This window comes from Pristiophorus japonicus, chromosome 10 (genome assembly GCF_044704955.1).
Source record: "Pristiophorus japonicus isolate sPriJap1 chromosome 10, sPriJap1.hap1, whole genome shotgun sequence".
NCBI lineage: Eukaryota > Metazoa > Chordata > Chondrichthyes > Pristiophoridae > Pristiophorus > Pristiophorus japonicus.
The window spans coordinates 223854691-223995761 of NC_091986.1; the positions used below are offsets into that span (position 1 = coordinate 223854691).

The following is a 141071-nucleotide window of genomic DNA, read 5'->3' on the forward strand; positions in this document are numbered from 1 at the left end:
CTGGGGTACAGTTCCCCATTTCCCCCTCCTCTCCTGTCTCTCACTGGGGTACAGTTTCCTATTCCCCCTCCTATCCGGTCTCTCACTGGAGTACAGTTCCCCATTTCCCCCTCCTCCCCTGTCTCTCACTGGAGTCCAGTTCCCCATTTCCCCTCCTCTCCTGTCTCTCACTGGGGTACAGTTCCCCATTTCCCCTTCCTCTCCTGTCTCTCACTGGGGTACAGTTCCCCATTTCCCCTTCCTCTCCTGTCTCTCACTGGGGTACAGTTCCCCATTTCCCACTCCGCTCCTGTCTCTCACTGGGGTCCAGTTCCCCATTTCCCCTCCTCTCCGGTCTCTCACTGGGCTACAGTTCCCCATTTCCCCCTCCTCTCCTGTCTCACTGGGGTCCAGTTCCCCATTTCCCCTCTTATCCTGTCTCTCACTGGGGTACAGTTCCCCATTTCCCCATCTCTCCGGTCTCTCACTGGGGTACAGTTCCCCATTTCCCCTCCTCTCCTGTCTCTCACTGGGGTATAGTTCCCCATTTCCCCATCTCTCCGGTCTCTCACTGGGCGACAGTTCCCCATTTCTCCCTCCTTTCCTGTCTCTCACTGGGGTACAGTTCCCCATTTCCCCATCTCTCCGGTCTCTCACTGTGCTACAGTTCCCCATTTCCCCCTCCTCTCCTGTCTCTCACTGGGCTACATTTCCCCATTTCCCCCTTCTCTCCTGTCTCTCACTGGGGTCCAGTTCCCCACTTCCCCCTCCCCTCTTGACTCTCACTGGGGTACAGTTCCCCATTTCCCCATCTCTCCGGTCTCTCACTGGGCTACAGTTCCCCATTTCCCCTCCTCTCCTGTCTCTCACTGGGGTACAGTTCCCCATTTCCCCCTCTCTCCGGTCTCTCACTGGGCTACAGTTCTATATTTCCCCATCTCTCCTGTCTCTCACTGGGGTACAGTTCGCCATTTCCCCCTCCTCTCCGGTCTCTCACTGGAGTCCAGTTCCCCATTTCCCCTCCTCTCCGGTCTCTCACTGGGGTACAGTTCCCCATTCCCCCTCCAATCCGGTCTCTCACTGGGGTACAGTTCCCCATTTCCCCTCCTCTCTTGTCTCTCACTGGGATACAGTTCCCCATTTCCCCACCTCTCCGGTCTCTCACTGGGGTACAGTTCCCCATTTTCCCTCCTCTCCTGTCTCTCACTGGGGTACAGTTCCCCATTTCCCCCTCCACTCCTGTCTCTCACTGGGGTACAGTTGTCCATTTCCCCCTCCTCTCCTGTCTCTCACTGGGGTACAGTTCCCCATTTCCCCATCTCTCCGGCCTCTCACTGGGGTACAGTTCCCCATTTCCCCCTCCACTCTTGTCTCTCACTGGGGTACAGTTCCCCATTTCCCCCTCCTCTCCTGTCTCTCACTGGGGTACAGTTCCCAATTTCCCCATCTCTCCGGTCTCTCACTGGGGTACAGTTCCCCATTTCCCCCTCCACTCCTGTCTCTCACTGGGGTACAGTTCCCCATTTCCCCTTCCTCTCCTGTCTCTCACTGGGGTACTGTTCCCTATTTCCCACTCCTCTCCTGTCTCTCACTGGGGTCCAGTTCCCCATTTCCCCTGCTCTCCGGTCTCTCACTGGGGTACAGTTCCCCATTTCCCCCTCCTCTCCTGCCTCACTGGGGTCCAGTTCCCCATTTACCCTCTTCTTCTGTCTCTCACTGGGGTACAGTTCCCCATTTCCCCATCACTCCGCTCTCTCACTGGGGTCCAGTTCCCCATTTCCCCCTCCCCTCCTGTCTCTCACTGGGGTACAGTTCCCCATTTCCCCATCTCTCCGGTCTCTCACTGGGCTACAGTTCCCCATTTCCCCTCCTCTCCTGTCTCTCACTGGGGTACAGTTCCCCATTTCCCCATCTCTCCGGTCTCTCACTGGGCTACAGTTCTATATTTCCCCATCTCTCCTGTCTCTCACTGGGGTACAGTTCCCCATTTCCCCCTCTTCTCCGGTCTCTCACTGGAGTCCAGTTCCCCATTGCCCCTCCTCTCCGGTCTCTCACTGGGGTACAGTTCCCCATTCCCCCTCCTATCCGGTCTCTCACTGGGGTACAGTTCCCCATTTCCCCTCCTCTCTTGTCTCTCACTGGGATACAGTTCCCCATTTCCCCCTCCTCTCCTGTCTCACTGGGGTCCAGTTCCCCATTTCCCCTCTTCTTCTGTCTCTCACTGGGGTACAGTTCCCCATTTCCCCATCACTCCGCTCTCTCACTGGGGTCCAGTTCCCCATTTCCCCCTCCCCTCCTGTCTCTCACTGGGGTACAGTTCCCCATTTCCCCATCTCTCCGGTCTCTCACTGGGCTACAGTTCCCCATTTCCCCTCCTCTCCTTTCTCTCACTGGGGTACAGTACCCCATTTCCCCCTCCTCTCCTGTCTCTCACTGGGGTACAGTTCCCCATTTCCCCATCTCTCCGGCCTCTCACTGGGGTACAGTTCCCCATTTCCCCCTCCACTCCTGTCTCTCACTGGGGTACAGTTCCCCATTTCCCCCTCCTCTCCTGTCTCTCACTGGGGTACAGTTCCCAATTTCCCCATCTCTCCGGTCTCTCACTGGGGTACAGTTCCCCATTTCCCCCTCCACTCCTGTCTCTCACTGGGGTACAGTTCCCCATTTCCCCCTCCTCTCCTGTCTCTCACTGGGGTACAGTTCCCTATTCCCCCTCCTATCCGGTCTCTCACTGGAGTACAGTTCCCCATTTCCCCCTCCTCCCCTGTCTCTCACTGGGGTCCAGTTCCCCATTTCCCCTCCTCTCCTGTCTCTCACTGGGGTACAGTTCCCCATTTCCCCTTCCTCTCCTGTCTCTCACTGGGGTACTGTTCCCTATTTCCCACTCCTCTCCTGTCTCTCACTGGGGTCCAGTTCCCCATTTCCCCTGCTCTCCGGTCTCTCACTGGGGTACAGTTCCCCATTTCCCCCTCCTCTCCTGCCTCACTGGGGTCCAGTTCCCCATTTCCCCTCTTCTTCTGTCTCTCACTGGGGTACAGTTCCCCATTTCCCCATCACTCCGCTCTCTCACTGGGGTCCAGTTCCCCATTTCCCCCTCCCCTCCTGTCTCTCACTGGGGTACAGTTCCCCATTTCCCCATCTCTCCGGTCTCTCACTGGGCTACAGTTCCCCATTTCCCCTCCTCTCCTGTCTCTCACTGGGGTACAGTTCCCCATTTCCCCATCTCTCCGGTCTCTCACTGGGCTACAGTTCTATATTTCCCCATCTCTCCTGTCTCTCACTGGGGTACAGTTCCCCATTTCCCCCTCTTCTCCGGTCTCTCACTGGAGTCCAGTTCCCCATTTCCCCTCCTCTCCGGTCTCTCACTGGGGTACAGTTCCCCATTCCCCCTCCTATCCGGTCTCTCACTGGGGTACAGTTCCCCATTTCCCCTCCTCTCTTGTCTCTCACTGGGATACAGATCCCCATTTCCCCCTCCTCTCCTGTCTCACTGGGGTCCAGTTCCCCATTTCCCCTCTTCTTCTGCCTCTCACTGGGGTACAGTTCCCCATTTCCCCATCACTCCGCTCTCTCACTGGGGTCCAGTTCCCCATTTCCCCCTCCCCTCCTGTCTCTCACTGGGGTACAGTTCCCCATTTCCCCATCTCTCCGGTCTCTCACTGGGCTACAGTTCCCCATTTCCCCTCCTCTCCTTTCTCTCACTGGGGTACAGTACCCCATTTCCCCCTCCTCTCCTGTCTCTCACTGGGGTACAGTTCCCCATTTCCCCATCTCTCCGGCCTCTCACTGGGGTACAGTTCCCCATTTCCCCCTCCACTCCTGTCTCTCACTGGGGTACAGTTCCCCATTTCCCCCTCCTCTCCTGTCTCTCACTGGGGTACAGTTCCCAATTTCCCCATCTCTCCGGTCTCTCACTGGGGTACAGTTCCCCATTTCCCCCTCCACTCCTGTCTCTCACTGGGGTACAGTTCCCCATTTCCCCCTCCTCTCCTGTCTCTCACTGGGGTACAGTTCCCTATTCCCCCTCCTATCCGGTCTCTCACTGGAGTACAGTTCCCCATTTCCCCCTCCTCCCCTGTCTCTCACTGGGGTCCAGTTCCCCATTTCCCCTCCTCTCCTGTCTCTCACTGGGGTACAGTTCCCCATTTCCCCTTCCTCTCCTGTCTCTCACTGGGGTACAGTTCCCCATTTCCCCTTCCTCTCCTGTCTCTCACTGGGGTACAGTTCCCCATTTCCCACTCCGCTCCTGTCTCTCACTGGGGTCCAGTTCCCCATTTCCCCTCCTCTCCGGTCTCTCACTGGGCTACAGTTCCCCATTTCCCCCTCCTCTCCTGTCTCACTGGGGTCCAGTTCCCCATTTCCCCTCTTCTCCTGTCTCTCACTGGGGTACAGTTCCCCATTTCCCCATCTCTCCGGTCTCTCACTGGGGTACAGTTCCCCATTTCCCCTCCTCTCCTGTCTCTCACTGGGGTATAGTTCCCCATTTCCCCATCTCTCCGGTCTCTCACTGGGCGACAGTTCCCCATTTCTCCCTCCTTTCCTGTCTCTCACTGGGGTACAGTTCCCCATTTCCCCATCTCTCCGGTCTCTCACTGTGCTACAGTTCCCCATTTCCCCCTCCTCTCCTGTCTCTCACTGGGCTACAGTTCCCCATTTCCCCCTTCTCTCCTGTCTCTCACTGGGGTCCAGTTCCCCATTTCCCCCTCCCCTCTTGACTCTCACTGGGGTACAGTTCCCCATTTCCCCATCTCTCCGGTCTCTCACTGGGCTACAGTTCCCCATTTCCCCTCCTCTCCTGTCTCTCACTGGGGTACAGTTCCCCATTTCCCCATCTCTCCGGTCTCTCACTGGGCTACAGTTCTATATTTCCCCATCTCTCCTGTCTCTCACTGGGGTACAGTTCCCCATTTCCCCCTCCTCTCCGGTCTCTCACTGGAGTCCAGTTCCCCATTTCCCCTCCTCTCCGGTCTCTCACTGGGGTACAGTTCCCCATTCCCCCTCCAATCCGGTCTCTCACTGGGGTACATTTCCCCATTTCCCCTCCTCTCTTGTCGCTCACTGGGATACAGTTCCCCATTTCCCCACCTCTCCGGTCTCTCACTGGGGTACAGTTCCCCATTTTCCCTCCTCTCCTGTCTCTCACTGGGGTACAGTTCCCCATTTCCCCCTCCACTCCTGTCTCTCACTGGGGTACAGTTGTCCATTTCCCCCTCCTCTCCTGTCTCTCACTGGGGTACAGTTCCCCATTTCCCCATCTCTCCGGCCTCTCACTGGGGTACAGTTCCCCATTTCCCCCTCCACTCCTGTCTCTCACTGGGGTACAGTTCCCCATTTCCCCCTCCTCTCCTGTCTCTCACTGGGGTACAGTTCCCAATTTCCCCATCTCTCCGGTCTCTCACTGGGGTACAGTTCCCCATTTCCCCCTCCACTCCTGTCTCTCACTGGGGTACAGTTCCCCATTTCCCCCTCCTCCCCTGTCTCTCACTGGGGTCCAGTTCCCCATTTCCCCTCCTATCCGGTCTCTCACTGGGGTACAATTCCCCATTTCCCCTCCTCTCCGGTCTCTCACTGGGGTACAGTTCCCCATTTCCACTCCTCTCCTGTCTCTCACTGGGGTACAGTTGTCCATTTCCCCCTCCTCTCCTGTCTCTCACTGGGGTACAGTTCCCCATTTCCCCATCTCTCCGGCCTCTCACTGGGGTACAGTTCCCCATTTCCCCCTCCACTCCTGTCTCTCACTGGGGTACAGTTCCCCATTTCCCCCTCCTCTCCTGTCTCTCACTGGGGTACAGTTCCCAATTTCCCCATCTCTCCGGTCTCTCACTGGGGTACAGTTCCCCATTTCCCCCTCCACTCCTGTCTCTCACTGGGGTACAGTTCCCCATTTCCCCCTCCTCTCCTGTCTCTCACTGGGGTACAGTTTCCTATTCCCCCTCCTATCCGGTCTCTCACTGGAGTACAGTTCCCCATTTCCCCCTCCTCCCCTGTCTCTCACTGGAGTCCAGTTCCCCATTTCCCCTCCTCTCCTGTCTCTCACTGGGGTACAGTTCCCCATTTCCCCTTCCTCTCCTGTCTCTCACTGGGGTACAGTTCCCCATTTCCCCTTCCTCTCCTGTCTCTCACTGGGGTACAGTTCCCCATTTCCCACTCCGCTCCTGTCTCTCACTGGGGTCCAGTTCCCCATTTCCCCTCCTCTCCGGTCTCTCACTGGGCTACAGTTCCCCATTTCCCCCTCCTCTCCTGTCTCACTGGGGTCCAGTTCCCCATTTCCCCTCTTATCCTGTCTCTCACTGGGGTACAGTTCCCCATTTCCCCATCTCTCCGGTCTCTCACTGGGGTACAGTTCCCCATTTCCCCTCCTCTCCTGTCTCTCACTGGGGTATAGTTCCCCATTTCCCCATCTCTCCGGTCTCTCACTGGGCGACAGTTCCCCATTTCTCCCTCCTTTCCTGTCTCTCACTGGGGTACAGTTCCCCATTTCCCCATCTCTCCGGTCTCTCACTGTGCTACAGTTCCCCATTTCCCCCTCCTCTCCTGTCTCTCACTGGGCTACATTTCCCCATTTCCCCCTTCTCTCCTGTCTCTCACTGGGGTCCAGTTCCCCACTTCCCCCTCCCCTCTTGACTCTCACTGGGGTACAGTTCCCCATTTCCCCATCTCTCCGGTCTCTCACTGGGCTACAGTTCCCCATTTCCCCTCCTCTCCTGTCTCTCACTGGGGTACAGTTCCCCATTTCCCCCTCTCTCCGGTCTCTCACTGGGCTACAGTTCTATATTTCCCCATCTCTCCTGTCTCTCACTGGGGTACAGTTCGCCATTTCCCCCTCCTCTCCGGTCTCTCACTGGAGTCCAGTTCCCCATTTCCCCTCCTCTCCGGTCTCTCACTGGGGTACAGTTCCCCATTCCCCCTCCAATCCGGTCTCTCACTGGGGTACAGTTCCCCATTTCCCCTCCTCTCTTGTCTCTCACTGGGATACAGTTCCCCATTTCCCCACCTCTCCGGTCTCTCACTGGGGTACAGTTCCCCATTTTCCCTCCTCTCCTGTCTCTCACTGGGGTACAGTTCCCCATTTCCCCCTCCACTCCTGTCTCTCACTGGGGTACAGTTGTCCATTTCCCCCTCCTCTCCTGTCTCTCACTGGGGTACAGTTCCCCATTTCCCCATCTCTCCGGCCTCTCACTGGGGTACAGTTCCCCATTTCCCCCTCCACTCCTGTCTCTCACTGGGGTACAGTTCCCCATTTCCCCCTCCTCTCCTGTCTCTCACTGGGGTACAGTTCCCAATTTCCCCATCTCTCCGGTCTCTCACTGGGGTACAGTTCCCCATTTCCCCCTCCACTCCTGTCTCTCACTGGGGTACAGTTCCCCATTTCCCCTTCCTCTCCTGTCTCTCACTGGGGTACTGTTCCCTATTTCCCACTCCTCTCCTGTCTCTCACTGGGGTCCAGTTCCCCATTTCCCCTGCTCTCCGGTCTCTCACTGGGGTACAGTTCCCCATTTCCCCCTCCTCTCCTGCCTCACTGGGGTCCAGTTCCCCATTTACCCTCTTCTTCTGTCTCTCACTGGGGTACAGTTCCCCATTTCCCCATCACTCCGCTCTCTCACTGGGGTCCAGTTCCCCATTTCCCCCTCCCCTCCTGTCTCTCACTGGGGTACAGTTCCCCATTTCCCCATCTCTCCGGTCTCTCACTGGGCTACAGTTCCCCATTTCCCCTCCTCTCCTGTCTCTCACTGGGGTACAGTTCCCCATTTCCCCATCTCTCCGGTCTCTCACTGGGCTACAGTTCTATATTTCCCCATCTCTCCTGTCTCTCACTGGGGTACAGTTCCCCATTTCCCCCTCTTCTCCGGTCTCTCACTGGAGTCCAGTTCCCCATTGCCCCTCCTCTCCGGTCTCTCACTGGGGTACAGTTCCCCATTCCCCCTCCTATCCGGTCTCTCACTGGGGTACAGTTCCCCATTTCCCCTCCTCTCTTGTCTCTCACTGGGATACAGTTCCCCATTTCCCCCTCCTCTCCTGTCTCACTGGGGTCCAGTTCCCCATTTCCCCTCTTCTTCTGTCTCTCACTGGGGTACAGTTCCCCATTTCCCCATCACTCCGCTCTCTCACTGGGGTCCAGTTCCCCATTTCCCCCTCCCCTCCTGTCTCTCACTGGGGTACAGTTCCCCATTTCCCCATCTCTCCGGTCTCTCACTGGGCTACAGTTCCCCATTTCCCCTCCTCTCCTTTCTCTCACTGGGGTACAGTACCCCATTTCCCCCTCCTCTCCTGTCTCTCACTGGGGTACAGTTCCCCATTTCCCCATCTCTCCGGCCTCTCACTGGGGTACAGTTCCCCATTTCCCCCTCCACTCCTGTCTCTCACTGGGGTACAGTTCCCCATTTCCCCCTCCTCTCCTGTCTCTCACTGGGGTACAGTTCCCAATTTCCCCATCTCTCCGGTCTCTCACTGGGGTACAGTTCCCCATTTCCCCCTCCACTCCTGTCTCTCACTGGGGTACAGTTCCCCATTTCCCCCTCCTCTCCTGTCTCTCACTGGGGTACAGTTCCCTATTCCCCCTCCTATCCGGTCTCTCACTGGAGTACAGTTCCCCATTTCCCCCTCCTCCCCTGTCTCTCACTGGGGTCCAGTTCCCCATTTCCCCTCCTCTCCTGTCTCTCACTGGGGTACAGTTCCCCATTTCCCCTTCCTCTCCTGTCTCTCACTGGGGTACTGTTCCCTATTTCCCACTCCTCTCCTGTCTCTCACTGGGGTCCAGTTCCCCATTTCCCCTGCTCTCCGGTCTCTCACTGGGGTACAGTTCCCCATTTCCCCCTCCTCTCCTGCCTCACTGGGGTCCAGTTCCCCATTTCCCCTCTTCTTCTGTCTCTCACTGGGGTACAGTTCCCCATTTCCCCATCACTCCGCTCTCTCACTGGGGTCCAGTTCCCCATTTCCCCCTCCCCTCCTGTCTCTCACTGGGGTACAGTTCCCCATTTCCCCATCTCTCCGGTCTCTCACTGGGCTACAGTTCCCCATTTCCCCTCCTCTCCTGTCTCTCACTGGGGTACAGTTCCCCATTTCCCCATCTCTCCGGTCTCTCACTGGGCTACAGTTCTATATTTCCCCATCTCTCCTGTCTCTCACTGGGGTACAGTTCCCCATTTCCCCCTCTTCTCCGGTCTCTCACTGGAGTCCAGTTCCCCATTTCCCCTCCTCTCCGGTCTCTCACTGGGGTACAGTTCCCCATTCCCCCTCCTATCCGGTCTCTCACTGGGGTACAGTTCCCCATTTCCCCTCCTCTCTTGTCTCTCACTGGGATACAGTTCCCCATTTCCCCCTCCTCTCCTGTCTCACTGGGGTCCAGTTCCCCATTTCCCCTCTTCTTCTGTCTCTCACTGGGGTACAGTTCCCCATTTCCCCATCACTCCGCTCTCTCACTGGGGTCCAGTTCCCCATTTCCCCCTCCCCTCCTGTCTCTCACTGGGGTACAGTTCCCCATTTCCCCATCTCTCCGGTCTCTCACTGGGCTACAGTTCCCCATTTCCCCTCCTCTCCTTTCTCTCACTGGGGTACAGTACCCCATTTCCCCCTCCTCTCCTGTCTCTCACTGGGGTACAGTTCCCCATTTCCCCATCTCTCCGGCCTCTCACTGGGGTACAGTTCCCCATTTCCCCCTCCACTCCTGTCTCTCACTGGGGTACAGTTCCCCATTTCCCCCTCCTCTCCTGTCTCTCACTGGGGTACAGTTCCCAATTTCCCCATCTCTCCGGTCTCTCACTGGGGTACAGTTCCCCATTTCCCCCTCCACTCCTGTCTCTCACTGGGGTACAGTTCCCCATTTCCCCCTCCTCTCCTGTCTCTCACTGGGGTACAGTTCCCTATTCCCCCTCCTATCCGGTCTCTCACTGGAGTACAGTTCCCCATTTCCCCCTCCTCCCCTGTCTCTCACTGGGGTCCAGTTCCCCATTTCCCCTCCTCTCCTGTCTCTCACTGGGGTACAGTTCCCCATTTCCCCTTCCTCTCCTGTCTCTCACTGGGGTACAGTTCCCCATTTCCCCTTCCTCTCCTGTCTCTCACTGGGGTACAGTTCCCCATTTCCCACTCCGCTCCTGTCTCTCACTGGGGTCCAGTTCCCCATTTCCCCTCCTCTCCGGTCTCTCACTGGGCTACAGTTCCCCATTTCCCCCTCCTCTCCTGTCTCACTGGGGTCCAGTTCCCCATTTCCCCTCTTCTCCTGTCTCTCACTGGGGTACAGTTCCCCATTTCCCCATCTCTCCGGTCTCTCACTGGGGTACAGTTCCCCATTTCCCCTCCTCTCCTGTCTCTCACTGGGGTATAGTTCCCCTTTTCCCCATCTCTCCGGTCTCTCACTGGGCGACATTTCCCCATTTCTCCCTCCTTTCCTGTCTCTCACTGGGGTACAGTTCCCCATTTCCCCATCTCTCCGGTCTCTCACTGTGCTACAGTTCCCCATTTCCCCCTCCTCTCCTGTCTCTCACTGGGCTACATTTCCCCATTTCCCCCTTCTCTCCTGTCTCTCACTGGGGTCCAGTTCCCCATTTCCCCCTCCCCTCTTGACTCTCATTGGGGTACAGTTCCCCATTTCCCCATCTCTCCGGTCTCTCACTGGGCTACAGTTCCCCATTTCCCCTCCTCTCCTGTCTCTCACTGGGGTACAGTTCCCCATTTCCCCCTCTCTCCGGTCTCTCACTGGGCTACAGTTCTATATTTCCCCATCTCTCCTGTCTATCACTGGGGTACAGTTCCCCATTTCCCCCTCCTCTCCGGTCTCTCACTGGAGTCCAGTTCCCCATTTCCCCTCCTCTCCGGTCTCTCACTGGGGTACAGTTCCCCATTCCCCCTCCAATCCGGTCTCTCACTGGGGTACAGTTCCCCATTTCCCCTCCTCTCTTGTCTCTCACTGGGATACAGTTCCCCATTTCCCCACCTCTCCGGTCTCTCACTGGGGTACAGTTCCCCATTTTCCCTCCTCTCCTGTCTCTCACTGGGGTACAGTTCCCCATTTCCCCCTCCACTCCTGTCTCTCACTGGGGTACAGTTGTCCATTTCCCCCTCCTCTCCTGTCTCTCACTGGGGTACAGTTCCCCATTTCCCCATATCTCCGGCCTCTCACTGGGGTACAGTTCCCCATTTCCCCCTCCACTCCTGTCTCTCACTGGGGTACAGTTCCCCATTTCCCCCTCCTCTCCTGTCTCTCACTGGGGTACAGTTCCCAATTTCCCCATCTCTCCGGTCTCTCACTGGGGTACAGTTCCCCATTTCCCCCTCCACTCCTGTCTCTCACTGGGGTACAGTTCCCCATTTCCCCTTCCTCTCCTGTCTCTCACTGGGGTACTGTTCCCTATTTCCCACTCCTCTCCTGTCTCTCACTGGGGTCCAGTTCCCCATTTCCCCTGCTCTCCGGTCTCTCACTGGGGTACAGTTCCCAATTTCCCCCTCCTCTCCTGCCTCACTGGGGTCCAGTTCCCCATTTCCCCTCTTCTTCTGTCTCTCACTGGGGTACAGTTCCCCATTTCCCCATCACTCCGCTCTCTCACTGGGGTCCAGTTCCCCATTTCCCCCTCCCCTCCTGTCTCTCACTGGGGTACAGTTCCCCATTTCCCCATCTCTCCGGTCTCTCACTGGGCTACAGTTCCCCATTTCCCCTCCTCTCCTGTCTCTCACTGGGGTACAGTTCCCCATTTCCCCATCTCTCCGGTCTCTCACTGGGCTACAGTTCTATATTTCCCCATCTCTCCTGTCTCTCACTGGGGTACAGTTCCCCATTTCCCCCTCCTCTCCGGTCTCTCACTGGAGTCCAGTTCCCCATTTCCCCTCCTCTCCGGTCTCTCACTGGGGTACAGTTCCCCATTCCCCCTCCTATCCGGTCTCTCACTGGGGTACAGTTCCCCATTTCCCCTCCTCTCTTGTCTCTCACTGGGATACAGTTCCCCATTTCCCCCTCCTCTCCTGTCTCACTGGGGTCCAGTTCCCCATTTCCCCTCTTCTTCTGTCTCTCACTGGGGTACAGTTCCCCATTTCCCCATCACTCCGCTCTCTCACTGGGGTCCAGTTCCCCATTTCCCCCTCCCCTCCTGTCTCTCACTGGGGTACAGTTCCCCATTTCCCCATCTCTCCGGTCTCTCACTGGGCTACAGTTCCCCATTTCCCCTCCTCTCCTTTCACTCACTGGGGTACAGTACCCCATTTCCCCATCTCTCCGGTCTCTCACTGGGCTACAGTTCTATATTTCCCCATCTCTCCTGTCTCTCACTGGGGTACAGTTCCCCATTTCCCCCTCCTCTCCGGTCTCTCACTGGAGTCCAGTTCCCCATTTCCCCTCCTCTCCGGTCTCTCACTGGAGTCCAGTTCCCCATTTCCCCTCCACTCCTGTCTCTCACTGGGGTACAGTTCCCCATTTCCCCCTCCTCTACTGTCTCTCACTGGGGTACAGGTCCCCATTTGCCCTCCTCTCCTGTCTCTCACTGGGGTACAGTTCCCCATTTCCCCATCTCTCCGGTCTCTCACTGGGGTCCAGTTCCCCATTTCCCCCTCCAGTCCTGTCTCGCACTGGTGTACAGTTCCCAATTTCCCCATTTTTCCGGTCTCTCGCTGGGGTACAGATCCCCATTTCCCCTCCTCTCCAGTCTCTCACTGGGGTACAGTTCCCCATTTCCCCTCCCCTCCTGTCTCTCACTAGGGTACAGTTCCCCATTTCCCCCTCCTCTCCTATCTCTCACTGGGGTACAGTTCCCCATTTCCCCTCCTCTCCTATCTCTCACTGGGGTACAGTTCCCCATTTCCCCCTCCTCTCCTATCTCTCACTGGGGTACAGTTCCCCATTTCCCCCTCCTCTCCTGTGTCTCACTGGGGTCCAGTTCCCCATTTACCCTCCTCTCCTGTCTCTCACTGGGGTACAGTTCCCCATTTCCCCCTCCAGTCCTGTCTCGCACTGGTGTACAGTTCCCAATTTCCCCATTTCTCCGGTCTCTCACTGGGGTACAGCTCCCCATTTCCCCTCCTCTCCAGTCTCTCACTGGGGTACAGTTCCCCATTTCCCCTCCCCTCCTGTCTCTCACTAGGGTACAGTTCCCCATTTCCCCCTCCTCTCCTATCTCTCACTGGGGTACAGTTCCCCATTTCCCCTCCTCTCGTATCTCTCACTGGGGTACAGTTCCCCATTTCCCCCTCCTCTCCTATCTCTCACTGGGGTACAGTTCCCCATTTCCCCCTCCTCTCCTATCTCTCACTGGGGTACAGTTCCCCATTTCCCCCTCCTCTCCTGTGTCTCACTGGGGTCCAGTTCCCCATTTCCCCTCCTCTCCTGTCTCTCACTGGGGTACAGTTCCCCATTTCCCCTTCACTCCGCTCTCTCACTGGGGTACAGTTCCCCATTTCCCCCTCCCCTCCTGTCTCTCACTGGGGTACAGTTCCCCATTTCCCCATCACTCCGCTCGCTCACTGGGGTCCAGTTCCCCATTTCCCCCTCCCCTCCTGTCTCTCACTGGGGTACAGTTCCCAATTTCCCCATTTCTCCGGTCTCTCACTGGGGTACAGCTCCCCATTTCCCCTCCTCTCCAGTCTCTCACTGGGGTACAGTTCCCCATTTCCCCTCCCCTCCTGTCTCTCACTAGGGTACAGTTCCCCATTTCCCCCTCCTCTCCTATCTCTCACTGGGGTACAGTTCCCCATTTCCCCTCCTCTCCTATCTCTCACTGGGGTACAGTTCCCCATTTCCCCCTCCTCTCCTATCTCTCACTGGGGTACAGTTCCCCATTTCCCCCTCCTCTCCTATCTCTCACTGGGGTACAGTTCCCCATTTCCCCCTCCTCTCCTGTGTCTCACTGGGGTCCAGTTCCCCATTTCCCCTCCTCTCCTGTCTCTCACTGGGGTACAGTTCCCCATTTCCCCTTCACTCCGCTCTCTCACTGGGGTACAGTTCCCCATTTCCCCCTCCCCTCCTGTCTCTCACTGGGGTACAGTTCCCCATTTCCCCTCCACTCCTGTCTCTCACTGGGGTACAGTTCCCCATTTCCCCCTCCCCTCCTGTCTCTCACTGGGGTACAGTTCCCCATTTCCCCATCTCTCCGGTCTCTCACTGGGCTACAGTTCCCCATTTCCCCCTCCTCTCCTGTCTCTCACTGGGGTACAGTTCCCCATTTCCCCATCTCACCGGTCTCTCACTGGGCTACAGTTCCCCATTTCCCCCTCCTCTCCTATCTCTCACTGGGGTCCAGTTCCGCATGTCCCCTCTTCTCCTGTCTCTCACTGGGGTACAGTTGCCCATTTACCCCTCCTCTCCTATCTCTCACTGGGGTACAGTTCCCCATTTCCCCTCCTCTCCGGTCTCTCACTGGGGTCCAGTTCCCCATTTCCCCTCCTCTCCTGTCTCTCACTGGGGTACAGTTCCCGATTCCCCCTCCTATCCGGTCTCTCATTGGGGTACAGTTCCCCATTTCCCCTCCTCTCCTGTCTCTCACTGGGATACAGTTCCCCATTTCCCCAGCTCTCCGGTCTCTCACTGGGGTACAGTTCCCCATTTCCCCTCCTCTCCTGTCTCTCACTGGGGTATAGTTACCCATTTCCCCCTCCACTCCTATCTCTCACTGGGGTACAGTTGCCCATTTCCCCCGCCTCTCCTGTCTCTCACTGGGGTACAGTTCCCCATTTCCCCATCTCTCCGGTCTCTCACTGGGGTACAGTTCCCCATTTCCCCCTCCACTCCTGTCTCTCACTGGGGTACAGTTCCCCATTTCCCCTCCTCTCCTGTCTCTCACTGGGGTACAGTTCCCCATTTCCCACTCCACTCCTGTCTCTCACTGGGGTCCAGTTCCCCATTTCCCCTCCTCTCCAGTCTCTCACTGGGGTACAGTTCCCAATTTCCCCCTCCTCACCTGTCTCACTGGGGTCCAGTTCCCCATTTCCCCTTCCTCTCCTGTCTCACTGGGGTCCAGTTCCGCATTTCCCCTCTTCTCCTGTCTCTCACTGGGGTACAGTTGCCCATTTACCCCTCCTCTCCTATCTCTCACTGGGGTACAGTTCCCCATTTCCCCCTCCTCTCCTGTCTCTCACTGGGGTCCAGTTCCCCATTTCCCCTCCTCTCCTGTCTCTCACTGGGGTACAGTTCCCCATTTCCCCCTCCTCTACTGTCTCTCACTGGGGTACAGGTCCCCATTTCCCCTCCTCTCCTGTCTCTCACTGGGGTACAGTTCCCCATTTCCCCATCTCTCCGGTCTCTCACTGGGGTCCAGTTCCCCATTTCCCCCTCCAGTCCTGTCTTGCACTGGTGTACAGTTCCCAATTTCCCCATTTCTCCGGTCACTCACTGGGGTACAGCTCCCCATTTCCCCTCCTCTCCAGTCTCTCACTGGCGTACAGTTCCCCATTTCCCCTCCCCTCCTGTCTCTCACTGGGGTACAGTTCCCCATTTCCCCCTCCTCTTCTATCTCTCACTGGGGTACAGTTCCCCATTTCCCCCTCCTCTCCTATCTCTCGCTGGGGTACAGTTCCCCATTTCCCCCTCCTCTCCTGTGTCTCACTGGGGTCCAGTTCCCCATTTCCCCTCCTCTCCTGTCCCTCACTGGGGTACAGTTCCCCATTTCCCCATCACTCCACTCTCTCACTGGGGTACAGTTCCCCATTTCCCCCTCCCCTACTGTCTCTCACTGGGGTACAGTTCCCCATTTCCCCATCACTCCGCTCTCTCACTGGGGTACAGTTCCCCATTTCCCCATCCCCTCCTGTCTCTCACTGGGGTACAGTTCCCCATTTCCCCATCTCTCCGGTCTCTCACTGGGCTACAGTTCCCCATTTCCCCCTCCTCTCCTGTCTCTCACTGGGGTACAGTTCCCCATTTCCCCTCCTCTCCTGTCTCTCACTGGGGTGCAGTTCCCCATTTCCCACTCCACTCCTGTCTCTCACTGGGGTCCAGTTCCCCATTTCCCCTCCTCTCCAGTCTCTCACTGGGGTACAGTTCCCCATTTCCCCCTCCTCACCTGTCTCACTGGGGTCCAGTTCCCCATTTCCCCTTCCTCTCCTGTCTCACTGGGGTCCAGTTCCCCATTTCCCCTCTTCTCCTGTCTCTCACTGGGGTACAGTTCCCCATTTCCCCTTCCTCTCCTGTCTCTCACTGGGGTCCAGTTCCCCATTTCCCCCTCCTCTCCTGTCTCTCACTGGGATACAGTTCCCCATTTCCCCATCTCTCCGGTCTCTCACTGGGCTACAGTTCCCCATTTCCCTCTCCTCTCCTGTCTCTCACTGGGGTACAGTTCCCCATTTCCCCCTCCACTCCTGTCTCTCACTGGGGTACAGTTACCCATTTCCCCCTCCTCTCCTGTCTCTCACTGGGGTACAGTTCCCCATTTCCACATCTCTCCGGTCTCTCACTGGGGTACAGTTCCCCATTTCCCCCTCCTCTCCGGTCTCTCACTGGAGTCCAGTTCCCCATTTCCCCTCCTCTCCAGTCTCTCACTGGGGTACAGTTCCCCATTCCCCCTCCTATCCGGTCTCTCGCTGGGGTACAATTCCCCATTTCCCCTCCTCTCCGGTCTCTCACTGGGGTACAGTTCCCCATTTCCACTCCTCTCCTGTCTCTCACTGGGGTACAGTTGTCCATTTCCCCCTCCTCTCCTGTCTCTCACTGGGGTACAGTTCCCCATTTCCCCATCTCTCCGGCCTCTCACTGGGGTACAGTTCCCCATTTCCCCCTCCACTCCTGTCTCTCACTGGGGTACAGTTCCCCATTTCCCCCTCCTCTCCTATCTCTCACTGGGGTACAGTTCCCAATTTCCCCATCTCTCCGGTCTCTCACTGGGGTACAGTTCCCCATTTCCCCCTCCACTCCTGTCTCTCACTGGGGTACAGTTCCCCATTTCCCCCTCCTCTCCTGTCTCTCACTGGGGTACAGTTCCCTATTCCCCCTCCTATCCGGTCTCTCACTGGAGTACAGTTCCCCATTTCCCCCTCCTCCCCTGTCTCTCACTGGGGTCCAGTTCCCCATTTCCCCTCCTCTCCTGTCTCTCACTGGGGTACAGTTCCCCATTTCCCCTTCCTCTCCTGTCTCTCACTGGGGTACAGTTCCCCATTTCCCCTTCCTCTCCTGTCTCTCACTTGGGTACAGTTCCCCATTTCCCACTCCGCTCCTGTCTCTCACTGGGGTCCAGTTCCCCATTTCCCCTCCTCTCCGGTCTCTCACTGGGCTACAGTTCCCCATTTCCCCCTCCTCTCCTGTCTCACTGGGGTCCAGTTCCCCATTTCCCCTCTTCTCCTGTCTCTCACTGGGGTACAGTTCCCCATTTCCCCATCTCTCCGGTCTCTCACTGGGGTACAGTTCCCCATTTCCCCTCCTCTCCTGTCTCTCACTGGGGTATAGTTCCCCATTTCCCCATCTCTCCGGTCTCTCACTGGGCGACAGTTCCCCATTTCTCCCTCCTTTCCTGTCTCTCACTGGGGTACAGTTCCCCATTTCCCCATCTCTCCGGTCTCTCACTGTGCTACAGTTCCCCATTTCCCCCTCCTCTCCTGTCTCTCACTGGGCTACAGTTCCCCATTTCCCCCTTCTCTCCTGTCTCTCACTGGGGTCCAGTTCCCCATTTCCCCCTCCCCTCTTGACTCTCACTGGGGTACAGTTCCCCATTTCCCCATCTCTCCGGTCTCTCACTGGGCTACAGTTCCCCATTTCCCCTCCTCTCCTGTCTCTCACTGGGGTACAGTTCCCCATTTCCCCATCTCTCCAGTCTCTCACTGGGCTACAGTTCTATATTTCCCCATCTCTCCTGTCTCTCACTGGGGTACAGTTCCCCATTTCCCCCTCCTCTCCGGTCTCTCACTGGAGTCCAGTTCCCCATTTCCCCTCCTCTCCGGTCTCTCACTGGGGTACAGTTCCCCATTCCCCCTCCAATCCGGTCTCTCACTGGGGTACAGTTCCCCATTTCCCCTCCTCTCTTGTCTCTCACTGGGATACAGTTCCCCATTTCCCCACCTCTCCGGTCTCTCACTGGGGTACAGTTCCCCATTTTCCCTCCTCTCCTGTCTCTCACTGGGGTACAGTTCCCCATTTCCCCCTCCACTCCTGTCTCTCACTGGGGTACAGTTGTCCATTTCCCCCTCCTCTCCTGTCTCTCACTGGGGTACAGTTCCCCATTTCCCCATCTCTCCGGCCGCTCACTGGGGTACAGTTCCCCATTTCCCCCTCCACTCCTGTCTCTCACTGGGGTACAGTTCCCCATTTCCCCCTCCTCTCCTGTCTCTCACTGGGGTACAGTTCCCAATTTCCCCATCTCTCCGGTCTCTCACTGGGGTACAGTTCCCCATTTCCCCCTCCACTCCGGTCTCTCACTGGGGTACAGTTCCCCATTTCCCCCTCCTCCCCTGTCTCTCACTGGGGTCCAGTTCCCGATTTCCCCTCCTATCCGGTCTCTCACTGGGGTACAATTCCCCATTTCCCCTCCTCTCCGGTCTCTCACTGGGGTACAGTTCCCCATTTCCACTCCTCTCCTGTCTCTCACTGGGGTACAGTTGTCCATTTCCCCCTCCTCTCCTGTCTCTCACTGGGGTACAGTTCCCCATTTCCCCATCTCTCCGGCCTCTCACTGGGGTACAGTTCCCCATTTCCCCCTCCACTCCTGTCTCTCACTGGGGTACAGTTCCCCATTTCCCCCTCCTCTCCTATCTCTCACTGGGGTACAGTTCCCAATTTCCCCATCTCTCCGGTCTCTCACTGGGGTACAGTTCCCCATTTCCCCCTCCACTCCTGTCTCTCACTGGGGTACAGTTCCCCATTTCCCCCTCCTCTCCTGTCTCTCACTGGGGTACAGTTCCCTATTCCCCCTCCTATCCGGTCTCTCACTGGAGTACAGTTCCCCATTTCCCCCTCCTCCCCTGTCTCTCACTGGGGTCCAGTTCCCCATTTCCCCTCCTCTCCTGTCTCTCACTGGGGTACAGTTCCCCATTTCCCCTTCCTCTCCTGTCTCTCACTGGGGTACAGTTCCCCATTTCCCCTTCCTCTCCTGTCTCTCACTGGGGTACAGTTCCCCATTTCCCACTCCGCTCCTGTCTCTCACTGGGGTCCAGTTCCCCATTTCCCCTCCTCTCCGGTCTCTCACTGGGCTACAGTTCCCCATTTCCCCCTCCTCTCCTGTCTCACTGGGGTCCAGTTCCCCATTTCCCCTCTTCTCCTGTCTCTCACTGGGGTACAGTTCCCCATTTCCCCATCTCTCCGGTCTCTCACTGGGGTACAGTTCCCCATTTCCCCTCCTCTCCTGTCTCTCACTGGGGTATAGTTCCCCATTTCCCCATCTCTCCGGTCTCTCACTGGGCGACAGTTCCCCATTTCTCCCTCCTTTCCTGTCTCTCACTGGGGTACAGTTCCCCATTTCCCCATCTCTCCGGTCTCTCACTGTGCTACAGTTCCCCATTTCCCCCTCCTCTCCTGTCTCTCACTGGGCTACAGTTCCCCATTTCCCCCTTCTCTCCTGTCTCTCACTGGGGTCCAGTTCCCCATTTCCCCCTCCCCTCTTGACTCTCACTGGGGTACAGTTCCCCATTTCCCCATCTCTCCGGTCTCTCACTGGGCTACAGTTCCCCATTTCCCCTCCTCTCCTGTCTCTCACTGGGGTACAGTTCCCCATTTCTCCATCTCTCCGGTCTCTCACTGGGCTACAGTTCTATATTTCCCCATCTCTCCTGTCTCTCACTGGGGTACAGTTCCCCATTTCCCCCTCCTCTCCGGTCTCTCACTGGAGTCCAGTTCCCCATTTCCCCTCCTCTCCGGTCTCTCACTGGGGTACAGTTCCCCATTCCCCCTCCAATCCGGTCTCTCACTGGGGTACAGTTCCCCATTTCCCCTCCTCTCTTGTCTCTCACTGGGATACAGTTCCCCATTTCCCCACCTCTCCGGTCTCTCACTGGGGTACAGTTCCCCATTTTCCCTCCTCTCCTGTCTCTCACTGGGGTACAGTTCCCCATTTCCCCCTCCACTCCTGTCTCTCACTGGGGTACAGTTGTCCATTTCCCCCTCCTCTCCTGTCTCTCACTGGGGTGCAGTTCCCCATTTCCCCATCTCTCCGGCCTCTCACTGGGGTACAGTTCCCCATTTCCCCCTCCACTCCTGTCTCTCACTGGGGTACAGTTCCCCATTTCCCCCTCCTCTCCTGTCTCTCACTGGGGTACAGTTCCCAATTTCCCCATCTCTCCGGTCTCTCACTGGGGTACAGTTCCCCATTTCCCCCTCCACTCCTGTCTCTCACTGGGGTACAGTTCCCAATTTCCCCCTCCTCCCCTGTCTCTCACTGGGGTCCAGTTCCCCATTTCCCCTCCTATCCGGTCTCTCACTGGGGTACAATTCCCCATTTCCCCTCCTCTCCGGTCTCTCACTGGGGTACAGTTCCCCATTTCCACTCCTCTCCTGTCTCTCACTGGGGTACAGTTGTCCATTTCCCCCTCCTCTCCTGTCTCTCACTGGGGTACAGTTCCCCATTTCCCCATCTCTCCGGCCTCTCACTGGGGTACAGTTCCCCATTTCCCCCTCCACTCCTGTCTCTCACTGGGGTACAGTTCCCCATTTCCCCCTCCTCTCCTGTCTCTCACTGGGGTACAGTTCCCAATTTCCCCATCTCTCCGGTCTCTCACTGGGGTACAGTTCCCCATTTCCCCCTCCACTCCTGTCTCTCACTGGGGTACAGTTCCCCATTTCCCCCTCCTCTCCTGTCTCTCACTGGGGTACAGTTCCCTATTCCCCCTCCTATCCGGTCTCTCACTGGAGTACAGTTCCCCATTTCCCCCTCCTCCCCTGTCTCTCACTGGGGTCCAGTTCCCCATTTCCCCTCCTCTCCTGTCTCTCACTGGGGTACAGTTCCCCATTTCCCCTTCCTCTCCTGTCTCTCACTGGGGTACAGTTCCCCATTTCCCCTTCCTCTCCTGTCTCTCACTGGGGTACAGTTCCCCATTTCCCACTCCGCTCCTGTCTCTCACTGGGGTCCAGTTCCCCATTTCCCCTCCTCTCCGGTCTCTCACTGGGCTACAGTTCCCCATTTCCCCCTCCTCTCCTGTCTCACTGGGGTCCAGTTCCCCATTTCCCCTCTTCTCCTGTCTCTCACTGGGGTACAGTTCCCCATTTCCCCATCTCTCCGGTCTCTCACTGGGGTACAGTTCCCCATTTCCCCTCCTCTCCTGTCTCTCACTGGGGTATAGTTCCCCATTTCCCCATCTCTCCGGTCTCTCACTGGGCGACAGTTCCCCATTTCTCCCTCCTTTCCTGTCTCTCACTGGGGTACAGTTCCCCATTTCCCCATCTCTCCGGTCTCTCACTGTGCTACAGTTCCCCATTTCCCCCTCCTCTCCTGTCTCTCACTGGGCTACAGTTCCCCATTTCCCCCTTCTCTCCTGTCTCTCACTGGGGTCCAGTTCCCCATTTCCCCCTCCCCTCTTGACTCTCACTGGGGTACAGTTCCCCATTTCCCCATCTCTCCGGTCTCTCACTGGGCTACAGTTCCCCATTTCCCCTCCTCTCCTGTCTCTCACTGGGGTACAGTTCCCCATTTCCCCCTCCACTCCTGTCTCTCACTGGGGTACAGTTGTCCATTTCCCCCTCCTCTCCTGTCTCTCACTGGGGTACAGTTCCCCATTTCCCCATCTCTCCGGCCGCTCACTGGGGTACAGTTCCCCATTTCCCCCTCCACTCCTGTCTCTCACTGGGGTACAGTTCCCCATTTCCCCCTCCTCTCCTGTCTCTCACTGGGGTACAGTTCCCAATTTCCCCATCTCTCCGGTCTCTCACTGGGGTACAGTTCCCCATTTCCCCCTCCACTCCGGTCTCTCACTGGGGTACAGTTCCCCATTTCCCCCTCCTCCCCTGTCTCTCACTGGGGTCCAGTTCCCCATTTCCCCTCCTATCCGGTCTCTCACTGGGGTACAATTCCCCATTTCCCCTCCTCTCCGGTCTCTCACTGGGGTACAGTTCCCCATTTCCACTCCTCTCCTGTCTCTCACTGGGGTACAGTTGTCCATTTCCCCCTCCTCTCCTGTCTCTCACTGGGGTACAGTTCCCCATTTCCCCATCTCTCCGGCCTCTCACTGGGGTACAGTTCCCCATTTCCCCCTCCACTCCTGTCTCTCACTGGGGTACAGTTCCCCATTTCCCCCTCCTCTCCTATCTCTCACTGGGGTACAGTTCCCAATTTCCCCATCTCTCCGGTCTCTCACTGGGGTACAGTTCCCCATTTCCCCCTCCACTCCTGTCTCTCACTGGGGTACAGTTCCCCATTTCCCCCTCCTCTCCTGTCTCTCACTGGGGTACAGTTCCCTATTCCCCCTCCTATCCGGTCTCTCACTGGAGTACAGTTCCCCATTTCCCCCTCCTCCCCTGTCTCTCACTGGGGTCCAGTTCCCCATTTCCCCTCCTCTCCTGTCTCTCACTGGGGTACAGTTCCCCATTTCCCCTTCCTCTCCTGTCTCTCACTGGGGTACAGTTCCCCATTTCCCCTTCCTCTCCTGTCTCTCACTGGGGTACAGTTCCCCATTTCCCACTCCGCTCCTGTCTCTCACTGGGGTCCAGTTCCCCATTTCCCCTCCTCTCCGGTCTCTCACTGGGCTACAGTTCCCCATTTCCCCCTCCTCTCCTGTCTCACTGGGGTCCAGTTCCCCATTTCCCCTCTTCTCCTGTCTCTCACTGGGGTACAGTTCCCCATTTCCCCATCTCTCCGGTCTCTCACTGGGGTACAGTTCCCCATTTCCCCTCCTCTCCTGTCTCTCACTGGGGTATAGTTCCCCATTTCCCCATCTCTCCGGTCTCTCACTGGGCGACAGTTCCCCATTTCTCCCTCCTTTCCTGTCTCTCACTGGGGTACAGTTCCCCATTTCCCCATCTCTCCGGTCTCTCACTGTGCTACAGTTCCCCATTTCCCCCTCCTCTCCTGTCTCTCACTGGGCTACAGTTCCCCATTTCCCCCTTCTCTCCTGTCTCTCACTGGGGTCCAGTTCCCCATTTCCCCCTCCCCTCTTGACTCTCACTGGGGTACAGTTCCCCATTTCCCCATCTCTCCGGTCTCTCACTGGGCTACAGTTCCCCATTTCCCCTCCTCTCCTGTCTCTCACTGGGGTACAGTTCCCCATTTCTCCATCTCTCCGGTCTCTCACTGGGCTACAGTTCTATATTTCCCCATCTCTCCTGTCTCTCACTGGGGTACAGTTCCCCATTTCCCCCTCCTCTCCGGTCTCTCACTGGAGTCCAGTTCCCCATTTCCCCTCCTCTCCGGTCTCTCACTGGGGTACAGTTCCCCATTCCCCCTCCAATCCGGTCTCTCACTGGGGTACAGTTCCCCATTTCCCCTCCTCTCTTGTCTCTCACTGGGATACAGTTCCCCATTTCCCCACCTCTCCGGTCTCTCACTGGGGTACAGTTCCCCATTTTCCCTCCTCTCCTGTCTCTCACTGGGGTACAGTTCCCCATTTCCCCCTCCACTCCTGTCTCTCACTGGGGTACAGTTGTCCATTTCCCCCTCCTCTCCTGTCTCTCACTGGGGTGCAGTTCCCCATTTCCCCATCTCTCCGGCCTCTCACTGGGGTACAGTTCCCCATTTCCCCCTCCACTCCTGTCTCTCACTGGGGTACAGTTCCCCATTTCCCCCTCCTCTCCTGTCTCTCACTGGGGTACAGTTCCCAATTTCCCCATCTCTCCGGTCTCTCACTGGGGTACAGTTCCCCATTTCCCCCTCCACTCCTGTCTCTCACTGGGGTACAGTTCCCAATTTCCCCCTCCTCCCCTGTCTCTCACTGGGGTCCAGTTCCCCATTTCCCCTCCTATCCGGTCTCTCACTGGGGTACAATTCCCCATTTCCCCTCCTCTCCGGTCTCTCACTGGGGTACAGTTCCCCATTTCCACTCCTCTCCTGTCTCTCACTGGGGTACAGTTGTCCATTTCCCCCTCCTCTCCTGTCTCTCACTGGGGTACAGTTCCCCATTTCCCCATCTCTCCGGCCTCTCACTGGGGTACAGTTCCCCATTTCCCCCTCCACTCCTGTCTCTCACTGGGGTACAGTTCCCCATTTCCCCCTCCTCTCCTGTCTCTCACTGGGGTACAGTTCCCAATTTCCCCATCTCTCCGGTCTCTCACTGGGGTACAGTTCCCCATTTCCCCCTCCACTCCTGTCTCTCACTGGGGTACAGTTCCCCATTTCCCCCTCCTCTCCTGTCTCTCACTGGGGTACAGTTCCCTATTCCCCCTCCTATCCGGTCTCTCACTGGAGTACAGTTCCCCATTTCCCCCTCCTCCCCTGTCTCTCACTGGGGTCCAGTTCCCCATTTCCCCTCCTCTCCTGTCTCTCACTGGGGTACAGTTCCCCATTTCCCCTTCCTCTCCTGTCTCTCACTGGGGTACAGTTCCCCATTTCCCCTTCCTCTCCTGTCTCTCACTGGGGTACAGTTCCCCATTTCCCACTCCGCTCCTGTCTCTCACTGGGGTCCAGTTCCCCATTTCCCCTCCTCTCCGGTCTCTCACTGGGCTACAGTTCCCCATTTCCCCCTCCTCTCCTGTCTCACTGGGGTCCAGTTCCCCATTTCCCCTCTTCTCCTGTCTCTCACTGGGGTACAGTTCCCCATTTCCCCATCTCTCCGGTCTCTCACTGGGGTACAGTTCCCCATTTCCCCTCCTCTCCTGTCTCTCACTGGGGTATAGTTCCCCATTTCCCCATCTCTCCGGTCTCTCACTGGGCGACAGTTCCCCATTTCTCCCTCCTTTCCTGTCTCTCACTGGGGTACAGTTCCCCATTTCCCCATCTCTCCGGTCTCTCACTGTGCTACAGTTCCCCATTTCCCCCTCCTCTCCTGTCTCTCACTGGGCTACAGTTCCCCATTTCCCCCTTCTCTCCTGTCTCTCACTGGGGTCCAGTTCCCCATTTCCCCCTCCCCTCTTGACTCTCACTGGGGTACAGTTCCCCATTTCCCCATCTCTCCGGTCTCTCACTGGGCTACAGTTCCCCATTTCCCCTCCTCTCCTGTCTCTCACTGGGGTACAGTTCCCCATTTCCCCATCTCTCCGGTCTCTCACTGGGCTACAGTTCTATATTTCCCCATCTCTCCTGTCTCTCACTGGGGTACAGTTCCCCATTTCCCCCTCCTCTCCGGTCTCTCACTGAAGTCCAGTTCCCCATTTCCCCTCCTCTCCGGTCTCTCACTGGGGTACAGTTCCCCATTCCCCCTCCAATCCGGTCTCTCACTGGGGTACAGTTCCCCATTTCCCCTCCTCTCTTGTCTCTCACTGAGATACAGTTCCCCATTTCCCCACCTCTCCGGTCTCTCACTGGGGTACAGTTCCCCATTTTCCCTCCTCTCCTGTCTCTCACTGGGGTACAGTTCCCCATTTCCCCCTCCACTCCTGTCTCTCACTGGGGTACAGTTGTCCATTTCCCCCTCCTCTCCTGTCTCTCACTGGGGTACAGTTCCCCATTTCCCCATCTCTCCGGCCTCTCACTGGGGTACAGTTCCCCATTTCCCCCTCCACTCCTGTCTCTCACTGGGGTACAGTTCCCCATTTCCCCCTCCTCTCCTGTCTCTCACTGGGGTACAGTTCCCAATTTCCCCATCTCTCCGGTCTCTCACTGGGGTACAGTTCCCCATTTCCCCCTCCACTCCTGTCTCTCACTGGGGTACAGTTCCCCATTTCCCCCTCCTCCCCTGTCTCTCACTGGGGTCCAGTTCCCCATTTCCCCTCCTCTCCCGTCTCTCACTGGGGTACAGTTCCCCATTTCCCCTTCCTCTCCTGTCTCTCACTGGGGTACAGTTCCCCATTTCCCCTTCCTCTCCTGTCTCTCACTGGGGTACTGTTCCCTATTTCCCACTCCTCTCCTGTCTCTCACTGGGGTCCAGTTCCCCATTTCCCCTGCTCTCCGGTCTCTCACTGGGGTACAGTTCCCCATTTCCCCCTCCTCTCCTGCCTCACTGGGGTCCAGTTCCCCATTTCCCCTCTTCTTCTGTCTCTCACTGGGGTACAGTTCCCCATTTCCCCATCACTCCGCTCTCTCACTGGGGTCCAGTTCCCCATTTCCCCCTCCCCTCCTGTCTCTCACTGGGGTACAGTTCCCCATTTCCCCATCTCTCCGGTCTCTCACTGGGCTACAGTTCCCCATTTCCCCTCCTCTCCTGTCTCTCACTGGGGTACAGTTCCCCATTTCCCCATCTCTCCGGTCTCTCACTGGGCTACAGTTCTATATTTCCCCATCTCTCCTGTCTCTCACTGGGGTACAGTTCCCCATTTCCCCCTCCTCTCCGGTCTCTCACTGGAGTCCAGTTCCCCATTTCCCCTCCTCTCCGGTCTCTCACTGGGGTACAGTTCCCCATTCCCCCTCCTATCCGGTCTCTCACTGGGGTACAGTTCCCCATTTCCCCTCCTCTCTTGTCTCTCACTGGGATACAGTTCCCCATTTCCCCCTCCTCTCCTGTCTCACTGGGGTCCAGTTCCCCATTTCCCCTCTTCTTCTGTCTCTCACTGGGGTACAGTTCCCCATTTCCCCATCACTCCGCTCTCTCACTGGGGTCCAGTTCCCCATTTCCCCCTCCCCTCCTGTCTCTCACTGGGGTACAGTTCCCCATTTCCCCATCTCTCCGGTCTCTCACTGGGCTACAGTTCCCCATTTCCCCTCCTCTCCTTTCTCTCACTGGGGTACAGTTCCCCATTTCCCCATCTCTCCGGTCTCTCACTGGGCTACAGTTCTATATTTCCCCATCTCTCCTGTCTCTCACTGGGGTACAGTTCCCCATTTCCCCCTCCTCTCCGGTCTCTCACTGGAGTCCAGTTCCCCATTTCCCCTCCTCTCCGGTCTCTCACTGGAGTCCAGTTCCCCATTTCCCCTCCTCTCCTGTCTCTCACTGGGGTACAGTTCCCCATTTCCCCCTCCTCTACTGTCTCTCACTGGGGTACAGGTCCCCATTTCCCCTCCTCTCCTGTCTCTCACTGGGGTACAGTTCCCCATTTCCCCATCTCTCCGGTCTCTCACTGGGGTCCAGTTCCCCATTTCCCCCTCCAGTCCTGTCTCGCACTGGTGTACAGTTCCCAATTTCCCCATTTTTCCGGTCTCTCACTGGGGTACAGATCCCCATTTCCCCTCCTCTCCAGTCTCTCACTGGGGTACAGTTCCCCATTTCCCCTCCCCTCCTGTCTCTCACTAGGGTACAGTTCCCCATTTCCCCCTCCTCTCCTATCTCTCACTGGGGTACAGTTCCCCATTTCCCCTCCTCTCCTATCTCTCACTGGGGTACAGTTCCCCATTTCCCCCTCCTCTCCTATCTCTCACTGGGGTACAGTTCCCCATTTCCCCCTCCACTCCTGTCTCTCACTGGGGTACAGTTGTCCATTTCCCCCTCCTCTCCTGTCTCTCACTGGGGTACAGTTCCCCATTTCCCCATCTCTCCGGCCTCTCACTGGGGTACAGTTCCCCATTTCCACCTCCACTCCTGTCTCTCACTGGGGTACAGTTCCCCATTTCCCCCTCCTCTCCTGTCTCTCACTGGGGTACAGTTCCCAATTTCCCCATCTCTCCGGTCTCTCACTGGGGTACAGTTCCCCATTTCCCCCTCCACTCCTGTCTCTCACTGGGGTACAGTTCCCCATTTCCCCCTCCTCCCCTGTCTCTCACTGGGGTCCAGTTCCCCATTTCCCCTCCTCTCCCGTCTCTCACTGGGGTACAGTTCCCCATTTCCCCTTCCTCTCCTGTCTCTCACTGGGGTACAGTTCCCCATTTCCCCTTCCTCTCCTGTCTCTCACTGGGGTACTGTTCCCTATTTCCCACTCCTCTCCTGTCTCTCACTGGGGTCCAGTTCCCCATTTCCCCTGCTCTCCGGTCTCTCACTGGGGTACAGTTCCCCATTTCCCCCTCCTCTCCTGCCTCACTGGGGTCCAGTTCCCCATTTACCCTCTTCTTCTGTCTCTCACTGGGGTACAGTTCCCCATTTCCCCATCACTCCGCTCTCTCACTGGGGTCCAGTTCCCCATTTCCCCCTCCCCTCCTGTCTCTCACTGGGGTACAGTTCCCCATTTCCCCATCTCTCCGGTCTCTCACTGGGCTACAGTTCCCCATTTCCCCTCCTCTCCTTTCTCTCACTGGGGTACAGTTCCCCATTTCCCCATCTCTCCGGTCTCTCACTGGGCTACAGTTCTATATTTCCCCATCTCTCCTGTCTCTCACTGGGGTACAGTTCCCCATTTCCCCCTCCTCTCCGGTCTCTCACTGGAGTCCAGTTCCCCATTTCCCCTCCTCTCCGGTCTCTCACTGGGGTACAGTTCCCCATTCCCCCTCCTATCCGGTCTCTCACTGGGGTACAGTTCCCCATTTCCCCTCCTCTCTTGTCTCTCACTGGGATACAGTTCCCCATTTCCCCCTCCTCTCCTGTCTCACTGGGGTCCAGTACCCCATTTCCCCTCTTCTTCTGTCTCTCACTGGGGTACAGTCCCCAATTTCCCCATCACTCCGCTCTCTCACTGGGGTCCAGTTCCCCATTTCCCCCTCCCCTCCTGTCTCTCACTGGGGTACAGTTCCCCATTTCCCCATCTCTCCGGTCTCTCACTGGGCTACAGTTCCCCATTTCCCCTCCTCTCCTTTCTCTCACTGGGGTACAGTTCCCCATTTCCCCATCTCTCCGGTCTCTCACTGGGCTACAGTTCTATATTTCCCCATCTCTCCTGTCTCTCACTGGGGTACAGTTCCCCATTTCCCCCTCCTCTCCGGTCTCTCACTGGAGTCCAGTTCCCCATTTCCCCTCCTCTCCGGTCTCTCACTGGAGTCCAGTTCCCCATTACCCCTCCTCTCCTGTCTCTCACTGGGGTACAGTTCCCCATTTCCCCCTCCTCTACTGTCTCTCACTGGGGTACAGGTCCCCATTTGCCCTCCTCTCCTGTCTCTCACTGGGGTACAGTTCCCCATTTCCCCATCTCTCCGGTCTCTCACTGGGGTCCAGTTCCCCATTTCCCCCTCCAGTCCTGTCTCGCACTGGTGTACAGTTCCCAATTTCCCCATTTTTCCGGTCTCTCACTGGGGTACAGATCCCCATTTCCCCTCCTCTCCAGTCTCTCACTGGGGTACAGTTCCCCATTTCCCCTCCCCTCCTGTCTCTCACTAGGGTACAGTTCCCCATTTCTCCCTCCTCTCCTATCTCTCACTGGGGTACAGTTCCCCATTTCCCCTCCTCTCCTATCTCTCACTGGGGTACAGTTCCCCATTTCCCCCTCCTCTCCTATCTCTCACTGGGGTACAATTCCCCATTTCCCCCTCCTCTCCTGTGTCTCACTGGGGTCCAGTTCCCCATTTCCCCTCCTCTCCTGTCTCTCACTGGGGTACAGTTCCCCATTTCCCCATCACTCCTCTCTCTCACTGGGGTACAGTTCCCCATTTCCCCCTCCCCTCCTGTCTCTCACTGGGGTACAGTTACCCATTTCCCCATCACTCCGCTCTCTCACTGGGGTACAGTTCCCCATTTCCCCCTCCCCTCCTGTCTCTCACTGGGGTACAGTTCCCCATCTCTCCGGTCTCTCACTGGGCTACAGTTCTATATTTCCCCATCTCTCCTGTCTCTCACTGGGGTACAGTTCCCCATTTCCCCATCTCTCCGGTCTCTCACTGGAGTCCAGTTCCCCATTTCCCCTCCTCTCCTGTCTCTCACTGGGGTACAGTTCCCGATTCCTCCTCCTATCCGGTCTCTCACTGGAGTCCAGTTCCCCATTTCCCCTCCTCTCCTGTCTCTCACTGGGGTACAGTTCCCGATTCCCCCTCCTATCCGGTCTCTCACTGGGGTACAGTTCCCCATTTCCCCTCCTCTCCTGTCTCTCACTGGGATACAGTTCCCCATTTCCCCACCTCTCCGGTCTCTCACTGGGGTACAGTTCCCCATTTCCCCTCCTCTCCTGTCTCTCACTGGGGTATAGTTACCCATTTCCCCCTCCACTCCTGTCTCTCACTGGGGTACAGTTGCCCATTTCCCCCGCCTCTCCTGTCTCTCACTGGGGTACAGTTCCCCATTTCCCCATCTCTCCGGTCTCTCACTGGGGTACAGTTCCCCATTTCCCCCTCCACTCCTGTCTCTCACTGGGGTACAGTTCCCCATTTCCCCTCCTCTCCTGTCTCTCACTGGGGTACAGTTCCCCATTTCCCACTCCACTCCTGTCTCTCACTGGGGTCCAGTTCCCCATTTCCCCTCCTCTCCAGTCACTCACTGGCGTACAGTTCCCAATTTCCCCCTCCTCACCTGTCTCACTGGGGTCCAGTTCCCCATTTCCCCTTCCTCTCCTGTCTCACTGGGGTCCAGTTCCGCATGTCCCCTCTTCTCCTGTCTCTCACTGGGGTACAGTTGCCCATTTACCCCTCCTCTCCTATCTCTCACTGGGGTACAGTTCCCCATTTCCCCTCCTCTCCGGTCTCTCACTGGGGTCCAGTTCCCCATTTCCCCTCCTCTCCTGTCTCTCACTGGGGTACAGTTCCCCATTTCCCCCTCCTCTTCTGTCTCTCACTGTGGTACAGGTCCCCATCTCCCCTCCTCTCCTGTCTCTCACTGGGGTACAGTTCCCCATTTCCCCATCTCTCCGGTCTCTCACTGGGGTCCAGTTCCCCATTTCCCCCTCCAGCCCTGTCTCGCACTGGTGTACAGTTCCCAAATTCCCCATTTCTCCGGTCTCTCACTGGGGTACAGATCCCCATTTCCCCTCCTCTCCAGTCTCTCACTGGGGTACAGTTCCCCATTTCCCCTCCCCTCCTGTCTCTCACTAGGGTACAGTTCCCCATTTCCCCCTCCTCTCCTGTCTCTCACTGGGGTACAGTTCCCGATTCCCCCTCCTATCCGGTCTCTCACTGGGGTACAGGTCCCCATCTCCCCTCCTCTCCTGTCTCTCACTGGGGTACAGTTCCCCATTTCCCCATCTCTCCGGTCTCTCACTGGGGTCCAGTTCCCCATTTCCCCCTCCAGCCCTGTCTCGCACTGGTGTACAGTTCCCAAATTCCCCATTTCTCCGGTCTCTCACTGGGGTACAGTTCCCGATTCCTCCTCCTATCCGGTCTCTCACTGGAGTCCAGTTCCCCATTTCCCCTCCTCTCCTGTCTCTCACTGGGGTACAGTTCCCGATTCCCCCTCCTATCCGGTCTCTCACTGGGGTACAGTTCCCCATTTCCCCTCCTCTCCTGTCTCTCACTGGGATACAGTTCCCCATTTCCCCACCTCTCCGGTCTCTCACTGGGGTACAGTTCCCCATTTCCCCTCCTCTCCTGTCTCTCACTGGGGTATAGTTACCCATTTCCCCCTCCACTCCTGTCTCTCACTGGGGTACAGTTGCCCATTTCCCCCGCCTCTCCTGTCTCTCACTGGGGTACAGTTCCCCATTTCCCCATCTCTCCGGTCTCTCACTGGGGTACAGTTCCCCATTTCCCCCTCCACTCCTGTCTCTCACTGGGGTACAGTTCCCCATTTCCCCTCCTCTCCTGTCTCTCACTGGGGTACAGTTCCCCATTTCCCACTCCACTCCTGTCTCTCACTGGGGTCCAGTTCCCCATTTCCCCTCCTCTCCAGTCACTCACTGGCGTACAGTTCCCAATTTCCCCCTCCTCACCTGTCTCACTGGGGTCCAGTTCCCCATTTCCCCTTCCTCTCCTGTCTCACTGGGGTCCAGTTCCGCATGTCCCCTCTTCTCCTGTCTCTCACTGGGGTACAGTTGCCCATTTACCCCTCCTCTCCTATCTCTCACTGGGGTACAGTTCCCCATTTCCCCTCCTCTCCGGTCTCTCACTGGGGTCCAGTTCCCCATTTCCCCTCCTCTCCTGTCTCTCACTGGGGTACAGTTCCCCATTTCCCCCTCCTCTTCTGTCTCTCACTGTGGTACAGGTCCCCATCTCCCCTCCTCTCCTGTCTCTCACTGGGGTACAGTTCCCCATTTCCCCATCTCTCCGGTCTCTCACTGGGGTCCAGTTCCCCATTTCCCCCTCCAGCCCTGTCTCGCACTGGTGTACAGTTCCCAAATTCCCCATTTCTCCGGTCTCTCACTGGGGTACAGATCCCCATTTCCCCTCCTCTCCAGTCTCTCACTGGGGTACAGTTCCCCATTTCCCCTCCCCTCCTGTCTCTCACTAGGGTACAGTTCCCCATTTCCCCCTCCTCTCCTATCTCTCACTGGGGTACAGTTCCCCATTTCCCCTCCTCTCCTATCTCTCACTGGGGTACAGTTCCCCATTTCCCCCTCCTCTCCTATCTCTCACTGGGGTACAGTTCCCCATTTCCCCCTCCTCTCCTATCTCTCACTGGGGTACAGTTCCCCATTTCCCCCTCCTCTCCTGTGTCTCACTGGGGTCCAGTTCCCCATTTCCCCTCCTCTCCTGTCCCTCACTGGGGTACAGTTCCCCATTTCCCCATCACTCCGCTCTCTCACTGGGGTACAGTTCCCCATTTCCCCCTCCCCTCCTGTCTCTCACTGGGGTACAGTTCCCCATTTCCCCATCACTCCGCTCTCTCACTGGGGTACAGTTCCCCATTTCCCCCTCCCCTCCTGTCTCTCACTGGGGTACAGTTTCCCATTTCCCCATCTCTCCGGTCTCTCACTGGGCTACAGTTCCCCATTTCCCCCTCCTCTCCTGTCTCTCACTGGGGTACAGTTCCCCATTTCCCCATCTCTCCGGTCTCTCACTGGGCTACAGTTCTCATATTTCCCCATCTCTCCTGTCTCTCACTGGGATACAGTTCCCCATTTCCCCTCCTCTCCGGTCTCTCACTGGAGTCCAGTTCCCCATTTCCCCTCCTCTCCTGTCTCTCACTGGGGTACAGTTCCCGATTCCCCCTCCTATCCGGTCTCTCACTGGGGTACAGTTCCCCATTTCCCCTCCTCTCTTGTCTCTCACTGAGATACAGTTCCCCATTTCCCCAGCTCTCCGGTCTCTCACTGGGGTACAGTTCCCCATTTCCCCTCCTCTCCTGTCTCTCACTGGGGTATAGTTACCCATTTCCCCCTCCACTCCTGTCTCTCACTGGGGAACAGTTGCCCATTTCCCCCGCCTCTCCTGTCTCTCACTGGGGTACAGTTCCCCATTTCCCCATCTCTCCGGTCTCTCACTGGGGTACAGTTCCCCATTTCCCCCTCCCCTCCTGTCTCTCACTGGGGTACAGTTCCCCATTTCCCCTCCTCTCCTGTCTCTCACTGGGGTACAGTTCCCCATTTCCCACTCCACTCCTGTCTCTCACTGGGGTCCAGTTCCCCATTTCCCCTCCTCTCCAGTCTCTCACTGGGGTCCAGTTCCCCATTTCCCCTCCTCTCCTGTCCCTCACTGGGGTACAGTTCCCCATTTCCCCATCACTCCGCTCTCTCACTGGGGTACAGTTCCCCATTTCCCCCTCCCCTCCTGTCTCTCACTGGGGTACAGTTCCCCATTTCCCCATCACTCCGCTCTCTCACTGGGGTACAGTTCCCCATTTCCCCCTCCCCTCCTGTCTCTCACTGGGGTACAGTTTCCCATTTCCCCATCTCTCCGGTCTCTCACTGGGCTACAGTTCCCCATTTCCCCCTCCTCCCCTGTCTCTCACTGGGGTACAGTTCCCCATTTCCCCATCTCTCCGGTCTCTCACTGGGCTACAGTTCTCATATTTCCCCATCTCTCCTGTCTCTCACTGGGGTACAGTTCCCCATTTCCCCTCCTCTCCGGTCTCTCACTGGAGTCCAGTTCCCCATTTCCCCTCCTCTCCTGTCTCTCACTGGGGTACAGTTCCCGATTCCCCCTCCTATCCGGTCTCTCACTGGGGTACAGTGCCCCATTTCCCCTCCTCTCTTGTCTCTCACTGGGATACAGTTCCCCATTTCCCCAGCTCTCCGGTCTCTCACTGGGGTACAGTTCCCCATTTCCCCTCCTCTCCTGTCTCTCACTGGGGTACAGTTGCCCATTTCCCCCGCCTCTCCTGTCTCTCACTGGGGTACAGTTCCCCATTTCCCCATCTCTCCGGTCTCTCACTGGGGTACAGTTCCCATTTCCCCCTCCACTCCTGTCTCTCACTGGGGTACAGTTCCCCATTTCCCCTCCTCTCCTGTCTCTCACTGGGGTACAGTTCCCCATTTCCCACTCCACTCCTGTCTCTCACTGGGGTCCAGTTCCCCATTTCCCCTCCTCTCCAGTCCCTCACTGGGGTACAGTTCCCCATTACCCCTACTCGCCTGTCTCACTGGGGTCCAGTTCCCCATTTCCCCTTCCTCTCCTGTCTCACTGGGGTCCAGTTCCCCATTTCCCCTCTTCTCCTGTCTCTCACTGGGGTACAGTTCCCCATTTCCCCTCCCCTCCTGTCTCTCACCAGGGTACAGTTCCCCATTTCCCCCTCCTCTCCTATCTCTCACTGGGGTACAGTTCCCCATTTCCCCATCTCTCCGGTCTCTCACTGGGCTACAGTTCCCCATTTCCCCCTCCTCTCCTGTCTCTCATTGGGGTACAGTTCCCCATTTCCCCATCTCTCCGGTCTCTCACTGGGGTACAGTTCCCCATTTCCCCCTCCACTCCTGTCTCTCACTGGGGTACAGTTACCCATTTCACCCTCCTCTCCTGTCTCTCACTGGGGTACAGTTCCCAATTCCCCCTCCTATCCGGTCTCTCACTGGGCTACAATTCCCCATTTCCCCTCCTCTCCGGTCTCTCACTGGGGTACAGTTCCCCATTCCCCCTCCTATCCGGTCTCTCACTGGGGTACAATTCCCAATTTCCCCTCCTCTCCTGTCTCTCACTGGGGTACAGTTCCCCATTTCCCACTCCACTCCTGTCTCTCACTGGGGTCCAGTTCCCCATTTCCCCTCCTCTCCAGTCTCCCACTGGGGTACAGTTCCCCATTTCCCCCTCCTCACCTGTCTCACTGGGGTCCAGTTCCCCATTTCCCCTTCCTCTCCTGTCTCACTGGGGTCCAGTTCCCCATTTCCCCTCTTCTCCTGTCTCTCACTGGGGTACAGTTCCCCATTTCCCCTCCCCTCCTGTCTCTCACTAGGGTACAGTTCTCCATTTCCCCCTCCTCTCCTATCTCTCACTGGGGTACAGGTCCCCATCTCCCCTCCTCTCCTGTCTCTCACTGGGGTACAGTTCCCCATTTCCCCATCTCTCCGGTCTCTCACTGGGGTCCAGTTCCCCATTTCCCCTCCTCTCCAGTCTCCCACTGGGGTACAGTTCCCCATTTCCCCCTCCTCACCTGTCTCACTGGGGTCCAGTTCCCCATTTCCCCTTCCTCTCCTGTCTCACTGGGGTCCAGTTCCCCATTTCCCCTCCCCTCCTGTCTCTCACTAGGGTACAGTTCCCCATTTCCCCCTCCTCTCCTGTCTCTCACTGGGGTACAGTTCCCGATTCCCCCTCCTATCCGGTCTCTCACTGGGGTACAGGTCCCCATCTCCCCTCCTCTCCTGTCTCTCACTGGGGTACAGTTCCCCATTTCCCCATCTCTCCGGTCTCTCACTGGGGTCCAGTTCCCCATTTCCCCCTCCAGCCCTGTCTCGCACTGGTGTACAGTTCCCAAATTCCCCATTTCTCCGGTCTCTCACTGGGGTACAGTTCCCGATTCCTCCTCCTATCCGGTCTCTCACTGGAGTCCAGTTCCCCATTTCCCCTCCTCTCCTGTCTCTCACTGGGGTACAGTTCCCGATTCCCCCTCCTATCCGGTCTCTCACTGGGGTACAGTTCCCCATTTCCCCTCCTCTCCTGTCTCTCACTGGGATACAGTTCCCCATTTCCCCACCTCTCCGGTCTCTCACTGGGGTACAGTTCCCCATTTCCCCTCCTCTCCTGTCTCTCACTGGGGTATAGTTACCCATTTCCCCCTCCACTCCTGTCTCTCACTGGGGTACAGTTGCCCATTTCCCCCGCCTCTCCTGTCTCTCACTGGGGTACAGTTCCCCATTTCCCCATCTCTCCGGTCTCTCACTGGGGTACAGTTCCCCATTTCCCCCTCCACTCCTGTCTCTCACTGGGGTACAGTTCCCCATTTCCCCTCCTCTCCTGTCTCTCACTGGGGTACAGTTCCCCATTTCCCACTCCACTCCTGTCTCTCACTGGGGTCCAGTTCCCCATTTCCCCTCCTCTCCAGTCACTCACTGGCGTACAGTTCCCAATTTCCCCCTCCTCACCTGTCTCACTGGGGTCCAGTTCCCCATTTCCCCTTCCTCTCCTGTCTCACTGGGGTCCAGTTCCGCATGTCCCCTCTTCTCCTGTCTCTCACTGGGGTACAGTTGCCCATTTACCCCTCCTCTCCTATCTCTCACTGGGGTACAGTTCCCCATTTCCCCTCCTCTCCGGTCTCTCACTGGGGTCCAGTTCCCCATTTCCCCTCCTCTCCTGTCTCTCACTGGGGTACAGTTCCCCATTTCCCCCTCCTCTTCTGTCTCTCACTGTGGTACAGGTCCCCATCTCCCCTCCTCTCCTGTCTCTCACTGGGGTACAGTTCCCCATTTCCCCATCTCTCCGGTCTCTCACTGGGGTCCAGTTCCCCATTTCCCCCTCCAGCCCTGTCTCGCACTGGTGTACAGTTCCCAAATTCCCCATTTCTCCGGTCTCTCACTGGGGTACAGATCCCCATTTCCCCTCCTCTCCAGTCTCTCACTGGGGTACAGTTCCCCATTTCCCCTCCCCTCCTGTCTCTCACTAGGGTACAGTTCCCCATTTCCCCCTCCTCTCCTATCTCTCACTGGGGTACAGTTCCCCATTTCCCCTCCTCTCCTATCTCTCACTGGGGTACAGTTCCCCATTTCCCCCTCCTCTCCTATCTCTCACTGGGGTACAGTTCCCCATTTCCCCCTCCTCTCCTATCTCTCACTGGGGTACAGTTCCCCATTTCCCCCTCCTCTCCTGTGTCTCACTGGGGTCCAGTTCCCCATTTCCCCTCCTCTCCTGTCCCTCACTGGGGTACAGTTCCCCATTTCCCCATCACTCCGCTCTCTCACTGGGGTACAGTTCCCCATTTCCCCCTCCCCTCCTGTCTCTCACTGGGGTACAGTTCCCCATTTCCCCATCACTCCGCTCTCTCACTGGGGTACAGTTCCCCATTTCCCCCTCCCCTCCTGTCTCTCACTGGGGTACAGTTTCCCATTTCCCCATCTCTCCGGTCTCTCACTGGGCTACAGTTCCCCATTTCCCCCTCCTCTCCTGTCTCTCACTGGGGTACAGTTCCCCATTTCCCCATCTCTCCGGTCTCTCACTGGGCTACAGTTCTCATATTTCCCCATCTCTCCTGTCTCTCACTGGGATACAGTTCCCCATTTCCCCTCCTCTCCGGTCTCTCACTGGAGTCCAGTTCCCCATTTCCCCTCCTCTCCTGTCTCTCACTGGGGTACAGTTCCCGATTCCCCCTCCTATCCGGTCTCTCACTGGGGTACAGTTCCCCATTTCCCCTCCTCTCTTGTCTCTCACTGAGATACAGTTCCCCATTTCCCCAGCTCTCCGGTCTCTCACTGGGGTACAGTTCCCCATTTCCCCTCCTCTCCTGTCTCTCACTGGGGTATAGTTACCCATTTCCCCCTCCACTCCTGTCTCTCACTGGGGAACAGTTGCCCATTTCCCCCGCCTCTCCTGTCTCTCACTGGGGTACAGTTCCCCATTTCCCCATCTCTCCGGTCTCTCACTGGGGTACAGTTCCCCATTTCCCCCTCCCCTCCTGTCTCTCACTGGGGTACAGTTCCCCATTTCCCCTCCTCTCCTGTCTCTCACTGGGGTACAGTTCCCCATTTCCCACTCCACTCCTGTCTCTCACTGGGGTCCAGTTCCCCATTTCCCCTCCTCTCCAGTCTCTCACTGGGGTCCAGTTCCCCATTTCCCCTCCTCTCCTGTCCCTCACTGGGGTACAGTTCCCCATTTCCCCATCACTCCGCTCTCTCACTGGGGTACAGTTCCCCATTTCCCCCTCCCCTCCTGTCTCTCACTGGGGTACAGTTCCCCATTTCCCCATCACTCCGCTCTCTCACTGGGGTACAGTTCCCCATTTCCCCCTCCCCTCCTGTCTCTCACTGGGGTACAGTTTCCCATTTCCCCATCTCTCCGGTCTCTCACTGGGCTACAGTTCCCCATTTCCCCCTCCTCCCCTGTCTCTCACTGGGGTACAGTTCCCCATTTCCCCATCTCTCCGGTCTCTCACTGGGCTACAGTTCTCATATTTCCCCATCTCTCCTGTCTCTCACTGGGGTACAGTTCCCCATTTCCCCTCCTCTCCGGTCTCTCACTGGAGTCCAGTTCCCCATTTCCCCTCCTCTCCTGTCTCTCACTGGGGTACAGTTCCCGATTCCCCCTCCTATCCGGTCTCTCACTGGGGTACAGTGCCCCATTTCCCCTCCTCTCTTGTCTCTCACTGGGATACAGTTCCCCATTTCCCCAGCTCTCCGGTCTCTCACTGGGGTACAGTTCCCCATTTCCCCTCCTCTCCTGTCTCTCACTGGGGTACAGTTGCCCATTTCCCCCGCCTCTCCTGTCTCTCACTGGGGTACAGTTCCCCATTTCCCCATCTCTCCGGTCTCTCACTGGGGTACAGTTCCCATTTCCCCCTCCACTCCTGTCTCTCACTGGGGTACAGTTCCCCATTTCCCCTCCTCTCCTGTCTCTCACTGGGGTACAGTTCCCCATTTCCCACTCCACTCCTGTCTCTCACTGGGGTCCAGTTCCCCATTTCCCCTCCTCTCCAGTCCCTCACTGGGGTACAGTTCCCCATTACCCCTACTCGCCTGTCTCACTGGGGTCCAGTTCCCCATTTCCCCTTCCTCTCCTGTCTCACTGGGGTCCAGTTCCCCATTTCCCCTCTTCTCCTGTCTCTCACTGGGGTACAGTTCCCCATTTCCCCTCCCCTCCTGTCTCTCACCAGGGTACAGTTCCCCATTTCCCCCTCCTCTCCTATCTCTCACTGGGGTACAGTTCCCCATTTCCCCATCTCTCCGGTCTCTCACTGGGCTACAGTTCCCCATTTCCCCCTCCTCTCCTGTCTCTCATTGGGGTACAGTTCCCCATTTCCCCATCTCTCCGGTCTCTCACTGGGGTACAGTTCCCCATTTCCCCCTCCACTCCTGTCTCTCACTGGGGTACAGTTACCCATTTCACCCTCCTCTCCTGTCTCTCACTGGGGTACAGTTCCCAATTCCCCCTCCTATCCGGTCTCTCACTGGGCTACAATTCCCCATTTCCCCTCCTCTCCGGTCTCTCACTGGGGTACAGTTCCCCATTCCCCCTCCTATCCGGTCTCTCACTGGGGTACAATTCCCAATTTCCCCTCCTCTCCTGTCTCTCACTGGGGTACAGTTCCCCATTTCCCACTCCACTCCTGTCTCTCACTGGGGTCCAGTTCCCCATTTCCCCTCCTCTCCAGTCTCCCACTGGGGTACAGTTCCCCATTTCCCCCTCCTCACCTGTCTCACTGGGGTCCAGTTCCCCATTTCCCCTTCCTCTCCTGTCTCACTGGGGTCCAGTTCCCCATTTCCCCTCTTCTCCTGTCTCTCACTGGGGTACAGTTCCCCATTTCCCCTCCCCTCCTGTCTCTCACTAGGGTACAGTTCTCCATTTCCCCCTCCTCTCCTATCTCTCACTGGGGTACAGTTCCCCATTTCCCCTTCCTCGCCTGTCTCTCACTGGGGTCCAGTTCCCCATTTCCCCCTCCTCTCCTGTCTCTCACTGGGATACAGTTCCCCATTTCCCCATCTCTCCGGTCTCTCACTGGGGTACAGTTCCCCATTTCCCCATCACTACTGTCTCTCACTGGGGTCCAGTTCCCCATTTCCCCCTCCTCTCCTGTCTCTCACTGGGGTACAGTTCCCCATTTCCCCAGCTCTCCGGTCTCTCACTGGGGTACAGTTCCCCATTTCCCCCTCCACTCCTGTCTCTCACTGGGGTACAGTTCCCCATTTCCCCTCCTCTCCTGTCTCTCACTGGGGTACAGTTCCCCATTTCCCACTCCACTCCTGTCTCTCACTGGGGTCCAGTTCCCCATTTCCCCTCCTCTCCAGTCACTCACTGGCGTACAGTTCCCAATTTCCCCCTCCTCACCTGTCTCACTGGGGTCCAGTTCCCCATTTCCCCTTCCTCTCCTGTCTCACTGGGGTCCAGTTCCGCATGTCCCCTCTTCTCCTGTCTCTCACTGGGGTACAGTTGCCCATTTACCCCTCCTCTCCTATCTCTCACTGGGGTACAGTTCCCCATTTCCCCTCCTCTCCGGTCTCTCACTGGGGTCCAGTTCCCCATTTCCCCTCCTCTCCTGTCTCTCACTGGGGTACAGTTCCCCATTTCCCCCTCCTCTTCTGTCTCTCACTGTGGTACAGGTCCCCATCTCCCCTCCTCTCCTGTCTCTCACTGGGGTACAGTTCCCCATTTCCCCATCTCTCCGGTCTCTCACTGGGGTCCAGTTCCCCATTTCCCCCTCCAGCCCTGTCTCGCACTGGTGTACAGTTCCCAAATTCCCCATTTCTCCGGTCTCTCACTGGGGTACAGATCCCCATTTCCCCTCCTCTCCAGTCTCTCACTGGGGTACAGTTCCCCATTTCCCCTCCCCTCCTGTCTCTCACTAGGGTACAGTTCCCCATTTCCCCCTCCTCTCCTATCTCTCACTGGGGTACAGTTCCCCATTTCCCCTCCTCTCCTATCTCTCACTGGGGTACAGTTCCCCATTTCCCCCTCCTCTCCTATCTCTCACTGGGGTACAGTTCCCCATTTCCCCCTCCTCTCCTATCTCTCACTGGGGTACAGTTCCCCATTTCCCCCTCCTCTCCTGTGTCTCACTGGGGTCCAGTTCCCCATTTCCCCTCCTCTCCTGTCCCTCACTGGGGTACAGTTCCCCATTTCCCCATCACTCCGCTCTCTCACTGGGGTACAGTTCCCCATTTCCCCCTCCCCTCCTGTCTCTCACTGGGGTACAGTTCCCCATTTCCCCATCACTCCGCTCTCTCACTGGGGTACAGTTCCCCATTTCCCCCTCCCCTCCTGTCTCTCACTGGGGTACAGTTTCCCATTTCCCCATCTCTACGGTCTCTCACTGGGCTACAGTTCCCCATTTCCCCCTCCTCTCCTGTCTCTCACTGGGGTACAGTTCCCCATTTCCCCATCTCTCCGGTCTCTCACTGGGCTACAGTTCTCATATTTCCCCATCTCTCCTGTCTCTCACTGGGATACAGTTCCCCATTTCCCCTCCTCTCCTGTCTCTCACTGGGGTATAGTTACCCATTTCCCCCTCCACTCCTGTCTCTCACTGGGGTACAGTTGCCCATTTCCCCCGCCTCTCCTGTCTCTCACTGGGGTACAGTTCCCCATTTCCCCATCTCTCCGGTCTCTCACTGGGGTACAGTTCCCCATTTCCCCCTCCACTCCTGTCTCTCACTGGGGTACAGTTCCCCATTTCCCCTCCTCTCCTGTCTCTCACTGGGGTATAGTTCCCCATTTCCCACTCCACTCCTGTCTCTCACTGGGGTCCAGTTCCCCATTTCCCCTCCTCTCCAGTCACTCACTGGCGTACAGTTCCCAATTTCCCCCTCCTCACCTGTCTCACTGGGGTCCAGTTCCCCATTTCCCCTTCCTCTCCTGTCTCACTGGGGTCCAGTTCCGCATGTCCCCTCTTCTCCTGTCTCTCACTGGGGTACAGTTGCCCATTTACCCCTCCTCTCCTATCTCTCACTGGGGTACAGTTCCCCATTTCCCCTCCTCTCCGGTCTCTCACTGGGGTCCAGTTCCCCATTTCCCCTCCTCTCCTGTCTCTCACTGGGGTACAGTTCCCCATTTCCCCCTCCTCTTCTGTCTCTCACTGTGGTACAGGTCCCCATCTCCCCTCCTCTCCTGTCTCTCACTGGGGTACAGTTCCCCATTTCCCCATCTCTCCGGTCTCTCACTGGGGTCCAGTTCCCCATTTCCCCCTCCAGCCCTGTCTCGCACTGGTGTACAGTTCCCAAATTCCCCATTTCTCCGGTCTCTCACTGGGGTACAGATCCCCATTTCCCCTCCTCTCCAGTCTCTCACTGGGGTACAGTTCCCCATTTCCCCTCCCCTCCTGTCTCTCACTAGGGTACAGTTCCCCATTTCCCCCTCCTCTCCTATCTCTCACTGGGGTACAGTTCCCCATTTCCCCTCCTCTCCTATCTCTCACTGGGGTACAGTTCCCCATTTCCCCCTCCTCTCCTATCTCTCACTGGGGTACAGTTCCCCATTTCCCCCTCCTCTCCTATCTCTCACTGGGGTACAGTTCCCCATTTCCCCCTCCTCTCCTGTGTCTCACTGGGGTCCAGTTCCCCATTTCCCCTCCTCTCCTGTCCCTCACTGGGGTACAGTTCCCCATTTCCCCATCACTCCGCTCTCTCACTGGGGTACAGTTCCCCATTTCCCCCTCCCCTCCTGTCTCTCACTGGGGTACAGTTCCCCATTTCCCCATCACTCCGCTCTCTCACTGGGGTACAGTTCCCCATTTCCCCCTCCCCTCCTGTCTCTCACTGGGGTACAGTTTCCCATTTCCCCATCTCTCCGGTCTCTCACTGGGCTACAGTTCCCCATTTCCCCCTCCTCTCCTGTCTCTCACTGGGGTACAGTTCCCCATTTCCCCATCTCTCCGGTCTCTCACTGGGCTACAGTTCTCATATTTCCCCATCTCTCCTGTCTCTCACTGGGATACAGTTCCCCATTTCCCCTCCTCTCCGGTCTCTCACTGGAGTCCAGTTCCCCATTTCCCCTCCTCTCCTGTCTCTCACTGGGGTACAGTTCCCGATTCCCCCTCCTATCCGGTCTCTCACTGGGGTACAGTTCCCCATTTCCCCTCCTCTCTTGTCTCTCACTGAGATACAGTTCCCCATTTCCCCAGCTCTCCGGTCTCTCACTGGGGTACAGTTCCCCATTTCCCCTCCTCTCCTGTCTCTCACTGGGGTATAGTTACCCATTTCCCCCTCCACTCCTGTCTCTCACTGGGGAACAGTTGCCCATTTCCCCCGCCTCTCCTGTCTCTCACTGGGGTACAGTTCCCCATTTCCCCATCTCTCCGGTCTCTCACTGGGGTACAGTTCCCCATTTCCCCCTCCCCTCCTGTCTCTCACTGGGGTACAGTTCCCCATTTCCCCTCCTCTCCTGTCTCTCACTGGGGTACAGTTCCCCATTTCCCACTCCACTCCTGTCTCTCACTGGGGTCCAGTTCCCCATTTCCCCTCCTCTCCAGTCTCTCACTGGGGTCCAGTTCCCCATTTCCCCTCCTCTCCTGTCCCTCACTGGGGTACAGTTCCCCATTTCCCCATCACTCCGCTCTCTCACTGGGGTACAGTTCCCCATTTCCCCCTCCCCTCCTGTCTCTCACTGGGGTACAGTTCCCCATTTCCCCATCACTCCGCTCTCTCACTGGGGTACAGTTCCCCATTTCCCCCTCCCCTCCTGTCTCTCACTGGGGTACAGTTTCCCATTTCCCCATCTCTCCGGTCTCTCACTGGGCTACAGTTCCCCATTTCCCCCTCCTCCCCTGTCTCTCACTGGGGTACAGTTCCCCATTTCCCCATCTCTCCGGTCTCTCACTGGGCTACAGTTCTCATATTTCCCCATCTCTCCTGTCTCTCACTGGGGTACAGTTCCCCATTTCCCCTCCTCTCCGGTCTCTCACTGGAGTCCAGTTCCCCATTTCCCCTCCTCTCCTGTCTCTCACTGGGGTACAGTTCCCGATTCCCCCTCCTATCCGGTCTCTCACTGGGGTACAGTGCCCCATTTCCCCTCCTCTCTTGTCTCTCACTGGGATACAGTTCCCCATTTCCCCAGCTCTCCGGTCTCTCACTGGGGTACAGTTCCCCATTTCCCCTCCTCTCCTGTCTCTCACTGGGGTACAGTTGCCCATTTCCCCCGCCTCTCCTGTCTCTCACTGGGGTACAGTTCCCCATTTCCCCATCTCTCCGGTCTCTCACTGGGGTACAGTTCCCATTTCCCCCTCCACTCCTGTCTCTCACTGGGGTACAGTTCCCCATTTCCCCTCCTCTCCTGTCTCTCACTGGGGTACAGTTCCCCATTTCCCACTCCACTCCTGTCTCTCACTGGGGTCCAGTTCCCCATTTCCCCTCCTCTCCAGTCCCTCACTGGGGTACAGTTCCCCATTACCCCTACTCGCCTGTCTCACTGGGGTCCAGTTCCCCATTTCCCCTTCCTCTCCTGTCTCACTGGGGTCCAGTTCCCCATTTCCCCTCTTCTCCTGTCTCTCACTGGGGTACAGTTCCCCATTTCCCCTCCCCTCCTGTCTCTCACCAGGGTACAGTTCCCCATTTCCCCCTCCTCTCCTATCTCTCACTGGGGTACAGTTCCCCATTTCCCCATCTCTCCGGTCTCTCACTGGGCTACAGTTCCCCATTTCCCCCTCCTCTCCTGTCTCTCATTGGGGTACAGTTCCCCATTTCCCCATCTCTCCGGTCTCTCACTGGGGTACAGTTCCCCATTTCCCCCTCCACTCCTGTCTCTCACTGGGGTACAGTTACCCATTTCACCCTCCTCTCCTGTCTCTCACTGGGGTACAGTTCCCAATTCCCCCTCCTATCCGGTCTCTCACTGGGCTACAATTCCCCATTTCCCCTCCTCTCCGGTCTCTCACTGGGGTACAGTTCCCCATTCCCCCTCCTATCCGGTCTCTCACTGGGGTACAATTCCCAATTTCCCCTCCTCTCCTGTCTCTCACTGGGGTACAGTTCCCCATTTCCCACTCCACTCCTGTCTCTCACTGGGGTCCAGTTCCCCATTTCCCCTCCTCTCCAGTCTCCCACTGGGGTACAGTTCCCCATTTCCCCCTCCTCACCTGTCTCACTGGGGTCCAGTTCCCCATTTCCCCTTCCTCTCCTGTCTCACTGGGGTCCAGTTCCCCATTTCCCCTCTTCTCCTGTCTCTCACTGGGGTACAGTTCCCCATTTCCCCTCCCCTCCTGTCTCTCACTAGGGTACAGTTCTCCATTTCCCCCTCCTCTCCTATCTCTCACTGGGGTACAGTTCCCCATTTCCCCTTCCTCGCCTGTCTCTCACTGGGGTCCAGTTCCCCATTTCCCCCTCCTCTCCTGTCTCTCACTGGGATACAGTTCCCCATTTCCCCATCTCTCCGGTCTCTCACTGGGGTACAGTTCCCCATTTCCCCATCACTACTGTCTCTCACTGGGGTCCAGTTCCCCATTTCCCCCTCCTCTCCTGTCTCTCACTGGGGTACAGTTCCCCATTTCCCCATCTCTCCGGTCTCTCACTGGGGTACAGTTCCCCATTTCCTCCTCCTCTCCGGTCTCTCACTGGAGTCCAGTTCCCCATTTCCCCTCCTCTCCAGTCTCTCACTGGGGTACAGTTCCCCATTCCCCCTCCTATCCGGTCTCTCACTGGGGTACAATTCCCCATTTCCCCTCCTCTCCGGTCTCTCACTGGGGTACAGTTCCCCATTTCCATTCCTCTCCTGTCTCTCACTGGGGTACCGTTCCCCATTTCCCCATTTCTCCGGTCTCTCACTGGGGTACAGTTCCCCATTTCCCCCTCCTCTCCGCTCTCTCACTGGAGTCCAGATCCCCATTTCCCCTCCTCTCCTGTCTCTCACTGGGGTACAGTTGTCCATTTCCCCCTCCTCTCCTGTCTCTCACCGGGGTACAGTTCCCCATTTCCCCATCTCTCCGGCCTCTCACTGGGGTACAGTTCCCCATTTCCCCCTCCACTCCTGTCTCTCACTGGGGTACAGTTCCCCATTTCCCCCTCCTCTCCTGTCTCTCACTGGGGTACAGTTCCCAATTTCCCCATCTCTCCGGTCTCTCACTGGGGTACAGTTCCCCATTTCCCCCTCCACTCCTGTCTCTCACTGGGGTACAGTTCCCCATTTCCCACTCCGCTCCTGTCTCTCACTGGGGTCCAGTTCCCCATTTCCCCTCCTCTCCGGTCTCTCACTGGGGTACAGTTCCCCATTTCCCCCTCCTCTCCTGTCTCACTGGGGTCCAGTTCCCCATTTCCCCTCTTCTCCTGTCTCTCACTGGGGTACAGTTCCCCATTTCCCCATCACTCCGCTCTCTCACTGGGGTCCAGTTCCCCGTTTCCCCCTCCCCTCTTGTCTCTCACTGGGGTACAGTTCCCCATTTCCCCATCTCTCCGGTCTCTCACTGGGCTACAGTTCCCCATTTCCCCTCCTCTCCTATCTCTCACTGGGGTACAGTTCCCCATTTCCCCATCTCTCCGGTCTCTCACTGGGCTACAGTTCTATATTTCCCCATCTCTCCTGTCTCTCACTGGGGTACAGCTCCCCATTTCCCCCTCCTCTCCGGTCTCTCACTGGAGTCCAGTTCCCCATTTCCCTTCCCCTCCGGTCTCTCACTGGGGTACAGTTCCACATTTCCCCTCCTCTCTTGTCTCTCACTGGGGTACAGTTCCCCATTTACCCTCCTCTCTTGTCTCTCACTGGGATACAGTTCCCCATTTCCCCATCTCTCCGGTCTCTCACTGGGCTACAGTTCTATATTTCCCCATCTCTCCTGTCTCTCACTGGGGTACAGTTCCCCATTTCCCCTCCTCTCCGGTCTCTCACTGGAGTCCAGTTCCCCATTTCCCCTCCTCTCCTGTCTCTCACTGGGGTACAGTTCCCGATTCCCCCTCCTATCCGGTCTCTCACTGGGGTACAGTTCCCCATTTCCCCTCCTCTCCTGTCTCTCACTGGGATACAGTTCCCCATTTCCCCACCTCTCCGGTTTCTCACTGGGGTACAGTTCCCCATTTCCCCTCCTCTCCTGTCTCTCACTGGGGTATAGTTACCCATTTCCCCCTCCACTCCTGTCTCTCACTGGGGAACAGTTGCCCATTTCCCCCGCCTCTCCTGTCTCTCACTGGGGTACAGTTCCCCATTTCCCCAGCTCTCCGGTCTCTCACTGGGGTACAGTTCCCCATTTCCCCCTCCACTCCTGTCTCTCACTGGGGTACAGTTCCCCATTTCCCCTCCTCTCCTGTCTCTCACTGGGGTACAGTTCCCCATTTCCCACTCCACTCCTGTCTCTCACTGGGGTCCAGTTCCCCATTTCCCCTCCTCTCCAGTCTCTCACTGGGGTACAGTTCCCAATTTCCCCCTCTTCACCTGTCTCACTGGGGTCCAGTTCCCCATTTCCCCTTCCTCTCCTGTCTCACTGGGGTCCAGTTCCGCATTTCCCCTCTTCTCCTGTCTCTCACTGGGGTACAGTTGCCCATTTACCCCTCCTCTCCTATCTCTCACTGGGGTCCAGTTCCCCATTTCCCCTCCTCTCCTGTCTCTCACTGGGGTACAGTTCCCCATTTCCCCCTCCTCTACTGTCTCTCACTGGGGTACAGGTCCCCATTTCCCCTCCTCTCCTGTCTCTCACTGGGGTACAGTTCCCCATTTCCCCATCTCTCCGGTTTCTCACTGGGGTCCAGTTCCCCATTTCCCCCTCCAGTCCTGTCTCGCACTGGTGTACAGTTCCCAATTTCCCCCATTTCTCCGGTCTCTCACTGGGGTACAGCTCCCCATTTCCCCTCCTCTCCAGTCTCTCACTGGGGTACAGTTCCCCATTTCCCCTCCCCTCCTGTCTCTCACTAGGGTACAGTTCCCCATTTCCCCCTCCTCTCCTATCTCTCACTGGGGTACAGTTCCCCATTTCCCCTCCTCTCCTATCTCTCACTGGGGTACAGTTCCCCATTTCCCCCTCCTCTCCTATCTCTCACTGGGGTACAGTTCCCCATTTCCCCCTCCTCTCCTATCTCTCACTGGGGTACAATTCCCCATTTCCCCCTCCTCTCCTGTGTCTCACTGGGGTCCAGTTCCCCATTTCCCCTCCTCTCCTGTCCCTCACTGGGGTACAGTTCCCCATTTCCCCATCACTCCGCTCTCTCACTGGGGTACAGTTCCCCATTTGCCCCTCCCCTCCTGTCTCTCACTGGGGTACAGTTCCCCATTTCCCCATCACTCCGCTCTCTCACTGGGGTACAGTTCCCCATTTCCCCCTCCCCTCCTGTCTCTCACTGGGGTACAGTTTCCCATTTCCCCATCTCTCCGGTCTCTCACTGGGCTACAGTTCCCCATTTCCCCCTCCTCTCCTGTCTCTCACTGGGGTACAGTTCCCCATTTCCCCATCTCTCCGGTCTCTCACTGGGCTACATTTCTCATATTTCCCCATCTCTCCTGTCTCTCACTGGGGTACAGTTCCCCATTTCCCCTCCTCTCCGGTCTCTCACTGCAGTCCAGTTCCCCATTTCCCCTCCTCTCCTGTCTCTCACTAGGGTACTGTTCCCGATTCCCCCTCCTATCCGGTCTCTCACTGGGGTACAGTTCCCCATTTCCCCTCCTCTCCTGTCTCTCACTGGGATACAGTTCCCCATTTCCCCACCTCTCCTGTCTCTCACTGGGGTACAGTTCCCCATTTCCCCTCCTCTCCTGTCTCTCACTGGGGTACAGTTCCCCATTTCCCCCTCCTATCCGGTCTCTCACTGGGGTACAGTTCCCCATTTCCCCTCCTCTCCTGTCTCTCACTGGGGTACAGTTGCCCATTTCCCCCGCCTCTCCTGTCTCTCACTGGGGTACAGTTCCCCATTTCCCCATCTATCCGGTCTCTCACTGGGGTACAGTTCCCCATTTCCCCCTCCACTCCTGTCTCTCACTGGGGTACATTTCCCCATTTCCCCTCCTCTCCTGTCTCTCACTGGGGTACAGTTCCCCATTTCCCACTCCACTCCTGTCTCTCACTGGGGTCCAGTTCCCCATTTCCCCTCCTCTCCAGTCTCTCACTGGGGTACAGTTCCCCATTTCCCCTTCCTCTCCTGTCTCTCACTGGGGTCCTGTTCCCCATTTCCCCCTCCTCTCCTGTCTCTCACTGGGATACAGTTCCCCATTTCCCCATCTCTCCGGTCTCTCACTGGGCTACAGTTCCCCATTTCCCCCTCCTCTCCTGTCTCTCATTGGGGTACAGTTCCCCATTTCCCCATCTCTCCGGTCTCTCACTGAGGTACAGTTCCCCATTTCCCCCTCCTCTCCTGTCTCTCACTGGGGTACAGTTCCCAATTCCCCCTCCTATCCGGTCTCTCACTGGGGTGCAATTCCCCATTTCCCCTCCTCTCCGGTCTCTCACTGGGGTACAGTTCCCCATTCCCCCTCCTATCCGGTCTCTCACTGGGGTACAATTCCCAATTTCCCCTCCTCTCCAGTCTCTCACTGGGGTACAGTTCCCCATTTCCCCTCCCCTCCTGTCTCTCACTAGGGTACAGTTCCCAATTTCCGCCTCCTCTCCTATCTCTCACTGGGGTACAGTTCCCCATTACCCCTTCCTCTCCTGTCTCTCACTGGGGTACAGTTCCCCATTTCCCCATCACTACTGTCTCTCACTGGGGTCCAGTTCCCCATTTCCCCCTCCTCTCCTGTCTCTCACTGGTGTACAGTTCCCCATTTCCCCATCTCTCCGGTCTCTCACTGGGGTACAGTTCCCCATTTCCCCCTCCTCTCCGGTCTCTCACTGGAGTCCAGTTCCCCATTTCCCCTCCTCTCCGGTCTCTCACTGGGGTACAGTTCCCCATTCCCCCTCCTATCCGGTCTCTCACTGGGGTACAATTCCCCATTTCCCCTCCTCTCCGGTCTCTCACTGGGGTACAGTTCCCCATTTCCATTCCTCTCCTGTCTCTCACTGGGGTACCGTTCCCCATTTCCCCATTTCTCCGGTCTCTCACTGGGGTACAGTTCCCCATTTCCCCCTCCTCTCCGGTCTCTCACTGGAGTCCAGATCCCCATTTCCCCTCCTCTCCTGTCTCTCACTGGGGTACAGTTGTCCATTTCCCCCTCCTCTCCTGTCTCTCACTGGGGTACAGTTCCCAATTTCCCCATCTCTCCGGCCTCTCACTGGGGTACAGTTCCCCATTTCCCCATCACTACTGTCTCTCACTGGGGTCCAGTTCCCCATTTCCCCCTCCTCTCCTGTCTCTCACTGGGGTACAGTTCCCCATTTCCCCATCTCTCCGGTCTCTCACTGGGGTACAGTTCCCCATTTCCCCCTCCTCTCCGGTCTCTCACTGGAGTCCAGTTCCCCATTTCCCCTCCTCTCCAGTCTCTCACTGGGGTACAGTTCCCCATTCCCCCTCCTATCCGGTCTCTCACTGGGGTACAATTCCCCATTTCCCCTCCTCTCCGGTCTCTCACTGGGGTACAGTTCCCCATTTCCATTCCTCTCCTGTCTCTCACTGGGGTACCGTTCCCCATTTCCCCATTTCTCCGGTCTCTCACTGGGGTACAGTTCCCCATTTCCCCCTCCTCTCCGGTCACTCACTGGAGTCCAGATCCCCATTTCCCCTCCTCTCCTGTCTCTCACTGGGGTACAGTTGTCCATTTCCCCCTCCTCTCCTGTCTCTCACTGGGGTACAGTTCCCAATTTCCCCATCTCTCCGGCCTCTCACTGGGGTACAGTTCCCCATTTCCCCCTCCACTCCTGTCTCTCACTGGGGTACAGTTCCGCATTTCCCCCTCCTCTCCTGTCTCTCACTGGGGTCCAGTTCCCTATTCCCCCTCCTATCCGGTCTCTCACTGGGGTACAATTCCCCATTTCCACTCCTCTCCGGTCTCTCACTGGAGTACAGTTCCCCATTTCCCCCTCCTCCCCTGTCTCTCACTGGGGTCCAGTTCCCCATTTCCCCTCCTCTCCTGTCTCTCACTGGGGTACAGTTCCCCATTTCCCCTTCCTCTCCTGTCTCTCACTGGTGTGCAGTTCCCCATTTCCCCTTCCTCTCCTGTCTCTCACTGGGGTACAGTTCCCCATTTCCCACTCCGCTCCTGTCTCTCACTGGGGTCCAGTTCCCCATTTCCCCTCCTCTCCGGTCTCTCACTGGGGTACAGTTCCACATTTCCCCCTCCTCTCCTGTCTCACTGGGGTCCAGTTCCCCATTTCCCCTCTTCTCCTGTCTCTCACTGGGGTACAGTTCCCCATTTCCCCATCACTCCGCTCTCTCACTGGGGTCCAGTTCCCCATTTCCCCCTCCCCTCTTGTCTCTCACTGGGTTACAGTTCCCCATTTCCCCATCTCTCCGGTCTCTCACTGGGCTACAGTTCCCCATTTCCCCTCCTCTCCTGTCTCTCACTGGGGTACAGTTCCCCATTTCCCCATCTCTCCGGTCTCTCACTGGGCTACAGTTCTATATTTCCCCATCTCTCCTGTCTCTCACTGGGGTACAGTTCCCCATTTCCCCCTCCTCTCCGGTCTCTCACTGGAGTCCAGTTCCCCATTTCCCCTCCTCTCCGGTCTCTCACTGGGGTACAGTTCCCCATTACCCCTCCTATCCGGTCTCTCACTGGGGTACAGTTCCCTATTTCCCCTCCTCTCTTGTCTCTCACTGGGATACAGTTCCCCATTTCCCCACCTCTCCGGTCTCTCACTGGGGTACAGTTCCCCAATTCCCCTCCTCTCCTGTCTCTCACTGGGGTACAGTTCCCCATTTCCCCTTCCTCTCCTGTCTCTCACTGTGGTACAGTTGTCCATTTCCCCCTCCTCTCCTGTCTCTCACTGGGGTACATTTCCCCATTTCCCCATCTCTCCGGCCTCTCACTGGGGTACAGTTCCCCATTTCCCCCTCCACTCCTGTCTCTCACTGGGGTACAGTTCCCCATTTCCCCCTCCTCTCCTGTCTCTCACTGGGGTACAGTTCCCAATTTCCCCATCTCTCCGGTCTCTCACTGGGGTACAGTTCCCCATTTCCCCCTCCACTCCTGTCTCTCACTGGGGTACAGTTCCCCATTTCCCCCTCCTCTCCTGTCTCTCACTGGGGTCCAGTTCCCCATTCCCTCTCCTATCCGGTCTCTCACTGGGGTACAATTCCCCATTTCCACTCCTCTCCGGTCTCTCACTGGAGTACAGTTCCCCATTTCCCCCTCCTCCCCTGTCTCTCACTGGGGTCCAGTTCCCCATTTCCCCTCCTCTCCTGTCTCTCACTGGGGTACAGTTCCCCATTTCCCCTTCCTCTCCTGTCTCTCACTGGGGTACAGTTCCCCATTTCCCCTTCCTCTCCTGTCTCTCACTGGGGTACAGTTCCCTATTTCCCACTCCTCTACTGTCTCTCACTGGGGTCCAGTTCCCCATTTCCCCTCCTCTCCGGTCTCTCACTGGGGTACAGTTCCCCATTTCCCCCTCCTCTCCTGCCTCACTGGGGTCCAGTTCCCCATTTCCCCTCTTCTTCTGTCTCTCACTGGGGTACAGTTCCCCATTTCCCCATCACTCCGCTCTCTCACTGGGGTCCAGTTCCCCATTTCCCCCTCCCCTCCTGTCTCTCACTGGGGTACAGTTCCCCATTTCCCCATCTCTCCGGTCTCTCACTGGGCTACAGCTCCCCATTTCCCCTCCTCTCCTGTCTCTCACTGGGGTACAGTTCCCCATTTCCCCATCTCTCCGGTCTCTCACTGGGCTACAGTTCTATATTTCCCCATCTCTCCTGTCTCTCACTGGGGTACAGTTCCCCATTTCCCCCTCCTCTCCGGTCTCTCACTGGAGTCCAGTTCCCCATTTCCCCTCCTCTCCGGTCTCTCACTGGGGTACAGTTCCCCATTCCCCCTCCTATCCGGTCTCTCACTGGGGTACAGTTCCCCATTTCCCCTCCTCTCTTGTCTCTCACTGGGATACAGTTCCCCATTTCCCCCTCCTCTCCTGTCTCACTGGGGTCCAGTTCCCCATTTCCCCTCTTCTTCTGTCTCTCACTGGGGTACAGTTCCCCATTTCCCCATCACTCCGCTCTCTCACTGGGGTCCAGTTCCCCATTTCCCCCTCCCCTCCTGTCTCTCACTGGGGTACAGTTCCCCATTTCCCCATCTCTCCGGTCTCTCACTGGGCTACAGTTCCCCATTTCCCCTCCTCTCCTGTCTCTCACTGGGGTACAGTTCCCCATTTCCCCATCCCTCCGGTCTCTCACTGGGCTACAGTTCTATATTTCCCCATCTCTCCTGTCTCTCACTGGGGTACAGTTCCCCATTTCCCCCTCCTCTCCGGTCTCTCACTGGAGTCCAGTTCCCCATTTCCCCTCCTCTCCGGTCTCTCACTGGAGTCCAGTTCACCATTTCCCCTCCTCTCCGGTCTCTCACTGGGGTACAGTTCCCCATTCCTCCTCCTATCCGGTCTCTCACTGTGGTACAGTTCCCCATTTCCCCTCCTCTCTTGTCTCTCACTGGGATACAGTTCCCCATTTCCCCACCTCTCCGGTCTCTCACTGGGGTACAGTTCCCCATTTCCCCTCCTCTCCTGTCTCTCACTGGGGTACAGTTCCCCATTTCCCCATCTCTCCGGTCTCTCAGTGGGGTACAGTTCCCCATTTCCCCATCCCTCCGGTCTCTCACTGGGGTACAGTTCCCTATTTCCCCTCTTCTCCGGTCTTTCACTGGGGTACAGTTCCCCATTTCCCCTCCTCTCCGGTCTTTCACTGGGGTACAGTTCCCCATTTCCCCTCCTCTCCTGTCTCTCACTGGGGTACAGTTCCCCATTTCCCCTCCTCTCCGGTCTTTCACTGGGGTACAGTTCCCCATTTCCCCCTCCTCTCCTGTCTCACTGGGATCCAGTTGCCCATTTCCCCTCTTCTCCTGTCTCTCACTGGGGTACAATTCCCCATTTCCCCATCTCTCCGGTCTCTCACTGGGGTACAGTTCCCCATTTCCCCCTCCACTCCTGTCTCTCACTGCAGCCATTCAGCCCCTCGAGCCTGTTCTGCCATTCAATTAGATCACAGTTGATCTGTATCTTAACTCCATCCACCTGCCTTGACTCATATCCCTGAATACGATTGGCTCGCAAAAATCCATCAATCTCAGATTTAAAATTATGAATTGAGCTAGCATCTATTGCTTTCTGTGGGACGGAGTTCCACATTTCTACCCCCACCTCCCCTGTGTGTGAAGAAGTGCTCCCTAACTCCTCTCCTGAATGGCCTGACTCTGATTGTAAGGTTCTGTCTCCTTCTCCAAAACTCCCCCACCAGTGGGAAAAGTTTTTTTGTATCTACCCTTTCAATTCAGTAAAAAACCTCAATCAAATCACCCCTTAGCCTTCTATATTCCAGGGAACTCAAGCCTAGTTTGTCATTTCTCCTGATAATTTAACCCTTGGAGCCCTGGTACCATTTGGGTCAATCTGTGCTGCTCCCTCTCTGAGCTGGTATATCTCCCTGAGACTCGATGCCCAGGACTGTACACAGTGCTCCAGATGTGGGCTCTGGGTAGCTGGAGCAAAACTTCATCCCTGTTATATTCTAACCCTCTAGTTATAAAGGCTAACATTGCATACGCCTTTTTGATTATTTTTTGAACCTGACTGCTACATTATAATGATCTGTGTACATGGACCCCGAAATCTCTGGACTTCTGCTTCATCAAGGGGAGGTAACCAGGAAGGTCGATGAGGGCAGTATGTACGATGTAGTATATATGGACTTTAGCAAGGCTTTTGATAAGGTCCCACTTGGCAGACTGATTACAAAAGTAAAAGCCCATGGGATCCAGGGCAAAGTGACAAGTTGGATCCAAAATTGGTTCAGAGGTAGGAAGCAAAGGGTAATGGTCGATGGATGTATTTATGACTGGAAGGCTGTTTCCAGTGTGGTTCTGCAGGGCTCAGTTCTGGGTGCCTTGCTTTTTGTGGTATACATCAATGATTTAGACTTGAATGTATGGGGTATGATAAATAAATTCGCAGATGATACAAAAATTAGCTGTGTGGTTGTTAATGAAGAAGAAAGCTATAGGCTGCAGGAAGATATCAATGAACTGGTCAGGTGGACAGAACTGTGGCAAATGGAATTCAATCTGGAGAAGTGTGAGGTAATGCATTTGGGGAGGTCTAACAAGGCAAGGGAATACACATTAAATGGTAGGTAATGGAGAAGTGTAGAGGAACAACATGTAGAGTGCAGGTCCACAGATCCCTGAAGGTAGCAGGTCAGGTGGATAAGGTGATTAAGAAGGCATACGGAATACTTGCCTTTATTAGCCGAGGCATAGAATACAAGAGCAGGAGGTTATGCTTGGTTAGGCCACAGCTGGAGTATTGCGTGCAGTTCTGGTCGCCACATTACAGGAAGGATGTGATTGCACTGGAGGGTACAGAGGAGATTTACAAGAATGTTGATGGGAGTGGAGAATCTTAGCTTTGAGGAAAGATTGGATAGGTTAGGGTTGTTTTCCTTGGAACAGAGGAGGTTGAGAGACCTCATTGAGGTGTATAAAATTTTGAGGGGCCTGGACATAGTGGATAGTAAGGATCTATTTCCATTGGTGGAGAGGTCAATTACGAGGGGGCATATTTTTAAGGTGGTTGGTGGAAGGTTTAGAGGGGATTTGAGGTGGGGGGCTTCTTTACGCAGAGGGTTGTGGAGATCTAGAACTCGCTGCCTGGAAGGGTGGTGGATGCAGAGACCCTCACCACTTTTAAAAGGTGCTTGGATGGGCACTTAAAGTGCGGGTTACGGACCTCGAGCTGGCAATTGGGATTAGACTGGATAACCTCTTGTTGGCTGGTGCAGATATGATGGTAAGTACTGCAGGGAATAGAATATGGCCAGAGTGATCTCCTGGACTAGTTTTGATCACCTGGATGGGTCGGAGAGGAATTTTCCCAGATTTCTTTCCTCAATTGGCCTGGGTTTTTATCTGGTTTTTGCCTCTCCCAGGAGATCACATGGCTCCGGTTGGGGTGGAGTGTAGAATGTTTCAGTATAAGGGGTGTCACAGTTGTGTGAGGCGGACTGGTTGGGCTGGGTGCTCTTTGCCTTTCCACCATTGTTCATAGGTTTATATGTAACCTTCAGGGCTGCTGACCGAGGGCCGTGCGGCTCTTTGTCGGCCGGCACGGACACGATGGGCCGAAATGGCCTCCTTCTGTGCTGTAAATGTCTATGTTTCTGTTTCTATTCCAGGTGTGGTCTCACCAGCACTCCCTACATTCGGAGCAGGATCTCCTTACTTTTATACTCTATCCCCCTTGCAATAAAGGCAACATTCCATTTGCTTTCCTAATTATTTGCTGTACCTACATACTAACTTTTTGTGTTTCATGTACAAGGCCCCCCAGGTCCCTCTGTACGGGCAGCATTTTGTAACTCTCCCGATTTCAATAATAATGAGCTTTTTTTCCTGTGCCCATTCAGCCCATGAACCATGGAGGGTGCAGAGAATTGTTGAAAATCACACAGACAACGAGCTTTGTAACAGCAGCCGGTTTATTAAAGGGTTGACAGGTTCCAAAGCACTGGGAATCTGGAGAGCTGCTTGTGCTTAGTTTATGTAGTGAGGTGAGCAGAACAGAGTTTGTGTTTTATTACAAACTTCACTGGGAATAGCTGGGATTCGACAGGACAGGAGCAGTTCGGGACAGGTGTGGGACAGGGCAGGTGTGGGACAGGGCAGGTGTGGGACCAGGACAGGTGTGGTCCGGTACAGATGTGGGACAGGGCAGGTGTGGGACAGGGCAGGTGTGGGACCAGGACAGGTGTGGTCCGGTACAGGTGTGGGACAGGGCAGGTGTGGGACCAGGACAGGTGTGGTCCGGTACAGGTGTGGGACAGGGCAGGTGTGGGAACAGGACAGGTGTGGGACAGGACAGGTGTGGGACAGGGCAGGTGTGATACAGGGCAGGTGTGGGACAGGGCAGGTGTGATACAGGGCAGGTGTGGTCCGGTACAGGTGTGATACAGGGCAGGTGTGGGACCAGGACAGGTGTGGTCCGATACAGGTGTGGGACCAGGACAGGTGTGGTCCGGTACAGGTGTGGGACAGGGCAGGTGTGAGACCAGGATAGGTTTGGTCCGATACAGGTGTGATACAGGGCAGGTGTGGGACAGGGCAGGTGTGGGACAGAACAGGTGTGGGACAGGGCAGGTGTGGGACAGGGCAGGTGTGGGACCAGGACAGGTGTGGGACAGGACAGGTGTGGGACAGGGCAGGTGTGATACAGGACAGGTGTGGGACCAGGACAGGTGCGGGACAGGACAGGTGCGGGACAGGACAGGTGCGGGACAGGACAGGTGTGGGACCAGGACAGGTGCGGGACAGGACAGGTGCTGCACAGGACAGGTGCGGGACAGGACAGGACAGGTGCGGGACAGGACAGGACAGGTGCGGGACAGGACAGGTGCGGGACAGGACAGGTGTGCTTTGACCAGGTGAGGATATTCCCACTTGATGCTCAGGTGAAGCCGGGCTGCCTGGTGCCACTGAAAGTCTCTGGCGAGCTGCGGGGATCTGCCGGACGTGTCCTCTCAATGTGGGCAGGACATGAAGTGCTTGCTGATGCTCTGTGGCTCGGGGCTACTTTCCCACGCAGCCAGCTGATCAGGTGAATCGTATTTGTAGAACTTTGTGCCCACAAACAGGTAGACTCCCTTGGTGGTGCACATGGCCCCATCCACATGGAAATGGGCGATCCGGAATCCGTTTCCTAGAACCTTGGGTGTCTGTTCCAGGTTCACGCTCTGTAAATGGTTACCTGCAACATCACAGCACAAGCAAAGTTAGCCAGTAATAACATGCAATTCGACAGTGCCTGTCACAACCTCAGGATGCCCCAAACAGCTTCACAGCCGATGAATTACTGTTTCAAGTGTTGTCACTGTTGTAATGTCAGGAATGTAGCAGCCAATTTGTGTAGAGCAAGATCCCACAGACAGCAAAGACCCTGTCAATGCAGGCAGGACGTCAAGTGTCTGTGGGATGTCTTGCAGGACAAAGCAGCCGCTTGAATGGCCCCCCATCCACCACCTTCAACACTCACTCCCTCCACCACCGGCGCACCGTGGCTGCAGTGTGAACCATCTACAAGATGCACTGCAGCAACTCACCAAGGCTTCTTCAGCAGCACCTCCCAAACCCGCGACCTCTACCGCCTAGAAGGACAAGGGCAACAGCTGCATGGGAACATCACCAACTCCACGTTCCCCTCCCAGTCACACACCATCCCGACTGGGAAATATATCGGCCGTTCCTTCATCGTCGCTGGGTCACAATCCTGGAACTCCCTCCCTAACAGCACTGTGGGAGCACCTTCACCACACGGACTGCAGCGGTTCAAGAAGGCGGCTCACCACCATCTTCTCAAGCTTTGTTACAAAGAGATTGAGTGTAAGAGTAAAGAGGTCTTACTACAACTAAACAGGGCATTGGTGAAGCCACACCTGGAGTACTGTGTACAGTTCTGGTCTCCTTACCCAAGGAAAGACGTACTTGCCTAAGTGCGCGTGCAATAAGGTTCACTAGACTGGTTCCTGGGATGGGGGGATGGCCCTATGAGGAGAGAATGTGTAGACTAGGCCTGTATTCCCCAGAGTTTAGAAGAATGAGAGGTGATCTAATTGAAACAGATAAAATTATTAAGGGGCGTGACAGGGTTAATGCTGAGAAAATGCTTCCCCTGGGCTGGGGAACTAAGAACAGGGGTCACAGTCTCAGGATAAGGGGTCAGCCATTGAGGACGGAGATAAGGAGGAATTTCTTCACTCAGAGGGTGGTGAATCTTTGGAATTCTCTGCCCCAGAGGGCTGTGGAAGGTCAGTCGTTGAGGATATTGACGACGGAGGTCGAATTTGGGAACTAAGGGAGTTAAGGAATATGCAGATCGGGTGGGAATGTGGAGTTGAGGTTGAAGATCAGCCATGATCTTGTGGAATGGTGGAGTGGGCTTGAGGGGCCGAATGGCCGACTCCTGCTCTGTGTTCTTGTGTTCTCAAGGCCAGTTAGTGTTGGGCACTCAGCAGAAAGGGGAAATTCTGTCAGAATCTCTGCCAGTAACACAACTATTCTCATTTTCCTTCTATTTAAATGAAGGTGGGGAAATTCCTCAGGATTCTGTAACACGTCTTGTACACTCCCCGCAGACCCCCACTCCCCACAGACCTCCCACTCCCCACAGACCCCCACTCCCCACAGAACTCCCACTCCCCACAGACCCCCCACTCCCCACAGACCTCCCACTCCCCACAGACCCCCCACTCCCCACAGATTCCCCACAGACGCCCCACTCCCCACAGATGCCCCACTCCCCACAGACCCCCCACTCCCCACAGACCCCCCACTCCCCACAGATGCCCTACTCCCCACAGAACTCCCACTCCCCACAGACCCCCCCACTCCCCACAGACCTCCCACTCCCCACAGACCCCCCACTCTCCACAGACCCCCCACTCTCCACAGACTCCCCACAGATGCCCCACTCCCCACAGACCCCCTACAGATGCCCCACTCCCCACAGACCCCCCACTCCCCACAGACTCCCGCACTCCCCACAGACACCCCCCCCTCCCCACAGACAATAATTCACACCCAGGTAAAGAAGAAATGATGTCCCTATCGGTGAATAGTCAGTACTGACAGGAACATGCTGCTCCTGTCCCATTTTCGCGAATGCGCTTATGTCGCTCACTCTCTGATTTCCCGCAAGGGACCATTGATGGCAACGAGCCGTGTCCATTGCCCGAGGGCAACACAAGGGCCATTTATAGCAAGGGGATTTTGTTTTTACTTAAGTTCACTCCACAATCCTTCGAGAGAGGTACTACATCTTTGACAGGTTTAATGTCTCATCCGAAAGTCTACCTGTCCAACAGTGCGGCGCTCCCTCAGTACCGCCCGTCCGACAGTGCGGGGCGCCCTCAGTACCGCCCCTCCGACAGTGCGGGGCTCCCTCAGTACTGCCCCTCCGACAGTGCGGGGCTCCCTCAGTACTGCCCCTCCGACAGTGCGGCGCTCCCTCAGTACTGCCCCTCCGACAGAGCGGCACTCCCTCAGTACTGCCCCTCCGACAGTGCGGGGCTCCCTCAGTACTGCCCCTCCGACAGTGCGGCACTCCCTCAGTACTGCCCCTCCGACAGTGCAGTGCTCCCTCAGTACCGCCCCTCCGACAGTGCGGCGCTCCCTCAGTACTGCCCCTCCGACAGTGCAGCGCTCCCTCAGTACTGCCCATCCGACATTGCAGCGCTCCCTCAGTACTGCCCCTCCGACAGTGCGGCGCTCCCTCAGTACCGCCCCTCCGACAGTGCGGCGCTCCCTCAGGACTGCCCCTCCGACAGTGCAGTGCTCCCTCAGTACCGCCCCTCCGACAGTGCGGCGCTCCCTCAGTACTGCCCCTCTGACTGTGCAGCACTCCCTCAGTACTGCCCCTCCGACACTGCAGCACTCCCTCAGTACTGCCCCTCTGACTGTGCAGCACTCCCTCAGTACTGCTGCTCCGACACTGCAGCACTCCCTCAGTACTGCCCCTCCGACAGTGCAGCGCTCCCTCAGTACTGCCCCTCCGACAGTGCGGCGCTCCCTCAGTACTGCCCCTCCGACTGTGCAGCACTCCCTCAGTACTGCCCCTCAGACACTGCAGCACTCCCTCAGTACTGCCCCTCCGACAGTGCAGCACTCCCTCAGTACCGCCCCTCCGACAGTGCAGCACTCCCTCAGTACTACACTGGGAGTGTTAGCCTGGATTTTTGTGCTCAATCTCTGGAGTGGGACTCGAACCCACCACTGTCTGCCTCCGAGGCGAGAGAGTTTCCCACTGGGCCACGGGCTGACACTTCCTATTGCCAACAAAATATTTCAGTGCAGCTGAGCTAATTGTCTCTAACTTTCACCATCCATAAATTGCTTCACAATCTCAGCTCTGGAACTTCATCAAATGACTTCCCAAAATTCAAGTCATGTCAGTAATGTAAAGTAATGTAAATTAAAGTCAGCTGTTTACCTACTCTGCACCCTCCACCTGCTTGGTTACCTCCTTAACCAGCTGCAGAACGATCTCCTCTCCTGAATTGCCTCTGGCCCCTCCAGCTGAATATTGACAGTGTCCCAGCGCTGCAAACTAACGCAACAGGCTGCGAATACCCCGGAGATTGTGCTCCGTGTACTTTTGTCTTACCCATGATCACGTAGAGAAGCGACGATTGTGGACAGATGAATGTTGCTTTGACAGATGTACCGGGAATTCCCAGCTCCTCGGCGACAGGCTTGGGGTATCCCTGGATCAGCGAGTAACGTGCCTCAGTTTTATATATGAACAAATTTGGTCCCTGCAAACCAAAGGAATGGTGAGAATAGACCACATCTTGGGCTAGGTGCACACTATCTTCATTGTATTTTTCCCAGGACGGCCTCATGTAGCATTCCCAGGAAATCATCGCTCCTTCCTCACTACTCCCTCCCTCCGTGTGAAACAGAATAACAGAAACTGTGTGTAATATAGACTGAGGGACCCTGTGTAATATAGACTGAGGGACATCTGTAAGAGAGTCTGAGGGATATCTGCAATAGAGACTGAGGGACATCTGTAATAGAGACTGAGGGATATCTGTAATAGAGACTGAGGGACCCTGTGTAATAGCGACTGAGGGACCCTGTGTAATAGAGACTGAGCGACCCTGTGTAATAGAGACTGAGGGACCCTGTGTAATAGGGACTGAGCGACCGTGTGTAATAGGGACTGAGGGACCCTGTGTAATAGGGACTGAGGGACCCTGTGTAATAGGGACTGAGGGACCCTGTGTAATAGGGACTGAGGGACCCTGTGTAATAGAGACTGAGGGACCCTGTGTAATAGGGACTGAGGGACCCTGTGTAATAGAGACTGAGGGACCCTGTGTAATAGGGACTGAGGGACCCTGTGTATTAGGGACTGGGAGACCCTGTGTAATAGAGACTGAGGGACCCTGTGTAATAGAGACTGAGGGACCCTGTGTAATAGAGACTGAGGGACCCTGTGTAATAGAGACTGAGGGACCCTGTGTAATAGGGACTGAGGGACCCTGTGTAATAGGGACTGAGGGACCCTGTGTAATAGAGACTGAGGGACCCTGTGTAATAGGGACTGAGGGACCCTGTGTATTAGGGACTGGGAGACCCTGTGTAATAGAGACTGAGGGACCCTGTGTAATAGAGACTGAGGGACCCTGTGTAATAGAGACTGAGGGACCCTGTGTAATAGGGACTGAGGGACCCTGTGTAATAGGGACTGAGGGACCCTGTGTAATAGGGACTGAGGGACCCTGTGTAATAGAGACTGAGGGACCCTGTGTAATAGGGACTGAGGGACCCTGTGTAATAGGGACTGAGGGACCCTATGTAATAGGGACTGAGGGACCCTGTGTAATAGAGACTGATGGAGCGTCTGTAATAGAGACACACTGCAGGACGCGCTTGCTGACATCAGGGATTCGATGTGGAAGAGCTCTGAAAGTGGGTCCGGTCTAGCACTTGCAACTTGCCTGGATGAAGTACATCTTACTGTTCCAGCTGAAGACTGCGTCTATCTTTCCGTGCAGGGAGGGCCAGCTGGAGTTGGTTCGCCAGGGGTGCCAGCCGTCGCGATTCGAGTCAATTCGGAAATACCAGCCGTCTGAAAGGAGCAGAATCACACGTTTGGTGCAGAAGCGGCCAATAGGGAATGTTGATAAGACACTCGGCACGAAAGGTCTAGTGCTCACACCGAGTCCGGCCCCTGCTTGAAGCCTCTCTGCTCGCTGGGGAGCAGACCCCTGGGCCTCAGTGTCTCACTCGCTTCACCCTGACTTCTCACCATTGTTCCTGAAGATGCTGACTCCTTGCTGGGGAAACGGGTCCCCTACTGTCTCTCAGAGACAGAGACATGGACCATATACAGCAGTTACCTCAAAGTGCTGGGGAAATAAGACCAGCGCTGGCTCTGCAAGATCCTGCAAATCCCCTGGGAGGACAGACGCACCAACGTCAGTGTTCTCGCTCAGGCCAATATCCCCAGCATTGAAGCACTGACCACACTCGACCAGCTCCGTTGGGCAGGCCACAGTGTCCGCAGGCCTGACACGAGACTCCCAAAACAAGCGCTCTACTCGGAACTCCTACACAACTAGCGAGCCCCAGGTGGGCAAAGGAAACGTTTCAAGGGCACCTTCAAAGCCTCCCTGATAAAATGCAACATCCCCATCGACACCTGGGAGTCCCTGGCCAAAGACTGCCCTAAGTGGAGGGAGAGCATCCGGGAGGGCGCTGAGCAGCTCAAGTCTCATCGCCGAGAGCATGCAGAAACCAAGCACAGGCAGCGGAAGGAGCGTGCGGCAAACCTGTCCCACCCTCCCTTTCCTTCTACCACTGTCTGTCCCACTCTTGACAGAGACTGTAATTCCCGTATTGGACTGTAGTGAGAACTCACTTTTCCAGAGGAAGCAAGTCTTCCTCGATTCCGAGGCACTGCCTATGATGATGATGCTGTTGTCTCTCCCAAGTGGCCATTGTTGAGGTGTGAACCTGGAGAGGTGGCTGCTGCAAGGATATCCGACTGTGAGGGGCATCACAGTTGAACTTTGTCCTTTGCTCAGCTCACAGGCACAGTTGTTCACCAATGCTCCCTCTAAATTCTCTGTTGTGTGAGGTCTGTGTATTTCAATGTGCGGCCACCTATAAATCTCTGCGCACGCTCTGTATTTCAAATGGAAAAGCTTGTGAGGGGTCCGTGCGGGACCCTGCAGAGTCCTGCTCAGCAACACAGGCGGCAGCTCAGAGGGAACATTGATGTGCACTTTCCTGCAGGAGGCTCTGCGCACTGACCAGGAGCAGGAACCCTGTTGGATTTTGAGGGAAGTCACAGAATCACAGAAATTTACAGCACGGAAGGAGGCAATTCGGCCCATCATGTCCGCGCCGGCCGACAAAGAGCCATCTCAGCCTAATCCCACTTTCCAGCTCTTGGTTTGTAGCCCTGTAGGTTACAGCACTTCAAGTGCACATCCAAATATGGTGAGGGTTTCTGCCTCTACCACCCTTTCAGGCAGTGAGTTCCAGACCCCCACCACCCTCTGGGTGAAGAAATTTCCCCTCAAATCCTCTCTCAACCTCCCCCAATTATTTTCAATCTATGTCCCCTGGTTGCTGACCCCTCTGCCAGGGGAACAGATCCTTCCTATCCACTCTACCCAGGCCCCTCATAATTTTATACACCTCAATCAGGTCTCCCCTCAACCTCCTCTGTTCCAAAGTAAACAAATCTAGCCTCTCCAATCTTTCCTCAGGACAGCAGTGACTGAAGTGTGATAGAAACATAGAAAAATAGACAATAGGAGCAGTAGTAGGCCATTCGGCCCTTCGAGCCTACACCGCCATTCAATATGATCATGGCTGATCCTCTATCTCAATACCATATTCCCACTTTTTCCCCACACCCCTTGATGTCATTTGTGTCTAGAAACCTATCTATCTCCCTCTTAAATATATTCAGTGACTTGGCCTCCACAGCCTTCTGTGGTAGAGAATTCCACAGGTTCACCACCCTCTGAGTGAAAACATTTCTCCTCATCTCAGTCCTAAATTTCCTACCCCGTATCCTGAGACTGTGATCCCTTGTTCTAGACTTCCCAGCCCCGGGGAAACACCCTCCCCGCATCCAGTCTGTACAACCCCGTCAGAATTTTATACGTTTCTGTTGTGTCCTTCCACTCTACTGTAAATCAACACGAGGCACATACTGGAGACAAGGTCACTCTGTGACCTGTACCTTTATTCACAGGACCAAGGAGTGATGACCCTGCGTGGGACCTCCCTTTGTATACCTGAATGACCAGGTAAGGAGTGTCTCCCACAAGTTCATCCACTGTGGTCAAGGTGTGCATTTCTTAGGTGTAGACAGTGTACAGTGTTGTTACATGAAGGTTACAGTTACATGACATCACCTCGCCCCCAACGTCTTTGGGTGAAAGATTGAGTCTTTCAGGCAGTCGACGCTCTCTCGTGGAGCGCCTCAGTTGGGGCTCTGGTTGTTGAGCCTTGGCCTGCGTGTCTGTCCCTTGTGGTGATTCCGGCCTGTCCGGGCTGGCCACAGGGACTGTGTATGCTGCTGAATGTTCATGTTGCTCGTTCACTGGCGGTGGTATGGGCAATATCTCATGATTTTCCTCAGGTTTCTCAGTGTCCATGCTGAACCTTTTTTTTTTACTTGGTCCAGATGCTTGCGGCATATCTGTCTATTGTTAAGTCTGACCACTATGACCCTATTCCCCTCTTTGCCAATTACAGTACCCTCAAGCCACTTGGGTCCCAAAGTGTGATTAAGAACAAATGCAGGGTCATCGATTTCTATCCATCTCCCCTTTGAGTTACGGTCATGGCATTCATTTTGGGACTGGCGCTTGCCCTCAACAATGTCTGACAGGACTGGATGAATGAGGGACAGCCGAGTTTTAAGTGTGCGTTTCATGAGTAGCTCCGCGGGCGGGACCCCCGTGAGCGAATGCGGTCGGGACCTGTAAGCCAGCAGGAGGTGCGATAGGCGGCATTGAAGGGAGGGTCCTTGAATCCGAAGCATGCCTTGCTTTATGATTTGGACCGCACGTTCCGCCTGGCCATTGGAAGCCGGCTTGAACGGTGCTGTCCTGACATGTTTGATGCCATTACCCGACATGAACTCCCGGAATTCATAGCTAGTCACTAACCAGGATGTCCGGCAAGCCGTGGGTCGCAAAGACTGCACGCAGACTCTCCACTGTGGTGGATGTCGTGCACGAATTCAATATGATGCACTCGATCCATTTAGAGTACGCATCAACAGCAACGAGGAACATTTTCCTCATGAACGAGCCCGCGTAGTCTACGTGAATACGTGACCATGGCTTAGTGGGCCAGGGCCACGGGCTGAGTGGGGCCTCCCTGGGGGCATTGCCCAGCTGGGCACACGTCGTGCACCTGCGAACACAGTGTTCCAGGACTGCATCAATTCCCGGCCACCATACATGTGACCGGGCAATGACCTGGGTGCTCGCTGTGGAGTTCCCTGATGAATGCTTCCCTTCCCTTCTGGGGCATGACTACCCGGCTGCCCCATAGTAGGCAGACGGCTTAGATGGAGAGTTCATCCATCCATCTGTGAAACGGTCTGACCGCTTCAGGACATGCTCCGTGTGCGGGCGCCCAATCCCCAGTCAGGACACATTTCTTAATCAAGGATAGAAGGGGATCTCTGTTTATCCATGTTTTGATCAGGTGGGCTGTGATGGGGGAGCCTGCGCTGTCGAAAGCATCGACAGCCATGACCATCTCAGCGATTTGCTCCGCTGCCCCCTCAGTGGTGGCCTGCTGAGCACGTCAGCGCAATTTTCACCGCCTGGCCGGTGCCGTATGGTGTAGTCATACGCAGCAAGCGTGAGAGCCCATCGCTGTATGCGAGCTGACGCATTGGCATTGACAGCTTTGCTGTCGGAGAACAGGGATGTTAACGGCTTGTGGTCCGTTTCTAACTCGAACCTTCTGCCAAAAAGGTACTGGTGCATCTTTTTCACCCCGTAGACACATGCGAATGCTTCCTTTTCAACCATCCCATATCCCCTTTCAGCTTGGAAGAGCGACCTGGAAGCTAAGCCACAGGTTGGAGTTGGCCCTCATCATTACTCTGCTGCAACACGCACCCAACCCCATAGGATGATGCATCGCATGTCAAAACCAATTTCTTACGGGGGTTGTACAGGGTCAACAGCTTGTTAGAATAAAGCAGGTTCCGCGCCCGATTGAAAGCCCGTTCCTGACAGTCCCCCCAAAACCAATCACAACCCTTACGCAGGAGCACGTGTAGCGGCTTCAACAATGTGCTTAAGTTTGGCAGAAAGTTCCCGAAATAATTCAAGAGTCCCAGAAATGAACGCAACTCCGATGTGTTGCCGAGCCTGGGCGCACGACGGATCGCCTCCGTTTTGGATTCGGTAGGCCGGATCCCGTCTGCGGCAACCCTCCTGCCCAAAGACTCAACCTCTGGGGCCAAAAACACACACTTGGACTTCTTTAGTCGCAGGCCTACCCGGTTCAGTCGGCGTAGCACCTCCTCCAGGTTGTGGAGGTGTTCCTTGGTGTCCCGTGATAAGGATGTCGTCCTGAAATACGATTGTTCCTTTGAAAAATAACAGCTGCTGATCGAATGCCAAACGGACACCTGTTGTAAACAAACAGCCCTTTGTGCGTGGTGATGGTGGTCAGTAGCTTGGAATCTTCGGCCAGTTCCTGGGTCATGTAGGCCGAAGTGAGGTCCAACTTGTTGAATAGCTTGCCACCTGCCAGCGTGGCAAAAAGATCCTCCACTTTCGGAAGCGGGTATTGGTCTTGTAGTGACACTCGGTTGATGGCAGCCTTGTAGTCGCCACAGATCCTGACCGAGCCATCCGTTTTTAGGACAGGGACGATGGGGCTTGCCCAGTCGCTGAATTCAACGGGCAAAATTATGCCCTCTCTTAGCAACCTGTCCAACTCACTCGCAATTTTCTCCCGCATCACATACGGACAAGCTCTGGCTTTATGGTGCACTGGTGTGGCGTCCGGGGTGATGTGTATCACTACTTTGGTACTTTGAAAGTCCCGACACCAGGTTGAAATAGTGACTCAAACTTTTGTAGCACCTGTGAGCATGAACTTCGCTCCACAGATGAAATGCCGTGCACATCCTCCTATTTCCAGTTCATCTCGGCTAGCCAGCTCCTCCCCAAAAGCGCGGGACCATTTCCGGGGACAATCCAGAGTGGCAGCCGGTTCTCTGCTCCATTATGTGTGACCACCAACATTGCACTGCCTAGCACTGGGATGATTTCTTTGGTGTACGTCCGTAATTGCGTGTCAATGCTTTCTAGTTTGGCTAGCTCTGAGTGGCCATAGTTTCTCGAATTGTTGGACACTCATAAGTGACTGGCTGGCTCCTGTGTCCAGCTCCATGTGTACTGGGATACCGTTTAACAGTACTCTCATCATCATAGGTGGCGTCTTTGTATATGAGCTGTGGATGTTTGCCACCTGGACCCGCTGAACTTCAGCGTCCATTGCTGTGTCCCAAGCATAACCCTGCCTTGCAGACCCCTCTTGTGGTTCATCCACTTCGTAAATCAGCCTCGCTGCGGGCTTCCTGCACATTCTGGCTAAATGTCCACTGAAGTTACAAATTCTGCAGATAAATTGTTGAAACCTGCAGGTTTTCGCAGCATGTCTGCCCCCGCACTTCCAGCATGAGCTGAGATTGTTGTAAACAAAAGAACTGTTACCAGGCATTCCTCTCTGATTGCCTCATTGATTACTCTTGAGCACTCTGCTAGTGGATGTCAATGGCCCCATCCCGGGATATATTGTCCCTTGTGGTGGTGTAAATGTCCGTTCAACCTGCCATTGTCTCTGTTGACGACCCACCCTAGTCTGTTACTGCCTGGTTGGTGTCGAATTGCCCTTGCCTGCCTGCGAGCTTCTGAGTCGCGTTTACCATGTTAACTCCCTGCTCCAGCGTCACGTTGGGAGCAGAGATGCGCGCATATATGATTTTGGTTTCCTCCTCCCCCGCCATGAAGGTTTGAGCCATCAACACCGCTGCTTCCAAGGCAAGTCTTTGGTCTCAATTAGCTTCCTAAAAATCCCAGCATGACCAATGCCCTCAATGAAGAACTCACGTAACATCTCCCCCCTGCAGGCGTCTGTGAACTTAGAGGCTGGCCAAGCGGCGAAGGTCCGCAACAAAGTCCAGTATGCTCTGCCCTTCCCGACATCGGTGTGTATAGAATCAGACAACGTCGGTGTGTATAGAATCAGTGTCGGGCCATGTGTATACTGCTCGCCGGTTTGAGATGCTCACCGATCAGTTTGCTGAGCTCCTCAAAGGTCTTGTCCACCGGCTTCTCGGGTGCGAGCAGGTCTTTCATCAGCGCGTACGTCTTAGGTCCACAGCTGGTCAGTAGATGCGCCCTTCGCTTGTCAGCCGCTGCCGCTCCCAGGCTGTCCTTCGTGACAAAGCTCTGCTGGAGCCTCTCAATGAAATCGTCCCAGTCCTCACGAACACAGTACCGTTCCTCTGTGCTACTGGTGGCCATTCTCGTGAGTCGTTGATTCCCGTTTCTCGTCGCCAAATGTTATGTCCTTACACTCTACTGTAAATCAACACGAGGCACACACTGGAGACAAGGTCACTTTGTGACCTGTACCTTTGTTCACAGGACCAAGGAGTGATGACCCTGCGTGGGACCTCCCTTTATATACCTGGATGACCAGGTGAGGAGTGTCTCCCACAAGTTCACCCCTTGTGGTCAATGTGTGCATTTCTTAGGTGTATACAGTGTACAGTGTTGTTACATGAAGGTTACATACATGACAGTTTCAATGAGATCCCCTCTCATTCTTCTAGTGAATACGGGCCTAGTCGACCCAATCTCTCCTGCCACCCCAGGAATCAGTCTGGTGAACCTTCGCTGCACTCCCTCTATGGCAAGTATATCCTTTCTTAGGTAAGGAGACCAAATCTGCACATAATACTCCAGGTGTGGTCTCACCAAGGCCCTGTATAACTGGAGTAAGACATCCTTGTTCCTGTACTTAAACCCTCTTGCAATGAAGGCCAACATACCATTTGCCCCTAACTGCTTGCTGCACCATGTTTGCTTTCACTGACTGGTGTACAAGGACACCCAGGTCCCTCTGTACATTGACATTTCCCAAGCCATCACCATTTAAATAACACTTTGTCCTTATGTTTATCCTACCAAAGTGGATAACTTCACATTTATCCACGTTATACTTCATCTGCCATGTGTTTGCCCACTCACTCAACCTATCTAAATCGCCTTGCAGCGTCTTTGCATCCTCCTCACAACTCACAATCCCACCTAGTTTGGGGTCGTCAGCAAACTTGGAAATATTACATTTGGTTCCCTCACCCAAATCATTTATATATATTGTGAATAGCTGGGGCCCCAGCACTCATCCCTGTGATACCCCACTAGTCACTGCCCGCCACCCCGAAAAAGACCCATTTATTCCTACTCTCTGTTTCCTGTCAGTTTAACCAATTTTCAATCCATGCCAATACATTACCTACAATCCTATGTGCTTTAATTTTACACACTAATCTCTTATGTGGGACTTTATCAAAGGCCTTCTGAAAATCCAAATACACTACATCCACTGGTTCTCCCTTATCTATTCTATCAGTTACATCCTCAAAAAACTCCAGTAGGTTTGTCAAACACGATTTTCCTTTCATAAATCCATGTTGACTTTCTTTAATCCCATTGATATTATCTAAGTGTGCCGGTATCACATCCTTTATAATAGACTCTAGCATTTTCCCTACTACTGATGTTAGGCTAACCGGTCTGTAGTTCCCTGTTTTCTCTCTCCCTCCTTTTTTAAATAGTGGGGTTACATTTGCCACCCTCCAATCTGCAGGAACTGTTCCATAATCTACAGAATTTTGGAAGATGACAACCAATGCATCCACTATTTCCATGGCTACCTCTTTTAGTATTCTGGGATGCAGATCATCAGGCCCTGGGGATTTATCTGCCCAACCCCATCAGTTTCTCCAGCACTATTTTCTTACAAATATTATTTCCTTTAATTCATCTTGCTCGCTAGACCCTTGGTTCCCTAGTATTTCTTTATTTGTGTCCTCTTCTGTGAAGACAGAACCTGTCATGTATCTCACACTATTGTACATAACTGTATCTTACCATGCTATACATGACTGTAACTAATTATGACCTGTAACCACAAGCATACCTTACCACCAGGGGTGCACTTGCAGGAGACACTGCATATCTGTTTCTCACAGGTATATAAAGACAGGTCTCAAGCAAGTGTGGCATTCGAGAGCTGTGAAATAAAGGTGCAGGTCCAGAGTGACCTTGACTTCAGCATGTGCCTCGTGTAAGTCTGTACTGCAGGGCAGGACTTTACAGTGGCGACGAGTTACGGGATCACAGAATCCAGAGAATGGCGACCAACGGCTCAAATGAAAAATACAATGCTGAAGACAATTGGGAGCACTTTATAGAAAGGCTCTAGCAAAGCTTTGTAACCAAAGACTGGTTAGGCGACGACAAGACAGACAAGAGCCCATCTCTTGACCAGCTGTGGCTCGAAAACATATGCCTTAATGAAGGACCTGCTGGTACCTGAGAAACCAGCAAGCAAATCGTTTGAAGAGTTGAGCACACTGGTAAGAGACCACCTGAAGCCAGCGAGCAGCCTACACATGGCCAGACACAGGTTCTACAACTACAGACGCTGTGTGGGCCAAAGCATACCCGACTTTGTGGCGGAACTTCGGAGGCTGGCTAGTTTATGTGAGTTCTCCGATGAACTAAGGAGAGAAGTACTGAGAGACTTTTTTATTGAAGGAATAAGTCACGCAGGCATATTCCGAAAGCTCATAGAGACCAAGAACTTGACCCTAGAGGCAGCAGCACTGGTTGCACAGACATTCTTGGCAGGAAAAGAAGAAACGAGGTTGATCTACATTGCGGGTACGACAACTAACAAAACATCGGAACAAGGGGTTCACAGCGTGAAACAAGCTGCTACCCCCACACACAGACAAAGGCAGGAGAGCAGGCCCTCAACAGCAGGCAGTGGCGCCAGAAGCCATCAAGGGCCACATGAATGGCCGTTCACACCTCATCAACCCACAATGCGAGCAATCAACTACAAACTGAGAGAAGCTCGAGAGGGATCAGCCAGACGCAGCTCATCCTTCGGAAACAATGGAAGCGGTCTGTGCTGGAGATGTGGGGGAAGGCACTCATCAAGGGGGTGTCGATTTCAGCATGCCGTTTGCAGAAACTGCAACTATACAGGGCATCTGGTCCGCATGTGCAGAAAAACAGCAGCTCGGCTGGTATACGAATCGGAAGGGTTGGAAAGCGGACCAGAAGACGGTGGGAACAATGCCCGGGACATCGAGGTACAGCGGGTCAACACGATCAATGGCCACTGCTCCTACAACAGGATGCCTCCAATAATGGTGAGGGTCCTACTCAACGGGATACCCGTTAACATGGAACTGGATACGGGAGCGAGTCAATCTCTCATGAGCGCTCAACAATTTGAACAGCTGTGGCCGCACAAAAGCAACAGACCAAAACTCACAAGGGTCGACACCAAACTAAGGACCTATACTAAAGAAATCGTCCCAGTCCTTGGCAGCACCATGCTCTCGGTCACACACAAAGGGACAGTGAACCAACTTCCCCTGTGGATTGTCCCCGGAGACCCCCCAGCACTGCTGGGGAGAAGCTGGCTGGCAAAACTAAATTGGAAATGGGATGATGTCTATGCCATGTCATTAGAGGAACGGACCTCCTGCTCAACAGTTCTAAGTCGATTTGAACATCTCTTTCAGCCAGGTGTGGGCACCTTCAAAGGGGCTAAAGTTAAAATCTACATCACACAGGATGCTAGACCGGTCCATCACAAGGCTAGAGCTGTACCCTATGTGATGAGGGAAAAGATTGAACACGAACTAGACAGGCTTCTGCGGGAAGGCATTATATCACCCGTGGAATTTAGCAACTGGGCAAGTCCCATCGTCCCAGTCATGAAGCCTTATGGATCCGTACGAATCTGTGGGGATTACAAATCTACCACAAACAGAGTCTCCCTACAGGACCAGTACCCGCTGCCCAGAGCAGAGGACCTATTTGCCACATTGGCTGGAGGAAAACTTTTCTCGAAACTAGACCTGACATCTGCGTACATGACGCAAGAACTGACCGAAGAGTCTAAGCTAATCACCACCATCAAGACACATCGAGGCCTTTTCATGTACAATCGATGCCCATTCGGCATCAGGTCGGCAGCTGCTATATTCCAGCGCAACATGGAGAGTCTGCTCAAGTCCATCCCGGAGACGGTTGTATTTCAAAACGACATACTTATCACGGGCAGGGACACCGACTCCCATCTCCGCAATTTGGAGGAAGTACTGAAGCGGTTGGATCGGGTAGGCCTAAGAGTTAAGAAATCCAAGTGTCTGTTTCTCGCGCCCGAGGTTGAATTTTTGGGCAGAAGGATTGCCGCTGATGGAATCCGCCCAACAGAATCCAAAACCGAAGCAATTCGTCTGGCGCCCAGGCCCCGGAATGTCTCGGAACTGCGCGCCTTTCGCGGGCTACTCAATTATTTTGGGAACTTTATGCAGAACTTAAGCACGCTGCTGGAGCCTCTCCACATGCTACTCAGCAAGGGGTACGATTGGTTTGGGGGGACGCCCAGGAACGCGCCTTCAATAAGGCACGCAACCTTCTGTGTTCCAACAGTGTTTTGGCTTTTTTTGATCCAGGTAAAAAGCTAGTACTTACATGTGATGCGTCAGCGTACGGGGTCGGGTGCGTTTTACAACATGTCAATAGTGCGGGCAAATTACAACCCATAGCTTATGCCTCCAGGTCACTTTCGCGGGTGGAGCGCGGGTACGGAATGGTGGAGAAGGAGGCGCTCGCGTGCGTGTACGGTGTCAAAAAGATGCACCAATATCTTTTCGGGGCCAAGTTCGCGTTAGAAACTGACCACAAGCCCCTCACGTCCCTGCTATCCGAGGGCAAGGCAATAAACGCCAACGCCTCGGCGCGCATTCAATGGTGGGCACTCATGCTGGCGTCTTACAACTACACAATAAGGCACAGACAACTGTGCCGACAGGCTTAGCAGGCTACCCCTGGCGACCACGGAAGGGTCTGATGAACAGGACTGTGAGATAGTCATGGCAATCAATGCCTTTGAGACCGCAGGTTCGCCCATGACGGCTCGCCAAATCAGAGCCTGGACGACCAGCGACCCCACGTTATCCTTAGTCAAACGATGTGTCTTAACCGGTGACTGGGCAGAGGCCCGCGATGCCTGCCCCGAGGAGATCAAACCTTTCCATAGGCGCATGCATGAGCTATCACTACAAGCAGATTGCCTGATGTGGGGCAGCTGAGTAGTTATGCCTCTGTGAGGCGGAGAGGCATTTGTCCGGGAGCTCCACCGCGAGCACCCGGGGATCGTTCTCATGAAGGCCATAGCCAGATCCCACGTCTGGTGGCCTGGTATTGACGCGGACTTGGAGCTCTGCTTCCGACGATGCACCATTTGTGCCCAACTCAGTAATGCCCCCAGGGAGGCCACCCTGAGCCCCTGGCCCTGGCCCACCAAACCGTGGTCGCGGGTGCACGTAGACTATGCAGATCCATTCATGGGCAAAATGTTCCTCGATGCATTTTCAAAGTGGATCGAGTGCACCATTTTAAACTCGAGCACCACCTCCACCACTGTGGAGAGCCTGGGAACCATGTTTGCAACGCATGGAATTCCTGACATATTGGTCAGTGATAATGGTCCGTGCTTCACCAGCGCAGAATTCCAAGATTTCATAGTTGACCACAGCATAAATCACGTTAAGACGGCACCGTTCAAGCCGGCTTCCAATGGCCAGGCGGAGCGAGCAGTGCAAATCGTTAAACAAGGCATGCTTAAAATCCAAGGTCCCACGCTGCAGGGCCGCCTGTCGCGACTGCTGCTGGCATACAGATCTCGTCCGCATCCATTGACTGGGGTTCCCCCCGCGCAACTATTGATGAAACAGACCTTAAAGACAAGGCTCTCGTTAATCCTCCCAGATATGCATGAAATCGTTGAGGCAAAGCGCCGTAAGCTAACTGAGTACCATGACCGAAATTCGAGGGGGAGGTGGAATGAGATAGGGGACAAAGTGTTTGTGCTATGGCAGGGGTCCCAAATGGCTTGCAGGGACAGTAACAGGCAAGGAAGGAAACAGGCTACTGGTGGTACAAATGAACAATGGCTAAACCTGCCGGAGGCATGTAGACCAAGTAAAAAGTAGATTCACCAACAACACTGCAGAACCAGAGGCAGACTACAATGTGGAACTCACACCACACCTGGTGGACAGACAGAGGGAACAACCTGAGGAAAGGGCTATCTCAACAGACAGCCCAGGCAAGACACCAACAATCACACCGAAAGAAAAACAGGCACCAAGGCAAACAACTGAACCACAACTAAGACGCTCCACGCGAGAGTGTAGACCACCTGAGAGACTGAATCTATAAAGACAATAAGACCTTGGGGGAGGGTGATGTCATGTATCTCACATTACTGTACATAACTGTATCTTACCATGCTATACATGACTGTAACTAATTATGACCTGTAACCACAAGCATACCTTACCACCAGGGGTGCACTTGCAGGAGACACTGCATATCTGTTCCTCACAGGTATATAAAGACAGGTCTCAGGCAAGTGTGGCATTCGAGAGCTGTGAAATAAAGATGCAGGTCCTGAGTGACCTTGACTTCAGCATGTGCCTTCTGTGAGTTTGTACTGCAGGGATAGGACCTTACAGAACCGAAGTATTTATTTAATTGTTCTGCCATTTCCTTGTTCCCCATTATAAATTCTCCCTACATTTGTCTTCATTAATCTTTTTCTTTTTATGTACTTGTAGAAACTTTTGCAGTCGGTTTTTATGTTCCTTGCAAGTTTATTCTCAAGCTCTATTTTTCCCCTCTTAATCAATCTCTTAGTCCTTTTTTGCTGAATTCTAAACTGCTCCCAATCCTCAGGCTTGCTACTTTTTCTGGCAACTTTGTATAACTCTGTGATGTATGTAGCACTCAAATCACTGACTCCACACAGTCTGGTGTTGTAGTAACTGCTGTGACCTTGGTCCTTTATTGTGTAACTCCAGAGTGCCCTTCAGGTGTCGTGGTCAGCCTTTTATACTCTGTCTCGCAGGTACTTTCGGGTCTCCCACCACAGTGCCCCTTGTGGCAACGTTATATAACTCCTCTTTGGATCTAATACTATCCTTAATTTCTTTTGTTAGCCATGGTTGGGCCACTTTTCCTTTTGTGTTTTTACGCCAGAAAGGAATGTATAATTCATGCATTTGTTCCTTAAATATTAGCCATTGCCTGTCCACCGTCATGCCTTTTAATGAATCTTCCCAATCTATCATAGCCAATTCAGTCCTCATATCTTCGCAGTTTCCTTTGTTTAGATTTAGGACCCTAGTTTCGGATTGGACGATTTCACTTTCCATCTTAATAAAGAACTCAATCATGTTCTGGTCACTCTTCCCTAAAGGACCCGCACAACAATTAACCCCTTCTCATTACCCTATACCTGGATAGCCTGTTCCCGAGTAGGCTCCTCAACATACTGGTCTAAAAAACCATCTCGTACACACGCCAGGAATTCATCTGCCAAAGTATTATTACTAATTTGGTTTGGCCAGTCTATGTGTAGAGTAAAGTCACCTACGATTACTGTAGTACCCTTGCTACATGCATCTCTAATTTCCTGTTTCATGCCATTCCCTACACTACCATTACTGTTTGAGGCCCATAGACAACTCCCACCAATGTTTTCTGCCCCTTGGTGCTCCTTAGCTCCACCCAGACTGATTCTACATCTTGATTTTCTGAGCCAATATCCTTTCTCACTATTGCTCTGATTTGATCTTTTACTAACAACACCACACCATCCCCTCTTCCCTTTTGCCTGTCCTTCCTAAATATCGAATATCCTTGGATATTCAGTTCCCAACCCTGGTCACCCTGCAACCATGTCTCCGTAATTGTAACTATATCATAATCGTTTATATCTATTTGTGTTGTTAATTCGTCTACCTTATTACAGATGCTTCGTGCATTCAGATACAATGCTTTTAAATTTGTCTTTTGAACATTATTAGACATCTTAACATTGATGTGACTGAGCTGGTGTATCAGTGCACCCTGGGACCACCCTGACCTGTCGGCCTGGGTATTTACCCACTGAGGCAGCGGTACAGGTTCTTTGCTGAGAAAGTGCCGTTACAGACACAAGGTGCTTGACCATGACTGCCTGTTCGCCCTGCTCGAACCCCCACAGACACGAAGCCCTGATCACCCGAGTGTGGGCTTACCTCGGAATGCATACATCCTTCCCAGCTCATCCTCATTGAACTCATCGAAGGATCGGTTACTGCAGCGGTTGTAGATGGACACATCGACTGATTTGTTCTTGTGTGCATGTTCTGTTCCATTGAAAGTTCCAACAACATCAATCAGTCGCATTAGTAACATTCACACAGAAACAGCACCCTGGGGAGACAGCACCCTGGGGAGACGCAGCACCCTGGGGAGACAGCACCCTGGGGAGACACAGCAGCCTGGGGAGACACAGCACCCTAGGGAGACGCAGCAACCTGGGGAGACAGCACCCTGAGGAGACACAGCATCCTGCGGGGAACAGCACCCTGGGGAGACACAGCACCCTGTGGGAACAGCACCCCCAGGGGAACTGAGGCCATGTGTAGCCCGCTTTCCCCCTCCCCCCCAATTCCATCCTCCCCATCGCCCCATTCCCTCATCCCACCCCCTCCTTCCCCTCCCACCATCACCTCCTCCACCTGCCCCTCTCCCCATGAACCAGGTGGTAATCAGCTGACTCAGCAGAAACTGGGAACGAAAGCTGGGATCTTCCTGAGCCCTGCAGCACAGTGCCACTCCAGGGGGAGTATTTACTCCACAGGGAGAGGGGGGGCCGCTCCAGGGGGAGTATTTACCCCACGGGGAGAGGGGGGGGCCGCTCCAGGGGGAGTATTTACCCCACGGGGAGAGGGGGGGGCCGCTCCAGGGGGAGTATTTACCCCACGGGTAGAGGGGGGGCCACTCCAGGGGGAGTATTTACCCCACGAGGAGAGGGGGGGCCGCTCCAGGGGGAGTATTTACCCCACGAGAAGAGGGGGGGCCGCTCCAGGGGGAGTATTTACCCCACAGGGAGATGGGGGGCCGCTCCAGGGGGAGTATTTACCCCACGGGGAGAGGGGGGGCGCTCCAGGGGGAGTATTTACCCCACGGGGAGATGGGGGGGGGGGACAGCCGCTCCAGGGGGAGTATTTACCCCACGGGGAGAAGGGGGGGAACGGCTCCGGGGGGAGTATTTACCCCACGGGGAGATGGGGAACGGCTCTGGGGGGAGTATTTACCCCACGGGGAGATGGGGAACAGCTCCCAGCATCGGTAAGGACATGAGAGAGACAGAAATGGAAGGATATGTTGATAGGGTGGGACGGTGTTGGGTGGGAGGAGGTTCATGTGGAGCATAAACACCGGCACGGACCCGATGGGCCGAATGGCGTGTTCCTGTGATGGACATTCTGTGTATCTCGATATTTCAGTGTCTCTGAAACAGGAACATTACCAAATTGCTCACCTCGACCTTCACAGCGCATGAAGTAGTTCCGTGCATCCTTGGGGTATCCGTCAGGAACATGGCCAGTGATGGGATTGAAGCGAGTGAAGTTTGTCCCTTGGAAACAGTAGTATTTTTCCAGCCACCTATAACTTGCCGTGCAGTGATGCAACTCTGGCCATGTCTTCTCCTTCACTGCATTGGTGCTCAGATCCAGCTGGTACACCGTATCTCCTGCAAACAGGACCACAACCTTTATTCCTTTGCTCCATTTCGCCCACTCTTGCCTGAGCGCTCAGACAACAACAACCTGTATTTATATAGCGCCTTTAATGTAGTGAAACATCCCAAGGTGCTTCGCAGGGGTATTATGAGCCAAAAAATGTGACACCGAGCAGCATAAGGAGAAATTAGGGCAGGTGACCAACAGCTTGGTCAAAGAGGTAAGTTTTAAGGAGCGTCTTGGAGGAGGAAAGAGAGGTGGAGAGGTTTAGGGAGGGAGTTCCAGAGCTTGAGGTCCAGGCAACTGAAGGCATGGCCACCGATGGTGAAGCGATTATAATCAGGGATGGTCAGGAGGGCAGAATTAGAGGAGCACAGGCATCGCGGGGGGTTTTGGGGACTGGAGGAGATTACAGAGATAGGGAGGGGCAAGGCCATGGAGGGATTTGTAAATAAGGATGAGAATTTTGAATTTGAGGTGTTGTTTAACATCTCATGTTAAACATGGGAAATCATGTTTGACAAATTTGCTGGAGTTCTTTGAGAATGTAACGAACAGGGTGGATAAGGGGGAACCAGTGGATGTGGTGTATTTGGGTTTCCAGAAGGCATTCAATAAGGCGCCACATAAAAGGTTACTGCACAAGATAAGAGCTCACAGGATTGGGGTTAATATATTAGCATGGATAGAGGATTGGCTAACTAATACAAAACAAAGAGTCGGGATAAATGGGTCATTTTCCGGTTGGCAAATAGTGACTAGTGGAGTGTTGCAGAGATCGGTGCTGGGACCCCAACTATTTACAAACTATATTAATGACTTAGATGAAGGGACCGAGTGTAATGTGGCCAAGTTTGCTGATGATGTCAAACATGATTTCCCGTTCGTAAAACTATGCTGACTCTGCTTGATTGAAGACCGTCTATTTTCACCTCCGTAACATCGCCCATCTCCACCCCTGCCTCAGCTCATCACCTGCTGAAGCCCTCATCCATGCCTTTGTTATTTTTGACTTGACTGTTCCAACGCACTCCTGGCTGGCCTCCCACATTCTACCCTATGTAAACTGGAGGTGATCCAAAGATGGGTGGGAAAGCAAATTGTGAGGAGGACACACAAAATCTGCAAAGGGATATAGACAGACTCGGAGAGTTGGCAAATATTGGGCAGATGGAGTATAATGTGGGAAAATGTGAGTTTATCCACTTTGAGCACAAACAAGCAGGCTGACACTCCAGTGCAGTACTGAGGGAGCACTGCACTTTCGGAGGTGCCGTCTCTTGGATGATACATTAAACCAAGGCCCCGTCTGCCCTCTCGAGTTAACATAAATGATCCCACGGCAAGATTTCGAAGAAGAGCAGTGGAGGTCTCCCCGGTGTCCTGGCCAATATTTATCACAACCAACATCACACTGAGATACGATCCCACACACCGAGATACTGTCCCACACACCGAGATACTGTCCCACACACCGAGATACGGTCCCACACACCGAGATACGGTTACACACAACGAGATACGGTCCCACACACCGAGATACGGTCCCACACACCGAGATACGGTCCCACACACCGAGATACTGTCCCACACACTGAGATACTGTCCCACACACCGAGATACGGTCTCACACACCGAGATACTGTCCCACACACCGAGATACTGTTCCACACACCGAGATACTGTCCCACACACCGAGATACTGTCCCACACACCGAGATACTGTCCCACACACCGAGATACGGTTCCACACACCGAGATACTGTCCGACACACCGATATACTGTCCCACACACCGAGATACTGTCCCACACACCGAGATACGGTCCCACACACCGAGATACTGTCCCACACACCGAGATACTGTCCCACACACCGAGATACGGTCCCACACACCGAGATACGGTCCCACACACCGAGATACTGTCCCACACACTGAGATACTGTCCCACACACCGAGATACGGTCCCACACACCGAGATACGGTTACACACACCGAGATACGGTCCCACACACCGAGATACGGTCCCACACACCGAGATACGGTCCCACACACTGAGATACTGTCCCACACACTGAGATACTGTCCCACACACCGAGATACGGTCTCACACACCGAGATACTGTCCCACACACCGAGATACTGTTCCACACACCGAGATACTGTCCCACACACCGAGATACTGTCCCACACACCGAGATACGGTCCCACACACCGAGATACGGTCCCACACACCGAGATACTGTCCCACACACCGAGATACTGTCCCACACACCGAGATACGGTCCCACACACCGAGATACTGTCCCACACACCGAGATACTGTCCCACACACCGAGATACTGTCTCACACACCGAGATACTGTCCCACACACCGAGATACGGTGCCACACACCGAGATACTGTCCCACACACCGAGATACTGTCCCACACACTGAGTTATAGAAACATAGAAATTTACAGCGCAGAAGGAGGCCATTTTAGCCCATCGTGCCCAACAAAGAGCCGCACGGCCATCAGTTCGTTAGACCTGAACGTTACATAAAACCTATGAACAATGGTGGAAAGGTAAAAAGCACCCAGCCCAATCAGTCCACCCCACACAACTGCGATACCCCATGTAACGCAACATTTTACACTGCACCCCACCCGGAGCCATGTGATCTCCTGGGAGAGGCAAAAAAACAGATAAAACTCAGGCCAATTGGGGAAAACAAATCTGGGAAAATTCCTCTCCGACCCATCCAGTCGATCGAAACTAGTCCAGGGGATCACTCTGGCCGAATTCGATTCCCTGCAGTACTTACTATCGTATCAGCGCCAGTCAACAAGAGGTCATCCAGTCTAATCCCAATTACCAGCTCTAGGTCCGTAACCCTGCAGATTACGGCATTTTAAGTGCCCATCAAACCACCTTTTAAATGTGGTGAGTGTTTCTGCATCCACCACTCTTCCAGGCAGCGAGTTCCAGATCCCCACAACCCTCTGTGTAAAGAAGCTCCCCCCCCACTCAAATCCCCTCTAAATCTTCCACCAATCACCTTAAAACTATGCCCCCTCGTAATTGACCCCTCCACCAATGGAAATAGGTCCTTACTATCCACTTTTTCCAGGCCCCTCAAAATTTTATGCATCTCAATGAGGTCTCCCATTAGCCTCCTCCGTCCCAATGAGAACAAACCCAGCCTATCCATTCTGTCCTCATAACTAAGATTCTCCATTCCAGGCAGCATCCTAGTAAATTGCCTCTGCACCCTCTCTTGTGCAATCGCGTCCTTCCTATAATACGGTGACCAAAACTGCATGCAATACTCCAGCTGTGGCCTAACCAAAGTATTATACAATTTAAGCATAACCTCCCTGCTCTTATATTCTATGCCTCGGCCAATAAAGGCAAGCATTCCGTATGCCTTCTTAACCACCTTATCCACCTGGCCTGCTACGTTCAGGGGTCTGTATACAAGCATTCCAAGGTCCCTTTGTTCATCTGCACTTCTAAATGGCCTACCGCTTAATGTGTATACCCTTTCCTTATTAGCCCTCCCCAAGTGCATCACCTCACACTTCTCTGAATTAAATTCCATTTGCCACTGCTCTGCCCACCTGACCAGTAGATTGATATCCTCCTGCAGCCCATGACTTTCCTCTTCATTATCAACCACACAGACAATTTTAGTGCCGTCTGCAAACCTCTTAATCATACCCCCCATATTCAAATCTAGATCATTGATATATATTAAAAAAGCAAGGGACCCAGCACTGAGCCCTGCGGAACCCCACTGGAAACAGCCTTCCAGTCACAAAAACACCCATCAATCATTACCCTTTGCTTCCTACCTCTGAACCAATTTTGGATCCAACTAGCCACTTTGCCCTGGATCCCATGGGCTTTTACCTTCATGACCAGTCTGCCATGTGGGACCTTATCAAAAGCCTTGCTAAATTCCATATGGACTACATTGTACGCACTACCCTATCAACTCTGGATCAGTTCCTATGGACTGGAGGGTAGCTAATATAACACCACTTTTTAAAAAAGGAGGAAGAGAGAAAACGGGTAATTATAGACGGGTTAGCCTGACATCAGTAGTGGGGAAAATGTTGGAATCGATTATTAAAGATGAAATAGCAGCGTATTTGGAAAGCAGTGACAGGATCGGTCCAAGTCAGCATGGATTTATGAAAGGGAAATCATGCTTGACAAATCTTCTGGAATTTTGTGAGGATGTAACTAGCAGAGTGGACAAGGGAGAACCAGTGGATGTGGCGTATTTGGACTTTCAAAAGGCTTTTGACAAGGTCACACAAAAGAGATTGGTGTGCAAAATTAAAGCACATGGTATTGGGGGTAATGTACTGACGTGGATAGAGAACTGGTTGGCAGACAGGAAGCAGAGAGTCGGGATAAATGGATCCTTTTCAGAATGGCAGGCAGTGACTAGTGGAGTGCCGCAGGGCTCAGTGCTGGGACCCCAGCTCTTTACAATATACATCAATGATCTGGATGACGGAATTGAGTGTAATATCTCCAAGTTTGCAGATGACACTAAGCTGGGTGGCAGTGTGAGCTGTGAGGAGGATGCTAAGAGGCTGCAGGGTGACTTGGACAGGTTAGGTGAGTGGGCAAATGCGCGGCAGATGCTGTATAATGTGGACAAATGTGAGGTTATCCACTTCAGTGGCAATAACACAAAGGCAGAATATTATCTGAAAGGCGGCAGATTAGGAAAAGGGGAGGTGCAACGAGACCTGGGTGTCATGGTACATCAGTCATTGAAAGTTGGCATGCAGGTACAGTAGGTGGTGAAAAAGGCAAATGGTATGTTGGCCTTCATAGCTAGGGGATTTGAGTATAGGAGCAGGGAGGTCTTACTGCAGGTGTACAGGGCCTTAGTGAGGCCTTACCTGGAATATTGTGTTTAGTTTTGGTCTCCTAATCTGAGGAAGGACGTTCTTGCTATTGAGGGAGTGCAGCGAAGGTTCACCAGACTGATTCCTGGGATGGCAGGACTGACATATGAGGAGAGATTGGATCGACTGGGCCTGTATTCACTGGAGTTTAGAAGGATGAGAGGGGATCTCATAGAAACGTATAAAATTCTGACGGGACTGGACAGGTTAGATGCAGGAAGAATGTTCCCGATGTTGGGGAAGTCCAGAACCAGGGGACACAGTCTTAGGATAAGGGGTAGGCCATTTAGGACTGAGATGAGGAGAAACTTCTTCACTCAGAGTGTTGTTAACCTGTGGAATTCCCTGCCACAGAAAGTTGTTGATGCCAGTTCATTGGATATATTCAAGAGGGAATTAGATATGGCCCTTATGGCCAAAGGTACGGAGAGAAAGCAGGAAAGGGGTACTGAGGTGAATGATCAGCCATGATCTTATTGAATGGTGGTGCAGGCTTGAAGGGCCGAATGGTCTACTCCTCAACCTATTTTCTATGTTTCTATGTTACCCTCATCGACCCTCTTGGTTACCTCCTCAAAAAATCCAATCAAGTTAGTTAAACACGATCTTCCCTTAACAAATCTGTGCTGACTGTCCCTGATTAATCCTTGCCTTTCTAAATGTAGATTTATCCTGTCCTTCAGGATTTTTTCCAATAATTTTCCCACCACTGAGGTTAGGCTTACGGCTTTCTCCCTTCTTAAACAAGGGTACCACATTAGCAGTCCTCCAGTTCTCTGGCACCATGCCTGAATCCAAACAAAGCTGGAAAAATGATGGTCAGAGCCTCTGCTATTTCCTCTCTTGCTTCGCTCAACAGCCTGGGATGCATTTCATCCGGGCCTGGGGACTTATCCACTTTCAAAGCTACCAAACCCCCCCCAATCCCTCCTCTCTCACTATGTCTATTTTGTCCAGAATTTTACACTCCTCCTCGATAGCAATAACTACATTGCCCCTTTCCTTTGTGAAAACAGACATAAAGTATTCATGAAGAACCAGAGCCACATCTTCCGCCTCCACACACAGAGATTACCCTCATCGTCTCTAATAGGCCTTATCCTTTCTTTAGTTATTCTCTTGCTCTTAATATATTTATAAACATCTTTGGGGTTTCCTTGATTTTACTTGCCAAGAATTTTTCATGCTGTCTCTTTGCTTTCCTAATATCCCTTTTAATTTCATCCCTGGACTTTCTATATTCCTCCAGAGATTTTATAGTATTTAGCCGTCGGTATATGATATAAACTTCCCTTTTTTTCTTTACCCTCCCCTGTGAGTCTGTAGACATCCAGGGGGCTGTAGAATTGTTATTCCCAACCTTTTTCTTTAGGACACATGTTTGGCCTGAGCCCTCCGGATCTCCTCCTTGAATGCCTCCCACTGTTCCGACACTGATTTACCTTCAAGTAGCTGTTTCCAGTTCACTGTGGCCAAATCACTCCTTAACTTAGCAGTTAGCTTTTCCCCAATTTGGGAATATAGGCCCAACCTACTCAACCTTTCTTCATAAGACAACCCCTTCTTCTCAAGAATTAACCTACTGAACCTTCTCTGAACTCCCTCCAATACAAATATATCCTTCCTTAAATACGGAGACCAAAACTGTACGCAGTACTCCAGGTGTGGCCTCACCAATACCCTGTACAGTTGTAGCAGGACTTCTCTGCTTTTATACTCCATCCCCCTTTGTAATAAAATTTGCGTTCCTGATTACTTGCTGTACCTGCATACTCACTTTTTGTGTTTAATGCACAAGGACCCCCAGGTCCCTCTGTATCGCAGCGTTTTATTATCTCTCTCCATTTAAATAATAATTAGTTTTTTTATTTTTCCTACCAAAGTGGATAACCTCACATTTTCCCACATTATACTTCATCTGCCAATGTTTTGCTCATTCACTGAGCCTGTCTATATCTACTTGCTTTACCAGTTATCTTTATATCAGCAGCAAACTTGGCTGCATTACACTCGGTCAGGAGGGCGAAACCTGCCTCAATTTCCTGCCCCTGCCCACGAGTGACTAAACCCAACTGAGACTCGCAAACTGAGGTCAGCTGACACAGCAGGGAAGGAATCTAGCACCTTGTGGTCTGTCCAATTCCATCTCCATCGGGAGGAAAATCGGGACCACTTCACAGAATGCCCTTACCTTTGAAAAAGATTACTGAATCCTCCGCACAGTCTCCTTTTGGACACTCGACCGCTGCCCCCAGATTGTCGGGAATTCCCGGGAATTTATCGTGGATCAGGAACTGTCCTTCTGGTATATTGCCACGATATTGCCAGACCTGATTCCCCTGAGAATCAATGGGAATTCAGTGAGTGAACTAAATGGTACAATTTTAAATCGGGTGCAGGAACAGACAGACCTGGGGGTGGATGAACACACATCTTTGAAGGTGGCAGGACACATTGAGAACTTGTTGAAAAGCAAGTTGGGATCCTGGATTAATAGAGGCAAAGCATACAAAAACAAGGAAGCTATACTAAACCTTTATAAAACACTAGTTAGGCTGCAGCTGGAGCCAATTCTGGGCAGGATGTCACAGCCCTAGAGAGGGTGCGGAGGAGATTGACCAGAATGGTTCCAGGGATGAGGGACTTCAGTTACGGGGAGAGACTGGAGAAGCTGGGCTTGTTCTCCTTAGATCAGAGAACAACAACAAGGTATTGTCCCAAGGCGTTTCACAGGAGACGGAGAGAAGTTTAAGAGAAGATTCAATCGAGGGGTTCAAAATCATGAAGGCTTTTGATAGAGTAACTAAGGAGCAACTGTTCCCAGGGGCAGGAGGGTCGGTAACCAGAGGGACACAGGTTGACGCTAATCGGCGATAGAACCAGCGGGGGAGATGGGGGAACTTTTTACACAAAGCGTTGTGATCTGGAATGCGCTGCTTGAAAGGTCGCTGGGAGCTGAGACAATATAGTGAGTGGGCAAAGGTCTGGCAGCTGGAGTATAATGTGGGAAGATGTGAGGTTATCTACTTTGGCAGAAAAAAATAGAAAAGCAAATTATTATTTAAATGGAGAAAAATTGCAAAATGCTGCAGTACAGAGGGACCTGGGGGTCCTTGTGCATGAAACACAAACAGTTAGTATGCAGGTACAGCAAGTAATCAGGAAGGCAAATTAAATGTTGGCCTTTATTGCAAGGGGGATAGAGTATAAAAGCAGAGAAGTCCTGCTACAGTTGTACAGGGTATTGGTGAGACCACACCTGGAGTACTGCATACAGTTTTGGTCTCCGTATTTAAGGAGGGATATACTTGCATTGGAGGCAGTTCAGAGAAGGTTCACGAGGTTGATTCCGGAGATGAGGGGGTTGATTTATGAATATAGGTTGACTAAGTTGGGCCTCTACTTATTGGAGTTCAGAAGAATGCGAGGTGATCTTATCGAAACATATAAGATACTGAGGGGGCTCGACAAAGTAGATGCAGAGAGGATATTTCCAAGCATGGTGGAATTAGAACTAGGGAGTGTAGTTTCAGAGTAAGGGGCCGCCCACTTAAAACTGAGATGAGGAGGAATTTCTTCTCTCAGTGGGTTGTAAATCTGTGGAATTCTCTGTCCCAGAGAGCTATGGAGGCTGGGTCATTGTATATATTTAAGGTGGAGATAGAGAGAGTTTTGAGCGATAAGGGAGTAAAGGGTTATGGGAAGCGGGCAGGGAAGTGGAGCTGAGTCCATGATCAGATCAGCCATGATCTTATTGAATTGTGGAGCAGGCTCGAGGGGCCGAATGGCCGACTCCTGCTCCTATTTCTTATGTTCTTATGTTCTCTGAGCATCAGTGAGCAGGTTCGAGGCCTCTCTCAGGCTTTTCCCACCACACGGGGCCCTGAATGAAAGCTGTGGGTGTGCTGGTCTGGTGGAGACCTGGTAACCATGGATACTGTCACTGAGGAACTTACCTTGAAGAAGAACATTCTGTCATGGTGGTCCGGGGAGTTTTTGTGATGCATTCGGAGCGCTGCGTCGAGATGATCCGGCAAATGGGGCCAGGTTTTATTGATCAAATCGGCGGGACTATGAAAACCGCTCCACAAAAACTCATCTGTCAAATGCAAAGTTCCAGAGACAGCGATTAGCATCTTTGCAAATCCCACATCAAAACATTGTCTCAGCTTTTGCTCATAAAAGGTATCAGCAACACCGATACCATTTTCATATATTAACCCCACCCACCCATCCCCATATCCCCCAATCCCACCCACCCACTCCCCATATCCCCCAACCCCACCCACCCTCTCCCCATATCCCCCAACCCCGCCCACCCTCTCCCCATAGCCCCCAATCCCACCCACCCTCTCCCCATATCCCCCAACCCCACCCACCCTCTTCCCATATCCCCCAATCCCACCCACCCACTCCTCATATCCCCCAACCCCACCCACCCTCTCCCCGTATCCCCCAATCCCACCCACCCTCTCCCCATATCCCCCAACCCTGCCCACTCCCCATATCCCCCAATACCACACACCCACTCCCCATATCCCCCAATCCCACCACTCCCCATATCCCCCAATCCCCCAATCCTTTCTGTTTCCATAAACAAAGTTTGTATGAGAGTCATGTCTCCTAGTGAGCGATCCAACGCTCGTCTGGCATCTATCAGATGCCTTTAGACTCTGATCTAAATTGATAGTGGTCATCCAAAGCTGTGGGTTGTTATACAACTGGCCGAAGACCTCCTCCTGAACTTCCAACTGTATAGGCATATAAATATTAAATGGTTGATGTGGTGTACATGGATTTCCAAAAGGCGTTAGACAAAGTGCCACATAATTGGCTTGGCAGCAAAGTTGAAGCCCGTGGAATAAAAGGGACAGTGACAGCATGGATACGGGATTGTCTCAGTGACAGGAAACAGAGAGTAGTGGTGAACGGTTGTTTCTCGGACTGGAGGAAGGCATACAGTGGTGTTCCCCAAGGGTCGATACTGGGCCCATGGCTTTTCCTGATATATATTAATTATTTAGATTTGGGTATACAGGGCACTGTCATGTATTTAATCATCTTGCAATGACATAGTTATGTAACTGTAACTCATGTACACTGTACCTGTACCCTAGAAATGCACACCCTGACCACAGGGGGTGAACTTGCGGGAGACACTCCTCACCTGGGTTTCCAGGTATAAAAGGGGAGGTCCCACCCAGGGTCAGGACTCCTTGATCCTGGCAATAAAGGTGAAGGTCACAGAGTGACCGTGTCTGATATATCCATGCCTCGTGTGAGTTTGTAGTAAGGTGCAGGGACACTACAGGCACAATTTCAAAATCTGCAGATGACACAAAACTTGGAAGTATAGTGAACAGTGAGGAGGAAAGTGAGAGACTTCAGGAGGACCCAGACAGGCTGGTGGAATGAGTGGACACGGGGCAGATGAAATTTCACACAGAAAAGGAGGAATTATAAATTAAAGGCTACAATTCTAAAGGGGGTGCATGAATCAGAGGAAGGACGTTCTTGCTATTGAGGGAGTGCAGCGAAGGTTCACCAGACTGATTCCAGGGATGGCTGGACTGACATATGAGGAGAGACTGGATCAACTGGGCCTTTATACACTGGAGTTTAGAAGGATGAGAGGGGATCTCATAGAAACTTATAAAATTCTGACGGGACTGGACAAGTTAGATGCGGGAAGAATGTTCCTGATGATGGGGAAGTCCAGAACCAGGAGACACAGTCTTAGGATAAGGGGTAGGTCATGTAGGACTGAGATGAGGAGAAACTTCTTCACTCAGAGAGTTGTTAACCTGTGTAATTCCCTGCCGCAGAGAGTCGTTGATGCCAGTTCATTGGATATATTCAAGAGGGAGTTAGATATGGCCCTTACGGCTAAAGGGATCAAGGGGCATGGAGAGAAAGCAGGAAAGGGATACTGAGGGAATGATCAGTCATGATCTTATTGAATGGTGGTGCAGGCTCGAAGGGCCGAATGGCCTACTCCTGCACCTATTATCTATGTTTCCCTGAACAGAGAGACCTGGGGGTAGAAGGGCACAAATCATTGAAGGTGGCAGGGCATAGAAACATAGAAACATAGAAAATAAGTGCAGGAGTAGGCCATTCGGCCTTTTGAGGGTAATGATAACCAGAGCATGTCAGGAAGGGACAGAGCATGTAAACATAAGTGAGGTCAGAGTAGGGGAATGTGGTTAAAAAGACAAAATTGAAAGCTCTTTATCTGAATCCACGCAGCATTTGTAACAAGATCGATGAGTTGACGGCACAAATAGATATAAATGGGTACGATCTGATCGCCATTACAGAGACGTGGTTGCAAGGTGCCAAGGCTGGGAACTGAATATTCAGGGGTATTTGATATTTTGGAAGGATAGGCAGAAAGGAAAAGGAGGTGGGTAGCTCTGTTAATAAAGAATGAGATCAGTGCGTTAGTGAGAAATGATATTGGCTCAGAGGATCGAGATGTAGAATCAGTTTGTGTGGAGATAAGAAATAATAAGGGAAGGAAGTCACTGGTGGGAGTGGTCTATAGGCCCCCTAACAGTTGCTACACTGTAGGACAGAGTATAAATCAATAAATAGTGGAGCCTTGTAAGAAATGTACGGCAATAATCATTTTAATTTTCATATTTCATAAATTGGAAAAAGGTAGCCTCATTTTTCATAAATTGGAAAAAGGTAGCCTTAAGGAAAAAGGTATGCGGGATAGTTTCATAGAATAATACAGTGTAGAACCAAACAGGGAGCAGGCTATTTTAGATCTGGTAATGTGCAAGGAGATGGGATTAATTAATGATCTCATAGTGAAGGATCCTCTTGGGAACAGTGATCATAGCATGGTAGAGTTTCAAATTCAGATTGAGGGTGAGAAAGTGGGTTTCAAACTAGTGGCCTGAACTTAAATAAAGGCAATTCCAAAGGTATGAAAGCAGAGTTGGCTAAAGTGGATTGGGAAAATAGATTACAGGGTCAGACAGTAGATAAGCATTGGTAGACATTTAAAGAGATATTCCATAACTCATAGAAACAAAGAAACATAGAAAATACATGCAGGAATAAGCCATTTGGCTCTTCAAGCCTGCACCACCATTCAATAAGATCATGGCTGATCATTCACCTCAGTACCCCTTTCCTGCTTTCTCTCCAGTTGAGGGCAACAGAGGCCATCGCAAAGATATATTCCAGTGAAGAAAGAAAGACTCTAAGAGAAGGATGAACCATCCATGGCTAACTAAGGAAGTAAAGGGTGGTATCAAATTGGAAACAAAGGCATACAATGTTGCGAAGATTAATGGAAGGCCAGAGGATTGGGAAATTTTTAGAAACCAGCAAAAGATGACGAAAAAATAAATAAAGAAAGAGAAGATAGATTATGAGAGTAAATTAACAAGAAATATAAATACAGACAGTAAGAACTTCTACAGGTATATAAAAAGGAAACGAGTAGCTAAAGTAAACGTTGGTCCCTGGAGGATGAGACTGGGGAATTAATAATGGGGAACAGGGGAATGGCAGAGACTTTGAACAAATAATTTGTATCGGTCTTCACAGTAGAAGACACTAAAAACATCCCAATAATAAATAATCAAGGATCTATTTGGGAGGAGGGAACTTCAAACAATCACTATCGCTTGAGATAAAGTACTAGGCAAACTAAAGGGACTAAAGGTGGACAAGTCCCCTGGACCCGATGGCCTGCATCCGAGGGTCTTAAAATGAGTGGCTGCAGGGATAGTGGATGTATTGGTTGTAATCTACCAAAATTCCCTGGATTCTGGAGAGGTCCAAGCGCACTGGAAAACCGCAAATGTAACGCCCCTATTTAAGAAAGGAGGGAGACAGAAAGCAGGAAACTATAGACCAGTTAGTCTAATATCTGTCACTGGAGTCCATTATTAAGGAAGTAGCAGGTCACTTAGAAAATCATAATATAGTCAAGCAGAGCCAGCGTGGTTTTATGAAAGGGAAGCAGTGACTAGTGGAGTACCGCAAGGTTCTGTGCTGGGGCCCCAGCTGTTTACACTGTACATTAATGATTTAGACGAGGGGATTAAATGTAGTATCTCCAAATTTGCGGATGACACTAAGTTGGGTGGCAGTGTGAGCTGCGAGGAGGATGCTATGAGGTTGCAGAGTGACTTGGATAGGTTAGGTGAGTGGGAAAATGCATGGCAGATGAAGTATAATGTGGATAAATGTGAGGTTATCCACTTTGGTGGTAAAAACAGAGAGACAGACTATTATCTGAATGGTGAATGTGGTGTATTTGGATTTCCAGAAGGCATTCGATAAGGTGCCACATAAAAGGTTACTGCACAAGATAAGAGCTCACAGGGCTGGGGGTAATATATTAACATGGATCGAGGATTGGCTAACTAACAGAAAACAGAGAGTCGGGATTAATGGCTTATTTTCCGGTTGGCAAACAGTAACTAGTGGGGTACCACATGGATCGGTGGTGGGTCCCCAACTATTTACAATCTATATTAATGACTTGGATGAAGGGACCGAGTGTAATGTAGTCAAATTTGCTGATGATATAAAAATCGGTGGGAAAGCAAGTTGTGAGGAGGACACAAAAAATCTGCAAAGTGATATAGATAGGTTAAGTGAGTGAGCAAAAATTTGGCAGATGGAGTATAATATGGGAAAATGTGAGGTTATCCACTTTGGTAGGAAAAATAAAAAAGCAAATTATTATTTAAGTTTGGAGAGATTACAAAACACTGTGGTACAGAGGGATATATGGATCCTTGAACATGAAACACAAACAGTTAGTATGCAGGTACAGCAAGTAATCAGGAAGGCAAATGGAATGTCGGCCTTTATTGCAAGGGGGATAGAGTATAAAAACAGAGAAGTCCTGCTACAACTGTACATGGTATTGGTGAGGCCACATCTGGAGTACTGCGTGCAGTTTTGGTCTCCGTATTTAAGGAGAGATAGACTTGCACTGGAGGCAGTTCAGAGAAGGTTCACGAGGTTGATTTCTGAGATGAAGGGGTTGTCATATGAAGAAAGGTTGAGCAGGTTGGGCCTATACTCATTGGAGTTTAGAAGACTGACAGGTGATCTTATTGAAACGTGTAAGATTCTGAGGGGGCTTGACAGGGTAGATGCAGAGAGGATGTTTCCCCTCGTGGGGGAATCTAGAACTAGGGGGCATAGTTTCAGAATCAGGGGCCGCCCATTTAAAATGGGAATGAGGAGGAATTTCTCCTCTCAGAGGGTCGTGAATCTTTGGAATTCTCTGCCCCAGAGAGCTGTGGAGGGTGGGTCATTGAATATATTTAAGGTGAAGATCGACAGATTTCTGAATGAGAAGGGAGTGAAAGGTTATGGGGAGCGGGCGGAAGTGGAGCTGAGTCCATGATCAAACCAGCCATGATCTTATTGAATGGCGGAGCAGGCTCGAGGGGCCGAATGCCCGACTCCTGCTCCTATTTCTTATGTTCTTATGTTTGTTATTTTGGGCTGGAGGATAAAGTGTGAGGAAATTCACCTCTCCCGTCATGGACTCTGCAGCCATAGACTTACCTCGGAAAAAGTGGGTAACTCCCTGCTCATCCGGAGTGATTGCATCAAATCCGAGATCATCACATCGATTGGGATAACCTGGAAAAATAAATCACAAGCACCTTACTGAGGAGTCTAATCCAGTGCAATGGCCAAGGCAGCATGTAGAAACTTGAAGACCACTGCGGGCGTACCTAACGCAAGTAAAGAGGGCTTCATTCACGGGCCTTCCACACAGTGGGGCTGGATGGGCGGGATGGCATTACCTGGGATTCTCTTCAGGTTGGGTTTGGGTAGATTGGGAATGGATGGGAGCGGTTTGAGTCAGTGGGATGTTATATAGTTCGACTGATGGGAGGGAAGGGGGTGGTTTGAGTCAGTGGGATGTTATGTAGTTGGACTGATGGGAGGGAAGGGGGTGGTTTGAGTCAGTGGGATGTTATGTAGTTGGACTGATGGGAGGGAAGGGGGTGGTTTGAGTCAGTGGGATGTTATGTAATTGGACTGATGGGAGGGAAGGGGGTGGTTTGAGTCAGTGGGATGTTATGTAATTGGACTGATGGGAGGGAAGGGGGTGGTTTGAGTCAGTGGGATGTTATGTAATTGGACTGATCGGAGGGAAGGGGGTGGTTTGAGTCAGTGGGATGTTATGTAGTTGGACTGATGGGAGGGAAGGGGGTGGTTTGAGTCAGTGGGATGTTATGTAATTGGACTGATGGGAGGGAAGGGGGTGGTTTGAGTCAGTGGGATGTTATGTAGTTGGGCTGATGGGAGGGAAGGGGGTGGTTTGGGTCAGTGGGATGTTATGTAATTGGACTGATGGGAGGGAAGGGGGTGGTTTGGGTCAGTGGGATGTTATGTAGTTGGACTGATGGGAGGGAAGGGGGTGGTTTGGGTCAGTGGGATGTTATGTAATTGGACTGATGGGAGGGAAGGGGGTGGTTTGGGTCAGTGGGATGTTATGTAGTTGGACTGATGGGAGGGAAGGGGGTGGTTTGAGTCAGTGGGATGTTATGTAATTGGACTGATGGGAGGGAAGGGGGTGGTTTGGGTCAGTGGGATGTTATGTAGTTGGACTGATGGGAGGGAAGGGGGTGGTTTGGGTCAGTGGGATGTTATGTAATTGGACTGATGGGAGGGAAGGGGTGGTTTGAGTCAGTGGGATGTTATGTAGTTTGACTGATGGGAGGGAAGGGGGTGGTTTGGGTAGTTAGGATTCGATGCAGTTGGACTGATGGGACGGGTTTATTCCAGAGTGAGTAACTGGTTCAGGGTTGGGATTGTACTCAATATGCCGCGAGAACTCACTGTCAGAACGTAGAGCTTTAGTGCTCCTTTCAAGTAACGAGGAGGTGGATGGGAAATGAACAGGCCGACAGTGCGGAGAGAGAGGTGTAGAGGAGAGCAGCAGCGTTGATACTGACCTGCGATGCTGGGGTGTGTGTGGTTCTGGCTCATCTCGCCATGCATGAGGCTTGCGTGTCTCTTCCTGAAATAAAGCAGCAAATCACTTTAACCCAGAGCTTCTCTGGCAATTCCCCTTGCCTCCCATTTTCTTCCAGATTTCCTGCAACCTCTCGGCACGACTTGTCCTGCGCTCAGGCTCCGGTAGTGTCCCACCATCGCTGGCTCCCCCCCTCCAGAACCTGGCTGGAGTCACTGTTCTTCATATGAGAGGCTGTTCAGCAACAGAGGGCATCACAGCCAGGACTGATCCTGTCCTCACTCGTGTTCACAAAAGGTCAAACCATGGGGTCAAGTTGCATAAACATCTCTTGTATTTCATTGGGTTTAGAACATTGAGGGCTGATCGAATCAAGGTCTTTGTGGAGTTTCAGTAAGGTTTATCGCCATCACATTGCATCTGCCATGTGTCTGCCCATTTCACCAGTCTTCACCTTCCTCCTGAAGTCTGCTGCCATCCTGGTCACTATTTACTACGTTGCCGAGCTTTGTATCATCCGCAAACTTCAAAAGTGTACTCCCTACACCCACATCCAAGTCATTTATATATAGCAAGAAAAGCAAACAGTCTAATTCCGACCCCTGGGGGAACCCACTTCATACTTCACTCCAGTCAGAAAATCATCCTTTAACCACCATTCTGTCTCCTATACCTTCACCAGTTTCGTTCCCAAGTTTCTTTAATACCATGTGCTTCATTTTTCCGAATAAGTCTGTCATGTGGTACTTTATCCAGACCTATATCTGCTGCACAACCTTTATCAACCCCCTCTGTTACTTCATCAAAGAACTCAATCAGGTTAGTCAGACATGATCTGCCTTTAACAAATCCGTGCTGGCTCTCCCTTGTGCTTCTCCAAGTGAGGATTAATTTTGTCCTTGACGATGGTCTCTAGTAGATTTCCCATCACTGACCTTAGACTGATTGGCCTGTAGATTGCAGGTTTAAGCCCTCGTCCTTTTTTGAGTAAGGGTGTAACATTTGCAATGCTCCAGTCCTCTGGCACCAACCCATGTCCAAGGAGGATTGGAAGATTGTGGTCAGAGCTTCTGCGATCTGCACTCTAGCTTCCCTTAGCAACCTAGGATACATCACATCTGGACCGGGTAACTTGTTAACTTTGAGTGATACCAATCTATTTAGCACCTCCTTTCTATCTATCTGTATCTATCAAATATCTCGACTCCCCCCTCCTCTACTGCCACATTAACTTCATCCTCCTCTTTTGTGAAGGCAGGTGCAAAGACCTCACTCAGTCCCTCAGTCTCACCCTCGGCCTCCACAATATCTCCTTTTTCCCCTAATCGGCCCCACCATTCCTTCAACTACCCTTTTACTTTTTATATCATTATAAAAGATTTTTGGATTCCTTTTATGTTACCCGTTAATCTTTTTCTCATACTCTCTCTCTTTGCCCTTCTTGTATCTATATTCAATCCCCCCGGCACTCTCTGTATTCTGCCTGGTTTTGCAATGTATTCAGTACCTGACATTTGTCAAAAACCTTTCTTTATTTTATTTTAACCTCTATTTCCTTTGTCATCCAGGGAGCTCGAGCTTTGAATGCCCCATCTTTCCTCCTTATGGTAATGAGCTTGGTTTGTACCCAAACCATCTGCGCCCTGAAGGCCTGCCTATAATCCAGGCGGACACATCCAGTAGAGTACTGAGGGAACGCCGCACTGTCAGCGGGGCAGTACTGAGGGAGTGCCGCACTATCGGAGGGGCAGTACTGAGGAAAGCTGCACTGTGGGAGGGGCAGTACTGAGGGAGTGCCGCACTGTCGGAGGGGCAGTACTGAGGAAAGCTGCACTGTGGGAGGGGCAGTACTGAGGGAGTGCCGCACTGTCGGAGGGGCAGTACTGAGGGAACGCCGCACTGTCAGCGGGGCAGTACTGAGGAAGTGCCGCACTGTCGGAGGGGCAGTACTGAGGAAAGCTGCACTGTCAGAGGGGCAGTACTGAGGGAATGCCGCACTGTCGGAGGGGCAGTACTGAGGGAGTGCCGCACTGTCGGAGGGACAGTACTGAGGGAGCGCCGCACTGTCTGCGGGGCAGTACTGAGGGAGTGCCGCACTGTCGGAGGGGCAGTATTGAGGGAGCGCTGCACTGTCAGAGGTGTCGTCTTTCAGATGAGACATTAAACCAAGGCCCTGTCTGCTCTCTCAGGTTGACGTAAAAGATCCCACAGCCACTATTTGTAGGAGTTCTCCCCAATGTCCTGGGGCCAATATTTATCCCTCAACCAACATCACTAAAAACATATTATCTGCTCATTTATCTCGTTGCTGTTTGTGGGAGCTTGCTGTGTGCAAATTGGCTGCCGTATTTCCTAAATTACAATAGTGACTACACTTCAAAAAGTACTTTCATTCCTGTGAGGTGCTTTGGGATGTCCTGAGGTTATAAAGGCGCTATATAAGGGCAAGTCTTTCTTTCACTCTTGTTCCTAATGTGTCTACTTTCTCATCCTCATATTGCAAAGTTGCTTCATGCGAATGATGTTAATTTGAATTGAAATCGCTCACTATGTTATTTAAATCGTTTAATTCTAACGAGCAGATAATTGCCGTTGTGTGGCTCAGTACCACACCAGGCAGTGCATACACTCACTGAGCCATATAGTCAGTTCCTGGCATCTGCTTAATGTTCACTAACTGGACACTCAAACCGTCTACACTGTGACATCCTGCAGAATTCACCACTAGCCCAGTACTCACCAGGGTAGAGAGGGGCTGAGGGTCAGAGCCCCGGACAGACACAACACACCCAACAGGAACTGCATAGCCGCTCCACAGACCTGCGAATGGACTGATGCTTGTGCCCAAGACAGGGGGTTATTTATATATCCACTCAACACAGCCTCGTTCAAAACAAACAGACGGTAAGAGGTTCCCGGAGCAGAGAGGTCAAAGTCAGAACAAACTGTCCCTGAATCACGGTTTCTTTCAAAAGGCATTTGATAAAGTGACAGATAACAAACTTATTAACAAAACAGAAACCCATAGAATTAAAGAGACAGTGGCAGCATGGATTTGAAATTGTCTAAGGGACAGGAAACAGAGAGTAGTGGTGAACGGCTGTTTCTCGGACTGGAGGAAGGTATACAGTGGTGTTCCCCAGGGGTCGGTACTGGGACCACTGCTCTTTTTGATAGATATTAATGACCTGGACCTGGGTATACAGGGCACAATTTCAAAGTTTGCAGATGTCACAAAACACAGAAATGTAATAAACAAAGGGGAGGATAGTGAAAAACTTTAGGTGGACACAGACAGGCTGGTGAAATGGACAGACATGTGGCAGATGAAATTTAATGCAGAGTAGTGTGAAGTGATATATTATGGTCGGAGGAATTAGAAGAGAGGCAAATAAACTAAAAGGTACAATTCTAAAGGGGGTGCAGGAACAGAGAGACCTGGGGGTATATGCACACAAATCTTTGAAGGTGGCATTAATTGGTTAGCTCTTTTAAAGAGCCGGCACAGGCACGATGGGCCAAATGGCCTCCTTCTGTGCTGTCTGAGTCTATGATTCAATGATCACACAGAATACATTTTAACCAGACACAGTGTGGCTCAGGATCTGCTGAAATCCAGACTGAGGGTTGCTAACAAAGCAAGGCTATACTTGATCACACACTGCCAGGATATTTAAAGGGACAGTGTCTTCATTCCATGGAGAATGGGGGCTTGGAAAAGAGTCGGAATAATTTTGCACAGTTGTATCATAGGATCAGGAGGAGGCCATTTGGCCCATCGTGCCTGCTCTGCCATTCAATTAGATCATGGCTGCTCTGTATCTCAACCCCATTTACCCACCTTTGTTCCCTATCCCTTGTCGTGTCATATCACACGGGGGGTCGTGGTATTGATTAAAGAAACTATTACAGTGGTGAGGAGGGATGATATGTTAGAGGGATCATCAAATGAGGCCATATGGATCGAAATGAAAAATAAAAAAGGGGCGATCACACTGCTGGGTGTGTATTATAGACAGTCTAACAGTGGGAGGGAGATAGAGGAGCAAATATAAAGGCAAATTGCTGTGAAGTCCAAAAACCATAGGGCAGTAATAGTAGGGGATTTCAACCATCCAAATATGCGGTATGGGTGGTGTGGGCAGTGTGGACAGTGTGGGCGGTGTGGACAGTGTGGGCAGTGAGGGCGGTGTGGGCAGTGTGGGCAGTGTGGGCGGTGTGGGTGGTGTGGGCAGTGAGGGCAGTGTGGGCGGTGTGGGCGGTGTGGGCAGTGTGGGCGGTGTGGGCAGTGAGGGCAGTGTGGGCGGTGTGGGCAGTGAGGGCAGTGTGGGCGGTGTGGGCAGTGAGGGCAGTGTGGGCGGTGTGGGCGGTGTGGGCAGTGTGGGCGGTGTGGGCAGTGTGCGTGGTGTGGGCGGTGTGGGCGGTGTGGGCAGTGTGGGCGGTGTGGGCAGTGAGGGCAGTGTGGGCGGTGTGGGTGGTGTGGGCAGTGTGGGCGGTGTGGGTGGTGTGGGCAGTGTGGGCGGTGTGGGTGGTGTGGGCAGTGTGGGCGGTGTGGGCGGTGTGGGTGATGTGGGTGGTGTGGGCAGTGTGGGTGGTGTGGGCGGTGTGGGCGGTGTGGGCAGTGTGCGTGGTGTGGGCAGTGTGCGTGGTGTGGGCGGTGTGGGCGGTGTGGGCAGTGTGGGCGGTGTGGGCAGTGAGGGCAGTGTGGGCGGTGTGGGTGGTGTGGGCAGTGTGGGCGGTGTGGGTGGTGTGGGCAGTGTGGGCGGTGTGGGTGGTGTGGGCAGTGTGGGCGGTGTGGGCGGTGTGGGTGATGTGGGTGGTGTGGGCAGTGTGGGCGGTGTGGGCGGTGTGGGTGGTGTGGGCAGTGAGGGCAGTGTGGGCGGTGTGGGCAGTGTGGGCGGTGTGGGCAGTGTGGGCGGTGTGGGCAGTGTGGGCAGTGTGGGCAGTGTGGGCGTTGTGGGCAGTGTGGGTGGTGTGGGCGGTGTGGGCGATGTGCGTGGTGTGGGCAGTGTGGGTGGTGTGGGCAGTGTGGGCAGTGTGGGCGATGTGCGCGGTGTGGGTGGTGTGGGTGGTGTGGGCAGTGTGGGCGGTGTGGGCGATGTGCGTGGTGTGGGCAGTGTGGGCGGTGTGGGCAGTGTGGGCGGTGTGGGCGGTGTGGGTGGTGTGGGTGGTGTGGGCAGTGTGGGTGATGTGCATGGTGTGGGCAGTGTGGGCGGTGTGGGCAGTGTGGGCGATGTGTGTGGTGTGGGCAGTGTGGCCAGTGTGGGCGGTGTGGGCGGTGTGGGCAGTGTGGGCAGTGTGGGCGGTGTAGGCGGTGTGGGCGGTGTGGGTGGTGTGGGCAGTGTGGGCGGTGTGGGCAGTGTGCGTGGTGTGGGCGGTGTGGGCAGTGTGAGTGGTGTGGGCAGTGTGGGCAGTGTGGGCAGTGTGGGCGGTGTGGGCGGTGTGGGCGGTGTGGGCAGTGTGCGTGGTGTGGGCAGTGTGCGTGGTGTGGGCGGTGTGGGCAGTGTACGTGGTGTGGGCGGTGTGGGCAGTGTGAGTGGTGTGGGCAGTGTGGGCAGTGTGGGCGGTGTGGGCAGTGTGGGCAGTGTGAGTGGTGTGGGCAGTGTGGGCAGTGTGGGCGGTGTGGGCGGTGTGGGCAGTGTGCGTGGTGTGGGCGGTGTGGGCAGTGTGCGTGGTGTGGGCGGTGTGGGCAGTGTGAGTGGTGTGGGCGGTGTGGGCAGTGTGCGTGGTGTGGGCAGTGTGGGCAGTGTGCGTGGTGTGGGCGGTGTGGGCAGTGTGAGTGGTGTGGGCAGTGTGGGCAGTGTGGGCAGTGTGGGCGGTGTGGGTGGTGTGGGCGGTGTGGGCAGTGTGCGTGGTGTGGGCGGTGTGGGCAGTGTACGTGGTGTGGGCAGTGTGGGCAGTGTGAGTGGTGTGGGCAGTGTGGGCAGTGTGCGTGGTGTGGGCGGTGTGGGCAGTGTGAGTGGTGTGGGCAGTGTGGGCAGTGTGGGCGGTGTGGGTGGTGTGGGCGGTGTGGGCAGTGTGCGTGGTGTGGGCAGTGTGCGTGGTGTGGGCAGTGTGGGCAGTGTGAGTGGTGTGGGCAGTGTGGGCAGTGTGGGCAGTGTGGGCGGTGTGGGCGGTGTGGGCAGTGTGCGTGGTGTGGGCGGTGTGGGCAGTGTGAGTGGTGTGGGCAGTGTGGGCAGTGTGAGTGGTGTGGGCAGTGTGGGCGGTGTGGGCAGTGTGCGTGGTGTGGGCGGTGTGCGCAGTGCAGAGAGAAAATTCACCAACCCCCCCACCGTGTTTGGGCTCATTTGAAAGGAAATTTAATTTGGGACTATCTACCGAAAAGTTTGGAACTCTAAAGCGTTTATGGAAGAAACCACGAACTTTAATAGAATTATGAACTTTTACAAGACAAATTCAAGCCTGTGGGCGGACCTAGGGAACAAAGGAAGCCCACTTGATTATTGGAACTGTCTGGGTGTGAGGACTGAGGTAACCTGTCTGGAAGAATGAGTATTTGGAAATCTTCCTCCACAGGAGACATTACCATCACAGTATCACCCAGAGATAGCTCCCCATCAACATTGGTCTGGACAAACCATTTTCAGCATATACATCACAAAGAGGCCCAATCCAGCCTGTATGCGGAAGACAAAGCATAAAAGGACATTGCAATTACCAAACTAAGATTTCCATCAGGAAACAGTTTTTCGAAGATCAACCCACCCAAGACATATCAACTTTTACAAGCCCGAAAAATATTACAAAGAAGAACCAAGCCCGCCAAAGTTATACAAAGGATTGTGAATAGATTGGGTGGCAAGGTTAGAACACTGAAATCGTATAACTGGCCACTGTTTTCAAGGGAGAGTAGAGAGAGAGGATGAGAAGAGAGGAGAGAGTGGGGAAAGACTCTCCAGTCTTGAAGTCTTGAAGTCCTGAAGGAAGGAAGAACATCACCATCTACCATTAACTATCAAAAGGATTGGTAAGCACAAGTCCCTGCCTGCCCTGGAGTGTAACCTCGCTAGAATTAGGTATTGGGAGGTGGGAGATATAATTTTACTGCAACCCCCTTTGAATGTGTAGCGTATGGTCCTTTATTTGAGTGATTATAAGTTTGACCTTGTATCTTTCCTTGTATTATTCTTTGTTACAGTGATTGTAAGTTTGGCCTTGTATTTTTTTACCAGAGTAGTAGGTCTGTATTACCCTGACTGTAATAAAAACAAAGTTCTTTGCATCAAACCAGTGTCCTCTGCACTTTTGTCACACTCCCCAAATAAATCCAGAGTACAAAACCCAAGGGAGGGGGAGCGATTCAAAACCACTCAAGTTGGTCAGAAGGGGACCTGACTCCCTCAGAGAGACCACACACCCCCACCCCTTACAAAATGGTGACTGCGGCAGGACTCTGGTACACGGGGTGTGATATAGAGAGTGCTGGTTTGGGGCAAAGAACCAAACTGGAAGAGAGGATTTCCTCCTATGTGTATAAGAAAGTGAATGTAACTAAGGAATGGGTGCTTAGTCTATTGTGCGCTGAGCGTCCGGCTCACGCTGCAGCCCAGTGAACAGCAAGTAAAGATCACAAAGAAGCAGCAGAGAAAGCAATTTGGTTGGTCTGTCTTCAGCAACAGGTCCAGCTGCTAGAATGAATGAAACATTACAGGCAGAGTTATGGGAATGCGCAGAGGACTGCCAGGAAAGGGTTATGTCAGAAGAAAGATTATCAGGAGAACGCCGTAAGCTAAAACAGGAAAGGACCCAGATAATGGAACGGTTTAAAAACAGTCAGGATGATTTTCAAGGTAGCACTAATGGGTTTGAATCGGGAGACCACGGTCCCTGCCAGCGACAAATTAAAAGTTTAAACCTTGCTCTGTCCAAGGCAAAAGGCATGGTATGTCTAATAAGCCCGGGTACGCTCCAGGTAAACCTGGAAGAGAAGGAAGAAACTACCTGGCCACTACCTGTGGTACCGGTGACTACACCGGTTCAGCAGCAGGACGGGCAAATCAGTTGCGGGACGGACAGGGATAGTGAACCACCACCACCTGTAGCACCAAGTTTCAGCTCGGCTTGGCCACAGGGAGGAGAGGGAGGCGAGCCAGAACAGGGAGAGCCAGAACCAGGGCCAATGTGCCCGGTCCGGCAACAGAAGTTTGGCCCACCCACCCTTGCCGGGGTCCAGGGCCCCTGGAAAGTCAGTTTGTGGTCCCCCACACTCCCCACCAGCTTAGGGCTATGATAAGCCACCTGGGGAAGCTAACTCCAATGAGAGACCCCTTGGTTCACTTTGAGGAAGTGGAACAGGCAGGGGATATTAATGGGTGCGCTGATGCAGAAATGGCAAAGATGCTTCTCTTATCGCGAGACAGAAAACTGTACCAGTCCCTCTCTACTGAGAGCAAAAGAGGACAGAAAACACTTGCTGCCATCCAGACAGACATTTTAGAAGCTATGGGCTGCAATGACGGGAGTCCCTTCTCTCGAGTAGAGAAAACGGTGCAGCTCACTGGAGAAACCCCACAGGCTTTCGCAGACCAACTGTGGCCGGTGTACAAAAGCGCCTGTAGTGGGGGCAGAGACAGAGATCACTGAAACCCGGACAAATTAGCACACTGGCTCCGATGCCTAGTAGCTAACAGTTTACCCAGAATAAGAACCAAGGCTGAGGCCTGGTTCGACCCCAGAGATCCCCAAGCCACAGAACAGGGAGTGCTCAGGCAACTGACCCTAGCTTACAGAAACAGCAGAGGGACAGAAGAGCACCCACAAAAAGGAAGGGTTCACGAAATCCGACCTAACCAAGACAAGAGGGAATGGCACCATGAGGGAGGTAACACCCCCAATACAAAACGTACCTACTTCGGGTACGGAAAGAGTGGGCACTGGAGAAAGAATTGTAAAAATCCTTGGAAGAATAGCGCAGGAAAGAATTCTCCAGCCCCTGCCCAAAAGACCGAGACAGGTAAGCCAGTCCCTCCCCACTCGTTTGAGACCTTTTTAACTGCATTCACGTGATATGCTCCTCCTGTGCCATGTGGGAACTCAGGGACGCTTCCAGTGTCCCTGACGACTACGTAAGAAGTGTATCCGCCTCCATCTCCTGATGGATCGCGTTGCGGAATTGGAGCTGAGGGTGGATTCACTCTGGAGCATCCACGATGCTGAGAACGACATAAGTGGCACGTGTAGTGAGTGGTCTTACCGCATGAGAAGGATCCACAGCCAGCTAGGAAATGGAAGACCAGCAGGAAGAGTAGTACAAAGAAGGTAGTGCAGGGGTCCCATCTGGTCATCCCCCTGCAAAACAGATACACTGTTTTGAGTACTGTTTAGGGGGATGACTCATCAGGGGAGAGCAACAGCAGCCAAGTTCATGGCACCGTGGCTGGCTCTGTTGTACAGGAGGGCAGGAAAAAGAGTGGGAGAGCGATAGTGATAGGGGATTCAATCATAAGGGGAATAGATAGGCGTTTCTGCGGCCGCAATCGAGAGTCCAGTATATTGCCTCCCTGGTGCAAGGGTCAAGGTTGTCTCCGAACGAGTGCAGGACATTCTGAAAAGGGAGGGAGAACAGCCAGTTGTCGTGGTGCACATTGGTACCAACGATGTGGTAAAAAAAGGGATAAGGTCCTACGAGACGAATTTAAGGAGCTAGGAGTTAAATTAAAAAGTAGGACCTCAAAAGTAGTAATCTCGGGATTGCTACCAGTGCCACGTGCTAGTCAGAGTAGGAATCGCAGGATAGCACAGATGAATATGTGGCTTGAGCAGTGGTGCAGCAGGGAGGGATTCAAATTCGTGGGGCATTGGAACAGGTTCTGGGGGAGGTGGGACCAGTACAAACCGGACGGTCTGCACTTGGGCAGGAACGGAACCAATGTCCTAGGGGGAGTGTTTGTGAGTGCTGTTGGTGAGGAGTTAAACTAATATGGCAGGGGGATGGGAACCAATACAGGGAGACAGAGGGAAACAAAAAGGAGACAAAAACAAAAGACAGAAAAGAGATGAGTAAAAGTGGAGGGCAGAGAAACCAAAGGCAAGAAACAAAAAGGGCCACTGAATATAAAAGGGCTGCAGGAGGGGTAAAAACTAAAAATCATGGTTTAAAAACGAGGATGAAAACACTCTACCTAAATGCACGCAGCATTAGAAATAAAGTAAATGAGTTGACGGCACAAATCATTACAAATGGGTATGATTTGGTGGCCATTACAGAGACATGGTTGCAAGGTGGCCAGGACTGGGAATTAAACGTACAGGGGTATCTGACGATTTGGAAAGATAGGCAGGAAGGGAAGGGAGGTGGGGTAGCTCTGTTAATAAGGGATGATATCAGGGCAGTTGTGAGGGATGATATTGGCTCCAATGAACAAAATGTTGAATCATTGTGGGTGGAGATTAGAGTTGGTAAGGGGAAAAAGTCACTGGTCGGCGTAGTTTATAGGCCCCCAAATAATAACTTCATGGTGGGGCGGGCAATAATCAAGGGAATAATGGAGGCATGTGAAAAAGGAACGGCAGTAGTCATGGGGGATTTTAACCTACATATCGATTGGTCAAATCAAATCGCAGGGGGTAGCCTGGAGGAGGAATTCATAGAATGCATACGGGATTGTTTCTTAGAACAGTGTGTAACAGAGCCTACAAGGGAGCAAGCCATTTTGGATCTGGTCCTCTGTAACGAGACAGGAAAAATAAACGATCTCTTCGTAAAAGATCCTCTCAGAATGAGTGATCACAATATGGTTGAATTTGTAATACAGATTGAGGATGAGGAAGTTGTGTCAGAAACGAGCGTACTATGCTTAAACAAAGGGGACGACAGTGGGATGAGGGCAGAGTTGGCTAAAGTAGACTGGAAACAAGGACTAAACGGTGGCACAATTGAGGAACAGTGGAGGACTTTTAAGGAGCTCTTTCATAATGCGCAACAAAAATATATTCCAGTGAAAAAGAAGGGCAGCAAGATAAGAGATAACCAGCCATGGATAACCAAGGAAATAAAGGAAAGTATCAAATCAAAGACCAATGCGTATATGGTGGCCATGGTTAGTGGGAAACTAGAGGATTGGGAAGATTTTAAGCAACAGCAAAGAATGACTAAAAAAGCAATAAAGAAAGGGAAGATAGATTACGAAGGTAAACTTGCACAAAACATAAAAACAGATAGTAAAAGCTTTTACAGATATATAAAACGGAAAAGAGTGACTAAAGTAAATGTTGGTCCCTTAGAAGATGAAAAGGGGGATTTAATAATGTGAAATGTGGAAATGGCTGAGACCTTAAACAATTATTTTGCTTCCGTCTTCACAGTGGAAGACACAAAAACCATGCCAAAAATTGCTGGTCATAGGAATGTGGACCTTGAGATGATCACTATCACTAGGGAGTTAGTGCTGGACAGACTAATGGGATTGAAGGTAGACAAGTCCCCTGGTCCTGATGAAATGCATCCCAGGGTATTAAAAGAGATGGCGGAAGTTATAGCAGATGCATTTGTTATAATCTACCAAAATTCTCTGGACTCTGGGGAGGTACCAGCGGATTGGAGAGCAGCTAATGTAACGCCTCTGTTTAAAAAAGGGGGCAGACAAAAGGCAGGTAACTATAGGCCGGTTAGTTTAACATCTGTAGTGGGGAAAATGCTTGAAACTATCATTAAGGAAGAAATAGCGGGACATCTGGATAGGAATAGTGCAATCAAGCAGACGCAGCATGGATTCATGAAAGGGAAATCATGTTTAACTAACTTACTGGAATTCTTTGAGGATATAACGAGCATGGTGGATAGAGGTGTACCGATGGATGTGGTGTATTTGGATTTCCAAAAGGCATTCGATAAGGTGCCACACAAAAGGTTACTGCAGAAGATAAAGGTACGCGGAGTCAGAGGAAATGTATTAGCATGGATAGAGAATTGGCTGGCGAACAGAAAGCAGAGTCGGAATAAATGGGTCCTTTTCTGGTTGGAAATCAGTGGTTAGTAGTGTGCCACAGGGATCAGTGCTGGGACCACAACTGTTTACAATATACATAGATGACCTAGAGGAGGGGACAGAGTGCAGTGCAACAAAATTTGCAGATGACACTAAGATTAGTGGGAAAGCGGGTTGTGTAGAGGACTCAGAGAGGCTACAAGGAGATTTGGATAGGTTAAGCGAATGGGCTAAGGTTTGGCAGATGGAATACAATGTCGGAAAGTGTGAGGTCATCCACCTTGGGAAAAAAAACAGTAAAAGGGAATATTATTTGAATGGAGAGAAATTACAACATGCTGCGGTGCAGAGGGACTTGGGGGTCCTTGTGCATGAAACTCTTTTTGGAGTTCACCTGCAAAAACATAAAACATTAAACCGTGCCACCCGACCTGGGTGACACACCAGACATTTACAAGGCCCTTTTTTCCTTTTTTTTTTGTGTTTTTCATTTTTTTTTGGGGCACTAAAATCAGATTTTTCCAGTGCCCCCTATAAAAGGGAAGGGGATCCTTGTGCATGAAACTCTTTTGAGTTTACCTGCAAAACATAAAAACATTAAACGGTGCCACCCGACCTGGGTGACACTCCAGACATTTACAAGGCCCTTTTTTTTTCCCCCCCCCCTTTTTTTTGTTTTTTTTTTGTTTTCCTTTTTTTTTTTGTTTTTTTTTTGGGCACTAAAATCACAATTTTCCCCAGTGCCCCCTATAAAAGGAGAGGGGGACACTAAAAGCACCGGCAATTAAAACAAAATAAACTTTAAAACGAATCCCAAAAGGTTAGTTTGCAGGTGCAGCAGGTAATCAGGAAGGCAAATGGAATGTTGGCCTTCATTGCGAGAGGGATGGAGTACAAAAGCAGGGAGGTGTTGCTGCAACTGTACAGGGTATTGGTAAGGCCGCACCTGGAGTACTGCGTGCAGTTTTGGTCACCTTACTTAAGGAAGGATATACTAGCTTTGGAAGGGGTACAGAGACGATTCACTAGGCTGATTCGAGAAATGAGGGGGTTAACTTATGATGATAGATTGAGTAGACTGGGTCTTTACTCCTTGGAGTTCAGAAGGATGAGGGGTGATCTTATAGAAACATTTAAAATCATGAAAGGGATAGACAAGATAGAGGCAGAGAGGTTGTTTCCATTGGTGGGGGAGACTAGAACTAGGGGGCACAGCCTCAAAATACGGAGGAGCCAATTTAAAACCGAGTTGAGAAAGAATTTCTTTTCCCAAAGGGTTGTGAATCTGTGGAATTCTCTGCCCAAGGAAGCAGTTGAGGCTAGCTCATTGAATGTTTTCAAGTCAAAGAGAGATAGATTTTTAAGCAATAAGGGAATTAAGGGTTACGGGGAGAGGGCGGGTAAGTGGAGCTGAGTCCACGACCAGATCAGCCATGATCTTATTGAATGGCGGAGCAGGCTCGAGGGGCTAGATGGCCAACTCCTGTTCCTAATTCTTATGTTAGATGGCCCTGGGAGGGTAGCCACCGCCACCGGTACAGAGATCCCATCTGCCCCTCCCAACCAAAACCGTGACGAGGACAGGCACAACCTGGCCACCTGTGGGCCCTCGAGTATGATGCGTGGGGGAGACCGACCGTACAGATGGAAGTGGAAAAAGTGAAAGGGACTTACCTGCTGGACACTGGTGCCTCAAGCACCCTTGTCTATGCAGCTAACCCCACCGCCTCACCTCTGTCTAACGGGGTCCCCTACAGCTTGGTGGGTTTCACAGGCACTGAACAGGCTGGCTCATTCTCCGTTCCGCTCTCCATTCATTTAGGTACACTCCACACTAAGTGGACTTGTGTCCTGATGAAGTGGGAGAAGGGAGGGAGAGGGATCCTGGGGGCTGACTTCATCCTAGGCCATGGGATCCTAGTGGATTTAAGCAACCACTGTCTTTGGGGGTCAGTCTATACGGGACAGGAGAGTGAAGTGATGGTTATCCCGGGAAAACAGGGAAAAGGGACGGTGTGCACCATGAAACCAAAGGAGGGTTACAACCTTGAATCACTGGTCAGTAACACCCCTGTAGAACATCAAGAATATGTGAGGAAAAACCTTGCAGCTTTTGCCACTCACAAACACGACTGTGGGAGAATAAATGGGGTCGAGATTAGCATAGATGGGGACCCCATGACCCGACCACAGAAACAGTACAACTTCCCCAGGGAGGCGGAGACAGACATGGAAACAGCCTTGAGTTCTCTGGTTAAACAGGGGGTATTGAGACCAATAGAGACCCATGTGAACTCTCCATTGTGGCCGGTTAAGAAACCGGACAACTCCTGGAGAGTCACGGTGGACTATCGAGTACTCAACCGTAACATCCCTGCCTGTGCACCCACCGTTGCTGCTGTCACCGACCTCACTGGAAGTATCCCAGCCTCCGCGACCACCTTCACGGTGCTGGATATTTCCAACGGGTTCTGGTTCATACCTTTAAGAAGGGAAGATCAGAACAAGTTTGCTTTTACCTTTAAAGGGCAGCAATACACTTGTAACTGTCTCCCTCAGGGCTTCCACAACAGCCCCAGTATTTTCCACCAGTGTATGGCCCAACTGTTTAAAGGGCTATAGCAGACCCCAGCAGTTGGTGCAGTATGTAGACGACCTGCTCCTGTTCACCGATCAGGGGGAGGAGCATGGCCCACTGCTGGCTGAGCTGCTGAAAGAAGAGGGATTTAAAGTAAACCCCAAGAAGGCACAAATCGTCCTGAAGGAAGTAAAATTCCTTGGACTGGCTGTGTGCGCTGGGGAGAGAGCAATAGAGAAAGCTAGAAGGGAAGCAGTGCAGAAGTTACCCGCCCCCAACACAGTGACAGGAGTAAGATCTTTTCTTGGGCTAACCGGGTACTGCAGAGATTTCATTGAGGATTATGCAGCCACCGCAGCCCCTCTGCTCCGACTCCTACACAAGGGAGTGGAGTGGGAATGGGACAAAGGTTGTGAGGCAGCATTTATCCAACTCAAGAAAGACCTGCAGACTGCGCCAGCTCTAGGGGCCATAGAAGGGGGTAAAGAGTTTTTCCTGGAGGTAGCAGCCAGTGGGGACAGTCTGAGTGCAGTACTGCTCCAAGAGTGGCATGGCCGGCTGAGACCAGTGGTCTACTCCTCCAGGATACTCACGGACATGGAGAAGGGATACTCCAACTGTGAGCGGCACCTCCTAGCCACTCACTGGGCCGTGAAAAGATCACTGATCTTCACAGGGGGGTCCCCTGTCACCACCATACCCACCATATGCCCACCCAAATGCTCCTGGATGGGAGAATCAAGGATGGGACAGTGAGCAGTGCCCGCATTGCTCGCTGGACCCTGCTCCTCTCTCATATGGACCTAAGGGTAAAGGGTCTCTGCGAGCCAAGACTCGCAGCCAACATGATTTATCCAGGGACAACCCAGAAGGGGTATGGGAAATTAACATATGCTTTCGGGCCGCGTTACACCCCACAGGCCGAGAGATCTATGTGGACGGTTCAAGCACGGTATCTGCAGGTGAACGACTCACAGGCTGCGGTGTTTATGACCCCGAGGCAGGCATTGCCCTGGCGATTAAACTCCCCAGTACTATGAGCGCCCAGCACACTGAACTGTCTGTGATGGTGTATGTAGTCACACACCCCGAAGAATTCCCTACCCCATACACGATTTGTTCAGACAGTATGTTCACATGCAATTCGTGTATGGAGTACCTGGCTGTTTGGTCCCACCGTGGAAACACATCCGCAGATGGGAGACTCCGGGCAATTAAGCCCCTACTGGAAAGATCATAAAGCCGTAGGGGAGGAAGGGAATATCTACATACATAAGGTGAAGGCACATTCCACCACAGAACCCCGTAGCGAGGGAAACCAGCAGGCTGACATGTTAGCCAAGCAAGGGGCCCGCACGGGCAAGTTCAGGGATCCGTACAACTCAGGACCCATTGCAGCAGTCAGGGGCAGGATAGGGACAGCAGGGATAGCTTTGCCCCTGGACCTAAAAATGGTCCAGACCCAAGACCCCGTCCTCAAAACTGTCCTGGGCACGCTAGCTAAACAGGAAAGGATAGACGGCCCGTACGGCACCGCAGCAATTGCCATTAAAGAAGGCATGCTGTTCAGGGGGGAGCAATGGGTAGTACCACAACAACACCGGAGAGAATTCCTCCAGCTGGCCCACGAGGGTCCAGGAGCAGGACACCCCGGACCTGAGACCACTTGGCAATGAGTGGAACAGGCAGGGTGGTGGCCAGGACTCAGGGAAGACATCCGCGAGTTATGTGCTAGCTGTCTGGTGTGCACGCCCAAAATCCCCGACCCCCAGAAAAGGAAGGTGTCGGTGGGACATATCAGGAGGGTGGAGGGCAGTCGATCCAGATCGATTACATCGGGCCCCTACCCACTGCCCAGGGAGGTTACAAGTACTGCCTCGTATTGGTGGATGTATTCACCAAATGGGTGAAAGCCTTCCCATGCCGAACAGCCACTGCTCTGGGAACAGCTAGGATCCTGGTCAGAGAAGTGTTCTCCCGATGGGGACTACCCCAGTACGTGGAGTCCGACCAAGGGAGTCACTTCACCGGGCAGGTGATGCAGGACACCCTTAAGGTACTCAGCATCAAAGGGAAATGGCATGTCGCCCACAACCCGCAGACATCCGGGCCTGTGGAGCGTTTAAACCGCACCATCAAAGAAAGGCTGCACAAAGAGACAGGGGACTTACCCAAAAGGTGGGTAGAGGTCCTACCACTGGTCCTCATGGGGATCCGGGCCAGCCAGTCAAAGAGCACGGGGTACTCCCCGTACGAGCTTATGACCGGCAGAGCCATGAGAACCCCCACCCATGTGTCAGTCCCGGTACTCACGGAAGGTCAGCTTAGGGAAGTGAACCGGGACAGCTTTGTCAGGAATCTGTTTGAACACCTTAAACAGATTCAGTGGCAGGCTGCTAACAACATGGGAAAACAACATCGGAGCAACCGACTGCTGCTGGAGCTCTGCAAACACCACGAGTGGGAGATTGGGGACCAGGTTATGGTAAGAAACTACGCTAGAGTAGGGGTCTTTGAAGCACTGTACATGGGACCGTACCACATTGTCGACAAGGCAAGCCCCATGGTCGATGCCATAAAACTGCCCCGCCGAACAAAGTGGTTCCACATAAATCAGTGCAAACTTTTCAACCCAGGGGCAGCAGCTAAACGTAAGGGACAGCCAAAACCTGTAAACCGCACTAAAGACAGGGACCCCCAGCCAACAGCCCCCGACTGTGTAACTCCCACAGGGGACGTGGCAGACCCACAGACTGTACCTAGAGGGGCGGTGGACTGTGTCACTGGAGGAGCTGTCCCCCCAATCATTGGGGACTTGGACACACCCCCAGCAGCCGGAGCCTTAAGAAGGATTCCCCGCACACCACGGCCAAAGGCACCGTGGTCACCAGCGCTTCAATAGTTCAGCCCCGGGAAAGGGACCAGCCACAAAAGGGCACCTAAGGTCAGAGGCCAGTCCGCGAGCAGGGACACCCAGCCGGTAGCCTCGGGCAGCGAGGGACCCCCCAGAGGAGATAGTGGTGGACCAGCCAGCAAGTGAGAGTCCCCAGCCTATAGTCCTCAGCCAGGCAGTCACCCCCAAAGGAGCGGTGTGCTGCAGCGCCGGAGGGGACGTTCCCCCGATAGTGTGGGACTCAAACCCACGTCCGGTCAGGGTACTTAGTGTTAGATGGTGTAGACCGATCTATCACCTACCTCGCTGGACACCTAGCGGGAGAAGAAGAAAAAGAGAAGGCAGAAATTAACCTGGCCACCCGCAGACGGGTGGCAGATGGACATATATAGCGATGTGAATTTAAGTATGTTTATTGAATAAGTTTAGAATAGTGTAAGATTTATCTGTGTATTGATAAGTATATATGTAGCAGTTAACTGGGGTAAGGAAAAGAATCTACCTGTGCAGCTGTTAAAAGAAGCACAGGCCTGGTAATACACAGGAGTAAGAAGAATCTACCGGTATGGCTATTAATGCAAGCACCGGTAAGATAATAAGCAGAACGAGTGTGAGATAAAGTTAAAAGCAGGAATCAGTCCACAAGGAACTGAATAAGACAGCCAGTCAATTAAAGACTATGAGCCCAAATTTGGAACTCCGTCACCTTTGTCAAGCTGTCTCAGGGCTCGACAATCTGTTTCATGTGCCCCTATAGGAAAAAGAACAGTCTGGAAAGAATCCTGTTCCTGCTCGCCCTGATAGGGATGAGCAGCAGCGACCGAGGAGAGGTGGAATAATCCCTCATTTACAGGTGTTCAGGAGGGAGAACACCGATCGTAACCGCCGGGGATGGCCCCCGAGACGTGGAAGAACTCGCCGTTTATGCCCACAAGGGAAGATGGCCAGGGTGGCTGGGATCTAACTCTACCCGCTACACCAGCCAGGAAGGGTTTACTTACGGGGAGGCCTCACTTCCATGCCCCTGGATGCGGATCATCGCTGCCCGAGTCAGTGTTACAGAGGGAAAGCGTGTGTGTTTGACTTGCAAAGGGAACATTCCCCTGGGGAGATGGTGGTGGCTCAGAAAACTCAGCAAGGACGCATGGGACCAGGAATCGGACTGAGAAAGACACGGTAATGATACGTACCGCACCATCACGGGGACACGGGGAGGAGTAAAAGTGTGTGGGGACAAATGGTGGGAATCCGAACAAGGAATTTGTGTTTGCATGTGGGGATCAGAGAGTATTTGCCCTGCAGGCAATGGCAAGATGAAGGGGAAGGGATGGAGTGGGATTCTAGCCTACACGGGTGCGCGGTTCCACACTCCCCACTCCCAGTTAATGCCACCAAACTAAGAGCACACATTAAGAAACCCCTGCCCAGTAATAGAAAGGTGTCCTATCACCACCAAGGGACCTGGGAACGGATTAGTATTGGTACGGACCAAAAAGATATTATCCCGGTGGTACATGATGCAGGAGCTTCAGTAATATTAAACCTTACCGAGGTACACCTGCCTGCATGGTGTCTGAAGGAAACAGAGCTGCTATACCAGGCCCTACTTAGAGACATGTTCAAGAAATTTTATGAGTTGGACTTTGGAAATGTAGACAAAGCAGACCTATACACCCTTAACACTAGGGACACCATGGGCTCAGGGAGACCTAGAAGGGAAATCATAAATGACGTTTTCACTACCTACAATACAGCATCCTCTGTAATAAATAGCCGAGATGACATAGAGCTGCAAAAACAGATAAACAGTTTAAAGACCCAATTGAGAAAAATCCTGAAACAGGAGACCACAGTAGTAGGTACAGAACTACACGAGGACCAGGCTATGACTATCTATTTAAAAGAAATAGTGGCTGAGTTGGAAAAACATGCACAGACAGTGAATGCACTAATACGGGAGGATAGAAACGCTTCTGACCAGGCTGCACAGAACGAGGTGTGCGTATTGTATGGGGCATGGTTGTTGGGCAAGGGCCGCGACAACCTGGAGGATTTAAAACAAGGTGTAGTCCCCTCTTGGATCAGGAACAAGCACCTCGCAGCCCTCCACCCGTACAGCAATTCACTAAGCCTGTGCCAGCTCCACCTAGCCTCTGAAGCCTACCCTGTCCCAGTAGACTGTGGGAAATCTAACCACACTATTATGGGAATAGTATTAAGGATGCTGGTCATAGGTGGGACAGCCCGACCCGCACCGGTATACTGGGTGGAGAACATTGGAGTTATTCAGGGAGGTGCACACATTCGTTTCATAGTGGTCCCACCCTATGTCATAAAGTGGGAGCACGCTGTAACGGGTACTGACCTCTCTGGGTGCTGGAGCCGGGGTCACACGTAATACTGTGTCCCCAGTACTTGAGTGCCCAAAGTCACAGTGTGTGTTTAAAGCTGCTGGCGCACAACCTATTAACTGCACCATGGAGGTAATGGCACGAGACCATGTCCCTCCACAGATAACATACATAGGGGGTGGGGCATATTGTGTCACCACCAGTGCGCCCCACTACCAACATGGACACTTCTGGTGTCCGGTAAGTCAACAGTTTTTGCTTCAAACCTGAGGCATCAATTCAAGTGGCTCAGGAACGGATTGTTCCCATTCCTGAACCCTCCACTGTCCACCTCACTGTGAAGGAAAACAACACAAACCTGCAGGGTTATGTTGTACATTTTGTCTATGCAATTGCCCCTCTCCCCGAACATCTTACTGCTCTGCTAAAAGCTGTAATTATCTCACAAAAACACTTCTATACTCTAGAACAGAAAACCATTAAGATAGGGAGAAAGATTCTTGAGATCACCATTCCGCCTTGGTGGGAATATAGAGGTCCCAGTCTGGATCCGAATCGCTTCCCACACTTGAGTTATTTGTCAACTCGCGATTATTCTTTACTTATGGTGTCTCACTTGCCGAGTGAAACGCAAAGGCCATCAGGTCAGGCACCAAAGGGTGCTGTACGCTCCTTGAACGAACTTGGGAATCGCGCAGGGAGGGGTGACACCATACTACCATGATTAATTTGTGTTTGATTTTACCTGCTGCAAACCGCAACATCGCGAGTGTTGTATGAGTGTTACTTAAATGTTTTGACTATGTACCTTTATTTTACTGAACTTAAAACGTGTTTGACTATGGACCTTTATGCTATTTGAAAATGTGTTACTGTGTGTTTTTATTTTACTTTGCTTAAAGTTGTGTATGACTGTATAGCGTCATTATACTGTGAAAACCGAGTAAAAGAGGGACATCATACCCCCTCTATGCTATAACCGAATTGTAATGACTGTATTCGCCTGTATATTGCATTACATTTCAACGGGGGATGCAGGATAATGTTTAGCTAGTATAAAAGCAGGGAAGGTTGACTCTCGGGAGCAGGAATTTTGCTTACCTTGATTGACACTCAAGAGTGTGGAGTGTGAACAGGGGGGAATGAAGGGATGCAAAATTCACAAGAAACCCCCCTGTGTTTGGGCTCATTCGAAAGGAAATTTAATTTGGGACTACCTACCGAAAAGTTTGGAACTCTAAAGTGCTTATGGAAGAAACTATGAACTTTAATAGAATTATGAACTTTTACAAGACAAATTCAAGGTTATGGGTGGACCTAAAGAACTCACAGGAGACACCCTGATTAATGGGTCTGCCTAGGTGTTGGAACTGAAGTAACTTTGTCTGGAGAATTGAGTCGTCAAAAATCTTTCTCCACAAGGAACATTAACATTACAAAATAGCTACTCATCAACATGGGTCTGGACAACCATTTCAACATATACACCACAAAGAGGCCCAATCCAGCCTGTATGCGAAAGACTAAGCACAAAAGGACATTGCAATTACCAAACTAATATTTCCATCAGGAAACAGTTTTCGAACATCAACCCACTCAAGACATACCAACTTTTAATGAGCCCGACAAAATATGACAAAGGAGAACCAAGCCCGCCAAAATTATACAAAGAATTTTGAAGAGATTTGGCGCTAAGATTAGAACCAGTGAAATCGTATAACTGGCCACTGTTTTCAACAGAGGTTAGAGGTGATTGCTAGGTAGCTACAAGGCTGCTGCTGCCTCATCAAGACAAGGAAAGAAACCAACGCGACGGTTGTAAACTAACTTCTCCAGCCTCGAAGTCCTGAAGTCCTGAAGGAAGGAAGAACATCACCATCGCAGCAGCAACCGACCACAGTCAACGTGGTATCAAGGGAAAAACAACCGCAATCTACCGTTAACTATCAAAAGGATTGGTAAGCATAGTCCCTGCCTGCCCTGGATTCTAACCTAGCTAGAATTAGGTATTGAGAGGTGGGAGGTATAATTTACTGTCACCCCCTTTGAATGTGTAGTGTACGGTTCTTTATTAGAGTGATTGTAAGTTTGGCCTTGTATTTTCTTACGAGAGTAATAAGCCTGTATTACCTTGACTGTAATAAAAACAAAGTTCTTTGCATCAAACCAGTGTCCTCTGCACTTTTGTCACAGCCCCAAATAAATCCAGAGTGCAGAAACCAAGGGAGGGGGAGCAATTCGAACCGCTCAAGTTGGTCAGAAGGGAACCTGACCCCCTCATAGAGACCAACCCCCGTCCCCTTACAGGACTAATTAGGGACATTCAGCATGGATTTGTGAAGGGAAGATCACGTTTGACTAACCTGATTGAGTTTTTCGAGGAGTAACGAGGAGGGTCAATGAGGGCAGTGTATACGATGTAGTGTATATTGATTTTAGCAAAGCTTTTGATAAGGTCCCACATGGCAGAATGGTCACGAAGGTTAAAGCCCATGGCGGCGGTGTGGGCAGGCAGTGAGGGCAGTGTGGATGGGCAGTGGGAGTGGGCAGTGTGGGTAGGTGGTGTGGGCGGGCAATGTGGGTGGTGTGGGAGTGTGGGCGGGTAGTGTGGGCAGAGAACCCTGCCCGCAGCAGCCCAGGCATATCTCTTACGCATCGACGTCTGGGCACCCGTGCCCCAGTGAGCATCAGTGTGTGTGGGACCCGTGCACCAGTGAGACAGTGTGTGTGGGACCCGTACCCCAGTGAGAGTCAGTGTGTGTGGGACCCGTTCCCCTAGTGAGAGTCAGTGTGTGTGGGACCCATACCCCAGTGAGAGTCAGTGTGTGTGGGACCCGTACCCCAGTGAGAGTCAGTGTGTGTGGGACCCATACCCCAATGAGAGTCAGTGTGTGTGGGACTGTACCCCAGTGAGAGTCAGTGTGTGTGGGACCCGCACCCCAGTGAGAGTCAGTGTGTGTGGGACCCGTACTCAAGTGAGAGTCAGTGAGTGTGGGACCCGTACTCCAGTGAGAGTCAGTGTGTGTGGGACCCATACCCCAGTGAGAGTAAGTGTGTGTGGGACCCATATCCCAGTGAGAGTCAGTGTGTGTGGGACCCGTACTCAAGTGAGAGTCAGTGTGTGTGGGACCCATATCCCAGTGAGAGTCAGTGTGTGTGGGACCCGTGCCCCAGTGAGCGTCAGTGTGTGTGGGACCCATACCCCAGTGAGAGCCAGTGTGTGTGGGACCCGTACCCCAGTGAGAGTCAGTGTGTGTGGGACCCGCACCCCAGTGAGAGTCAGTGTGTGTGGGACCCGTACCCCAGTGAGAGCCAGTGTGTGTGGGACCCGTACCCCAGTGAGAGTCAGTGTGTGTGGGACTGTACCCGTGAGAGTCAGTGTGTGTGGGACCCATACCCCAGTGAGAGTCAGTGTGTGTGGGACCCATACCCCAGTGACAGTCAGTGTGCATGGGACCCGTACCCCAGTGAGAGTCAGTGTGTGTTGGACCCGTACCCCAGTGAGAGTCAGTGTGTGTTGGACCCGTACCCCAGTGAGAGTCAGTGTGTTGATGACCCGTACCCCAGTGAGAGTCAGTGTGTGTGGGACTGTATCCCAGTGGGAGTCAGTGTGTGTGGGACCTGTACCCCAGTGAGAGTCAGTGTGTGTAGGACTGTACCCCAGTGAGGGTCAGTATGTGTGGGACCCGTACCCCAGTGAGAGTCAGTGTGTGTAGGACTGTACCCCAGTGAGGGTCAGTGTTTGTGGGACCTGTACCCCAGTGAGAGTCAGTGTGTGTGGGACCCGTACCCCTGTGAGAGTCAGTGTGTGTGGGACCCATATCCCAGTGAGAGTCAGTGTGTGTGGGACTGTACCCCAGTGAGAGTCAGTGTGTGTGGGACCCGTACTCCAGTGAGAGTCAGTGTGTGTGGGACCCGTATCCCAGTGAGAGTCAGTGTATGCGGGACTGTACCCCAGTGAGAGTCAGTGTGTGTGGGACTGTATCTCAGTGAGAGTCAGTGTGTGTGGGACTGTACCCCAGTGAGAGTCAGTGTGTGTGGGACCCGTACCCTAGTGAGAGTCAGTGTGTGTGGGACTGTACCCCAGTGAGAGTCAGTGTGTGTGGGACCCGTACCCTAGTGAGAGTCAGTGTGCGTGGGACCCGTACCCCAGTGAGAGTCAGTGTGTGTGGGACCCGTACTCCAGTGAGAGTCAGTGTGTGTGGGACCCGTACCCCAGTGAGAGTCAGTGTGTGTGGGACCCGTACCCCAGTGAGAGTCAGTGTGTGTGGGACCCGTACCCCAGTGAGAGCCAGTGTGTGTGGGACCCGTACCCCAGTGAGAGTCAGTGTGTGTGGGACCCGTACTCCAGTGAGAGTCAGTGTGTGTGGGACTGTACCCCAGTGAGAGTCAGTGTGTGTCGGACCCGTACCCCAGTGAGAGTCAGTGTGTGTGGGACCCGCACTCCAGTGAGAGTCAGTGTGTGTGGGACTGTGCCCCAGTGAGAGTCAGTGTGTGTGGGACTGTACCCCAGTGAGAGTCAGTGTGTGTGGGACTGTGCCCCAGTGAGAGTTAGTGTGTGTGGGACTGTACCCCAGTGAGAGTCAGTGTGTGTGGGACCCGTACCCCAGTGAGAGTCAGTGTGTGTGGGACTGTGCCCCAGTGACAGTCAGTGTGTGTGGGACCCCTACCCCAGTGAGAGTCAGTGTGTGTGGGACCCGTACCCCAGTGAGAGTCAGTTTTTGTGGGACTGTATCCCAGTGAGAGTCAGTGTGTTGATGACCCGTACCCCAGTGAGAGTCAGTGTGTGTGGAACTGTACCCCAGTAAGAGTCAGTGTGTGTGGGACCCGTACCCCAGTGAGAGTCAGTGTGTGTGGGACCCGTACCCCAGTGAGAGTCAGTGTGTGTAGGACTGTACCCCAGTGAGAGTCAGTGTGTGTGGGACCCGTACCCCAGTGAGAGTCAGTGTTTGTGGGACCCGTACCCCAGTGAGAGTCAATGTGCGTGGGACCCAGTGAGAAGAGAGAATGAGAAGAGTTTGGGGAAATTGTTTTTTGAAAAGTCCATGCATTCCTTTTTCTTGCTGGAGTGTTCTCGGGAACATTGCTTGTTGAGCAAGGACTCGATTGTTTGTCATACAGAACCAACAGGATCAGTGAGTTCACAAGGTGGACTTTCACATGCAGCGATTGCGGGAACACAGAACACGCATGGATTGCGGGAACACGGGACACGCAGGGATTGCGGGATCACGGGACATGCAGTGATTGCGGGAACACGGGACGGTGACCTCGCTCCCAGGGTCCCGGAGACGGCAGGCTGTGGGGCCCAGACACGAGCCAGGAGCCGGCAGCAGCAACACCAGGCAGGCCGACTTCAATCCCTCGCTGCCCGAGAGTGGGAGGCCCCGAGCTGCTGGTAACAGCAGAGAGCAGGACTCCGGGAAAGTGTGGTAACTCTAAGGTCGCTCTCTGTTGCAACCTTGTTTGTGTGTGTGTGTGTTATCAATGGTCGTGGGGTCAGTGACCCCCTAACCTTCTCTCTCCCATCCAAGTCCCCCACCCCACACACTTGCTCTCTTCCCTCAATTCTCAGTCTGCTACTCCTCAACTGTCTTCCAGATGTGAAGCTGACGCAGTGGATCAGCCGCCCTAATCGACAGCGTCAACTTCACGCCCGAGTTGCGTGAATAAATCATCTCATCCTTCTCCAAATCGCTCTTCCTCAACCCCTCGATCTCTGCAACTCCTCCCCTCCTCCCTCACTACCCCCTCTCTCCTCACCTCTCTCACCCCCCTCCCTCACAACCACCTCACTCACTCCCCCCTCCCTCACTCTTCCCCTCCCTCCCTCACTTCCCGTCCCTTACTCTTCCCCTCTCTCCCTCACTCCCCCCTCCTTCCTCACTCCCCCCTCCCTCATTACCTCCCTCTCACTCCTCACCTCCCTCCCTCACTCCCCCCACTCCTCCCCTCCCTCACTCCCCCTCACTCTTCCTCTCCCCCTCAGTTCCCCCTCCCTCACTCTTCCCCCTCCCTCACTCTTCTCCTCACTCATCTCCCTCATAACTCGCTCCCCCTCCCTCACTCTTCTCCATCCCTCACTCCCCCTCCCTCACTCCTCATCTCCCTCATAACTCCCTCCCCCTCCCTCGCTCCCCCTCCCGCCTCCCCATTCCCCTTCACTCACTCCTCCCTCCCTCACTCCTTCCCTCCCTCACTCACTCCCCCTCAATCCTCACTCACTCCTCCACTCCCTCCCCCTCGCCTTCTCCACTCCCCCCTCTCTCACTCCATCCCTCCCTCACTCCATGCCTCCCTTGCTCCTCCCCTCCCTCACTTCCCCTCCCTCACTCCTCATCTCCCTCATAACTCCCTCCCCCTCCCTCGCTCCCCCTCCCGCCTCCCCATTCCCCTTCACTCACTCCTTCCTCCCTCACTTCTCCCCTCCCTCACTCACTCCCCCTCAATCCTCACTCACTCCTCCACTCTCTCCCCCTCGCCTTCTCCACTCCCCCCTCCCTCACTCCATCCCTCCCTCACTCCATCCCTCCCTCACTCCATGCCTCCCTTGCTTCTCCCCTCCCTCACTCCCCCTCCCTCACTCGGCATGCAGCAGAGACTGTGCGAGAGCAGTCTGAGATTCCATGCGAGTAACCATTGACTCCACTGCAGCACCAAGAAGTTGCGTTGCTTCCGCCTGTGCTGCAATGGAAGCTGCCACATCGCCCATGACTTGCGTCATGAGGTCTGGATCCACACAGTCTCTCTGGGAGTCCACTATCGTCTGCAGACTGGCAATGATGGGCTCCTTGGTGTGCACAGAGCTGTGTACAATATTGGAGACAGACTCCTCCATGCTCCTTACCATTGCCAATATGCTCTCGGACACCCTGGTCATTGCACCTATCGTCTCCGAGTGCATGGCCATCATCCTTCTTGTGAACGCCTCCCCATCGAGGCGCTGATCGAAGCCCTGTGCAGCAGAACTGGCCCTCGGGGAGCTGGCTCCCGAGGTTCCCTTTCCCCCTGACCATGCTGCAGCCCGCTAGGCCTCCCGTGCATCATCCAGTGCACACCCCTGTAGTCTGTTTGCCGGGAGCACGCAGAAGCCAAGTACAAACAGCGGACGGAGCGTACGACAAACCAAGCACCACACCACCCATCCCTTCAACCACCATCTGTCCCACCTGTGACAGAGTCTGTAGGTTCCGCATCAGTCACCTGAGAACTCATATTAGCGTGGAAGCAAGTCTTCCTCCACTCCAGAGGACTGCCGCAAAAGAAGAAGACGACTAACCTACCCTGTAATGAGCAGCTAGTGCCAGCATCTGAACTCTGCCTACGGGTGAGAGAAGCAGTGACGCATTGCTTGGCTCCTCCTCCTCGTCCCCCTTTTCCTCCTCGTGACTCAGTTGGGGGGGTGGGGGGGGAGCTCAGGCACAGGCTGCTCATCTGGTTGCATGGTTATCTGAAAGCATAAATGGCAAAAGAATCATAGAAACATAGAAAATATGTGCAGGAGTAGGCCATTCGGCCCTTCGAGCCTGCACCACCATTCAATAAGATCATGGCTGATCATTCCCTCAGTACCCCTTTCCTGCTTTCTCTCCATACCCCTTGATCCCTTTAGCCGTAAGGGCCAAATCGAACTCCCTCTTGAATATATCTAATGAACTGGCATCAACAACTCTCTGCGGTAGGGAATTCCACAGGTTAACAACTCTCTGAGTGAAGAAGTTGCTCCTCATCTCAGTCCTAAATGGCTACCCCTTATCCTTAGACTGTGTCCCCTGTTTCTGGACTTCCCCAACATCAGGAACAGTCTTCCTGCATCTAATACTTCGGTTCTGTCTTCACGAAGAAAGACACAAATAACCTTCCGAATGTACTAGGGGACAGCGGGTCCAGTGAGAAGGAGGAACTGAAGGATATCCTGATTAGGCGGGAAATTGTGTTAGGGAAATTGATGGGATTGAAGGCCGATAAATCCCTGGGGCCCTGATAGTCTGCATCCCAGAGTACATAAGGAAGTGGCCCTAGAAATAGTGGATGCATTGGTGATCATTTCCAACAGTCTATCGACTCTGGATCAATTCCTATGGACTGGAGGGTAGCTAATGTAACACCACTTTTTAAAAAAGGAGGGAGAGAGCAAACAGGTAATTATAGACCGGTTAGCCTGACATTAGTAGTGGGGAAAATGATGGCTTGACAACTCCGTGGCCACCTCTGCCCACATGTCCCTAAAAATGTGGGCCGTTGGCCTTCTCCCAGATGGAGCGTACAGTGTATCCCTCCTTCTCTCCACTGCCCCCACCAATGTCTTCAGTGCCAGGTCATTGAACCCAATGGCCCTTCTAAAAGATATTGGAGCAGCTATCGCAGACCTTCCTTGCAGCTCTCAATCGACTCCAGCAATGATGAAAATGACCAGATGCTGCCTGAAATGACATCCCCTTTAAGAACTGGAATGAGCAGGAGGCTGATTATCACTGAATGAAAGTCAGCTGAAATTGGGTGCAGCTCTTGTAATAGCACCCCCTGTAGGACCCCACTGAGGCCATTCGAACATAAGAAATAGGAGCAGGAGTCGGCCATTCGGCCCCTCGAGCCTGCTCTACCATTTAATAAGATCATGGCTGATCTGATCATGGACTCAGCTCCACTTCCCTGCTCTCTCCCCATAATCCTTTACTCCCTTATCGCTCAAAAATCTGTCTATCTCCACCTTAAATATATTCAATGACCCAGCCTCCACAACTCTCTGGGGCAGAGAATTCCACAGATTTACAACCCTCTGAGAGAAGAAATTCCTCCTCATCTCAGTTTTAATTGGCCGGTCCCTTATTCTGAGATTATGTCCTCTAGTTTTAGTTTCCCCTATGAGTGGAAATATCCTCTCTGCATCCACCTTGTCGAGCCCCCGCATTATATATTTCAATAAGATCAACTCTCATTTTTCTGAACTCCAATGAGTATAGGCCCAACCTACTGAACCTATCCTTATAAATCAACCCCTTCATCTCCGAAATCAACCTAGTGAACCTTCTCTGAACAGCCTTCAATGGAAGTATATCCTTGCTTAAATACGGAGATCAAAAATGTACGCAGTACTCCAGGTGTGGCCTCACCAATACCCTGTACAGTTGTAGCAGGACTTCTCTGCTTTTATATTCTATCTCCCTTGCAATAAAGGCCAACATTTCATTTGCTTTCCTGATTACTTGCTGTACCTGCATACTAACGTTGTGTGTTTCATGCACAAGGACCCCCAGGTCCCTCTGTACTGCAGCACTCTGCAATCTTTCTCCATTTAAATTATAATTTGCTTTTCTATTATTTCTGCCAGAGTGGATAGCCTCACATTTTCCCACATTATACTCCATCTGCCCAATGTTTGCCCACTCACTTAGCCTGTCTATATCCCTTTGCAGATTTTTGTGTCCTCCTCACAATTTTTGTATTATCAGCAAACTTGGCTACATTACGCTCAGTCCCTTCATCCAAGTTATTAATAGAGATTGTAAATAGTTGAGGCCCCAGCACCGATCCCTGTGGCACCCCACTAGTCACTGTTTGCCACCAGAAAATGACCCATTTATCCCGACTCTCTGTTTTCTGTTAGTTAGCCAATCCTCTATCATCATCATCATAGGCAGTCCCTCGGAATCGAGGAAGACTTGCTTCCACTCCTGAAGTGCGTTCTTTGGTGGCTGAACAGTCCAATACAAGAGTCACAGGTGGGACAGATAGTTGTTGAGGGAAGGGATGGGTGGGACTGGTTTGCCGCACGCTCTTTCCGCTGCCTGCGCTTGATTTCTGCATGCTCTCGGCGTTGAGACTCGGAAGTGCTCAGCATCCTGCCGATGCACTTCCTCTACTTAGGGCATTCTTGGGCCAGGGACTCCCAGGTGTCAGTGGGGATGTCGCACTTCATCAGGGAGGCTTTAAGGCTTTGAGGGTGTCCTTGTAACGTTTTCACTATCCACCTTTGGTTCATTTGCCGTGAAGGAGGTTCGCATAAAGCACTTGCTTTGGGAGTCTTGTGTCTGGCATGTGGACTATGTGGCTTGCCCAGCAGAGCTAATCGAGTGAGGTCAGTGCTTCAATACTGGGGATGTCAGCCTAGACGAGGACGCTGATGTTAGTGCGTCTGTCCTCCCAGGGAATTTGTAAGATCTTGCGGAGACATTGTTGGTGATATATCTCCAGCGACTTGAGATGTCTACTGTACATCGTCCATGCCTCTGAGCCATACAGGAGGGCGGGTATTACTGCAGCTGTGTAGACCGTGATCCTCTATCCATTCTAATATATTACCCACAACCTCGTGAGCTTTTATCTTGTGCAGTAACCTTTTATGTGGCACCTTATCGAATGCCTTCTGAAAATCCAAATACACCACATCAACTGGTTCCCCCTTATCCATCCTGCTCATTACATCCTCAAAGAACTTCAGAAAGTTTGTCAAACATAATTTTTGTTTTATAAAACCATGCTGACTCTGCTTGATTGAATCATGCTTTTCCAAATGTCCCGCGACTGCTTCCTTAATAACGGATTACAGCATTTTCCCAACGACAGATGTTAGTCGAACTAGTCTATAGTTTCCTGTTTTCCGTCTGCCTCCTTTTTTAAATAGGGGTGTTACATTTGTGGCTCTCCAATCTGCTGGGACCACTGCAGAATCGAGGGAATTTTGGTAAATTACAATCAATGCATCCACTATCTCTGCAGCCACTTTCTTAAGACCCTAGGATGAAGGCCATCAGGTCCAGGGGACTTGTCTGCCTTTAGTCCTATTATTTTACCGAGTACTACTTCATTAGTGATGGTGACTGTATTAAGTTCCTCCCTACCTCTAACTCCTTGATTTATCCACTATTGGGATATTTTTAGTGTCTTCTACCATGAAGACCAATACAAAATAGAAACATAGAAAATAGGTGCCGCAGTAGGCCATTCGGCCCTTCGAGCCTGCACCGCCATTCAATAAGATCATGGTTGATCATTCCTTTAGTACCCCTTTCCTGCTTTCTCTCCATACCCCTTGATCCCTTTAGCTATAAGGGCCATATCTAACTCCCTCTTGAATATATCCAATGAACTGGCATCAACAACTCTCTGCGGCAGGGAATTCCACAGATTAACAACTCTCTGAATGAAGAAGTTTCTCCTCATCTCAGTCCTAAATGGCCGACCGCTTAGCCTAAGACTATGTCTCCTGGTTCTGGACTTCCCCAACATCGGGAACATTCTTCCCGCATCTAACCTGTCCAATCCCGTCAGAATCTTATACGTTTCTATGAGATCCCCGCTCATCCTTCTAAACTCCAGTATATAAAGGCCCAGTTGGTCCAGTCTCTCCTCATATGTCAGTCTAGCCATCCCTGGAATCAGTCTGGTGAACCTTCGCTGCACTCCCTTAATAGCAAGAACGTCCTTCCTCAGATTAGGAGACCAAAACTGAACACAATATTCCAGGTGAGGCCTCACCAAGGCCCTGTACAACTGCAGTAAGACCTCCCTGCTCCTATACTCAAATCCCCTAGCTATGAAGGCCAACATACCATTTGCCTTTTTCACCGCCTGCTGTACCTGCATGCCAACTTTCAATGACTGATGAACCATGACACCCAGGTCTCGTTGCACCTCCCCTTTTCCTACTCTGCTGCCATTCAGATAATATTCCGCCTTCATGTTTTTGCCCCCAAAGTGGATAACCTCACATTTATCCACATTATACTGCATCTGCCATGCATTTGCCCACTCACCTAACCTGTCCAAGTCACTCTGCAGCCTCTTCGCGTCCTCCTCACAGCTCACACCGCCATCCAGTTTAGTGTCATCTGCAAAGAATATTTGTTCAAAGTCTCTGCCATTTCCCTGTTCTCCATTATTAATTCACCAGTCTCATTCTCTAGGGGACCAACATTTACTTTAGCCACTCTTTTCCTTTTTATGTACCTGTAGAAACTCTTACTATCTGTTTTTATATTTTGTGCTAGTTTACTCTCAAAATCTATCTTGGCTGAAGGAATGCCTCAGAAATATTTTGTTCCTGATTTCCCAAAATACTTGCTGCAGGCGAGTGAGGTAAGAGGGCATATGAATTCCTGTGTTCCAGCACACAATGTGTGTGTGTGTGTGTGTGTAAAACGAAGAGCAAGAAACGTCCCATCTGATCCTGGCCCAGCAACACCACGGCCTCATGTTTGATTTTTTGTGAAGTGTTTGTTCAATTCTGGCCCGGTTTGTGACCCCCGCAGTGACGTTGTGTCTGCCTGTGTGAGTCAGCGTGTCTCCTCACTCCATGAACTGGGGGTTGTTACACTCTCGCTCGCACTCGTTGCAGCGAAAGCCCCTATTTGTGAAACGCTTTGCTGTGGCGCAGTCTGAGCCCAAAGGGGTAAAAGTTGTAGCAGCTTCCTGATTGAAGTTTGGAACAAAACCGAGGATGTCTCTCAAACCAGGCTGCTGGACAAGATGGAGCCATTTCGCCATTCCAATGTGTCTCTCTGATCACCTGCGTGTTTACCGTGGAAAGTAGTCCGCATTGTCCAGGGCCGCACCGTGGATCTTGATGACTGGGGTGGGGGCATTGCTGTGTGGCGGGGTCAGATTAAACATAGAAATTTACAGGGCAGGAGGAGGCCATTCCGGCCCATCGTGTCTGCGCCGGCCGACAAAGAGCCGCACGGCCCTCGGTCAGCAGCCCTGAAGGTTACATATAAACCTATGAACCTGTGAACAATGGCGGAAAGGCAAAGAGCACCCAGCCCAACCAGTCCGCCTCACACAACTGCGACACCCCTTATACTGAAACATTCTACACTCCACCCCAACCAGAGCCATGTGATCCCCTGGGAGAGGCAAAAAACAGATAAAAACCCAGGCCAATTTAGGGGAAAAGAATCTGGGAAAATTCCTCTCCGACATATCCACACGATCGAAACCAGTCAAGGAGATCACCCTGGCTGTATTCTATTTCCTGCAGTACTTACCATTATATCTGCTCCGTTCAACAAAAGGTCATCCAGTCTAATCCCAATGACCAGCTCTAGGTCCGTAACCCTGCAGGTTACTGCACTTTAAGTGCCCATCCAACCATCTCTTAAAAGTGGTGAGGGTTTCTGCATCCACCACTCTTCCAGGCAGCGAGTTCCAGATCCCCACAACCCTCTGCATAAAGAAGGCCCCCCCTCCTCAAATCCCCTCTAAACCTTCCACCAACCACCTTAAAACTATGCCCCCTCATAATAGACCCCTCCACCAATGGAAATAGGCCCTTACTATATCCAGGCCCCTCAATATTTTGTACACCTCAATGAGGTCTCCTCTCAATCTCCTCTGTTCCAATGAGAACACACCCAGCCTATCCAATCTGTCCTCATAACTAAGATTCTCCATTCCAGGCAGCATCCTAGTAAATCTCCTCAGCACCCTCTCTAGTGCAATCACATCCTTCCTATAATACGGCGACCAGAACTGCACGCAGTACTCCAGCTGTGGCCTAACCAAAGTATTATACAATTTAAGCATAACCTCCTTGCTCTTATATTCTATGCCTCGGCCAATAAAGGCAAGCATTCCGTATGCCTTCTAACCACCTTATCCACCTGGCCTGCTACTTTCAGAGATCTGTGGACAAGCACTCCAAGGTCCCTTTGTTCATCTACACTATTAAGTGGCCTACCGCTTAATGTGTATACCCTTTCCTTATTAGCCCTCCCAAAGTGCATTGCCTCACACTTCTCTGAATTAAATTCCATTTGTCACTGCTCTGCCCAGCTGACCAGTAGATTGATATCCTCCTGCAGCCCATAACTTTCCTCTTCATTATCAACCACACAGCCAATTTTAGTGTCGTCTGCAAACTTCTTAATCATACATAGAAACATAGAAAATAGGCCATTCAGCCCTTCGAGCCTGCACCGCCATTCAATAAGATCATGGCTCCTGCTTTCTCTCCATACCCCTTGATCCCTTTAGCCGTAAGAGCCACATCTAACTCCCTTTTGAATATATCCAACGAACTGGCCTCAACAACTTTCTGTGGTAGGGAATTCCACAGGTTCACAACTCTCTGAGTGAAAAAGTTTCTCCTCATCTCGGTCCTAAATGGCCTACCCCTTATCCTTAGACTGTGACCCCTGGGTTCTGGACTTCCCCAACATCGGGAACATTCTTCCTGCATCTAACCTGTCCAATCCCGTCAGAATTTTATATATTTTTATGAGATCCCCTCTCATTCTTCTAAATTCCAGTGAATATAAGCCTAGTCGATCCAGTCTTTATTCATGTCAGTCCTGCCATCCCGGGAATCAGTCTGGTGAACCTTCGCTGCACTCCCTCAATAGCAAGAATGTCCTTCCTCAGATTAGGAGACCAAAACTGAACACAATACTCAAGGTGTGGCCTCACCAAGGCTCTATACAACTGCAGTAAGACCTCCCTGCTCCTATACTCAAATCCTCTCGTTATGAAGGCCATCATGCCATTTGCTTTCTTTACTGCCTGCTGTACCTGCATGCCTACTTTCAATGACTGATTGGCTGATGTACCATGATACCCAGGTCTTGTTGCACCTCCCTTTTTACTAATCTGCCGCCATTCAGATAATAATCCGCCTTCCTGTTTTTGCCATCAAAGTGGATAACCTCACATTTATCCACATTATACTGCATCTGCCATGCATTTGCCCACTCACCTAACCTATCCAAGTCACCCTGCAGCCTCTTAGCATCCTCTTCACAGCTCACACTACCACCCAGCTTAGTGTAACCCCTATATTCAAATCGTCGATACATACCACAAAAAGCAAGGGACCCAGTACTGAGCCCAGCGAAAACCCACTGGAAACATCCTTCCAGTCACAAAAACATCCATCAACCATTACCCTTTGCTTCCCGCCTGTAAGCCAATTTTGGATCCAATTTGCCACTTTGCCCTGGATCCCATGGGCTTTAACCTTCATGACCAGTCTATGTGGGACCTTATCAAAAGCTTTGCCAAAGTCCATATACACTACATTGTAAGCAATACCCTCATAGACCCTCTTGGTTACCTTCTCAAAAAATTCAATCAGGTTAGTCAGACATGATCTTCCCTTAACAAATCCGTGCTGACTGTCCCTAATTAATCCTTGCCTTTCCAAATGTAGAGTTATCCTATCTTTCAGGATTTTTTCCAATAATTTTACCACCACTGAGGTTCGGCTGACAGGCCTGTAATTACTTGGCCTATCCCTTTTTCCCTTCTTAAACAAGGGTACTACATTAGCAGTCCTCCAATCCTCCGGCACCATGCCCAGATCCAAAGAGGACTGGAAAATGATGGTCAAGGCCTCTGCTATTTCCTCTTTTACTTCACTCAACAGCCTGGGATGCATTTCATCTGGGCCTGGGGACTTATCCACTTACAAAGCTGCTAAACCCCTTAATACTTTCTCTCTCACTATATTTATTTCATCCAGAATATCACACTCCTCCTCGAAAGCAGTATCTGCATTGCCCCTTTCCTTTGTGAAAACAGATGCCAAGTATTCATCAAGAACCTTACCAACATCTTCCGTCTCCAAACACAGATTACCCTCATGGTCGTTAATAGGCCCTACCCTTTCTTTAGTTACCCTCTTACTCTTAATATATTTATAGAACATCTTAGGGTTTTCCTTAATTTTATTAGCCAAGAATTTTTCATGCTCTGTCTTAGCATTCCTAATATCCTTTTTAATTTTGCCTCTTAACTTTCTATATTTCTCTAAAGTTTCTACAGTATTTAGCCGTTGGTATATGACATAAGCTTCCCTTTTTTTCTTTATCCTCCCCTGTAAATCCCTAGACATCCAGGGGGCTCTAGAATTATTTTTTCCAGCCTTTTTCTTTAAGGACACATGTTTGGCCTGAGCTTTCCGGATCTCCTCCTTGAATGTCTCCCACTGTTCCGACACTGATTTACCCAAAGTAGCTGTTTCCAGTCCACTGTGGCCAAATCACTCCTTAATGTAGCAAAATTAACTTTTCCCCAATTCGTGACTTTTATTCCTGGTCTATCCTTGTCTTAATCCATAACCAACTTGAATCGGACTGAATTATGGTCACTGGCACCCAAGTGCTCTCCCACTAATACCCCTTCAAACTGCCCAGCTTCATTCCCCAAAACTAAATCCAAAACCGCCCCCTCTCCTGTTGGGCTTGCTACATACTGACTAAAAAAGTTCTCTTGAATGCATTTCAAGAATTCCGCACCCTCTATACCCTTCACACTATATTTTTCCCAATCAATATTTGGATAGTTAAAATCCCCTACTATTACTGCCCTATGGTTTTTGGACCACAGCAATTTGCCGACATATTTGCTCCTCTATCTCCCTCCCACTGTTTGGGGGTCTATAATACACGCCCAGCAGTGTGATTGTCCCTTTTTTATTTTTCAATTTGACCCATATGGCCTCATTTGATGATCCTCTAACATATCATCCCTCCTCACCGTAATAGTTTCTTTAATCAATACCGCGATGCACCGCACCCCGCCCCCGGCTCCACTTTCTTACCCCCCTCTCTATCTTGTCAAATAATCCTGTAGCCAGGAATATTGATCTGCCAAACCTGCCCCTCTTTCAGCCATGTTTCTGTCACGGCTATAATGTCATACTCCCAAGTGCTCTTAGTTCATCCATCTTATTCGCAATACTCCTTGCATTAAAGTAAATACCATTCAGCACAGGAAGACCTCCTTTCTTACTACTTACTAAGCCTCGTTTCCTCTGTCTTACAGATTCGCTTTCTAGATTCTTGCTATCCAATTTCTGCTTTACTTCCTTCCCTATTGAATTTGTTCTCAGGTTCCCATCCCCCTGCCAAGCTAGTTTAAACACTCCCCAACAGCACGAGCAAAACTCCCCGCGAGGATATTGGTCCCGGCGCTGTTGAGGTGCAACCCGTCCGGTTTGTACAGGTCCCATCGCCCCCAGAAGCGGTCCCAATGCCTCAAGAATTTAAAGCCCTCTCTCCTACACCAACTTTCCAGCCATGTGTTCATCCTCTCTATCCTTCTATTAGAAACATAGAAAATAGGTGCAGGAGTAGGCCATTTGACCCTTTGAGCCTGCACTACCATTCAATAAGATCATGTCTGATCATTCACCTCAGTACCCTTTTCCTGCTTTCTCTCCATACCCCTTGATCACTTTAGCCATAAGAGCCATATCTAACTCCCTCTTGAAAATATCCAATGAACTGGCATCAACAACTCTCTGCGGCAGGGAATTCCACAGGTTAACAACTCTCTGAGTGAAGAAGTTTCTCCTCATCTCAGTCCTAAATGGCTTACCCCTTATCCTTAGACTGTGTCCCCTGGTTCTGGACTGCCCCAACATCGGGAACATTCTTCCCGCAACTAACCTGTCCAGTCCCGTCAGAATTTTATATGTTTCTATGAGATCCCCACTCATCCTTCTAAACTCCAGTGAATAAAGGCCCAGTCGATCCAGTCTCTCCTCATATGTCAGACCAGCTATCCCGTGAATCAGTCTGGTGAACCTTCGCTGCACTCTCTCAATAGCAAGAACGTCCTTCATCAGATTAGGAGACCAAAACTGAACACAATATTCCAGGTGAGGCCTCACCAAGGCCCTGTACAACTGCAGTAAGACCTCCCTGCACCTATACTCAAGCTATGAAGGCCAACATACCATTTGCCTTCTTCACCGCCTGCTGTACCTGCATGCCAACCTTCAACGACTGATGTGTCATGACACCCAGGTCTCGTTGCACCTCCCCTTTTACTAATCTGCCGCCATTCAGATAATATTCTGCCTTCCTGTTTTTGCCCCCAAAGTGGATAATCTCACATTTATCCACATTATACTGCATCTGCCATGCATTTACCCACTCACCTAACCTGTCCAAGTCACCCTGCAACCTTTTAGCGTTCTCCTCACAGCTCACACCACCACCCAGTTTAGTGTCATCTGCAAACTTAGAGATATTACACTCAATTCCTTCATCTAAATCATTGATGTATATTGTAAATAGCTGGTGTCCCAGCACTGAGCCCTGCAGCACCCCACTAGTCACTGCCTGCCATTCTGAAAAGGACCCATTTATCCCGACTCTCTGCTTCCTGTCTGCCAACCAGTTCTCTATCCACGTCAATACATTATCCCCAATACCATATGCTTTAATTTTGCACACCAATCTCTTGTGTGGGACCTTGTCAAAAGCCTTTTGAAAGTCCAAATACACCATATCCACTGGTTCACCCTTGTCCACTCTACTAGTTACATCCTCAAAAGATTCTAGAAGATTTGTCAAGCATGATTTCCCTTTCATAAATCCATGCTGACTTGGACCAATCCTTTCACTGCTTCCCAAATGCACTGCTATTTCATCTTTAATAATCGATTCCAACATTTTTCCCACTACTGATGTCAGGCTAACCGGTCTATAATTACCTGTTTTCTCTCTCCCTCCTTTTTTAAAAAGTGGTGTTACATTAGCTACCCTCCAATCCATAGGAACTGATCCAGAGTCGATAGACTGTTGGAAAATGATTACCAATGCATCCACTATTTCTAGGGTCACTTCCTTAAGTTCTCTGGGATGCAGACCATCAGGCCCTGGGGATTTATCGGCCTTCAATCCCATCAATTTCCCTGACACAATTTCCCGCCTAATAAGGATATCCTTCAGTTCCTCCTTCTCACTAGACCCTCGGTCCCCTAGGTGAATTTATAATGGGGAAAAATGAAATGACAGACCAATTGAACAAATACTTTAGTTCTGTCTTCACGAAGGAAGACACAAATAATCTTCCGGAAGTACTAGGGGACCGAGGGTCTAGTGAGAAGGTGCAACGAGATCTGGGTGTCATGGTTCATCAGTCTTTGAAAGTTGGCATACAGGTACAGCTGGCAGTGAAGAAGGCAAATAGTATGTTGGCCTTCATAGCTCGGGGATTTGAGTATCGGAGTAGGGAGGTCTTACTGTTGTACAGGGCCTTGGTGAGGCCTCACCTGGAATATTGTGTTCAGTTTTGGTCTCCTAATCTGAGGAAGGACGTTCTTGCGATTGAGGGAGTGCAGCGAAGAATCACCAGACTGATTGCAGGACTGACATTTGAGGAGAGACTGGATCAACTGGGCCTTTATACATCAGAGTTTAGAAGGATGAGAGGGGATCTCATAGAAACATATAAGATTCTGACGGAACGGGACAGGTTAGATGCGGGTAGAATGTTCCCGATGTTGGGGAAGTCCAGAACCAGGAGACACAGTCTTAAAATAAGGGTAGGCCATTTAGGACTGAGATGAGGAGAAACTTCTTCACTCAGAGAGTTGTTAACCTGTGGAACTCCCTGCCGCAGAGAGTTGTTGATGCCAGTTCATTGGATATTTTCAAAAGGGAGTTAGATATGGCCCTTAAGGCTAAGGGGATCAAGGGGTATGGAGAGAAAGCAGGAAAGGGGTACTGAGGGAATGATCAGCCATGATCTTATTGAATGGTGGTGCAGGCTCTAAGGGCCGAATGGCCTACTCCTGCACCTATTTTCTATGTTTCTATGTTTCCCAAAGGTTATTTGTGTCTTCTTTCATGAAGACAGAACCTAAGTATTTGTTCAACTGGTCCGCCATTTCTTTGTTCCCCATTAAAAATTCACCTGAATCTGACCGCAAGGGACCTACGTTTGTCTTCACTAATCTTTTTCTCTTCACATATCTATAGAAGCTTTTGCAGTCAGTTTTTATGTTCCCGGCAAGGTTCCTCACATACTCTATTTCCCCCCTCCTAATTAAACCCTTTGTCCTCCTCTGCTGAATTATAAATTTCTCCCAGTCCTCAGGTTTGCTGCTTTTTCTGGCCAATTTATATGCCTCTTCCTTGGATTTAACACTATGCTTTATTTCCTTGTTAGCCACGGTTGAGCCACCTTCCCCATTTTATTTTTACTCCAGACAGGGATGTACAATTGTTAAAGTTCATCCATGTGATCTTTAAATGTTTGCCATTGCCTATCCACCGTCAACCCTCTAAGTATCATTTTCAGTCTATTCTAGCCAATTCATGTCTCATACCATCAAAGTTACCTTTCCTTAAGTTCAGGACTCTAGCCTCTGAATTAACTGTGTCACTCTCCATCTTAAAAAGGAATTCTACCATATTATGTTCACTCTTCCCCAAGGGGCCTCACACAACAAGATTGCTAATTAGTCCTTTCTCATTACACATCACCCAGTCTAGGAAGGCCAGCCCTCTAGTTGGTTCCTCAACATATTGGTCCAGAAAACCATCCCTAATACACTCCAGGAAATCCTCCTCCATCGTATTGGTACCAGTTTGGTTAGCCCAATCAATATGTAGATTAAAGTCGCCCATGATAACTGCTGTACCTTTATTGCACGCATTCCTAATTTCTTTTTTGATGCTGTCCCCAACTCACTACTACTGCCTGGTGGTCTGTACACAACTCCCACTAGTATTTTCTGCCCTTTGGTATTCCGTAGCTCCACCCATACAGATTCCACACCATCCAAGCTAATGTCCTTCCTTGCTATTGCATTAATTTCCTCTTTAACCAGCAACTCTACCCCACCTCCTTTTCCTTTCTGCCTATCCTTCCTGAATGTTGAATATCGCTGGATGTTGAGTTCCCAGCCTTGGTCACCCTGGAGCCATGTCTCCGTGATGCCAATGATGTCATATTCATTAATTGCTGCCTGTGCAGTTAATTTGTCCATCTTATTACGAATACTCCTTGCATTGAGGCACAGAGCCTTCAGGCTTGTCTTTTTAACACACTTTGCCCTTTTAGAATTTTGCTGCAATGTGGCCCTTTTTGATTTTTGCCTTGGGTTTCTCTACCCTCCCCTTTTACTTTTCTTCTTTCTATCTTTTGCTTCTGCCCTATTTTCCTTCCCTGCATAGGTTCCCATCCCCTGCCATATTAGTTTAACTCCTCCCCAACAGCACAAGCAAACACTCCCCCTAGGACATTGGTTCCGGTGCTCATACTCATTAGCACGTGGCACCGGTAGTAACCCGGAGATGACAACCTTTGAGGTCCTACCCTTTAATTTTCCTCCTAGCTCTCTATATGGACCATGTCCTCTGGCTGTTTACCCTCTTTCCCCAGAATGCCCTGCGTCCACTCTGTGACATCCTTGACCCTGGCACCAGGGAGGCACGATACCATCCTGGAGTCACGTTTATGGCCGCAGAAACACCTCTTTGTTCCCCTAACTATTGAATCTCCTATCACTGCAGCTCTTTTATTCTAAAGAGAGTGATACTTACAAATCAAACAGCGAATCACTTACCTGCCCGGCCAAGGGCTGTGAGCTCCTCGCCAGAAGTGAACTCCTCACAGGCCCCCGGGCCTCCTGCTCCTTAGACTCCTGAGCTCCCGAATAGGTCGACTTCCCGAAATCGCCAGGCCTCCCAACTCCCTGAACACCCGACTCGCTGACACTCCCGACTCACTAAAATCACAGGGCCTTCCGACTCACCATCGTTTGCGGTGCTGTATTAGTTTGAGGGGCTGTATTGGTTCGAGGGGCTGTATTGGTTCGAGGGGCTGTATGGTTCGGGGGCTGTATTGGTTCGAGGGGCTGTATTGGTTCGAGGGGCTGTATTGGTTCGGGGGCTGTATTGGTTCGAGGGGCTGTATTGGTTCGGGGGCGATATTGGATTGAGGGGCTGTATTAGATTGAGGGGCTGTATTGGTTCGAGGGGCTGTAATGGTTCGAGACGCTGTATTGGTTCGAGACGCTGTATTGGTTCGAGACGCTGTATTGGTTCGAGACGCTGTATTGGTTCGAGGGGCTGTATTGGTTCGAGGGGCTGCATTGGTTCGAGGTGCTGTATTGGTTGGAGGGGCTGTATTTGTTCGAGGGGCTGTATTTGTTCGAGGGGCTGTATTGGTTCGAGGGGCTGTATTGGTTCGAGACGCTGTATTGGTTCGAGACGCTGTATTGGTTCGAGACACTGTATTGGTTCGAGGGGCTGTATTGGTTCGAGACGCTGTATTGGTTCGAGACGCTGTATTGGTTCGAGACACTGTATTGGTTCGAGGGGCTGTATTGGTTCGAGGGGCTGTATTGGTTCGAGACGCTGTATTGGTTCGAGGGGCTGTATTGGTTCGAGGGGCTGTATTGGTTCGAGACGCTGTATTGGTTCGAGACGCTGTATTGGTTCGAGGGGCTGGATTGGTTCGAGACGCTGTATTGGTTCGAGACGCTGTATTGGTTCGAGACGCTGTATTGGTTCGAGACGCTGTATTGGTTCGAGGGGCTGTATTGGTTCGAGGGGCTGTATTGGTTCGAGGGGCTGGATTGGTTCGAGGGGCTGGATTGGTTCGAGGGGCAGGATTGGTTCGAGGCGCTGTATTGGTTCGAGACGCTGTATTGGTTCGAGACGCTGTATTGGTTCGAGGCGCTGTATTGGTTCAAGGGGCTGTATTGGTTGGAGGAGCTGTATTGGTTCAAGGGGCTGTATTGGTTGGAGGAGCTGTATTGGTTGGAGGAGCTGTATTGGTTCGAGGCGCTGTATTGGTTCAAGGGGCTGTATTGGTTGGAGGAGCTGTATTGGTTCGAGGCGCTGTATTGGTTCAAGGGGCTGTATTGGTTCGAGGGGCTTTATTGGTTCGAGGGGCTGTATTGGTTCGAGACGCAGTATTGGTTCGAGGCGCTGTATTGGTTCGAGGGGCTGTATTGGTTCGAGGGGCTGTATTGGTTCGAGGGGCTGTATTGGTTCGAGACGCTGTATTGGTTCGAGACGCTGTATTGGTTCGAGGGGCTGTATTGTTTCGAGGGGCTGTATTGGTTCGAGACGCTGTATTGGTTCGAGGCGCTGTATTGGTTCGAGACGCTGTATTGGTTCGAGGCGCTGTATTGGTTCGAGACGCTGTATTGGTTCGAGGGGCTGGACTGGTTCGAGACGCTGTATTGGTTCGAGACGCTGTATTGGTTCGAGGCGCTGTATTGGTTCGAGGGGCTGTATTGGTTGGAGGAGCTGTATTGGTTCGAGACGCTGTATTGGTTCGAGGCGCTGTATTGGTTCGAGACGCTGTATTGGTTCGAGACGCTGTATTGGTTCGAGATGCTGTATTGGTTCGAGGCGCTGTATTGGTTCAAGGGGCTGTATTGGTTGGAGGAGCTGTATTGGTTCAAGGGGCTGTATTGGTTGGAGGAGCTGTATTGGTTGGAGGAGCTGTATTGGTTCGAGGCGCTGTATTGGTTCAAGGGGCTATATTGGTTGGAGGAGCTGTATTGGTTCGAGGCGCTGTATTGGTTCGAGGGGCTGTATTGGTTCGAGGGGCTGTATTGGTTCGAGGGGCTGTATTGGTTCGAGACGCAGTATTGGTTCGAGGCGCTGTATTGGTTCGAGGGACTGTATTGGTTCGAGGGGCTGTATTGGTTCGAGACGCTGTATTGGTTCGAGACGCTGTATTGGTTCGAGACGCTGTATTGGTTCGAGGGGCTGTATTGTTTCGAGATGCTGTATTGGTTCGAGGCGCTGTATTGGTTCGAGACGCTGTATTGGTTCGAGGCGCTGTATTGGTTCGAGACGCTGTATTGGTTCGAGACGCTGTATTGGTTCGAGGCGCTGTATTGGTTCGAGGGGCTGTATTGGTTCGAGGCGCTGTATTGGTTCGAGGGGCTGTATTGGTTCGAGGGGCTGTATTGGTTCGAGACGCTGTATTGGTTCGAGGGGCTGGATTGATTCAAGGGGCTGTATTGGTTCGAGGGGCTGTATTGGTTCGAGACGCTGTATTGGTTCGAGGGGCTGTATTGTTTCGAGACGCTGTATTGGTTCGAGGCGCTGTATTGGTTCGAGGGGCTGTAGTGGTTCGAGACGCTGTATTGGTTCGAGGGGCTGGACTGGTTCAAGGGGCTGTATTGGTTCGAGACGCTGTATTGGTTCGAGACGCTGTATTGGTTCGAGGCGCTGTATTGGTTCGAGAGGCTGTATTGGTTCGAGGCGCTGTATTGGTTCGAGGGGCTGTATTGGTTCGAGGGGCTGTATTGGTTCGAGACGCTGTATTGGTTCGAGGGGCTGGATTGATTCAAGGGGCTGTATTGGTTCGAGACGCTGTATTGGTTCGAGGAGCTGTATTGGTTCGAGGCGCTGTATTGGTTCGAGGGGCTGTATTGGTTCGAGGGGCTGTATTGGTTCGAGGCGCTGTATTGGTTCGAGGGGCTGTATTGGTTCGAGGGGCTGTATTGGTTCGAGGGGCTGTATTGGTTCGAGGGGCTGTATTGGTTCGAGACGCTGTATTGGTTCGAGGGGCTGGATTGATTCAAGGGGCTGTATTGGTTCGAGACGCTGTATTGGTTCGAGGGGCTGTATTGTTTCGAGACGCTGTATTGGTTCGAGGCGCTGTATTGGTTCGAGGGGCTGTAGTGGTTCGAGACGCTGTATTGGTTCGAGGGGCTGGACTGGTTCAAGGGGCTGTATTGGTTCGAGACGCTGTATTGGTTCGAGACGCTGTATTGGTTCGAGGCACTGTATTGGTTCGAGGGGCTGTATTGGTTCGAGGCGCTGTATTGGTTCGAGGGGCTGTATTGGTTCGAGGGGCTGTATTGGTTCGAGACGCTGTATTGGTTCGAGACGCTGTATTGGTTCGAGACGCTGTATTGGTTCGAGACGCTGTATTGGTTCGAGACGCTGTATTGGTTCGAGGCGCTGTATTGGTTCGAGGAGCTGTATTGGTTCGAGGCGCTGTATTGGTTCGAGGGGCTGTATTGGTTCGAGGGGCTGTATTGGTTCGAGGGGCTGTAGTGGTTCGAGGGGCTGTAGTGGTTCGAGACGCTGTATTGGTTCGAGACGCTGTATTGGTTCGAGGGGCTGTATTGGTTCGAGGGGCTGTAATGGTTCGAGAGGCTGGATTGGTTCGAGGGGCTGTATTGGTTCGAGGGGCTGTATTGGTTCGAGGGGCTGTATTGGTTCGAGACGCTGTATTGGTTCGAGGCGCTGTATTGGTTCGAGGCGCTGTATTGGTTCGAGGGGCTGTATTGGTTCGAGACGCTGTATTGGTTCGAGGGGCTGTATTGGTTCGAGACGCTGTATTGGTTCGAGACGCTGTATTGGTTCGAGGGGCTGTATTGGTTCGAGGGGCTGTATTGGTTCGAGATGCTGTATTGGTTCGAGGGGCTGTATTGTTTCGAGACGCTGTATTGGTTCGAGGGGCTGGATTGGTTCGAGGGGCTGTATTGGTTCGAGACGCAGTATTGGTTCGAGACGCTGTATTGGTTCGAGGCGCTGTATTGGTTCGAGACGCTGTATTGGTTCGAGACGCTGTATTGGTTCGAGGGGCTGGATTGGTTCGAGGGGCTGGATTGGTTCGAGGGGCTGGATTGATTCGAGGGGCTGGATTGGTTCGCGGGGCTGTATTGAGGGACTGTGGACTGCATACAATTTTGGTCTCCGTATTTAAGGAAGGATATACTTGCATTGGAGACAGTTCAGAGAAGGTTCACGAGGTTGATTCCTGAGATGAGGGGGTTGTCTTATGAAGAAAGGTTGAGCAGGTTGGGCCTATACTCATTGGAATTTAGAAGAATGAGAGGTGATCTTATTGAAACGTATAAGATTCTGAGGGGGCTGGACAGGGTAGAAGCAGAGAGGATGTTTCCCCTCATGTGGGCCTCTAGAACTAGAGGGCATAGTTTCAGAATAAGTGGTCGCCCATTTAAGAAGGAGATGAGGAGGAATTTCTTCTCTGAGGGTTGTAAATCAGTCCCAGAGAGCTGTGGAGGCTGGGTCATTGAATATATTTAAGGTGGAGATAGACAGATTTTTGGGCGATAAGGGAGTCAAGGGTTATGGGGAGCGGGCAGGGAAGTGGAGCTGAGTCCATGATCGGATCAGTTGTGATCTTATTGAATGGCGGAGCAGGATCGAGGGACCAAATGGCCTACTCCTGCTCCTATTTCTTATGTGGGTCATTCTCCAAATTCATCAGCCGTGCCTTCCATGTTTTATCAGCTGCCGGTGGGTGAGGGCACTACCTGTCTGTGCTCCTGGCCTGTAGGCCAGAAGGTATCTGGATAACTCTCTGTCTGAACATCCAGGGCAGCGAAGGTGGAGCGAAATGATCTGTTCCTCAGTGAGCATCTATCCATCTCAGTGTCCATTGGGTGACTGAGCTCTGCACAGGCCCGCTCTACTCCCTGAAGCAATGGATTCCATTCATGTTGTTTCAATGGGCAGAATCGACTTGGCTTGCCCAGTATTTGGTTCATGGACTTCACAGTGATATCTGGCCATTATCACATTTGCTGTTTGTGGGAGCTTGCTGTGCGCAAATTGGCTGCCGTGTTTCCTACAGTACACCAATGACCACACTTCAAAGGTACTTCATTGACTGTAAAGCACTTCTGGGCATCCTGAGGTCGTGAAAGGCGCTATACAAATGCAAGTCTTTCTTTTTCTTTCTCTCTTCTCTTTTTCTCTCTTTCTCACTATCTTCATCAACCCTCTCAGTGAGTCAGACATGATCTGCCTTTAACAAATCCGTGCTGGCTCTCCCTTGTGCTCCTCCAAGTGAGGATGAATTTTGTCCTTGACGATGGTCTCTAGTCATCATCATAGGCAGTCCCTCGAATCGAGGATGACTTGCTTCCAGGTCAAAAAGTTCACAGGTGTTTCAATGAAGGACCTAATATTCCAGATCCGAAAGGAAATGTTGAAGGGTGGAGGATGCCTGTGCGTGGATTGTTTTAATGTGGGGTGGCCGTTGCACACCAGCCACCACACGGGCTTGACAGAGCGAGGTCTTGGTCCAGTGGCAAGGATTAACCAGGACGACTGGAGACCAGCTCCTAGTGCGCACACATATCGCAGTGTGGGCTGGCATGTGCTGCCCCTGGGTCCTCGGCACTTCTGGCTCCCGAACTCTCGCCTCTCCTGGGCCCCGATCACGTCCCTCTACAATCTCTCGCCGCTCCTTCGCCCCGACCTCGCCGCTCCTGCTGTGTCAGCCCACGCTCCAATCAGCGCACTGGACCTCGGTGACGTCCCTCTTCACTGAGTCTCGAGTAGTTCTCCCACCGCTGAGGGGAGACTGACTGGCCTGTCGTTACCAGATTTATCCCGCTCCCATTTTCTGAACAGGAATGAAACTGTGGCCTACCCCGTGCCCAAGGGGAACTGAAAGATGGTGGTCAGAGCCTGTTATTTTGACCGAAGCTTCCGTCAGCAACCGCTGACGCACCCCACGGGCAGGGTGGCGCAGGTCCTGGCCTGTAATGCAGGCCTGCACTAGTCCTGGTCCTGTAATGGAGGCCTGCCCTGGTGGAGGGCCTGTAATCCAGGCCTGCACTGGGCCCCCCTGCGGACAGGCCCTGTGGAGTGTGTGGGATGAGAGGCTGGGATCAGGAAGCGGACTGCGGGCACACACACATCTG

The 141071-nt window shown here is 52.5% G+C and overlaps 1 protein-coding gene across 2 annotated transcripts; it reads right to left on the reverse strand.

Moving 5' to 3' along the window:
• Nucleotides 1-56050: 56050 nt before the first annotated feature.
• LOC139275328 (hemopexin-like) lies at nt 56051-121052 on the reverse strand. 2 transcript variants are annotated; one of them, XM_070892636.1, is made up of 10 exons: nt 120964-121052; nt 93912-93976; nt 92509-92586; nt 86913-87055; nt 85148-85295; nt 77844-78056; nt 76552-76662; nt 62087-62217; nt 60745-60895; nt 56051-57333 (listed from the first exon to the last, which is right to left on the reverse strand). In XM_070892636.1, the coding sequence occupies exons 2-10, from the start codon at nt 93955-93957 to the stop codon at nt 57107-57109; spliced, it is 1248 nt and encodes a 415-aa protein (XP_070748737.1). In that variant the 5' UTR covers nt 93958-93976; nt 120964-121052; the 3' UTR covers nt 56051-57106. The 2 variants fall into 2 exon arrangements, with proteins under 2 accessions (XP_070748737.1, XP_070748736.1); XM_070892635.1 differs by lacking the exon at nt 120964-121052 and adding an exon at nt 96672-96813.
• Nucleotides 121053-141071: the final 20019 nt, after the last annotated feature.

Coding starts and splice junctions, on each gene's coding strand:
- LOC139275328 (XM_070892635.1), bottom strand. CDS start 96,736: ATGCAGTTCCTGTTGGGTGTGTTGTGTCTGTCCGGGGCTCTGACCCTC. Junction 78,057..85,147: donor TTCAGTAATCTTTTTCAAAG/GTAAGGGCATTC, acceptor TCCTGTTTGCAG/GAGATACGGTGTACCAGCTG. Junction 60,896..62,086: donor GTAAGATGTACTTCATCCAG/GCAAGTTGCAAG, acceptor TTTGGTTTGCAG/GGACCAAATTTGTTCATATA.